Genomic DNA, 100,989 nt, shown 5'->3' on the forward strand with positions numbered 1-100,989 from the left:
CAAATTCATAAGATAGTTATGGGCAGTCTAATATCAACGAATACAGCTTTAGATCTTCGGTTATAATAGGCAGGGTTTAAATTATTCTGCATTGCTTTTCAATGGAATGGAACTTGACCCTAATAGTAGTAGTAGTAGTAGTAGTAGCAGAAGGAGTTTATTGATCCCAACGTGGATGATAGATTTATCACCACAAGTATCCTCAATACACAATGTTTCGAGACAGGACAAGGGTACATCACAGTAATGTCTTGTTGACAACAATGAAAATAAACCCACTGAATTCACAATGGCTGTCTTTAGCGTACTTTGCATTGCATACAATTGACACATTGAAAGCATAGTCGTCCTTTTATTCACCATTTCAATAAGGAAAGAACAACAGTCGGTTTCCGATCCAGTATTAAATCGGGGTCTTATACAGTATGACCAAAAGGCTCAAACATCATGTGTGGCTATAGAGGGTACAAACACTGCAAAACGCTATGGTCAGATGGCTTTCATAAAGACATCAAGGTCAGTAAAGCTGGATTCCTGAGTTTCTGAGTGTGTGTGTGTTGGGGTGGCAGCAATAAGCAGGTTGGGGGGGCAGGTGGGGTCGGGCCAGGTACATCAAGGTGTTAGGCCAGGGTGTCCTCAGCCACTGTCCTAAAGGTTGGGGGGCTCTGGCAGGGGGGAGATTTTCGGCACAACACCGGCACCTATTTCAGTCCAAGTCAAGCACTGATTACAATTCTAGCATTAGGGTTAGTACTTTTATCCTACTTTCTTTCCTATTCCACTTTGACCCAAGGTGCAGGAGCCCAGCTCCACCAGCTCAATTTAACCACCGAATCTGTATGAATCGGCAGTGGTTTCCTTTTGCCCCAGGGCCAAGGCAAGAACTGGCCTAATAATTTAAGGAGCAACAGTGACACCCTGTGGTGGTCAGCCTTTTCTTAATTTGTCCTGAATGGAATTGCCACATTGGGCATAATTAAAAGCAGGGGGAACAAAATGTTTGTGATGAAGTGGCATGGATATCATAAAATGTATTGCAGAATCTAAAAATACAGATGTGACCTGCAGCAGTCAAGAGGGGTTTTGGACAATAATTTATATATACACTAGATGACTGATAAGAGACGCTGTTTTGAAACCACCGTCTCTGCATTGGCACTCCCCCACCGTTGTAAAACATATTTTGGAAGCTAGAGAAATGCATTTATTAATGTCTACATTCGCTTTTGCCACATCATTATATTACAGACACCTTAAATGCATAATTATATATTATGAGAAAAACACAAAACATATATATAAAAACATTTAGGTTAAAGTTTCATTCTTAGAGGTTACTAATGTTACTGTTCTACAACAACAAAAATACTTATTGTAATTTTGTCCTACAAACATTTAATTGAAATACAGTAGAATGCCATTCATTCCTATGGAAGACTGCTGCTACTGGGGAGTGCAAATAGATTTGTGTGTAGTTGTTGTGGAATTGTTAGATTACTTCTTAGATATTACTGCACTGTCGGAACTAGAAGCACAAGCATTTCGTTACATTCGCATTAACATCTGCTAACCATGTGTATGTGACCGATAAAATTGTATTTGATGTTATCGCCCACCAGTGGCTTCAAAGCCTCTCAAACGTGATTTGTAGCCGAAGTAAAAATGGAATATTAGCTAGATATTAGGCTATTCATTAGCTGGATATAAGGACTATAGGCAAAATATTGACCTGTCAAAGTGCAATACATTTTCATTAAGAGATTACGAAATGGCAGCTCTGTAGTGCGTTCACCTACGCTGCCCTCTGTGGTCCCTGGACATGCAAAGCTCCACTATTGACTGGGCATAGGCCTACGTTTTTAGACAATACAATTGTTATATCTGGGTTACAAGAACAAAGTGCAATGACAAATGTATTATTGTTATCAAGTGAATACACAACTATTATCCATAGGCTGTAAACTGCATTGATGTAGGCAGTGGCGATTTTAGCATGTACATATTGGTGGGGCAAAAAAAAAGAAGAAGCATGCCAGCAAAGCTACTACACAACACTAAACAATACATTAATTGCACAATAATGGTGACAAACGGTGCACACAAAATGTTAGGGCCAACATAAAGCTGTCCCAACATCTTACTGCTACACCTGGCAATTAGCGGGGCATTATCTGGTAGCGAAGCAGCCTTATTTACTGCCTTAAAAAAAACAGCTGATATGGCTGACTTGCTTAAACAAATGTGCTTTCTACTGACAATTGAGATGTACAAACTATGCATAAGGCAAGGGGGGGCAAAGTACGACCCGCCGTGCACTTCAATCCGGCCCGCAATACATAATGTTTTTTTTTTTACCCCTTTTACCCCTTTTTGCCAAACCCTCTCCTAACCCGGACAACGCTGGGCCAATTGTGCGCCGCCTCATGGGTCTCCTAGTCACGGCCAGCGGTGACACAGCCTGGGATCAAACCTGGGTCTGTAGTGACGCCTCAAGCACTGCGATGCAGTGCCTTAGACCGCTGTGCCACCCGGGAGGCCCCTGCAAATTGATTTTAACAAAAAATTGGTCCCCCAACAAATCACGATGTGGTCCTCAAGCCAAAAAGTTTTCCCACCCCTGACATAAGGGTACAACGAACGGATAAGAGGCAATCCGTAATTTCGATTAAGACACTAATGAGCGAGCTGGGACGGACGTAGTCAATATAACTATTTGTTTGGCACTTTTGAAATGTACAGCTACAGATTTGAGAACATGGGCCATTCTTACAGTGTTCTCCCTGTACACCAAGTCAGAACTGTAGGATAAATAAAGTGGGCATATAAGCAGACAATGAAAGCTCTTACAATATTTGATGACGACTTTTCTCTAAAACAGGTTATAGGCTAAATGTGCACCACCAAGTCAGAACAGTAATTAAGAGGGGTAAATAGACCAATCTATTAGAGTGAGGCACATGGGCTACTAACATCTTACTACACAACATACACTTAGTATTACTTTCTTAGCTACAGTATATATCTCCCTGGCATATTACATCATTTATGCAGCAGCATACAATACATTTTTGGACTCACCTTGTTGTGCTGTGCTCATTTGAACAGGAAGGTGGCACGGCAGTCCTTCGTGGACAAATGTTGTTAGTCTGGCATTCTCTGGATTTATGGTGCTTTCAAAACAACTGGGAACTCTGAAAAAAACAGGATTGAGTCATGATGATGTCATTGATCTTCAGGTCGTAGCTCTAGAAAGAGGCCGGATTTACAATTCCGAGTTGGATGACCGTTCAAAGCCATTCAAAGCCATGACAGCATGGCCAAAGTTGAATGTTTATCATTGGGGAGCACACAGCCACTCCACTGAATAGCAGGCTAGTGATTGCTTTGCAATGCTTGCAGTTAGCCACTGTCACTGATTGTTGAGTTTGCAATTTCCATCTTGTGTGTAATGTTTATGTCCAATGGCCGATGACCACTGATACTTTTTATCTATAGTTTCTCTTCAAGGATTAAAAAGGATTTCCCAGTGGATTGTCGACTTGATTCATGATGATGACTGTTAGCTAAGATTTTGAAAGTATGATACTGACATGATCAGTCCAATCAAAGCTACTGGACATATCACGTGATTTGTCGACATTTTATCTGTGGCCAATGACCTTGAGCGTTCTTGGATGGGCACTTCAAATGTAACTCCAGTCAATTTACACAGTGAAAAAAAAAAGTGGATCAGATAACAAAATCATAGGTAGCATCGAATGCATGTTCATTTCGAAATAACTGCATCTACCAACCATTTGGATCAATTGTGTTTTTTCTCTCGTTAATTTAGCATACAACGTCTTGCACGTTAGCAAGACAGTAATATTACAGATAGAACAATCTTTGGGGACACTGTGTATTTTGTCATGATACAGTGCATTCGGAAAGTATTCCGACCCCTTGACTTTTTCCACATTTTGTTACGTTACAGCCTTATTCTAAAGGCGATTATTGTTTTCCCTCATCAATCTACACACTATACCCCAAAATGACAAAACAAAAACAGGTTTAGAAATGTTTGCAAATTTATTTAAAAAAATAAAATAAAATAAACATTTACATAAATATTCAGACGCTTTACTCAGTGAAGGTGCTTTGTTTGGCAGACATTATAGCCTTGATTCTTCTTGGGTGTGACACTACAAGCTTGGCACACCTGTATTAGGGGAATAGCTCCCATTCTTTTCTGCAGATCCTCTCAAGCTCTGTCAGGTTGGATGGGGAGAGTCGCTGCACAGCTATTTTCAGGTCATTCCAGAGATGTTCGGTCGGGTTCAAGACCGGGCTCTGGCTGGGCCACTCAAGGACATTCAGAGACTTGTCACAGCCACCCCTGCATTATCTTGGCTGTAGGCTTAGGGTCGTTGTCCTGTTGGAAGGTGAACCTTCACTCCAGTCTGAGATCCTGAGTGCTCTGGAGCAGGTTTTCATGAAGGATCTCTCTGTGCTTTGCACCGTTCATCTTTCCCTCGATCCTGACTAGTCTCCCAGTCCCTGCCGCTGAAAAACATGGAGAACGTGGAGTGCTGCAGAGATGGTTGTCCTTCTGGAAGGTTCACCCATCTCCATAGAGGAACTCCAGGCGGCCAGCTTTAAGAAGAGTCTTGGTGGTTCCAAACTTCTTCGATTTAAGAACGATGGAGGACACTGTGTTCTTGGGGACCTTCAATGATGCAGATATGTTTTGTTACCCTTCCCCAGATCTGTGCCTCGATACAATCCTGTCTCTGAGCTCTACAATTCCTTTGACCTTATGGTTTGGTTTTTGCTCTGACATCCACAGGTTTGTGCCTTTCCAAATTGTGTCCAATATATTGAATTTACTACAGGTGGACTCCAATCAAGTTGTAGAAACATCTCAAGGATGATCAATGGAAACAGGATGCACCTGAGCTCATTTTCGAGTTTCATAGCAAAGGGTCTGAATACTTATGTAAATATGGTATTTCTGATTTGTATTTTATATAAATTTGCCAAAATAAAATAGATTGATGTAGATTGATTACGATTTTTTAAATACATTTTAGAATAAGTCTGTAACGTAACATAATGTGGAAAAAGTTAAGGGGTCCCTTACAACAACAAAAAAGATTGCAGTCAGAGTGCAGTATATAGCTGGAGTATGTTGCAAAAACTGCGTGTAAAAGAACACCGTTTTTTTTACTGCAGTAATTTTGCAGTGTATCTGCAGTTACTTTGCAGTTATTACGTCCAAAATCCCACAGTTGACTGTAGTTACTGCACTTTCACTGCAGTTTCAAATCTTTTTTTGTAAGGGGTCTGAAAACTTTCCGAATGCACTGTACATCAGCTAATAGAAGCGTTCGAAAATGCGGTGGGTAATCATTTTGGCCACTCACAAAAGCACACGCCCCCTCACTTCGCACGTGCTTCTTCTGTCACCGCAGTCACATGATATTACTTCCTGGGTCACGTTCGTTTGTACAGCGGCCAATTTTTGCAGGCAATAACAAAGGGAATCCACCAAAATAAATACTATTGAAGGAGAAACGGCTTTAACTGATAAACAAGGATATAGCTAGCCAAGTCAATTAAATAAATAGATACACATTTTCGACAATATCCTGACAGATTGTGGCAACGTTTTAGGTTGATAACAGAACGAGGACAGCGATTTTGCTATGATGTGAGCTTTCTAGCTAGGTTACAGTTGTGTTATATTTGGCAATACATCTTAAACTGACATCTATTAATAACCGGTTAGTTAGACGATGACACTCCTGATACAGCCATAACATCTGAACTGTTATTTTGTTGTTTTAAGCTAGGGAGGGGCTGTGGCTTGCTACTGCTAGCTAGCTAGCTAGCTAACCAAGTCAGCAGAAAATAACTAGCTAGATAGCCAACAGCCTGTTTCCAGTTATTTCAGAGGCTAACTGTTAGCCTAGTGTCAGTAGTTTTCTATTTGAACAGAGTAGGCAGGGCATACACAATTTCTGTAAAAAAAAATGTCAAAATACACAAGTTTTTCGGAACCAGGCGACGCCCACAACCCATTCCAGGTGATATTGTTTATCCCATGTGTAACTAACTCTGTGTTGTTATTTTTGTCGCACTGCTATGCTCTATCTTGGACAGGTCGCAGTGTAAATGAGAACTTGTTCTTTACATTTTTTTTTATTGTACCTTTTATTTGACTACATCATTCAGTTAAGAACACATTCTTATTTTCAATGATGGCCTAGGAACAGTGGGTTAACTGCCTTGTTCAGGGGCAGAACTGGCCTACCTGGTTAAATAAAGGTGAAACATATATATATATATATATATATATATATATATATATATATATATATATATGAAATGCAAACTGCAAATATTTAGCTACTGTTATTTTATTCATTTAGCTACAATTTTGATGAAAAAGGTGTTTGATGTTTCGCCTGTTGCAGTAATGTAATAGCAGACATGCTGTTACTTATGACATGTGATGCTGCTTTCTCCCTGCTCTAAGCCAGGCTATTCGAATAATCTATTTAGTAGCTGTACATTAAAACATGTTCCAAAGGGCTCATTGAATGAAAGCTGCCCTATTGATACTTATGTGATCAAGGCTACTTCCCAAATGTGACCCTATTCCCTACATAGTGTACTATTTTTGAAAGTACTGAACCATATAGGGTGCCATTAGGATGTAACCCATAGAATTAGCAGGTCGAATAAGATTATATATTAATAGGAATTGAAGAGGATCTCTATGACGTAGCCAGAGAGTGATTGCTTTTATGATGTTTATCTTGTCTATGTCAGGACCCTGCAGTGACTCAACACAGCAGCAACACTGAGTATGCCACACTGGATCTTTACAACCCATTTGACAATAAAAATGGGGTAAGAGATGTGTAGTTATGTGTTTTTCAGAATACGAATGCTTTGGAGATTAAGTATATGCAGTAATAGTAATTCAGTATGGTTTGTGCTTCAATAGAGTAGCAGGAATGCCACTACATTCCAAGCAATTGGATGTGGTAACATGCCAGGATGCACCACTCTTTTTTGGGGGATATGCTCTAAGCCACTCTTTGTTTGTGATCATTATAAACGTTATTGGTAATGATATAGGTCGAGTTCTTATTCTCATGCACTCTCTAGCCCCCACCACCAGCCTATGCAGCCACCTCCCCATCTGGCCCCCAACCTGTTGTTCCTGCAACAACCCCACCCAGCAGGACTACGCCTACAGAGCCCCGCAACTATGGCACCTCCTTCACCCCCCAGGTACTTGTTCCATATGTATGAAACAATTCTCAGGAGTCACCTGTGCAGGTTCTAGAACAAACCCTATACAGCTATAAATTATACTCATAGACAAGCAAGTCATATCTCTGTGTGATAATTCAATTTCCACATGTTTATTTACTAGCTTGACATGGAGCACCTGAACTTATCAGACTAATTTCTACTAAATCAAGTTAATCTACTGTATCTACTAAGGTATATGGAGCTATATTCAGCTCTGCATTAAAGCCTGACGTTGTCCTTTTCTCTCTCTTTAGCAGACAGCGGTCAACGCCACCACAGCAGAACTCTTGAAGAAGCAGGAAGAGCTGGAGAAGAAAGCCCGTGAGCTGGAGAGGAGGGAGAGGGAGCTGAACTCATACGCCCTTGGCCCTGGAGCCAGTAAGAGAGTGAGGTGGTGGTGATGATAGAGATTGGTTTGAGAGGAAAAAGTGGATCCAGAAGTCTGATATGAAATGATGGAGGGGGGTGGTGGTTGTGTTAATGAAGGGAAGATTACCCTACGCTGGTTCCTAACTGCCTCATCTCTCTGTCAGCTCGTCAGAATAACTGGCCTCCCCTGCCCACTTTCTGCCCTGTGGGACCCTGCTTCTACCAAGACATCAACATGGAGATCAGCCAGAGCTTCCAACACACTGTCTCTATCATGTATTACTACTGGATGTGTGAGTTTCCCTGTCTGTGCCTTGCTGGCTGTCTTTGGCCTTTCTGGTGAAGTCATCTGTAACAAGTAACACTTACATGAAATAATGATGATAGTAATGCTCAGATTGAATGATTAATGAAAATGTTTAGCAGTTAAGAATGTTACCTAATAGTTAATGACACTGTTAAAAAGTAGAGATTTCTCAAATTAATTTAGACCAATTTAAAAGTGATACATTATAATCAAAAAGTGGACCTGTGTGCAGTCAGTGTACCTTTATCTCTTTATCCTTTTTCCTTCCAATGCAACTTTAAAGTGCTCTAGTATCCAAACTGTAGTTCTGACCTCCTTACCTTTTTCTTCTTATTTTGCCTACATACCTATCCATCTCTGGTCTGCATCTCTATAACTTCCATTATCTCCTTTCTCTTTCCCCCCTTTTCTACTCTTCACTCCCTTTCTCCCCCTCACTTTTCATGCTCTCATTCACTCCCCTCACTCACTCCCTTGCTCTCCCTCCTCACTTCACCCATCATACGTTCTTCTGTTTGTCTTCATTCTCTCCCCCTCTCCCAGTCACTGCCTGCACACTGGCATTTAACTTAATTTCCTACCTGAGTCTGTTCTGTGTGGACACTTCTGGTGGTGTTGGGCTGGGCCTCGCCATCCTCTGGGTCCTCCTCTTCACCCCCTGCTCCTTCGTCTGTTGGTACAGGCCTGTGTACAAAGCCTTCAGGTGCATACTATTGGACAATTTTAATTTAGGGGCTTATCATTACAAAACAGATCTATTTAGATTCCTTCTGTTTATATCAGGTTAAGTGAACCTATAAATGCATTTTTCCTTTCAGGAGTGACAGTTCCTTCAACTTCTTCGCCTTCTTCTTCATTTTTTTCATCCAAGTGATTGTCTATGTCATCATGACCATTGGCATTCCTGGATGGGGTTTCAGGTATGTGCCACGAACAAGCCAACCATTGTCTAGGACTATCTTACGACTGTTACAATTACTATTGTAGTTTTACTTAACCTTTTTATATTGTTAAATCTCCTGTACAGTACATTCCTCACACCTATCCTTCTTCACACTCCCACTATGTCTCTTTTTGTGACTGTCCCTCTCTCTCCTTCCCTCCCGGTTCTGCTCAGCGGCTGGATAGTGAGTCTGGCTGCTCTGAAGACTAGCGTGCCTGTTGGTGTGATCATGATGCTCAATGCCATCCTATTCACTGCCCAGGCTGCCATTGGGGTTGTCATGCTCAAGAGGGTAAACCTGAAATGAAGGCGTAGTAGGGAGGGGAACTTAACCTGGTTTAACCAGGCTAAAGTGTATTGTATGCTAGGGCAAATCAGGACAGTGTGGAGTAATTACAGTAGGTAGACAATGGCCTGTTATCAAATATAACATGGTGGAGGAAGGAATAGGATGAGTTTAAATGTATTTGGCTAATGTGTATGTAAACTTCTGACATCAACTGTACATTTTAAAGTGAAAAACGGAGTCTTGGCATCACTCTGTTACTGTGGAATTGCCCTTATGTATCATGTATCAAAGCCTGTCTTCCTCTCCCCTCCAGGTCCACTCTCTGTACAGGCAGACTGGTGCCAGCTTCGTGAAGGCTCAGGCTGAGTTTGCCACTGGAGTGATGTCCAATCAGGCTGTACGCCAGGCAGCTGCCAACGCTACTGCTTCTGCTGCCCAGGGGGCTTTTACTGGGGTGGCTCGATAGAGGGAAGGCAGGCAAGAAGAGCAAGGGAGCTGGTAGGGAGAGAGGGGTAGGTACAGTTGAAGTTGGAAGTTTACATACACCATAGCCAAATGCATTTAAACTCAGTTTTTCACAATTCCTGACATTTAATCCAAGTACAAAATTCCCTGTTTTATGTCAGTTAGGATCACCACTTTATTTTAAGAATGTGAAATGTCAGAATAATAGTCAAATTATTTATTTCAGATTAGATTTTTTTCATCACATTCCAAGTGGGTCAGAATTTTACATACACTCAATTAGTATTTTGTAGCATTTAAATTGTTTAACTTGGGTCAAACATTTTGGGTAGTCTTCCACAAGCTTCCCACAATAAGTTGAGTGAATTTTGGCCCATTCCTCCTGACAAGAGCTGTTGTAACTGAGTCAGGTTTGTAGGCCTCCTTGCTCGCACATACCTTTTCAGTTCTGCCCACAAATTTTCTATAGGATTGAGGTGTTTTTTGATTTGCAAGCCTCCCCCTTTTTCCTCCAAACATAACAATTGTCATTATGGCCAAACAGTTCTATTTTTGTTTCATCAGACCAGAGGACTTCTCTCCAAAAAGTATGATCTTTGTCCCCATGTGCAGTTGCAAACCGTAGTCTGGCTTTTTTTATGGCGGTTTTAGAGCAGTGGCTTCTTCCTTGCCGGCCTTTCGGGTTATGTCGATAAAGGACTCATTTTACTGTGGTTATAGATACTTTAGTGCCTGTTTCCTCCAGCATCTTCACAATGTCCTTTGTTATCAGAAGCTTCTAAAGCCATGACATCATTTTCTGGAATTTTCCAAGCTGTTTAAAGGCACAGTCAATTTAGTGTATGTAAACTTCTGACCCAACTTGTGATATAGTGAATTATAAGGGAAATAATCTGTCTAACAATTGTTGGAAATATTACTTGTGTCATGCACAAAGTAGATGTCCTAACCGACTTCCCAAAACTATAGTTTGTTAACAAGAAATTTGCGGAGTGGTTGAAAAACAAATTTTAATGACCCCGACCTAAGTGTATGTAAACTTCCGACTTCAACTGTATGTATGAGGGTGTACAGTACAAAATAGGTATGCAAGATTTGGGTGTTTTGTTGAATTGTTACATTAAAGTATATGAAAGTTCAGGAAAGGGGTGGGACTTGAGTTTGTGATGGATGCACTGAAGTGATGCTGCATATTTAACACTAAGTTAATTAACAGCCGAACGGTTCAATTATCTCTTGCCAATGCTATCATGTTTGCTATAGTGAGTCTAATAAGTCATTTGTTTTTGATATCCCGAATGAGAATGCCTACCTATTTACACAAACTATCTTTGCCAAAATTATAACTTTAAATGAGAAACACGTTGTTTTGGGTTGTAATATTCTTGCTATTATTATGTTATGTTGATGCTACACGTGGTTGTCATGATCGTCATTGTTGTTCTTTCTTGGTTTTAATAAAATCTATTGATATGCACCATATTTTCAACATCCCTTTGGTCCCCTCACCAATAGTGTCATTAGTCATCATGTCAGTAGCCTAACCTAAAATATTGTAGGCCTATTACATCTAAAAAAAAAATGAATATAGACAGAGCGTGTTATTCAGCTTTGTACACAATGTACAGTTTCTGACAATGACCTCTTCACTGGACTGATTAAGATACTGTAGTCTTTCCTATAGACTCCCGGGAAAATACATCCATGATGCAATTCTTGCTATCCTTTTAGTCATCGCTTTTGCATGATCTATTATTACTGTTACTTATGTGTTTAATACTTTAAGGGCCAGTTTACCCCGATGCTTAATCCTGGACTAAAAAGAATGCTCAATCTCTCCATTTAAATATTTTTTTAGTCCATCACACCTAGGCTAAATCAGTGACAGGTAAAACCATTTTTTAGATTACCAGTATATTCTGTTGTTTTGGATAGTCACCTTGTTGTAGCCTACAATTGCAGATTTTGCCTCAACTATTTATTTCTAGGTTCAGTCGTTTTGGTAATTTGCAATAACTGAAATCGGTTCAGTTTACACAGTTAAGGAACTTAAACCTATTGAGCTATTTATTTGTTACATTAGTCGTATCATGGACATTTTGACGGGGAATCACAGCCCTATTGCCCCAATTTCAACAAAGTGTTGCAATTTTAGATTATTACAGCGGTCTACTAATCAATATATTGGCTGGAAGATCGCTGCAATAATCTTAAACAGCAGCGCTTGGTTGAAATTGGAGTAGTATGCATTTATAACTTCGGCGAATTATGATTAGAGCGATAAGAAATAACAATTTGTTCAATAGCAGATACATTATTTTAAAATCTGCAAAATATATTGAATAAATGTTTTACTTATTGAAAGTTAAAAGTAGCCTATAGCCTATGGGGGACTGTCCTGACCCTTTTGACAAGCGCCCTTACGCCTTCCGTTGGCTTGAGCTGCTACCATACCGACGTCAGTGACTGATTGTATGCTAGGGTGAAGATGGCGGAGGCAGCTGCGGCACAACAACACCGCTTTTTCTGTCACTGCTGTAAAGGTGAAATCGACCCTAAATTCCCAGTGAGTTGGTTCAAGTGCTTTTCTTACTTACTTTCCCGTCCGGTTCTGGACCGACGTTTCTGTATCACAAGTAGGCCTAGCTAGCAACGCCTCCCGAAATACATTATAAGAAAATACAACATTTGTATCTGAAACTGAATGTGACTGATTTACTGGAATATTTTCGTCATTAGAATAAGACTTTTTATAAGTGGTATTGCATAGAGAGCGGTTAGATTAATTGTTGAGAAGAAATATGGTGATCCAAATTTCGGGTTTGCGTCTTTGCCATATTTAGTAGCACTACTTTGTCGACAACTGCATGTGAGAAACATTATTACCGCATTCATGTGCTTGTGGCAACACGGAAACTCGGAAAACGTACGACTTGTTAACTGGTTGAACGCGGCACGTGTAGCCTACTTTAACCAGTTAGCAAGTCGGAAATGTCCGGGTTTCCTAGTTCCGACTGTTATGGGAACGCGGCACATGCATGAAAAGGGGATGGGTGCGTTGGCAGGGTGTCTCTTGTCCGCACACCACTTGAGAGTTTGACGAGCAGATGATATAATGTTTTATTTTTATTTTTAACATTGACATGAACGCGCATCCTAAAGTTAGTGGACAAGTTTGTTCCTTTGTATTTTCATGTCATAATGATTTGAAATATACATGTTTTTTCCCCCTCAAGGAATTCACTTGCCCCAGGTGTGAGTCCGATTTCATTGAGGAGTTGTCAGAAGACTCCAGGTAAAATGTTACGTTTGTTTGCATGCTGTTCTGCTTATAGTGGGCCTATATTTGAATTGCAATGCCATAACTGGAGTATTTTAGGTATATTATGTGCAGTTGCTGATACATCTGATATATATTCAATTATAACACGTTTCAATAAAAAAATATTGTATTTGCATTTCTCTTAATGTGCTAATTTACAATAATTCAATTAACTCTTAAGTTTATGAGATTTATTTTGTCTTTGTCCTTCAGTCTCTTGGAGAACAGCAGCACTGCAGAGGCCAATGATAATGCAGGCACACTCTTTTCAGAGGTACCTATATGTCTTCCCAAGTTATCTTGGTCTTTTTCTATCCTTTTCCTCATCTTCGACTTTAATCTGAATTTACTGGTCTGCTCTCCTTCCTCCAAGCTGTGGCAGCTGCTGTTTATGGAATGCTCGTCCCTCCTCTCGGACCCCTCCGCCTATGAGTCTGACCCGATCCAACTACAGGCTGCCCCAGCCAGTGATGCAGTGGAGGACGAACTGGAGGGCCCTTCTGTGGGCACAGAGCCTTTGGAGCCTGAACTGGAACGCCCCTCTCGCCCGCCTAGCCAGGGGAGACGACAGTCCCGCGCGCCAGCAGTGGAGGGGTTAGTGGAGATGCCCAATTGCCCATCACTGATCTTGATCTGTCTACAGTGTAATGTCATTACCTTTATCCACTCACTCTCTATTATGGTTTTGCCCCCATGCTTCAAGGTCCAGGCAGGTATAGCTGATGGCTTTTATTTCAGTTGAACCTAAAGCCACCTTAGTGGGTGGACCAATTCAGTTTGTCCGTGATGTGTATGCAGAGGAACTTAACTTACTACCCTCTCCACTACTGTCCCGTCGATGTGGATAGGGGGGTGCTCCCTCTGCTGTTTCCTGAAGTCCATGTCATCTCCTTTGTTTTGTTGACGTTGAGTGAGAGGTTATTTTCTTGACACCATACTCCGAGGGACCTCACCTCCTCCCTGTAGGCCGTTTCGTCGTTGTTGGTAATCAAGCCTACCACTGTAGTGTCGTCCGCAAACTTGATGATTGAGTTGGAGGCGTTTAGTGTCGTCCGCAAACTTGATGATTGAGTTGGAGGCGTGCATGGCCACGCAAATTGGAGTGGGTCTAGGGTGTCAGGTAGGGTGAAGGTGAAATGGTCCTTGACTAGTCTCTCAAAGCACTTCATGATGACGGAAGTGAGTGCTACGGGGTGGTCGTCGTTTTGCTCAGTTACCTTCGCTTTCTTGGGAACAGGAACAATGGTGGCCCTCTTGAAGCATGTGGGGACAGCAGACTGGGATAAGGATTGACTGAATATGTCCGTAAACAAACCAGCCAGCTGGTCTGCGCATGCTCTGAGGACGCGGCTGGGGATGCCGTCTGGGCCTGCAGCCTTGCGAGGGTTAACGCGTTTAAATGTTTTACTCACGTCGGCTGCAGTGAAGAGTCCGCCGGTTTTGGGCGGGCTGTGCCAGTGGCACTGTATTGTCCTCAAAGCGAGCAAAGAAGTTATTTAGTCTGTCTGGGAGCAAGACATCCTGGTCCACGACGGGGCTGGTTTTCTTTCTGTAATCCGTGATTGACTGTAGACCCTGCCACATACCTCTTGTGTCTGAGCCGTTGAATTGTGACTCTACTTTGTCACTATACTGACGCTTAGCTGGTTTGATTGCCTTGCGGAGGGAATAGCTACACTGTTTGTATTCTGTCATGTTTCCTTCCGGTCACCTTGCCCTGGTTAAAAGCAGTGGTTTGCGCTTTCAGTTTCGTGCGAATGCTGCCATCAATCCACGGTTTCTGGTTTGGGAATGTTTTAATAGTTGCTGTGGGTACGACATCGCCGATGCACTTTCTAATGAACTCGCTCACCGAATCAGCGTATTCGCCAATGTTGTTGTTGGACGCAATGCGGAACATATCCCAATCCACGTGATTCGGACATATTCCCAGTCATCTTTCCATGCTTAAATGCGGTGGTTTGCACTTTTTTTGCGCGATTGCCACCATCCATCAGCGGTTTCTGGTTAGGGTAGGTTTTAATAGTCACAGTGGGTACAACATCTGCACTGCACTTCCTTATAAACTCACTCACTGAGTCAGCCTATAAATCAATGTTATTCTGTGAGGCTCCCCTGAAAATTTCCTGGTCTGCGTGATCAAAACAATCTTGAAGCCTGTATTCTATTGGTTAGACCAGCGCTGAATGGTTCTTGTCACGGTTACACCCCGTTTGCATTTTGGAGCTGCCTTACTCAAGAAAGCAAAAATGAGACTATGGTTTTATGTGGTTTTATTAACCCAATATTTTTTGCAAACTGATATGTGACACTTATTAATGCAAAAATAACATGCAAAACAGGAAACACCCCCCCCCCCCCAAAACAGGTGGCTCTGCCCCACCTGCCCTGAATGACAGGTTGACACTTTTTTTTACAATCGAAGTTGGACCTACCTGCTGCAGTATATCTCGGAGATCTGTGCTCAGCCCTTTTGCCGCCAGTTGCTCTCTATGCATCATAGAATGCATCCATATGGCAGAGGGAGACACATTCATAACTAGAGTGCAGAGGCCTGGAGCCCCATCTATGCAAAAGCCCACCATTCAATGCCATGGAATCTGTTTTTCCCTGTGCTGTTTCATGCTCGGGAATTGTTTTCATGTATAGCATCCCCCGACATGTACAGTGAACAAAAGTCAATGCATGGCAATCTCGGACCTCACACCTCACGTTTATTTGGAGAGCATAAGCTGGGGAGTTTGAGTTGTTCAGTCAATTTACACTTGATTGCTAGCAATAACATACATTCTTTGTTTAACAGTGTTATCTGACAAAATGATTGATGTGAGTTTCTGAGCCTCTGCCTCCCCACACATTGTTTTCACCATAACAGTTGCAGTCGGTAATATCAAAGTCTCTGTAATAGTGTGGTGTTTCATAGCGTAGTGGGCCTAGTAATTTACCGTGGGAATGAGTCAAGTGCAACGGTCAAGTGCGGCCTTTTCTAATGATCAAAGGGCACTCTCTGGTTGAATTTTATCTTTTAGATTTCAATAATTTTCATTTATATTTTTAAGGTTAATCACATTACAATGATTTTGAGATACAAAGGTGATATTCTAACTCTTTATTTTTTTTTTTCAGGATTTTGGAAATTATCTCATGACCCCATTTTCATATGTCTCACAGTGTCTGTTGGAAAGCAGGTTTATGCCTGTGCTTAGCTCTATTTCATTTATTTTTATCCTAAAGACTCCCTAGTCCTTGCCAATGACAAGCATGATGCAGCCACCACCATGCTTGAAAATATGAAAAGTGGTATTCAGTGATATGTTGTTGGATTTGTACAGAGTTGAGGTAGTTGTTTAAAAAATCATGTTAAACACTATTATTGCACACAGAATGAGTCCATGCAACTTATTATGTGACTTGTTAAGCACATTTTTACTTCTGGACTTATTTAGGCTTGCCATAACAAAGTGGTTGAATACTTATTGACTCAAGACATTTAAGCTTTTAATTTTTTAAAATTAATTTCTAAAAATGTCTTAACATCATTCCCCTTTGACATTATGGGATTTTGTGTGTAGGCTAGTGACACACAATCTCAATTTCATCAATTTTAAATGTTCAGGCTGTAACACAAATTAAAGGCACTGTAGGTGCAAAAAAGATTGAATCTCTTTATCCTTTTCTACAGTATTGTGCAGCAGTTTTTGGCTGGCCTGTTTGCCAACAATGGAAATCCAGGTGTCGCACCAGCTGCACTGTAAATAAGTATATCTTTTTAACCTCAGAATTATTTTTTCATTACTTTGACTCTTAAGTAATTCTAAACATCTTTCTCTCGCTCACTCTCAGGTCTGGCATGTTCCATTCAAATCCAGGGGACTATGCCTCGGGTCAGGGAGGTCTAGACGCAGTTATCACAGAGGTCATTGATGTTACCAGGCACAAAATCTTAAGATTGCGACTCAACGTGCTGGTGTGATTAAAGCCATCTCTGTTTCTTCATTTCTCAATTCCCTCCACTCCTCTAGTTGTTAGGTCAGTTTGAGAGCACAGGTCCACCTCCTGCAGAGAAGGAGATGATCTCATCCCTCCCCACAGTCAACATCTCTCAAGAACAGACAGGTGGGTTCCAACCAAGCCGCAACACCAAACCCACAGCATCTATGGGAGAAGAGGGTGTGTATCTTTCTCAGTAGTAGTGTGCGTTATACCACCTGTCAAATAGAATCTCAAATTTGTGACTATTTTGTTGCATTCTGAAAAAGAAAAGGTGATGGCTTATTTGTTTTTTTCCTAAGGGGGATCTTTACCCAGATCAGGCACTACTAGTCAATGTTCTCTCTCTTTATTCTAAAATGCACACAATGAATGAACCCCCCCCCCGTACCTCTTCCTCAGACACAAGACTGGAGTGTCCAGTATGTAGGGAGGAGTACTCCGTGGGAGAGTCTGTCAAACAGCTGCCCTGCCTCCATTATTTCCACAGTGACTGCATAGTGCCATGGCTCAAACTGGTAAGCAAGGGGAGTGTTGGCTGGCAGTCAATAGGGGTTACAACACCACTATTTAATTTGCCATGGAAGGTAGGTTAGTTATTTTTTAATTGGGGTCACATATCTTGACGTGAGGTAGGGTATTTGGTTATGTTGCTCTGGATGTAACTTTGCACCACACAGGGGCAGTTTCCTGGACACAGATTAAACCTAATCCTGGACTAAAAAGCAAGATCAATAGAACATTTCCATTGAAAGTCTGTTTGTGTATATCTCCCACAGCACGATACCTGTCCTGTGTGTCGTAAAAGTCTTGACGGCGTCGACCAGAGCATCCAGCCCCCACCAGAACCCCCAGAGCCCCCCTCCATCAGGACAGACCCTCAGGGGGAGAGACGGGCTATTTGAGGTTTAGATCTCCCTCTCTGGCATCTCTTCTTCCCTTTTGTTCTTCTGAACGAGGCTCACCTCTCCTCATGCCTCGTCATCCATCGCTCCTTCTTTGACCACACATTTATTGAAGAGACAGATTTCAATTCAACTGTGCCTCATTATCAAAATGATGCTTGCTTTGAAAAATCACCTCACAATGCTTTCACCCACAGATCACTGTACATTTCCTGGGGAACTTTGATTGAGGTGAGAAAGATCCAATATGCCTGCAATATAACCTCACCTGCAAATGGTTCCAACTGTTTTCTGACAAAATGTTATGGATTCAATTTGTCCCTTCGTAGAGGCATTTCACCTGTTATGAATGTCTATTAAAAACAAATGAACTGACATCATTGAGCCATAGGGACGTGACAAATGTGATGAAATTAGGAGAGTTTGGGAAAATCCTGAAAGGTGAGCTGAACTCACTCTCTTGCATTGTTGATCTGGATAAGATAATTTCCCTACTCTGTTCTCTCTGACCTCTTTGGTTGCATCGCAATAATCTCTGCTTTCTCCTGAAGGGTGGTATATGGAAACTCCTAGGCCATGCCTAAACCAGTCCAAAGCTTTTACATTTGTGGAGAGTCGTGAACGAATGCAAACGTCGGGAGGAAGGAGAGGTTATTGGGAACACAACCACAGGGAGAATCTCAGGGAGAATCTCAATTGCATACTTGCGTCCTCTCTACTTCTCAAAATCCATTGGAGGAGAGGATCAGAGGGGCGGGATCTTTGAAACTCTCCCCCGTCTCCCACTTCCTCTTATTAGTTAATAATGTCCATCTGTCTTTATGTCCCCTATTAAAGCCTAATGCTGTGTTCTTCACACTATCCACCTCCTTCCTGTTACAACATTATGCACTTTCCTAATGCATTAGTCTTTTTACCTCTTTCTATTTTATTTTGAATGATAAGTACAAGTCACAGCAAAAAAACAAACATGTTTTTAATATTGAATATTGATTTGCCTATATATGTATTGGTATGTACACTGCTCAAAAAAATAAAAGGGAACACTTAAACAACACAATGTAACTCCAAGTCAATCACACTTCTGTGAAATCAAACTGTCCACTTAGGAAGCAAAACTGAATGACAATCATTTTTTCACATGCTGTTGTGCAAATGGAATAGACAACAGGTGGAAATTGTAGGCAATTAGCAAGACACCCCCCAATAAAGGAGTGGTTCTGCAGGTGATAACCACAGACCACTTCTCAGTTACTATGTTTCCTGGCTGATGTTTTGGTCACTTTTGAATGCTGGCGGTGCTTTCACTCTAGTGGTAGCATGAGACGGAGTCTACAACCCACACAAGTGGCTCAGGTAGTGCAGCTCATCCAGGATGGCACATCAATGCGGGCTGTGGCAAGAAGGTTTGCTGTGTCTGTTAGCGTAGTGTCCAGAGCATGGAGGCGCTACCAGGAGACAGGCCAGTACATCAGGAGACGTGGAGGAGGCCCGTAGGAGTGCCACAACCCAGCAGCAGGACCGCTACCTCCCCTTTGTGCAAGGAGGAGCACTGCCAGAGCCTGCAAAATGACCTCACAGGCCACAAATGTGCATGTGTCTGCTCAAACGTCAGAAAACAGACTCCATGAGGGTGGTATGAGGCCCGACGTCAACATTCCCTTCCTCCCTCTCTCTCCTCTCTCCCTCCTTCCTCCTCTCTCTCCCTTCCTCCCTCCTCTCCTTCCTCCCTCTCTCTCCCTTACCTCCCTCTCTTCTCCCTTCCTCCTCTCTCCTCCTTCCCCCTCTCTCTTCCCTCCCTCTCTCTCCCTCTCTCTCCTTCCCTTCTCCCTTTCCCTCTCTCCCTCCCTCTCTCTCTCCCTTCCTCCCTCCTCTTCTCCCTTCCCTCTCTCTCCTCCCTTCCTGCCCTCTCTCCCCTTCCCTCCTCTCTCTCTCCTTCCCTCCCTCTCTCTCCCTTCCTCCCTCTCTCTCCTCCTCTCTGTCCCTCCCTCTCTCTCTCCCTTCCCTCCTCTCTCTCTCATCTCTCCCTTCCCTCCTCTCTCCCTTCCTCTCTCTTCCTCTCTCCCTCCCTCTCTCTCTCTCTCTCTCTCCTTACCCTCCCTCTCTCCTCTCCTCTCTCTCCTCTCTCTCGCTCTCCCTTCCCTCCCTCTCGCTCGCTCTCCCTTCCCTCCCTCTCGCTCTCCCTTCCCTTCCCTCCCTCTCGCTCTCTCTTCCCTTCCGTCTCTCTCTCTCTCTCTTCCCTCCCTCTCTCTCTCGCTTCCCTCTCTCCCCTCCCTCCCTCTCTCCCCTCCCCTCGTGTGACTGAGAATGCCCGTGTTGAATTGACAGAGACGATACGGGCTTAGCAGACATGGAGGCCCGATTAATGACCGAGGCCCATTACGACACGTCTCGGCTCAGCTAACGTTGTGTTGGAGAAGAGTCCATTCGTGTTTGGAGATATCAAGGATACCAATTGCTGTGAGGAGAAAAAAAAAACAGGGCGAGGGACAAGAAATAGAGAGAGATCCATTTCGGAGCTCTGTTGATTCAACGCAGCCGCCATTTTGTTGACAGTTCGTATTTTTTGAATAAGGCTGCATCTATTTTATTTAAATATCTGCTTCCTTAAATGTTGCTATTGCATTTGTCTCTACTCCTTCGACGGAAGAGTATTCTAAGGCATGGCTGTACTAGCTGACTCGCTAGCTTGCCTGCTAAATAATATTGCATCGTTAGCCGTCATAGTTTAGCTTTAGCTACAAAGCTAGCACGAGTCGCTACGTGAAAATGACAGGTTATTTGGTTTAGTTTGTATTAGTTTATTTGTGAACAGTCTGCATTTATTTGCATAATATCAAATGATTTAAAGCTGTCAGATGGATACATTTCCCACAAGTACGGCCACGTTGCTGGAAATGTAAGTTATCCCAGCAAGGTAGCCCAGATGATGGCTTGCTAGCGAGTACCATTGATACAATGTAACACAGGTTGTTATTGGACGACCCATATAGCTTGTTACAAAATCAACACTGTCCTCCTATGAATTAATACATTGTAAATAGTCGCTACTGCACCGGCGATATTTTGTTGCCTCGTTCCAAAAATTGTCATTCTAGAATTGGCAACAATGTAATAATTTACTTCCTTTTGGCGTCTTGTCTAACTTTCTGTTTTTCGTTATATTTCTCTCGTAAGCAATATTACCGTGTTAGGACTTCGGTTTGGGGTCACTGCTAAACAATAACGCTAACTAGAATATGAATGAGCAGTTTGGCAATAGCTGACCACTTTGCTTATTACAGCAGTACTATTATCAAGTCAAATAGTCAGTTGATGCAAATGAGTTCTAAATGGGTACATTTTTGGGACATGTCAGAATTCGTAATTGATCTCCTAAAATCGGAATGGATGTATAATTTTGAAATTTCTCTAATCTTTGCGGTTTTGGCAAATCAGCAGTGGGGCATATACTGTGGCGACCATGTTGATACGCACGAAGGGGGGATTTCGATCCACATAATGTGAACACATTTTTTGGACTCCTACGGAGGTGAGTGGATGCATAATCTGAAAGATATACGTACTATTGTAGCGGTTGATATTGTCAATCTTTTATTATGAAATATGTATTTTGATGGATATCTCTTGTGCTCACAATGCCCTGCACCCATCATTACAATGCATGGCGATTAAACGTTCTTGCATGAGGTGATTTGATATTGTAAAGAGATGTTCTTCTCCAGCGCCAAACCAGTTTCTACATACACTACATGACCAAAAGTACATGGACACCTGTTCGTTGAACATCTCATTTGAAAATCATGGGCATTAATATGGAGTTGGTCCCCCCTTTGTTGCTATAACATCCTTTACTCTTCTGGGAAGGCTTTCATCTAGATGTTGGGACATTGCTGCTGGGACTTGATTTTATTTAGCTACAAAAGCATTAGTGAGGTTGGGCACTGATGTTGGGCACCGATGTTGGGCGATTAGGCCTGGCTCGCAGTCGGCGTTCCAATTCATCCCAAAGGTGTTCAATGGGGTTGAGGTCAGGGCTCAAGTTCTTCCACACCGATCTTGACAAACCATTTCTGTATGGATCTTGCTTTGTGCATGGGGGCATTGTCATGCTGAAAAAGGAAGAGGTTTTCCCCCAAACTGTTACCACAGTTGGAAGCACAAAATCATCTAGAATGTCATTGTATGCTGTAGCGTTAAGATATACCTTCACTGGAACTAAGCGGCCTAGCCCTCCACCAAACTTGACATTTGGCACTATGTATTCGGGCAGGTAGCTTTCTCCTGGCATCTGCCAAACCCAGATTGGTCCATCGGACTGCCAGATGGTGAAGCGTGATTCATCACTCCAGAGAACATGTTTCCACTGCTCCAGAGTCTCAATAGCGGTAAGCTTTACACTACTCTAGCTGACGCTTGGCATTGCGTATGATGATTTTTAGGCTTGTGTGCAGCTGCTCGGCCATGAAAACCCATTTCATGATGCTCCTGAAGTTTAGTTATTGTGCTGATGTTGCTGATGTTGAAACCGAGGACAGATGGTTTTTACGCACTACGTGCTTGTGTGTTCTACTACTTCGTGGCTGAGCTGTTGTTGCTCCTTGACATTTCCACTTCACAATAACAGCACTTACAGTTGACCGTGGCAGCTCTAGCAGAGCAGATATTTGACCAACTGACTGACTTGTTGGAAAGGAAGCATCTTATGATAGTGCCACGTTGAAAGTCACTGATCTCTTCAGTAAGGCTAAGGCCATTCTACTGCGAATGTTTGACTATGGAAATTGCATGGCTGTGCTCAATTTTATACACCTGTCCGCAACGGTTGTGGCTAAAATAGCCTAATCCACTAATTTGATGGGGTGTCGACATACTTTTGTGTGTGTGTGTGTATATATATATATATATATATACAGTGCCTTGCGAAAGTATTCGACCCCCTTGAACTTTGCGACCTTTTGCCACATTTCAGGCTTTAAACATAAAGATATAAAACTGTATTTTTTGTGAAGAATCAACAAGTGGGACACAATCATGAAGTGGAACGACATTTATTGGATATTTCAAACTTTTTTAACAGATCAAAAACTGAAAAATTGGGCGTGCAAAATTATTCAGCCCCTTACTTTCAGTGCAGCAAACTCTCTCCAGAAGTTCAGTGAGGATCTCTGAATGATCCAATGTTGACCTAAATGACTAATGATGATAAATACAATCCACCTGTGTGTAATCAAGTCTCCGTATAAATGCACCTGCACTGTGATAGTCTCAGAGGTCCGTTAAAAGCGCAGAGAGCATCATGAAGAACAAGGAACACACCAGGCAGGTCCGAGATACTGTTGTGAAGTTTAAAGCCGGATTTGGATACAAAAAGATTTCCCAAGCTTTAAACATCCCAAGGAGCACTGTGCAAGCGATAATATTGAAACGGAAGGAGTATCAGACCACTGCAAATCTACCAAGACCTGGCCGTCCCTCTAAACTTTCAGCTCATACAAGGAGAAGACTGATCAGAGATGCAGCCAAGAGGCCCATGATCACTCTGGATGAACTGCAGAGATCTACAGCTGAGGTGGGAGACTCTGTCCATAGGACAACAATCAGTCGTATATTGCACAAATCTGGCCTTTATGGAAGAGTGGCAAGAAGAAAGCCATTTCTTAAAGATATCCATAAAAAGTGTTGTTTAAAGTTTGCCACAAGCCACCTGGGAGACACACCAAACATGTGGAAGAAGGTGCTCTGGTCAGATGAAACCAAAATTGAACTTTTTGGCAAACAATGCAAAACGTTATGTTTGGCGTAAAAGCAACACAGCTCATCACCCTGAACACACCCTATCCCCACTGTCAAACATGGTGGTGGCAGCATCATGGTTTGGGCCTGCTTTTCTTCAGCAGGGACAGGGAAGATGGTTAAAATTGATGGGAAGATGGATGGAGCCAAATACAGGACCATTCTGGAAGAGAACCTGATGGAGTCTGCAAAAGACCTGAGACTGGGGCGGAGATTTGTCTTCCAACAAGACAATGATCCAAAACATAAAGCAAAATCCACAATGGAATGGTTCAAAAATAAACATATCCAGGTGTTAGAATGGCCAAGTCAAAGTCCAGACCTGAATCCAATCGAGAATCTGTGGAAAGAACTGAAAACTGCTGTTCACAAATGCTCTCCATCCAACCTCACTGAGCTCGAGCTGTTTTGCAAGGAGGAATGGGAAAAAATTAAGTCTCTCGATGTGCAAAACTGATAGAGACATACCCCAAGCGACTTACAGCTGTAATCGCAGCAAAAGGTGGCGCTACAAAGTATTAACTTAAGGGGACTGAATAATTTTGCACACCCAATTTTTCAGTTTTTGATTTGTTAAAAAAGTTTGAAATATCCAATAAATGTCGTTCCACTTCATGATTGTGTCCCACTTGTTGTTGATTCTTCACAAAAAAATACAGTTTTATATCTTTATGTTTGAAGCCTAAAATGTGGCAAAAGGTCGCAAAGTTCAAGGGGGCCGAATACTTTCGCAAGGCACTGTATATATATATATATATATATATATTATGTATATATATGTATATATATATGTATATGTATATGTGTGTGAAAGCAGTGGGAATCTATTTTCTGTGGTTAAAGACCAGGTAAAAAAAAAATGCTTCTCTTACATCACAGGCTTGGATTAAAAGTAGAGCTTTTCAAAACCTGCGACTAGTTGGTAGCCCAACGGACGGTATTTTCTTGCTTCCCATGTCACTGCAAATCTGTTTGCACTGTTTTTAAAATGTTTAAACTTTTTGGCTAGAACTTTTTTAACTTTATTTTTTGCTACGAAAAATAGAAATGTGCCATTCACATGTTTACACTGGTATTGTGCTGTCGATAAAGAAATTAGGTTGATAAGTGGTAGAGTTGCCCTTTAAGTTAGGGCAATACAGCTGTTTGGGACCTGATTTATCATGGTTCTTGAGATAAATCAGAAACTGTAGCTTATTTAGTTTTGTCACGTCAATCCGTAGTTGTTGCGTTTGTTGTGAGTTTAGGAAGTAAGCAGTCTAGCTACAACACATGGGTAAAGATCGAATCACCTGCGGTTGTGGTTGAGGCTTTGGTCTCTTAACGTTTAATATATATAGTTTTTTATTTGAACCTTTTATTAAACTAGATAAGTCAGTACAGAAAAAAATACATATTTTCCAATGACGGCCTACACCGGCCAAACCCGGGCGACGCTGGACCTATTGATGTGCCGCCCAATTGGACTCCCAATCACGGCCTGTTGTGATACAGCTTGGAATTGAACCAGAGTGTCTGTAGTGGCGCCTCTATCACTGAGATGCAGTGCCTTAGACTGCTGCGCCACTCGGGAGCCCCCGAGTCAGTTATAACTGATACTAATAACAGTTTGAAAAGATTTACAATAATTGAGTCAGCGGCCTATGATGGTTTCATAATGAAAACGTTTTAAGATCGGTCCTCCTATCCTGAGCATGCTATTGAGGCTGCTTTAAGTACTGCTCTATTGGGAAATCAGAAGTGAGGGACAACATGTGCAAAAGTTAAACGATTATTTGATCTCCGACTTTTCCTTTTTTTGAGTTGGAATATTCCCCCACGTGACTTTACCAAACCTCTTTATGTACATATGACATTGGCTCTACATTGAAATGTAACCTAATAGAAATAAGGTGACGTTTCCTTCTGTAACCTCATGAGTATTCTCTCTGAATGTTAATTGTATCGCTAGAGTAGTAGGCTAACACACTGTTTCCCTGTCCTGAGAATAACTGTCCCACTGACTTGAGAATGACCATGAGTGTCGGGGCGGACGAGGACGCTTTAGAGCTGCTCTCCATTAGCTTTTTTGATATAGAAAAAAATAGTACAATCTTTAGTCAGATTGTTTTGGAAATATTGAACTAGGTAATTGGCATAGTGTTGTTCTGTTCACGCAGAACACCTTTTTAGACTGGGAGAGATGTTTTGACTCAATGTCATGCTTAACTCTAGTCTTGTGTCAGTAGCCATTTACATCCCTACAGCCAATTACTTTTGGCATACCAGCACTCAGATCAGCGGAAGCTACACAATGAATTTGCACACACACTAACACTTTAAGCAGTGAGTTTTGAAGAACTAGGGGAATGATTGTCACAGAGTGAAGCAAGGACATGGGGAAAGGAGAGAGAGAGAGAGAGAGAGAGAAGAGTGGGGGGAAAGAAATGTGTTTTCGATTAGTAGGAAACCAGTGACTAGTTTGTCCTCTGTTCCTGGAGCTTTCCAAGTGAGTGAAAGGGAGAGGGAAAGTAGAAAGAAGAGTGGGGCAGAAAGGAGGGAGGTGTGATTTGAGTGTGGTATGTGTAACGGGGGGGGGGGGGCATGGTGGAAGTTAGAGAGGCGAAGTGGAGTGAGTAATTGAAGTAAACATGGAGAAGTGGGCGTGGGGAAGCACAGGCAAGACTCCCATGTTCTGGCCCACAGTTGTGATTCTGCAGAAAAAGTTTGCTCCCCCAAGCCCTAGAAGCTACAAGGAAAACAATCCAGAACAAGTATTCTCTCAGGCTTCCGAACAATGTTGATTTTAGAACTCTGACTGCTTTATCGGGTGACTTGTGAAGACTTTCCTTAGGCATGCTCTGGCTCCACTAAATTAATCTGTTAGTGCTTTCTGCCACAGTAGGGCAGGCATAGAGAAACCGTCAGCATGCTGCTCTCTCTCATTGGCTGCTCCGGAGTGGCTGGGAACAGCGGCTGGATCCTCTGTCCCCCAGAGGGCCCAATGTGCTGAGGTCACAGTTCTGAATCGCCTCCAAATGACTTCACCAGGAGAAAGCACCTGCTTTGGGCGAGCCCGCATTAAATCATTCAGTGGCCGTAGGGAGCCGGAGCGGACCATTTCTTTCATACGAACACGTCCGTCTTTTGAGAACACAATTAGGAACCTTGCCGCAGCACTAAGCTTGGAGCAATCTGAGAGACATTTCCACAAAAACTAATGAGAGATCCATGGGGGGTTGGTTCATTTAGCAGCCAATCACAAATCACCTGGGTAGTGGTGGTGGGGTCTGTAGCATGATGCACTAGGGTAGCCGTAATGCTCTGTAACCATATCTGAGGGTCAGAGCTCAGAGTGCTGGTCTAGGATCAGGTTCCCACTGTCGACGTATTCCTATTCGTTGTGATCTAAAAGGCAGAACTGACCCTAAACCAGTTCTCTTACTCAAGACACTTGATAGTGACATTAAAAGTCCGCAGAGGGAAGAAGGAAAGCTGCTAAGCAAATAGATGTTACAAATATTTCACCTCTCTCTTCTCCTCACTCATTTACTATGCTAAAGGATGCCTCGCAGTGATAAGTAAAGTCAGTGTTTTTGCTCAGTTGACTGACTAATATCAAACTTTTGTATTTTCTCTTTGCTATTCCCCACCTTGTTCTACCCCCTCACATCTCTACCTGTAATTCTCTCTACAGCTTGAAGGACGGAGAAAGAGGGCTGGGCAGCCAGGAAGGGAGAAAAGACACAGAGCAAGGATTGCTTTTTAGCTTCCCCAATATCCCACTTCACCCCTATCCCGTCTCTTCCTGGACCGCTGCCTTTTCCTAGAAAACTGTACCTGCCGTCCGAAACATCCCTCCCTAGTCACCCCTCACCCCCTAAATCTCTGATGGATCAGAGGACCCAGGGGGGGCCTGCTACGCCACCCGCCCTCTCCATCACTGCTCCCCAAGGGGAGCGAGAGAAGGCAGGAGGGGGTGGGAAGAAAGACGAGGAGGAGAAAGAGGTGTCGCAGAAAGACTCCTCTTCTGCTGCAGGTGGAGGAGGGGGCTCTGGTGACCAGCAGCAGTCACCCCAGTTCTCTGTCAAAGAGACTAGCCTCCATGAGGGTAACGTCAAACTCAAGATTGGCCTGCAGGCCAAACGCATGAAGAAGCCGCCCAAGATCCTGGAGAACTACGTGTGTCGGCCGGCTTTCAGGGCCACTGTGAGACCCAGCGGGCGCGGAGGGGGCCGCGGGAGCCGCGTAGGAGTCGGAGCAGGCGACGGGGTCAACCAGACCCAGAGCCCAACACATGGCAGGGAGAGAGAGCAGAGTCCTGGCATTAAACGACCCACCCCACTGTCTTCGTCTCCCTCTGCTGTTGCTGCCCCCACTTCTCCACCTGTTTCTTCGCCTTCCACCACTTCACCCAGTCGAGTGAATGGGAGTACTCCAGCTAAACGGGTAAGCAAGGCAAGCATGTTTTAGGGTAGGACTTTGATCGAGAAACCATATCCCTGTCAAACAAGGTATCCTAACTAAAGAGGCTGTTAGGAATTCCACAAGACCTGTCTGGCTTTGGACAGTGCCAAAAAGAGGCAAAGCAATACTGCCAGCCAGTTCACTCATTTCTCTTCTAGCATTGTTTTGCCAGTTTTAATTCAGAAGTTATACTTGTAAAGCTGATTTTTGCTTCATATTTTGAACAATCTTTTTCTTTGTCTGTATTCTCTTTGTGTCCCACTCTGGCTTGTCTCCCCTTCCAATCATTCCCTGCTTCTCAACTCCTTCCTCTCTCTCCTCTGTCCCAGTCTGACCCTAATAAGTGTTATTGAGTCTAGAGGATATTTTTCTCGAAGCAGAACTGGGAAGCAGTATTGGACAGAAAATCCCATCAATGAACTGCAAGTTACATAGGACTAAACAAAACCTGATTGGATTCCATGTAGACCGTCTAGGTAGACTTATTGACAGGGTTGTGCTTTACGCCTGCTTTATGTGGTTGTCAAATGATTCTTTCAGAGCTTCATTTTCTTCTAATAGGTTTTCTACTCTAGGTAATTACCAGAAAGCATTGCCTGGGTTTGGATACGTATCAGAAGATTACAAATGTCAAAATAGTTATTCTAGAAAATAGATTACTTTGTGGAACACGACCATACCTTTCTAGGAGCTACCTTTCTGGTAGGCCTTATCATTCTGCAATCAATGGTTTTTATATTTTATTATTTGTATCCTCTTCACAGGGTCCTCCGAAGCTGGCCTGCAAGTCAGACAAGTCGGAGGCGAAGTCGGACGGGAAATCCGCCATCTCGACGGAGAGACCCCTGAATCTTCACCGCCCTTCTGCAGATGGCAAAACGCACCACGCCTCTGGGAAGAAGATGCCCATGCCCCAAACCAAGTCTCCGACCTCCTCCCCCTTCCCTCCTGCGCCCCCATCACAGGAACCCAGCGTGGAAGGCGTTACCAGTCCCCCTGGGTACATTTACAGCAGTGCGGGTCTGGAAGAGAAGGACCGGGGCGTTCCTAGTTGGGGGGCTCCTACTGTCACTGAGAAACTAGCGCAACTCATCGCCACCTGCCCTCCCTCAAAGGCCACCAAGGTGAAACCCCCCAAAACGACTCACTCTCCCACCACCCACACCACTTCTAACTTTATGGCCCCCACCCAAAAGCAGCGAGACCGCGCTATGGTCAACAGGGCGACCTATTCTAGAGCGGTCCACCCAGCTCCACCCCCTCCTGTCTCTCGCCCTCCTGGCCGCCCCTATGGCTCCAGGAACAATAAAGACTGTGTTTCGGAGAAGTCACCCACTCCACCTGGGAAAGAGGAGGCAGATGGAGCCGGCAAGTCTAGCAGCAGTAACAACAGCAACAGCAGTCGCAGCAGCAGCCCTGTGCTAACCTACGCCTGCGGCAACAGCCGCCTGGCAACAACTTCAAAGGACAACAACAGCAACAGTAAAGGCGCGAAGCCGCCACAGTCCCGTCTCACTCACTGCCCACCACCCCACTCCGCCTCCTCCTCTTCCTCCTCCTCACCCTCTTGTTTGTCATCTTGCTCCTCATCAGAAAAGAGGACAGGGAGCCTGTCATGTCGCCAGGGCTCCCAAGCCTCTCAAGGACACCACTCCAGAGACCAAGAAAGTCCCTCCCAGGCAGAGGAGAGGGACAGCAATGAGAGGGACAGCAGTGAGAGGGACAGCAGTGAGCGTGACCGGCACGACCCCAGAGACTTATCCAAATGCCCCCCACCTTCAGCATCCAGCAAGCAGGAGTCCAAGACTAAGGGGGCTAATCAGTCACTCAGAGGGGAGAGAAGCAAGAGCTTGAGCCCCAGTAAACGCAGTCCCAACCCCAGTAAATGCAGTCCCAACCCCAGTAAACGCAGTCCCAACAGGGAAAGGGACGGTCGCACCCGCTGCATCTTCAGTCCTCTGGAGACTGTGAGATGGACTGCCTCGCCGCCAGAGCCTGCCGGCAACCTTTCACCCCCTCCTCTCAGAGACGAGTCCCCTGGAGAAGAGTCACCGGGCTCGCCTCCAGGGCAGGACAACAAACCCCTGAAGAAGCGGCGAGGCAGAAAGCCCCGCTGGACCAGAATAGTGAACCGGTCACAGAGGGCGGGCCAGGGCAGCCCAGTTGACCAGCGCGAAACCATTGTGCCTTTATCCTCAGGCCTTGATACTCCCCCACCTATACGCAGGCCTGTAGGACGGCCTCCTAACCCTAATAAGGTCAAGCCTTCTGCCGTGTCTCAACTATTTCCACAGCCAGCCAGGAAAAGGGGACGGCCCAAGTCTAAAATGCCCATGCTGGACGCCCCCACTCGGGGACGTCCCCCTCACAAACTGGTCCCATCCAAGGTCTTTTCTTTACACAAGTCGAAAGAGGAGCAGGACCCCCCTGTTCTCCACCCGGAGGTGGACCTAAATCCTCCCAAACCTATGCCGAGGAAGCGGGGGCGACCCAAACGCCTGCCCCCCACCTTGCCGCAGGAGGGTCAGCCCCCCACTCTGGCACCGGAAGGGGGAGATGGGAAGCAATTCCGGACCAAGGGCAACGGGCAGCTCATCATGAAGACTATCATAGGCAAGATCAATAAGATGAAGAGTGTCAAACGCAAACGGTTCCTCAGCCAGATCCTATTGGGACCAGGGTCTGGACCAGAGCAGGAGCCCCCCAGAGGAACTGCCAGTGGGGTGGTGGGCCAGGTAGCAGCTGCAACCCAGTCTCTATCCTCCTTGGCTGCTTCTTTCGGTGGCAAACTGGGACCCCAGATCAACGTAAGCAAAAAAGGGACAGTATACATGGGGAAAAGGAGAGGGCGCAAACCTAAAGCATCAACAAGCCCCTCATTGGCAGCTTCAACACCCCCGGAGGGGCCTTTCCTGTCCCCAAACACCACATCGCCCCTCCACCACCATCAGTCCCAGTCGCAGCAGCACCATCTCCCCACTGCTGAGGTTTTCCCCTCCCCCTCGCTCTCCCAGTCCAGTGGAGGCCAGAGCCCCATCAGTGATGCCTGCTTTGTGGAGCCAGGGGCAGTGCACTTCCTGACACACCCACACTTCCACTCCCACCACGTCCACCACTCGTTCCCCTTCCCTCCCCCGACGTTCTCAGCCCCCTCCCCTCGCACTCTGGGCTCCTCGGCTGCCGTGGCCTCCCAAAAGAAGTCGTGCCGTGGCTACCATCACCACCACCACCATTACAGGCAGCACTACCACTACCGTAAGCTATCCCCTCCCAGGCCTCTCCACCCAACATCCCCTGCACCTCTGAGTGAACTGAAGGAAGCCACACCCTCGCCCGTCAGTGAGTCTCATAGCGAGGAGACTGTACCCAGCGACAGCGGCATAGGAACAGACAACAACAGCACTTCTGACCGGGGAGAAAAGGCCTGCTGCGTGGGGATGCCACCTGGGATGGCCAATGGGCTGCTAATGCCAGGGGTGATGGGCTCAGCTGTGGGGGTAGGAGTTGGGTTGAACCCTCATGGTGGACTAAGACACTCGTCCTCAGTGCTGCTGGAGCACCCCTCATCCTCTCCGTCACCGCTGGGGGTGAGATCCTCACCCGACCCCCGCAGGCCCCACCCGGCAGCCCCTCCCTCCGCACTAGTGGGCCACAAAGAGAAACACAAGCACAAATGCAAGCGCCGGAGCCACGGCTGCCCAGGCTACGACAAGCTAAAGAGGCAGAAGCGCAAACGCAAGAAGAAGTATCTGCAGCTGCGCTCCCGGCGCCAGGACCCCGACTTCCTGGCCGAGCTGGATGAGATTGTGTTGAGGCTGAGTGAGATCCGGATAGCGCACCGCACCCCCGCTCACAGACTGGGCAGTGGGCTGGGGATGCCCCTGGGAGCTGAAGGAGCGAGCAGAGTACCAGGGTCGGGTGGCAGGGCCGCTGGGACCATGGGAGGTGCTGGTGGCCCCCCTCCGCATCACTACCTGCACAGAGACCTGCTCCCCACAATCTTCAGGATCAACTTCAGCGGCTACTACTCCCCCCACCCCTCATATCCCTGTGACTCTCTGCACTACGTCCGCAAGCCAGACCTAAAGAAGAAACGCGGCCGCCCTCCAAAGTTGCGGGAGTCATTGTCAGACGTACCTTTTGTTCACGGGCTGGGGTTCCCGCTATCTAGCGGCGGGTTCTACCACCCATCCTACAGTGTTCCCTACTCCTCTGGTCCCCTTGGTCTGGGCTACTACAGAGGATACCCCCCAGCCAGTGCCCTGTACCCCCATCACCAGAACCCCCTTTCTGCCCCATCCCACCACTCCCATCATTCCCCCTCCTTCCACCCGCCGCCTCCCCCTTCCTACGTGCACCACCACCACCCGTCACACCTCCTGCTCAACCCCTCCAAATTTCACAAAAAGAAACACAAGCTGCTGAGGCAGGAGTTCCTGGGTGGGGGCCGGTCTCCTGTGCTCTACCCTACTATGTCCTCAGAGCTGTCGTTCGGCTGGCATCACAAACACAAACACAGGCACAAACACAGAGAGCGCTGTGCCGAGGAGGACGGGGAAGAGGGAGTAGGAGGGAGCCGAGGTGGAGTGGGAATGACCGAGAGCCCGGGATCTGGAAGAGGAGAGCGCGGAGCCAGCGGCACTGGAATGGCCGAATCTCTGCAGCGCTGCCGCTTCAGAAGAGACTCCACCCCTACTACCACCAGTGCCAACAACCAGACCACGGCCAACTCCCCTTCCTCGTCCTCCTCTTCTTCAGCCGAGAGGTACAAGCGCAAGGAGACATCCCTGTCTTGTCTTGGGCCCTCTCGCCTGACCCAGGGAAGTGCTGGGCCCCGGGGCCACCACCCTGTAGAGTCCTGGTTCAGGATGGGAAGCTCTGAGGCAGACTACGCTAAGCTCTCCCGGATCCCTGCGGGGGCCGACCAGGGTCCGTTCACAGAAGGGCAGGGAGAAGACCCGGCGGGCTGCTCAGACAGTGAGGAGGAAGACGAGGAGCCTCTCACACCCACAGATGAGATGGACCCCAACTCCCAGGACCCCCCGCACCACACCAACCTGTTCGCCACCGCCATGACCAGCACATCGCTGAGGGGAGTCGGAGGCAGGAAGGGAGTGGCAGCGGAGAGTGCGAACTTCTCCCGGATGGAGCTGATGCTGAAAAAGGACCACTCCACGTCAGCGGAGAGGAGAGAGTTGGGTGAGTCACTGTAACAGGGCGTTCTGTTCGAGGGATGTTAGCCTACAGTACCACTGTCTTGCTGAAATCTAGTGTGTACATCAATGTGAGGGAATCCTCAGCTGTTTTTAGGCTATTTGCTTTGATAGAAATTACTTTTTTGAGAACGTTCAAAATCCCTGTGCTATTTATAGCTCCGACTCTGATTTCTGCACCAAAATGTATCTTTGTACTACTTCGGAATTTGACCCAAATTGAATCTGACATTGTGAAGGTTATTGAATTGTGCACCAAGTTCACTTCCAAAAATAGTTCCGCTGCTGTTGCTTCAAGAATTCAGCGGTTTCTGTTTTGATTGAATGATGTCGCTTAGCTTAATTTCTTGGCAGTAAAGTAGTGAAATTGGCCTGGTATGCATAGCCATTAGTGGCAGTATTGATTCCAGGGTTATGTGTCCGTGCAGTGACCCCTTTGCAAACCACCATATGGCATAGTGAGCACTGAACACTGTGTGTCCCAAATTTCACCCTTTTCCCTTTATAGTGCACTACTTCTGACCAGAGCCTTGGTTAAAAGTATTGTGCTATAGAATAGGGTGCAATTTGGGACATGTCCATTATCTCTGCTGAATCACAGCGTTCAATGACTCAATATACCCTTTAGAAATCCCTTGGAGGGACACAATGCCATCCCTTGTACGTGCATCTACCGTCCACCGGCCCTGACATTAGATAGCCCTAACCTGTGATTAAGGGCTTGGCAGCAAAACCCCCATAATTACATAAACGGCCCTGCTTTGTGTGTGGTTGTCATTGTAGCCTTGTAGGATGTACAGCGAGATGTTTTGTCCGTAAGAATAGTAAGAAAAGTCTTGTCGTGATAGTTGAGCTGGATATTTTGTTACAGGCTATATTTGGTAGGCTTCCTTCCCCATCAAAGCTGTCAAACTGAAAGGCTGCTTCTGTCTGTCTTAGATCTCTGTGTACACAGCTAATATAGCTGGACAGGTAAGTCTGAGTGCTTTGGGTAATGATTCTGCTTCATCAAGCTGCCTTTGACCGCGAGATGGGCGTGTGTGCCTGTGTTACTGTGCATGTGTGAGGAGGCCAGGCACGCTTGGGTGGAAGGCTCCTGGTGAGGTAAGCAGGCAGCATGGTGTAGTTTGAACCCAGCCAGGGTAATCCAGGATTAGAGCTCAGGACACAGGGTCGTCCAGCGGTCAGACTGCACCACCACCATGGAGGTAGCCTAGTCGGCAGGGAGGTGGAGTGTGGAAGAACCTCGCACAGGAGTGTGAACCAGAGGAGAGAAACGTGGGGAGAAGCAGCAGAGGGGATGGGGAGCCGGTGGAGTGCCCAGGTGCTGATTGGGCAAACTGACAGTCCCCTTTTAGTGAACGGTGCTACTATAAGTAATGTGAGTGGACTAAATGCAATAAGCTGAGAAAGTCTGGCGTCATTGTTCATTACGTGACGTTGCGTTTCAGTTTGGTGAGGTGGGCCTAGTCTATATGTCTATCTGTAATAAACTGCATTTTGGTGAGTGATTTGGCAGTGGATGTCAAGTTGATTAATTTCCTTTAAATTAAAGATTAAGCCTTGATCATTATTAGGCAGCATTGAAAGACGGAGGCTAGTTGTCGGCCTAACAGTGGGAGTAAGCTAGGACTTGGAATAAATACAAGTTCACAAGTGTCACGCTGCAGCTTATTCCTATGTTTATCATCTAATCCCCCCCCCCTCTATCTTCTCTGTCCTTGTCTGTTTATGCGCAGGCAATTCATCAGGTGTCCAGACCCGAGGTGACCACTCTGCCCCTAAGGACCACCTCATGCAGCACCACAACCACCACCCTCTGTTCCACTCCCTTTCTTCCTCCTCCGCCTGCCTCTCCCACTGCGGCCACGACTCACCCTCCCAGGGCTGCTGCCTGGACAATGATGCCTCCCCGCAGCACCACTCCCACCGGGCTCAGCCCTCCAAACACAGCCTGCACCACGTCAACAAGATCCTCCGTGCCAAGAAGCTCCAGAGACAGGCGAGGACAGGCAACAACGTGGTCAAGAAGAGGGGCCCCGGGCGCCCCAGGAAGCATCCCCTGCCCTCCCCGCCCCCATCGCCGCCCCCTCCGGCTGAAGTGACCCAGACCAGGCACCGGGACCGAGGAGGAGGGTCAGGGGGAGGAGCGTGTAAAGAGGACACGGTGACAGACGCGATCGAGTCAGTGGTCCAGGGCCAGCGCAGGAAAGGCCAGAAGAGGAAACCCTGGGAGAGAGATGGGGAGGAAGAGGGGGAGGGGGAGGAGGTAGCGGAGGGCGAGAAGGTGGAAGAACGAGCGCTGGACAGGGAGGTGAACCTGGGAGGCCTGGGGATGAGGTCCAGAGCCGGGGGAGGAAGAGGCTGGCTCACCCAAGAGGAGCTGCAGCGCTTTCGCAGGTAAAACCACCACCACCGCAGACCAACACGTGATTGTAGCCTCAACAGCGAGCACTGTGATCATGATGCTGCTTACTTTCATAGGCAGTGCTAATCTTAGATCTTAGCAGCTGTGTGTATATATAGGAGAGTCTATCAAGCCAGTCATTACTTTAAAGTGAGTCTTGATTTCAGTGCTCTGGAGGGGAAACCAGATGGCCCCTCCTCCCCGGAACCTCAGGGCACCGTCTCCATGGAACAAGCTCCACCCATGCCTATAACCAGCCTACGGGAGAAGAGGGCAGCCAGGCCTCCAAAGAAGAAGTACCAAAAAGCTGGGCTCTACTCTGATGTGTACAAGACTGCGGAGTGGGTCCCATAATTGTACCAGACATAAAATCTGGATAACCCGTTTGCTTACCATAGTTCAAACCAGTAATATATGCATATATGGACATCTCACTCGCTCTTATTTTTTTGTTGTCCCTGTTTCTGTTTCAGTCCTCGCAGTCAGATCCTGCAACTGAAGAAAGAGAAACTGGAGTACACACCTGGGGAACACGAGTATGGGCTTTTTCCTGCCCCCATCCATGTCGGTGAGTGTCCTTTGCACGCAAACGCACACATTTTGTCATGACATGTTACTGTGTCTTAAAATCAACTCCCTCGTTCCCCTCACGCATTCTGTTATTTTCTGTCCCCCCCCCCTCTTTCAGGAAAGTACCTAAGACAGAAGCGCATTGATTTCCAGTTGCCTTATGACATCTTGTGGCTGTGGAAACATGACCAGGTGATCACTTATGTTCACTGCTAAGTGTTGGTCCTTCAGAGTCGATAAACTATAATAGGAATTTGTTCAATCTATGTAACGGTTTGTCTCTTTTATGACGTAAGGCCTGCGACAGACTAGCGTCCTGTCCAGCAGGTGTACTTGAACATCAAGCTTTCCTCACTCTACAAAAACAGGAGATAGGCTCCTGCACTAAGGGCAGTTCTGGCACGGACAAGGCTACTTATGATGTAATAACCTACATTTCTTGGTCGTTTTAGCTCTACGAGAAGCCTGACGTCCCCCTTTATAAAAAGATCAGATCAAGTGAGTTCACACTCTTTTCTACGGTCCAGTCAATAAAAACGTAACCAAACACTATTTCATGCTGAGCATTAAGGCAGCCATAATCTGGTCAAGCTATTGTGTGTCTGACCTTGTGTAACCTGTTTCCGCTGTAGACGTCTATGTGGATGTGAAGCCTGTCTCGGGTTATGAAGCCACCACCTGTAACTGCAGGCCTTCCGGGGAAGCCGTAGACAGAGGCTGCCTTGACGAATGCCTCAACAGGTATAAACACTGGCATTGGAGATTAAAATAGACCCGCACACTGGCATATGCTCCCTGAAGTGCCATGCTTATCTACAAGGAAAACTCGTTCAAACCTGCGTGGGTTTTCAATTTACATCAATATTCAGACACCTGCCTTGGAATAGCATCTCAAGATGTGAATTGAATTCAGAATTATTTAAAGAATCTTGGTGTCTCGCACTTAGCAGTAATACGTATTTTCTTCCACTCCCTCAGGATGAGCTTTGCCGAGTGCTCTCCCGGCACCTGTCCCTGCGGGGAGCAGTGTGACAACCAGCACATCCAGAGGCATGAGTGGGTGCAGTGCCTGGAGCGCTTCCGTGCCGAGGGCAAGGGTTGGGGCATTCGCACCAAGGAGCCCCTCCGCTCAGGCCAGTTCATCATCGAGTACCTGGGAGAGGTCGTCAGCGAGCACGAGTTCAGGTGAGATAGATTTGAATGCATGTATTGATACTTTTGTATATATAGTGTATGTGGACAGCCCTTCAAATTAGTGGATTCCTCAATTTCAGCCACACTCGTTGCTGACGTGTATAAAATCGAGCACACAGACATGCAATCTCCATAGACAAACATTGGCAGTAGAATGGCCTTACTGAGGACCTCAGTGACTTTGACCCTGTTATAGGATGCCAACTTTCCAACAAGTCAGTGCGTACTATTTCTGCCCTGCTATTTCTGCCCTAGTCACCTTTAAGTGCTGTTATTGTGAAGTGGAAACGTCTGGGAGCAGCAATGGCTCAGCTGCAACATGGTAGGCCACAAAAGCTCATAGAACGGGGCCGCCGAGTAGCGGAGCGCTTATAAATCGTCCTTGGTTGTAACACTCAATACCAAGTTCCAAACTGCCTCTGGAAGAAACGTCAGTCCATGAACTGTTCATTGACAGCTTTATGAAATGGGTTTTCATGGCCGAGCAGCCACACACAAGCCTAAGATCACCATGTGCAATGCCAAGCATCGGCTGGAGTAGTGTAAAGCTCACTGCCATTGGACTCTGGAGCAGTGGAAAAGCATTCTCTGGAGTGATGAGTTCAATAATTACGCTTCAATAAATCTGGGTTTGGCGGATGCCAAGAGAATGCTACCTGCCCCAATGCATAGTGACAACTGTAAAGTTTGGTGGAGGATGAATAATTGTCTGGGGCTGTTTTTCATGTTTTGGGCTAGACCCTTTAGTTCCAGTGAAGGGATATCTTAATGCTACAGCATACAATGACATTCTAGATGATCCTGTGCTTCCAACTTTGGCAACAGTTTGGGGAAGGCCCTTTCCTGTTTCAGCATGACAATGCCCCCCCCGTGCACAAAGCGAGGTCCGTCTAGAAATGGTTTGTCAAGATCGGTGTGGAAGAACTTGAGCCCTGACCTCAACCCCATCGAACGCCTTTGGGATTAATTGGATGCTGACTTCGAGCCAGGCCTAATCGCCCAACATCAGTTCCCGCCCTCACCAATGCTTTTGTGGCAGATTGGAAGCAAGTCCCCACAGCGATGTTCCAACATCTTGTGGAAAGCTTTCCTAGAAGAGTTGAGACTTGTAGCAGCAAAGGGGGGATGAACTCCATATTAATGCCCATGATTTTCAAATGAGATGTTCACATACTTTTGGCCATGTAGTGTGTGTATGCATTAAGGGGCAAATCCTAACTTCCACAAGTCACATATTCACTTTGTGCTCTATTTTTATTAACAAATGTAATGCAATGGTAAATCTTAGTGCTGGGTGTAGCTATGTTCACAACCGGTACTATGATTGTAGTAGGTGGCGGGTAAGGGCTGGGTTTGGATAAACAAGTTGTAGTTGTGCCGAGGCTTGACCCCCCCCCCCCCCCCCCTTCACTGACCAATCTGAACATGCACCATGGCTAAATATGTGGTTGCTTCAAGTTGTGTATTTAGGTATGCCTTAGAAATCAAACGATGTATGGGCTGCATGATGCGACTACAGGCTATTGATGATTTGAGAAAGTGTAAAAAAAAAAAGAAGCTTACTCAGCTCCTTGCCTCAAGCTGCACATGCTGTTCTCTCATCAAGTGATCATATTTTCACCCATCATACTATTCTCAATTTAATTTTGACTTTCCAAATCGAAATAAATGTTGCATATTAGTAATGGCCCATTTATCAAATGGGCAAGACAAAAATACTTCCGGGATAGTGAATGGAGGCCACTTTCCCGCCAGTATGTTTATAACTCATGTCTGGTAGTCTACTCCGGTAATTTTGCTGCGTGACAGGTGATATTCCGCCCAAACTCTGTATGCCATGGGCTCTCCAACCCTGTTCCTGCAGCTACCCAGTGCTTAATTTGGGAAACCAAGTGAAATCTGTTTGGCAACATCGATAGTAACATGTTTTAACAATGAAACATTTCATTAAACTGTTGACAGCCCCCCTCTCTGAGCGCTGAAGAAAGGAATGAAGGAGAGAGGGGAGGAGATGGAAACTCACGGTGGTGAGATATTCTGTAGCTAAAGGTAATGTGTCCGTCTATTAATTATGAAATTACTAAGCTAGTCAAAATAAAATGCACAAATTTGTAGGCTAAATCTGAATTTGTTTGATTTAGGCTAGACCATTCTGTACCAAATATCTTAAATAGGTATTTATTTGTTTTTCTGCCATGTGTAATATGCGGTAGGCTATATATCATATAATGGTACAATCATTTGTACCATTACTTGGGCTCATATATACAGTGCGTTCGGGAAGTATTCATTTTGTTACATTAGACTTATTCAAACATGTATGAAATAGTCCCCCCCCCCCCCCCCCCCCCCCCCCCCAATCAAGCTACACACAATACCCCATAATGACAAGGCAGGAACAGTTTTTTATTTATTTTAGAAAATTTTATCAAATAAACTATTACATTTACATAATTATTCAGACCGTTTACTTAGTACTTTGTTGAAGCACCTTTGACGGAGATTACAGCCTCGAGTCTTCTTGGGTATGACGCTACAAGCTTGTCATACCTATATTTGGGTAGTTTTTCACATTCTTCTCTGCAGTTCCTCTCAAGTGCTGTCAGCTTGGGTGGGGAGTGTCGCTGCACAGCTATTTTCAGGTGTCATACCCAAGGAAATTCAATGCAGTAATCGCTGCCGAAGGTGTTTCAACAAAGTACTGAGTAAATGGTCTGGAATACTTACGTAAATGTGATATTTCAGTTTAGAATCGTTTATAAATTAGCAAGCATTTCTAAAAACCTGTTTGCTTTGTCATTATGGGGTATTGTGTAAGATTGAGGGGGATATTTAAAAATAAAAAATCTATTGTTTTTGTGAATAAAGCTGTAACAAAATGTGGAAAAAGTCAAGGGGCCTGAATACTTTACGAGGGGCTTTGTATATGTGCCTTCTAAACAATTCACACCCCTTGACTTCTTCCATATTTTCTTGTGTTTTTTGCCTGAATTTAAAATGGGTTAAGTAGATATTTTTTGTGTCACTGGCCTACATGCAATACCCATAATGTTAAGCTTGATTAACTAAAAATGAGAAGCTGAAATGTCTTGAGTGTATAATTATTTAACCCCTTTGATATGGGAAGCCGGAATATGTTCAAGAGTAAACAGTAGTAGTAATAACTTACATAAATTGCATGGACCCCATGTGAAATAAGTGTTTAACAAGATTTTTTTAAATGACAACCTCATCTTTCTACCCCACACACAATAGTGTGTGTATGTGTGTATATATATATATGTACACTCAGCAAAAACAGAAACATCCTCTCACTGTCAACTGTGTTTATTTTCAGTAAATTTAACATGTGTAAATATTTGTATGAACGTATGATTCAACAACTGAGACATAAACTGAACAAGTTCCACAGACATGTGACTAACAGAAATGGAATATTGTGTCCCTGAACAAAAGGGGGGGGTCAAAATCAAAAGTAACAGTCAGTATCTGGTGTGGCCACCAGCTGCATTAAGTGCTGCAGTGCATCTCCTCCTCATGGACTGCACCAGATTTGCCAGTTCTTGCTGTGAGATGTTACCCCACTCTTCCACCAAGGCACCTGCAAGTTCCGGGATATTTCTGGGGGGAATGGCCCTAGCCCTCACCCTCTGGTCCAACAGGTCCCAGACGTGCTGAATGGGATTGAGATCCGGGCTCTTCGCTGGCCATGGCAGAACACTGACATTCCTGTCTTGCAGGAAATCACGCACAGAACAAGCAGTATGGCTGGTGGCATTGTCATGCTGGAGGGTCATGTCAGGATGAGCCTGCAGGAAGGGTACCACATGAGGGAGGAGGATGTCTTCCCTGTAAATCACAGCATGGAGATTGCCTGCAATGTCAACAAGCTCAGTCCAATGATGCTGTGACACACCGCCCCAGACCATGATGGACCCTCCACCTACAAATCGATCCCGAGTACAGGCCTCGGTGTAAAGCTCATTCCTTCTGCCATAAATGTGAATCCGACAATCGCCCCTGGTGACACAACTGCGACTCGTCGCAAAAAGATAACTTTTTGCCAGTCTTGTCTGGTCCAGCGACGGTGGGTTTGTGCCCATAGGTGACGTTGTTGGACAGTGATGTCTGGGTGAGGACCTGCCTTCAACAGGCCTACAAGCCCTAAGTCCATCCCGTCTCAGGCTATTGCAGACAGTCTGATCACTGATGGAGGGATTGTGTGTTCCTGGTGTAACTCGGGCAGTTGTTGCCATCCTGTACCTGTCACGCAGGTGTGATGTTCAGATGTACCGATCCTGTGCAGGTGTTACACGTGGTCTGCCACTGCGAGGATGATCAACTGTCCGTCCTGTCTCCCTGTAGCGCTGTCTTATGCGTCTCACAGTACGGACATTACAATTGATTGCCCTGGCCATATCTGCAATCCTCATGCCTCGCAGCATAGCATACCTAAGGCACGTTCACGCAGATGAGCAGGGACCCTGGGCATCTTTCTTTTGGTGTTTTTCAGTAGAAAGGCCTCTTTAGTGTTTTCATAACTGTGACCTTAATTGCCTACCGTCTGTAAACTGGTAGTGTCTTAATGACCGTTCCACAGGTGCATGTTCATTAATTATGGTTCATTGAACAAGCATGGGAAACAGTGTTTAAACCCTTTACAATGAAGATCTTTTAAGTTATTTGGATTTTTACGAATTATCTTTGGAAGACAGGGTTCTGAGTTTAGAAGCTGAGTTAGTGCTGAATTTAGAAGCTCAAGCATTTCGCTACACCCGCATTAACATCTGCTAATCACGTGTATGTGACCAATAAAATTTGATTTTGATATACACATACATACCCAGGGTTGGGGAGTAACGGATTACATATAATCCGTTACATGTAAGGGATTACAAATAATCTGTAACAATAATCCCTTACGTTACCAGCAAAACATATTGTAATCTGATTGGATATTTTTGAAAAACTAGATTACTTTTTAAATCAGAAACGATGTTTGAGAACTCTTTGACACTTCTGTTTTTTTCAATGACATTCAAATCAGCGTTGAAGAAAGGCATACGTTTAAATTCATTGAGCGAGTCTGACTATAAATCAGACCACTATGATGACACACCAAATGTGTTTGATGGATCGCAGGAATTGGCTTTTGTAGGCTATAGTCCAAACGTTGTCTTCCAATGGTGCGACTGCTGTCGGCATCCAAAGATTATCCACTTTGAATAAACACTTGGAGGTAAGGATGACAGCAGTGGTGTAATCTACGGCGCCCGGATATCACTTATTGTTATCAACACAGAGCATTGATGTGAATCACACTGCTGCTCTCATTTACCTATTGTTGTGGATTGCTGTTCACAAATCTAAATGTGTATTTGAACCCAATGGTTGAATTCAAGAAGTTTAAGCAGCCTTATCAATCATTGTTTTTGAAACCAGTGGACAGCCAGTGAAAAATGCTCTCTTGCTTCAGCTTCATAGTTCGGATCCCAGCCTATGGAATAAAAGTGAGGCTTTTATTGCTCAATCTAATTCATGGTAAGAATAATCCATAGGCCTAATGGACACATGTTCAAACTTTGACACTTTTGATAGACGTAAAGGGGCAATCTGTAGTTTGTAAATTTTTGGACTTATAAATGATATATCCATTGATTCTTAAGAATATAACTTATAAATGCCTTGAGCTTAGTTCAACTGTCACACTTCATGAGAACCCAAAATATAAGCTTGTTTCTCCAATGTTTGTAAACATTGTAAATGTGAACAAACACTGTCATGGATGGTCAGTCCTTTCATCGGTAGCTCTGTCTATTCATCTGAGAGTGGTTAAGTTTCTCCAGGCCCATCCCTCAGCTTTTTACCAAACGAGAGGCGGGGCAAACATTTTATTGTTTCATTTATGGATTTGCTCTTTAAAAAACTGCATGTTATCAAGATGTCAAAGTGTCACCAACAAAAAGGTTAACAATAGGCCTATAGCAAATGCAGCATATGGCATTCACATGTAATACCACTTTTCAGTAGTGCTCAAAGCATGCCATTCCATGAGCGAAACGTTTATTTTTCAAATCGAATCAATGAGCACAATCAGTTCTCCATGACAATAACATCATTAACAACAGAGTAGGGCTGGCTAATAAGCCCTTTGTTTTGGGGTTATGCTCAGGCAAGACAATTTTGCTAATTTATACTTACATATTTCCAAGTCTTGTTCTTGACGATCAAGGGGTATAACATTTATTGGAAGGAAGGGAGTTCTGATAGACTTAGTTTTTTTTTATGTTAAGATTTAATAAGATCATATTATACAGTAGAAAGTGATGGGTTAGAAGCCTACAGTGCTTCCTCCTTTAAAAGTTGCATCATACTGCAGAACACCCTGCGGGCTGCTGCAGCATTCTATGGCACGTTATTTAATTGTCAGCCATTCTTTACGTTAATGCAAGTTAGTGCTAGTTTGACCACCAGAGGGCAACTTTGAAGCATTTGAAAGTCTCCCATATTGGTATTACTTGTAATAACGTAGTATATGGATTTGTTTTAAAGACATTTGGCTTAATTGGATTAATGTTATGGTGTTTCTTTTCCGAGAAAAACGAAACCCTCATGGTTTTCGTTAGGATGGAATGCAAAATATTATGCTTCACAACGTGACAATCGGGAATAGGATACAGCATAAGAGGATTCTAAATTAATATATAAGGGGCATAACATTTCCACACCCTAATTGTAGTGAAACCAATACTCATTTCGCCTATGCTAGGCCTACAGTATATCTATAAATATTTTTTTCAATGACTACTCTCTGCCAATAATTACATTTTTAGAGGATTGTAGGATTCTAAATTAGTATCTAAGTATCCATTAGGATCTGTGAGAATATCTAAGGGGATTTTTATATAATAAGTAACAATATTTTGGAGATTTCCATTTTCATTTAACCTTGAGTGAGCGAGGAAAAATACAACTGGATGGTCGGCCAGTACTGGGTTATTTAGCTAAAGAATCCCAATGTCGTACGGGCAGGGCACGCGGGAGACCGGGGTTCAATTCCCAGACGGGGAGGAAGGTGTAGGCTGTCCTTGTAAATAAGAATTAAAACAAATATATTTAACCAATACCCAAACTGAGTTTTGGTGAAAATAAAAATCTCATTGATTTATCAAGAACAGTCCCTATGCTTATCTCAGAGCAGCAAGAAAAAGTGCTAAAATAGTTGTAGGCTATTGCTTCTAATTTCAATATGCGACACTACTTTTAACAGCACATTACCCAACACTAGTGATACTCATGTCATTTACGGTAGACCTAAAGTATATCGAAAAATATGTGACTCTCCGCCAATTATTACATAGAGGATTTTAAATGAAAACCAAAAGCCACCTCATGGGTCTCCTGGTGGCGGCCGGCACGGGTATTGAACCTGCATCTGCAGCAATGCATTTTGCACTTCGGGATCCCCCATCCACTCCGGAAAGTATCAAAATACAGAGAAGTGTTGAAGGTATATTGTCCTGCTAATAGCCCGACATGGGCTTTTATAATACTGTACATGGTGGCTAGGTCAGGATAACCAAAACATTTCTTTATTTAAGACTATCAGAAAGAATGTTGGTACTGAATTTTTTTGATCCAAAGCCATGAATTAGTGCCACTCCGCTTTATGTAGGTGCCGGCTATATGAACGTGTCATCAACTTGATAATATATAACTGTATTTTGGAGGTTATTTCGTTTTTTTTAAACAACGAAAAATTGTAATCTGAATAAAGGCAAACATTTATTTATGTTTTTAGAGGGAGAAAAATGCTGGGCCAATTGTGTGCCGCCCATAAAGGCCAAAATATAGCCCTGTTAATAGCCATAATGGAGCTGTACAACGTGACCGTGTGTTTGAAAGAGTATATTCCAGTAAGCAGCAACAATTGAGTTAGTAATGTAACACTTCAGAGTCCTTAAGCGTTCAATACATTGCAGGTATAGGGGATGTTCATACCTACAGTAGCTGGGCTATAAAGAGTATTGTCCTGCTAATCGGGCTACAAGTGTTTGAAAAACTGTTTGTTAAAATGCCACCACCTGTCCATCACTACTGTAAATAAAAACAAAGCGTTTTGTTTACATCTTTTTTACATTCTTTATTGTAAACACAATGTCACAAATAATTTGTATATACTTTTCTAATTACTTTTAGAGTTTGGGATTCATTTGAATAATGTTATGGTGTTTCTATTCCAAAGAAAATGAAAAACCTTCTGGGTTTCTGGGAACTGAAAATATGGTGCTGTACAACGTGGCGCTCGGGAGTACAGTACTGGGCTAATTAGCTAAAGAATCAAATCAAATCAAATGTATTTGTCACATACACATGGTTAGCAGATGTTAATGCGAGTGTAGCAAAATGCTTGTGCTTCTAGTTCCGACAATGCAGTAATAACCAACGAGTAATCTAACTAACAATTCCAAAACTACTACCTTATACACACAAGGGATAAAGAATATGTACATAAAGATATATGAATGAGTGATGGTACAGAGCGGCATAGGCTAGATGCAGTAGATGGTATCGAGTACAGTATATACATATGAGATGAGTATGTAAACAAAGTGGCATAGTTTAAAGTGGCTAGTGATACATGTATTACATAAAGATGCAGTAGATCATATAGAGTACAGTATATACGTATACATATGAGATGAATAATGTAGGGTATGTAAACATTATATTAAGTAGCATTGTTTAAAGTGGCTAGTGATATATTTTTACATCAATTCCCATTATTAAAGTGGCTGGAGTTGAGTCAGTGTGTTGGCAGCAGCCACTCAATGTTAGTGGTGCCTGTTTAACAGTCTGATGGCCTTGAGATAGAAGCTGTTTTTCAGTCTCTCGGTCCCAGCTTTGATGCACCTGTACTGACCTCGCCTTCTGGATGATGGCGGGGTGAACAGGCAGTGGCTCGGGTGGTTGTTGTCCTTGATGATCTTTATGGCCTTCCTGTGACATCAGGTGGTGTAGGTGTCCTGGAGGGCAGGTAGTTTGCCCCCGGTGATGCGTTGTGCAGACCTCACTACCCTCTGGAGAGCCTTATGGTTGTGGGCAGAGCAGTTGCCGTACCAGGCGGTGATACAGCCCGACAGGATGCTCTCGATTGTGCATCTGTAGAAGTTTGTGAGTGCTTTTGGTGACAAGCCGAATTTCTTCAGCCTCCCAAGGTTGAAGAGGCGCTGCTGCGCCTTCTTCACGATGCTGTCTGTGTGGGTGGACCAATTCAGTTTGTCTGTGATGTGTACGCCGAGGAACTTAAAACTTACTACCCTCTCCACTACTGTCCCATCGATGTGGATAGGGGGGTGTTCCCTCTGCTGTTTCCTGAAGTCCACAATCATCTCCTTAGTTTTGTTATTTTCCTGACACCACACTGTAGGCCGTCTCGTCGTCGTTGGTAACTGAATCTTGTGTCCTGCGGGAGACTGGGCTTCAATTCCCAGACGGGGAGAAAGGAGTAGGCTGCCCTTGTAAATAAGAATTTCTTAACTGACTTGCCTAGTTAAATAAAGGTTACACTAAGAGCATAACATTTCTACACCCTCATTTTTGAATTCTATTCTAACCAATACCCAAACGGAGTTTCGGTGAAAATAAAGGTATCATTGATTTATAAAGACCAGTCCCCCCCATGCTTGCCTCAGCAGCACGAAACGGTGCTAAAATAGTTATAACTTCAATATGCTCTTTAAATAAATAAGACATACACCACTTTTAACAGCACATTACTCAACACAAGTGAGACTCATGTCGCATACAGTATATGGAAAAATATGACGCGACTCTCCGCCAATAATTACATTGAGGATTGGCGGATATTTCTGTATTTCAGTGATATTTATTCCCATAATTTATGAATCGATAACTAAATAAACACTGGCATTTTAAGTGTTATCATTTTCTTAATGAAAGCCTAAAGATGCCATTATTAGTTACATTGTTTTAGTTTGAACGTGTAGACTGGCACTAAGATCAGCAGGAACGTTTCCCTAGCGTCAATATAAATGCAATGCCCCTTAAATATTTTGGAGATTTTATTTTCAAATCATGTAAAATTAGCAAGAAAAAGGTCATTCTTGAACATGGGGTGAGACATGGTTACTAATTTGTAAATAAAGCCAGTTTATTTATATTTTTAGAGGGAGAAAAACCTTAAGTCATTTTATGGGTCTCCCAGTCAAGACCTGCATGGGTCTTGAACCAGTATCTGTAGCAACACAGCTTGCACTGCAATGCAGTGTCTTAGACCGCTGCGCCACTCAGGCGCTGTACAACGTGACCGGTCGGGAGTGGCCTACAGTAAGAGCAAAATAATCCTAATAACATAATAAAAACCTTAGTGTAACAACAGTTTTAGTAAGTAATACTGAATTCGTGCACAATTATCAGTTTCTATTTCGGTTTATGTCACCCATTCATTTTTAGAAACACAGTAGGAACCAAAAGCATAATCAGTGCTCTAACTCCCCCTTGCGCTGGTCTGGTGCAATGAAGTGGTGACGCAGGGAACCATACTAAACCACATATTACCTCTAAAAACCGCGGTTTAAACTCTCAACTTTTAAAGGAGGAACCACTGTACATAACCAACCCATAAAATAAAATGTTACATCCATATATGGCCAGCTATGTCAATTTTAACCTTCAATAGATGTTGTTCAATTGGTAACATACATTTTTGTCCTCTAATGCCTAAAGGGAAAGTAATCTAAAAGTAACTGAATGTAATCAGATTAGGTTGGATTACCCAACCTGAAGTTACTGATTACAATTTTGGATAGGTAAGTAGTAAGCGTAACTAACTGATTACATTTAGAAAGTAATTTACCCAACCCTGCACATAACCACATATATATATTTCCCACAAACCCTACCACCCCTCCCCTAATTGGAGTAAACTAGTAAACAACAGCACTTAGGCTTCTACTTCCAGCTGATACATATATACATTTTACAGACATAATGTATTTTACAATTGTTATATTTCGTTTGTTTTTAGGCCTGGCCTTCCTCTAACCTGCACCTCTCCCATCTATTTCTGATGTCCGTCCAGTTTGATTTCTATTTGCCAGATATTTATAACTGTGCTATTAAAGTAAAGTTCTGAATCTATACATTTTACAGACACAGTATATTTGACCTTTTATCTTATTAGTCCCACCCTGCAGCTCCATTAAACCCCTCCCTTCTATCCTTATTGGATTTCTATTTGCCATATATTTTTTAACTGTGCTGTGATGTTTCACAAAAGTTCTGAACCCTTGTCTAATAGTTTCTAGAGATTTTCAAATTAAAAACATTTTGGCTAAAAGTGTTATTATATTCTTGATCAATTGACTGACTTTTCAATTCACCCAGTATTTCTTTCTGCGGAGTTAGCTCCAGGTAAATGTTGCAATTCTTCAGCCGTTCCTGGACCTGTGACCAAAAACGAGCTACATATGGACAGTACCAAAATAAATGATAAAATAACTGTCTCTTTGCAGCAAAATCTGCAGAGCTGTGAATGTTGTATCCCCCGTAGAAATAACATTCTATTGGTTGCAATAATTTTGTATAATCATTTAAATGGAAAAATTCTAGGTTTTGAATACGGTGTTGTTTTATGTGTCAATTCATAAAACATGTGCCATGGAATCAGAACATCGGGGGAAAAAATACATTTTGGAGATTTCGTTTTCAAATAACCGAAAGTGAGAGATTGAAATCAGAATAAATGTTTGCTATAGAACCAGTTCGGATTTAAGTATAACTTGTGAATGACTGACACCTTTAATGAGGTCTAATGCTTTAATATTTCATTTCTGCCCTCCAAATTCATTTTATAAATAGGCCCTTGCGCCTCCTTAGCGCCAGCCGAATATAGAGCCCGTAGTCATAAATTGATGTCAATGGGAGACAAAGAGAAATTTTGACTTAAGTGTAAATTGGGAAGGATTCACGGCCAAATGTATTGTATTCTTCCCTGTTAAATCATGATTCTATTTTTGTGCACTTTTGACTGGTTCTGTAGTGTCAGTCTGTGTTCCTAAACGCTGTATAGTATTATTATCTTTTAATGTCCCTCTTCCCCATTTTAATGTCCCTCTGTCCCTCTTCCCCCGTCCTGTAGAAGTCGCATGATGGAGCAGTACTTCGCCCACAGCGGCCAATACTGTCTGAACCTGGACAGCGGCATGGTGATCGACAGCTACCGGATGGGCAACGAGGCCCGCTTCATCAACCACAGCTGTGAACCCAACTGTGAGATGCAGAAGTGGTGAGTTAGTAGGACAATAATAGGTCATTTAGCATGCATATATTTTGGTATGGGTGGCCCAAGCGGGAATAGAACCCACTATCCTTGGCGTTGAAAGCGCCATGCTCTACCAACTGAGCCACACATGACAACTCTAGAAATGCTTGGGGTTCAGCTAGGGACGGTTTACCGGACACAGTACTTACTTTACCGAAAAGCATGTTCAATGGATATTCTCCCATTAAAAGTGCTTCTTAGTCCTAGACAAGGCTAAATCTGTTTCCAGGAAACTGCCTCTTTGGCTAATGTTGAGGAGCTAATTCTCTAGTACAGAAGACAGTCTGTTAACACACAATAGTATGATTTACTAAGTGTCTACCAAGCTTGTTATTTTTGACAGGGAACAATACATGAAAGGTAGAACACAAGGTAAAACCAAGGTTACGAGATGGAATTGAAAGGAAGTGAAACAGACAGTTGTCGCTTAGATTTTCACTGCTGAGAGGTAACTTAATACTGGTGCAGACGCTTTGTAAATCTGCACCTAAATCCCCTCACCCCCTCCACTTAATGGTCTGCTTCTGTCACGATAACCTGATAAGATCACGTCGTCCGGACTATGCCCGAGTTTACCACACTAAACAGTTTAAAGCCCTTTCACTGAGATAAACCAATTGGCCAACCCTCAGACTATTACAGGATTGCACACCTCAGTCAGGATCAAGCAAGACAGTTGTAGACCTGGTTAAGCAGGCATCTGAATCATTGGTTCCTTCTCTAAGATGCATAACTATTATCGTTTGTCTGGATGGGTTGAATGAAAAGGCAAATGGGACCTCAGCATGTTCATCCCACCGTTTAAGTGAAGAGGAATTTCAGCAACTCTTGGAGGACAGTTGAGGTTGATAAAATAGCTTTTTCATTGTTGAGAGTGTTGTTTAATCCCAAAAGGGCCTGAACACAGACCGTAAAAACGGTTAACGGCTGTTGAGAAAAGACGTGTTTTCTTCCTTGCCGTTCGTGAACATCCAGGCAGTAAACTAGGACACACCGATCTAACAACTCTGTCTCTGCTGTGGTGTGGAGCAGGCCTCGAATAAGAGATTCTACAGGGATAGAGAATTTCCAGTGTGAAGCATGGCCAGTCATCCATCTTGTCACAGAAGAGCGATTATACGGCGTGGTAGCTGGGGCCTTGGACACAGCTGTACTAGTGCCCAGAGACAATGTGCCGAAACTGCTTTTTGTCCTCACAGGATTAAAAATTAGACGGCAAAGGGAACGTGCAGCCTACACTGTTGTACTGTGCAGGGAGATAAAGAAAGAATGCTGCCAAATTGGCACCCTATTCCCTATATAGTGCACTACTTTTGACCAGAGTTCTTTGCTCAGGCTGTGCCCTATGCTCAAGTTCAAAGCCTGCCTGGGAAAATCTGATCTCTCCCTTCCACTCACTCTCTTCCCTCCTGTTTGTTGCTCCTGCAGGTCGGTGAATGGGGTGTACAGGATCGGCCTCTTCGCCCTCAGGGACATGAGCAGCAGCACAGAGCTCACCTACGACTACAACTTCCACTCCTTCAACACTGAAGAGCAGGTGGGTGTGGCTGCACATCGACCATCTTCTCTCAGTTACAGACCCAACTTAACCTGATTCCAGATCTGTTTTTGCCATGGCAAGCTATCAAAAACAGATCTGGGACCAGGCTACCCCCATTTCTCTCCTAGTTATATTACCATCCAAGAGCGCTCAACTGGGTTTCGATCTTTGATCTAAATTCTCCCCATTGTTCCCTTTTCCTGGCACACACACACACACATTCCTTTGTATCACCTCATACCTTGACCTTCTCTCCTCTTACCTTCTCCTTCCTACTACTGCTTACTCTCTCTCTCGCCCCCTCCTTCCTACTACTGCTTACTCTCTCTCTCGCCCCCCACCTCTCTCTCTCTCCAGCAAGTGTGTAAGTGTGGCTCTGAGGGCTGCCGGGGTATCATTGGAGGGAAGAGTCAGCGACTCAACGGGATGCCTGGCAAGACGGGCGGAGCACGGCGACTGGGTCGACTCAAGGAGAAACGCAAGTCCAAGCACCAGCTGAAAAAACGAGTGCGTGTAAGGGAGCAGGGGAGTGAGGCAGGAGGAAATGTCAGAGAAAAAAGGTTATCAGGTGTCTTGTTACTGCTGCCGTAAATGGGTCTTTTGTTATTTACCGTTGTTGGCTGTTTTTACACAGCGTACGGTGCATAATGCACAAAGACATATTCTGATTCTAAATCAGTCCAATATTTTCTTTTTCTTTAGCTCTGTAACCTAGAGTGTGGTCTCCTACCCGGTTAGGTTTATTTTAAGGGGCAGTGTGTATGTAGGACTGTGGTTCTTTGTTTCAAAGGATGTTTTTGTGGTGTGGAAGGTTCTATAATAAAAAAAGATTACACAATGGACATGAATCGTGAGATGGGTGAACTTAACGGAGGCATATGATCAGCAGTACGCATATCTCTAACTCTCCCCTTCTTTTCCCAAGGAGGAGGAATCAAGTGACAGCAGCAAGTTTTATCCCCACCTTCTCATGAAACCCATGTCCAATAGAGAGAGGTAACAACCACACACACTGTGCGCCTGTGCCAAACACTCTCCCCATCATGCACACGCCAACACACATACTCACCGCTCTCTCTCTCTCTCTCTCTCTCTCCGTGGCTCAGAAACTTTGTGCTGAAACACCGGGTGTTCCTGCTCAGGAACTGGGAGAAGATGAGGGAGAAGCAGGAGCTGCTGAAGAGGGAGGGCGAGAGGGAGGCCAGCGGCGGCCTGTCCATCTACACACGCTGGGGAGGAGTCATCCGCGACGATGGAAACATCAAGTCAGGTCAGTGTGTGAGGAGTCAGAGGCGAGTGTGAGCGAGGAATCAGGGGACCATAGCCATGTGTGCAGAATCACAGAACTAGAATGAATAGAATAATCATTCTATTTCTATATGCAGGAATGTACCAGAGGTAAGTTTTCCAAAAAGTTTTGTAACACTAGTATGATCTTTCCTCCTTTGCTTACAATAGACTTGTGATGATATTAGTGCCACAAAGCTTTTGGGGAAACTCTGCAGTTTAGTCCTGATTTTATAAAACTGGTTGTTTGGATGCTGATTGGCTAAGCAGTGTTCCAAACCATGCTGTATTTGCCGTCACAGGCACACTATGCCTGCTAACAGTTCCATCTGAAAATGATCACTGCGCCTCTCCCATAAGAGTATCATGTTGCTGTCCAAATTCATCTCTTGTATTTATCTCAGCTAGCACATTATTTCTCCTTGCTTCCAGCCTAGCATTTAGTTTGGTACAGTGGGAGTTAATATAAGCTTCGCTGTCTGCCTGTCTGACCCCGGAACACTTTTTACTTTGGAATTTCAATCTCTGCACCATACATAGACTGTGAACGGTGCCTAGGTGATACAACTATGCAAAAATTATTAATAACTTGGGTCACGTCTGTAGAGTGAAATAACTAACAACCAGATTTGTCTGCACTATATCTTCTGGTGAAATAATTAAAATTTACTCATCAAAATAAGGTTTTAAAGAAAATATGTACAATACCAGTCAAGTTTGAACACACCTACTCATTCAAGGGTTTGTATTTATTTGTACATTGTAGAAAAATAGTGAAGACATCAAAACTATGAAATAACAAATATGGAATCATGTAGTTAGTGTTAAACAAATGTAAAAATATTTTGGATTCTTCAAGGTAGCCACCCTTTGCCTTGTTGATAGCTTTGCATACTCTTAGCATTCTCTCAAACAGCTTCATGAGCAATGATTTTTCCAACAGTCTTGAAGGAGTTCCCACATATGCTGAGCACTTGTTGGCTGCTTTTCCGTCACTCTGCGTTCCAACTCATCCCAAACCATCTCAATTGGGTTGAGGTTGGGTAATTGTGGAGGCCAGGTCATCTGATGCAGCACTCCATCACTCTCCTTGGTCAGATGGCCCTTACACAGCTTGGAGGTGTGTTTGGGGTATTTGTCCTGTTGAAAAACAAATGACAGTCCCACTAAGTGCAAACCAGATGAGATGGGGTATCGTTGCAGAATCCTGTGGTAGCCATGCTGGTTAAGTGTGCCTTGAATTCTAAATAAATCACTGACAGTGTCACCAGCAAAGCACCATCACACCTCCACACATGCAGAGATCATCTGTTCACCTACACTGCGTCCCACAAAGACACGGTGGTTGGAATCAAAAATCTCAAATCAGACCAAAGGACAGATTTCCACTGGTCTAATGTCCATTGCTTGTGTTTCCTGGCCCAAGCAAGTCTCTTCTTTTTAATGGTGTCCTTTAGTAGTGGTTTCTTTGTAACAATTCGACCATGAAGGCCTGCATCACACAGTCTCTTCTGAATAGTTTACGTTGAGATATCTGTTACTTGAATTCTGAAGCATGTATTTGGGCTGCAATTTCAAAGGCTGGTCATTTCAACTTATCCTCTGCAGCAGAGGTCTGGGTCTTCCATTCTTGTGGCAGTCCACATGAGAGCCAGTTTCATCATTGCGCTTGATGGTTTTTGTGACTGCACTTGAAAATGTTCAAAGTTCTTGAAATGTTCCGTATTGACTGACCTTCATGTCTTAAAGTAATGATGGACTGTCGCTCATTTGAGCTGTTCTTGTCATAATATGGACTTGGTCTTTTAGCAAATAGGGCTATCTTCTGTATACCACCCCTACCTTGTCACAACAAAACTGATTGGCTCAAACGCATTAAGAAGGAAAGAGAATCCACAAATTAACTTTTAACAAAGCACACCTCTTAATTGAAATACATTCCAGGTGATTACCTCATGAAGCTGGCTGAGAGAATGCCAGGAGTGTGCAAAGCTGTCATCAAGACAAAGTGTGGCTACTTTAAAGAATCTAAAATATATTTAGATTTAACACTTTTGTTAACTACATGATCCCATGTGTTATTTTATAGTTTTAATGTCTTCACTGTTATGCTACAATGTAGAAAATAGTAAAACATAAAGAAAAATCCTTGAATGAGTAGGTGTGTCCAAACTTTTGACTGGTACTGTAATTCATTGTATTTTTTCCCCAAAAAAACGCCTTTATATTTAAGTAATACGGCACACGAGGCAGTGATGTATCATGAATACAGACACAGGTAAATGGGTTGACTGGCCCTCTGCTGTTACATTGGGCTGAACAACGCCATTTACCTGTAACTATTCACGATACAGCACTGCCTCTTGTGGCTTATTGCTTACAAATAATGGGTATGTTTTGTATGCGGTGTCAATGTTTTTGATGGCTTGTTGACTGTGTGTGTGTGTGTTTGTCACGTTGTCGTCGCAGACGTGTTCCTGACACAGTTCTCGGCGCTGCAGACGTCCCGGTCGGTGCGCACGCGGAGGCTGGCGGCGGCCGAGGAGAACACGGAGGTCACCCGCACCGCCCGCCTGGCACACATCTTCAAAGAGATCTGTGACATGATCACCAGCTACAAGGGTCAGTGACACACACACACACACATGCAATACTCGCTGACACACACACTCGATCACTCACACACTGTACTCCTTCACATCAACTCCCTAGTCTCTAGACAAACTTTCATTGCCATCTCTGATGTATTCAGAGAGACTTCTGTTCAACCAGGTTTCAATTCAAGCAAATGGTTAAGACGGTATAAAGTCAACACTTCTCTGTAATGCAACCCAATCTCAACACGTGCTTGTACGGACCACTACAACTGGCTTACCTGTGTGGCTTTTGCCTCTACAAACGTCTACTGATGTACATCTGATTCAAATTAGCATAGACACATTTTCCCCTGAGTATATTTATGCCCTATAACAGTAAATGGAAATACGCTGCTGAATATAATAAAACGTCGATCTCTGTCCGTAGACTCAGCTGGTCAGACCCTTGCTGCTCCGCTGGTCAACCTACCTTCAAGAAAGCGGTAAGCGTTTGCGTGTTTGTTTTCATTATGCATGCTAGTGCTTTCACCCATGTTTACTGTATGTAAGTGTATTGTGCAACACTTTGTCTTATCCAGGTCAGAACGCCCTCAATGTTCTTATCGCTTCCTGCAACCATTACAATCATGTTTGGATTCATGACACAAGAGGCCCAGTTTTGGCTCTCACCCATGACTCATTGTGTGTGTTTGACCCCAGGAACACGCAGTACTATGAGAAGGTGTCCGACCCGCTGGACCTGAGCACCATTGAAAAGCAGATCACCACAGGGCACTACAAGACTGTGGAGGCCTTTGACACCGACATGCTCAAAGTGTTCCGCAACGCAGAGGTGGGTCTCCCACAATCCTCCTCCCTATGAGATATACACGGCCACGGATCATTTACACACACAAGCACAGAGGTATCTTTGATTTACTGTGCAGGATGTAAGTGCCACTGGAATCATCTGAAGGGTACTTAACGCTAGACAGGTGGGTTGTTTAGCAGCAAAACCGATGTGTGCGCAACCGAGGAGCAAAACAGGCGTTTTTGGTTAAAAGTCCAAAGGACTGTTAACACTGTCAATTATATTTCCTCTCCAAATCTTACATTTGCACAATGAGCTTCTTGTTGCCGCTCAAATAGGATGTTAATGTTGTTGGTTAGCTAGCAATTTTTTTGCCAGGTCAAAACACCACATGGTATCAATAACAAGATAAGAGCTGAATTGAGGCCCCTACAATTCCCCACGTGGCAGCTTCTTGTCATTGTTGCTAGCTCTCTGACAGTCTAGAATCATAACAACACACAGACTTCTGCCCCATCGACGCGTGCATTGTTTTCATGACATTGTCAGCGAATTCGTCAATGAAGTGCACCTTGAAAGTAATTTGACCCCGCTGTCCAAAGGCCCTCAGTGTCTGCAATGAACCCCAGGGAAAACGTATCCTTGTGCAAGGGCTTAGAATTCCCAGTGGGATATTGGAAGCCTGGTCAAGCTTATTTAGGTAGCTTTGTTATTATTTTCATGGGAGCTGGTCTTTGACTCCACTTTACAACACACACTGTATTTCCCAAGTTCTCAACGTTGTTGCCCTGTGCACCTTCCATCCTGGCAGAAATACTACGGGCGGAAATCGTCGGTTGGGAGGGATGTGTGCCGGCTGAGGAAGGCCTACTACGGAGCTCGCCACGAGGCTGCCGTCCAGATCGACGAGATCGTTGGGGAGACGGCCAGCGAAGCGGACAGCTCGGATTCGCTGGAGCGAGACCACGCCCATCACCACCATGGAGGGGGCTGGCCGGGCTCCCACGACAAGGACGATGACATCATCCGCTGCATCTGCGGCATGTACAAAGACGAGGGCCTGATGATCCAGTGTGAGAAGTGCATGGTGAGAGAGAGCGTCTGGAGAATGGAGTCCCAAATGGTGACCCTATTCCCTACATAGTGCACTACTTTTGACCAGAGTTCAATGGCCTAGTTTTGTCTCCTATAGCCCTATTGGTCCTTGTGAAAAGTAATGCACTTTATAGCGAATAGGGTGAATTTGGGACACAGGCCAACACTGCCGGCTCATTTTTGTGTCGTTGAATGTTGGCCTGGAATCCAAACTAAATATAGATACAACTGAATATCAGTAACTCTAGTAGTAAAACCAAGCAATATTCCAGGCTTGAATGAGTGTATTCCAGGATTCCAGGCTTGTTGAATGTAGTGGTACCTGCCTGATGACTCCGAGTGAATGGTGAGTGTTTGTTCTTGTCTGTGGAAGCAATGTTTTGAAAGCAGGAGTTGGTTGTGTGAGAGACTTCTTAGTATGGCACTCTTATTATAAATTGTTAGTTTTGGCTGTGATCCTGGTGTGAGTCAGTGTAAACGGTGATGTCTGTCTATCTCAGGTGTGGCAGCACTTTGACTGCATGCGGCTTGAGGCGGAGGTGGAACACTACCTGTGTGATCAGTGCGACCCCCGACCTGTGGACAGGGTGAGTGTTGTCCTCTTTAACCCAACCTCGACCGCACCCCGTGGTCTAAACCAACCATGGGTGTTTCTCTATGCGCATAGTACTGTGCTCCACACTTATGCTCCGAGTGCATGCTCAGAGGATGTTCTCTTGAGCATGTTCTTGTGAGGACGCGAGTGTGAATCAAATATTACATTTGAGAAGCAATCGCACTCCCTCTACTGTTATGGCATGCTGCACCTACCCATTCACTGAAGATGATAATCTAGCTAGCCGTCTAGTTTAACAGTCATAAACAACTTCAAACGAATGTTATGCAAAGTAGATGACTAGCTGTCCATTTTCCCTGGGTAGCCAGCTACCAATTCTTTGTGGCTAACTAGCTTGCCAGTTCGCCTTATTGACTTACTATGGGCTTGTGATCTACGCACACTCCAGTGGGTAGGTATTATAGGCAGGTAAACATCCAAAAATGAATACAGTATTTATTAACATATTAAGCTAAAATATTGTAGTCGGGCAACTTCACATGAAATGTGAATGGGCAATATTTCATTATAAATCCTAAGTAAAAAAATTATTGTTTGATTTCAAGACATTTTAGCATTTTTTTTGTGGTTGCGTCATATTTCTCTGCATGCTTCATCATATGTACAAACGGAGAACCAAACCCACTGAATAGCTTAGTAGAACAATGACGTTTACCTGCAAGGCAGTAGTAAAAGCTTATATTTTGGGCTCTGATGGGGAACGGCAGTTGAACTAAGCTCCTAAGGCATTTCTATGTTATAATCTTGACGAATCAATGGATATATAATGAGTAATTTACAAGTCCAAAAATGTACACTATCTACCATTCGCAGATTGCTGCTTGTAAATGTATCAGGGAATAGGGTGCCATTTGGGACAAAAAAAAAAACATTTTTGTTCCAGGCATGAACATTGTTCAATTAAAAGCTAAAGGTGGTGTTGTCTAGGGCTGCTATGGTGATTGTATTCCTGCCAAGCTCTGATCCTGCTGATGGTCATTAGTAGCCTACCAAACTTGCTGATTAGTATTCCACACTCTATTGTATTTATATCTGTATTTATTATGGATATATTCAAAATAATCAAAACAGACCTTATTTACACACGTATTCAGCCCCTTTGCTATGAGACTCGATATTGAGGTCATAGCAAAGGGTGGATCCTGTTTTGATTGATCATCATTGAGACGTTTCTACAACTTAAATTTTGAGTCCACCTGTGGTAAAAAAAAAATATATTAAAAAAAGAGTATGCTATTCTATTCTTCTGATATAGACATTTCGTTCATATCATGTTTCTTTAGACCTGTCTAATGGATTTATTGTGATGGTGTAGGCTATATTAAATGAATTTATTAGACTTTTTAATGTAATGTTCCAAAGGTCTGCATCCGTATGTGTGGAAGCCAGGAGATGCGAAATGTGTTTGTTGCAGTTTTCCAAAATTGTTTACACACGTTTGCTGAATCTCTGGGCCATTTCCCCAAAACTCTAAACACAAAAATGCATTCAAAATGTAGTTTTTTTCATCAAAATGACACGCGTCATATGAATAGATCTGTCTACCAACCAACAACACAAATTACTATGAGTATCCCATTAGTAGGTTTATGCCTTTTGCATTTCCAGTGTTACACTTTAGCCGGTTGTAAAATATTGTTACAGTAATGTATACCTACTCAAATATACATAAACACACCACATGCAATATAGTAACAAAAATGTATTTCCAAAATGCAGTATTTTTGAACACTTGTTTTGTATGTAACACTTCCCATACCCAACGGGAGAGGACCAGGAAAAACATTCAGTAAGATAAAGGGTTTTCTGTAGGTGATCAAATACTTATTTTCCACCATAATTTGCAAATAAATTCATTAAAAATCCTACAATGTGATTTTCTGGATTTCTTTTCTCATTTTGTCTGTCATAGTTGAAGTGTACCTATGATGAAAATTACAGGCCTCATCTTTTTAAGTGGAGAACTTGCACAATTGGTGGCTGGCTAAATACTTTTTTTGCGTGTTTCTTTTGTCCAGGTGGGAAAGGGCAGTGTAGAGTGCAATAGAGATTGCATCATCTGTTTGGAAGGTATTCAAATTGGAGTGGGTCTAGGGTTTCTGGGATAATGGTGTTAATGTGAGCCATACCAGCCTTTCAAAGCACTTCATGGTTACGGACGTGAGTCGGTGGTCATTTAGGCAGGTTACCTTAGTGTTCTTGGGCACAGGGACTAGGGTGGTCTGCGTGAAACATGTTGGTATTACAGACTCGGACAGGGAGGTTAAAAATGTCAGTGAAGACACCTGCCAGTTGGTCAGCACATGCCCAGAGCTCAAGTCCTGGTAATCTGTCTGGCCCCGCGGCCTTGTGGGTGTTGATCTGTTTAAAGGTTTTACTCACATCGGCTACGGCGAGCGTGGTCACACAGTCATCCGGAACAGCTGACGCTCTCATCCATGTATCAGTGTTGCTTGCCTCTAAGTGATTTAGCTCGTCTGGTAGGCTCATGTCACTGGGCAGCCTGCGGCTGTGCTTCCCTTTGTAGTCTGTAATAGTTTGCAGGCCCTGCCACGGAAGACATGTGTAGTAGGATTCAATCTTAGTCCTTTATTGACACTTTGTCTGTTTGATGGTTCGTCAAGGGGACATAGCTGGATATCTTATAAGCTTCCGGCTTAGAGTCCCGCACCTTGAAAGCGGCAGCTCAACCCTTTAGCTCTCTGCGAATGTTGCCTGTAATCCATGGCTTCTGGTTGGGGTATGTACAGTTGAAGTTGGAAGTTTACATACACCTTAGCCAAATACATTTAAACTCAGTTTTTCCACAATTCCTGACATCCCTAGTAAAAATTCCCTGTTTAGGTCAGTTAACATCACCACTTTATTTTAAGAATATAAAATGTCAGAATAATAGTAGAGTGATTTATTTCAGCTTTTATTTATTTCATCACATTCCCAGTGGGTCAGAAGTTTACATACACTCAATTAGTATTTGGTAACATTGCCTTTAAATTGTTTAACTTGGGTCAAATGGTTCGGATAGCCTTCCACAAGCTTCCCACAATAAGTTGGGTGAATTTTGGCCCATTCCGCCTAACGGAGCTGGTGTAACTGAGTCAGGTTTGTAGGCCTCCTTGCACGTACATGCTTTTTCAGTTCTGCCCACAAATTTTCTATAGGATTGAGGTCAGGGCTTTGTGATGGCCACTCCAATACCTTGACTTTGTTGTCCTTAAGCCATTTTGCCACAACTTTGGAAGAATGCTTGGGGTCATTGTCCATTTGGAAGACCCATTTGCGACCAAGCTTTAACTTCATGACTGATGTCCACATCATTTTCCTACCTCATGATGTCATCTATTTTGTGAAGTGCACCTAGTCCCTTCTGCAGCAAAGCACCCCCACAACATGATGCTGCCACCCCCGTGCTTCACGGTTGGGATGGTATTCTTTGGCTTGCAAGCCTCCCCATTTTCCCTCCAAACATAACGATGGTCATTATGGCCAAACAGTTCTATTTTTGTTTCATCAGACCAGAGGACATTTCTCCAAAAAGTATGATCTTTGTCCCCATGTGCAGTTGCAAACCGTAGTCTGGCTTTTTTATGGTGGTTTTGGAGCAGTGGCCTTTTTCTTGCTGAGCGGCCTTTCAGGTTACGTCGATATAGGACTCATTTTTCTGTGGATATAGATACTTTTGTACCGTTTCCTCCAGGATCTTCACACGGTCCTTTGCTGTCGTTTTGGGATTGATTTGCACTTTTCGCACACCAAAGTACGTTCATCTATAGGAGACAGAATGCGTCTCCTTCCTGAGTGGTATGACGGCTGCATGGTCCCATGGTGTTTATACTTGCGTACTATTGTTTGTACAGATGAACGTGGTACAATCAGGCGTTTGGAAATTGCTCCCAAGGATGAACCAGACTTGTGGAGGTCTATAATTGTCTTTCTGAGGTCTTGGCTGATTTCTTTTGATTTTCCCATGATGTCAAGCAAAGAGGCAGTGAGTTTGAAGGTAGGCCTACACTTTCAATTTACTCAAATTATGTTAATTAGCCTATCACTTTTTGATAAAGCTAGAGACTGATGTGGTGTCCTCCTCAATGCCATCGGAAGAATTCCAGAACATATTCCAGTCTGTGCTAGCAAAACAGTCCTGTAGTTTACCATATGCTTCATCTGACCACTTTTTAATTGATCTTGTGCTTCCTGCTTTAATTTCTGCTTGTAAGCAGGAGTCGTCACGAGTATACGATTGTGGTCAGATTTGCCAAATGGAAGGTGAGGGAGACCTTTGTATGCATCTCTGTGTGTGGAGTACAGATGATCTAGAAAAAAGAAATCCCCCTCCAGTTGTGCATTTAACATGCTGATAGAAATTAGGTAAAGCTGTTTTAAGATTCCCTGCATTAAAGTCCCCGGCCACTAGGAGCGCCGCCTCTGGGTGAGCAGTTTCCTGTTTGCTTATTTCCTTATACAGCTGACTGAGTGTGGTCTTAGTGCCAGCATCTGTCTGTGGTGGTAAAAAAACAGCCACAAAGTATAGATGGAAACTCTCTTGGCAAATGGTGTGGTCTACAGTTTATCATGAGATGCTCTACTTCAGGCATGCAAAATCTAGATACTTCCTTACAAATAACATAAGAATTTGACAGTTTTTGATGTCCCGTTGGTAGGATATTCGTGATCGTACCTCTAATTTATTGTCCAATGATTGTACGTTGTCAAGTACTACTGACGGTAAAGACAGATTTCCCCACTCGCCATCCGCGGATCTTTACGAGGCACCCCCCCGCTCTGTGTCCTTTCTCTTTCCAATAACGGGGATTTTGGCTTTGTTGGGTGTCTGAAGTGCATCCTGCTTGTTGGAGAAAGCCGTGTCTAATCCAAGGTGTGTGATCGCTGTCCTGATATCCAGAAGCTCTTTTTTGCTGTAAGATACGATGGCAGAAACATTATGTACAAAATAAGTTACAAATAACGCGAAAACAAAACACAGCACATTTGGTTAGGTGTCCGTAAAACTGGCAGTTTCTCAGTTCTGCAGATGATCCACAAATATATGATTGGTTACAGTAAACTAAAATCTATTTTCTTTAAATATAAATAAACATTGGCCAACAATCACTGAGTAACATAGGCCTACTGATATGTCTAACTGCAGTATATGACAGTATACATACATAAAGAGCATAGTGGAGATGGTAGGTAACTTACCAGTTGTCATTTCTGAATGTATGGATGATGGATGCAACCATGTAGCGGCTCAGGTTGGCCTGAACTCTCTGCCCAGCCTCCCTCATACCCAATCCATGGTTGAGCACATGGTCAACCAATGTGTCCCTGATCTCATCTGAGATGACTGTCTTTCCTCGTCTTCCTCTTACTTGGCTTGTGGCGGCCAAGCGTTCATAGCGATGTCGCTTTTTGATCCTTCGATGTCGGCTCTTCCTGTCATTGTGAAGCAGAATTCACCAAGCGTTGGATTGTTCACACACTAATAGGGAACGTGAGCTGGGATTAGACTGTCGTGTGACAGGTTAGTTTTACCCTACTGATGATATGTTGTTGCAATAGTAATTATCCTTCACCTCTAGCTTCACCATTGACTTCCATTTTCCTCCAAAACAGGAGAGCTCATCTGTGGCCTTTTATAGTGCTAAAGCTCTGATTTCTAAGTGAACAATTAAGCAAATACTGTTTACACCTATGGGAAGTGGGTGTTGCTAATTGGTGTGTAGAGCTCGGCATTGTGATTGGCGTTGCTTTCCAAAGGGACAAAAAATATACAATTTTTGAATGTTGTGCCTAATGTAGAGAACTGTGTGTAGTGTTTTGCAAAAAGTGTGATAGAATTGAAAACTGAGTGTAAAGCAGGAATTGTGCTTGCAGAATTGCAGACTTGGATTAGGGATTTGTTCCATGAGTTTCAGGTTTCAGTGATTGCGTTTCAAGTTCCAATTTTAGACCGTAAACAGTTGAGAAACTGTTATTAACAGTCAATTACAGTGAGACCGTCGAGCAAATAACTGCTAATCTCCGGCTGACACGACTTCATGACTGCCACAGCCCTGGTTATGTCAAATGAGTGCTTTGTCTATTTCATCTTCCTGTTTCATCTGATAACCTGTCCCATTGGTGCTCCAGGAGGTGCCAATGCTGCCCCAGCCCAACTACGCCCAGTCTGGCTCCATCTACCACATCTGTTTACTGCGAGACGAACTGCTGCTGCACCAAGGTATGGAAGGGGACTATAACCATGGTTGTGTCTGAAAGGGCACCCTATTCCCTATGTAGTGCACTACTTTTGACTAGGGCCCTGCTCAGAAGTATAGGCACTATATAGGGAATAGAATGACATTTCAGACTCAACCCCATGTACTGTATAAGGCCAAGTCAATGTTTTAGTATGTTTGTGTGCCAGTTGCACAGGTTGCCACATTGAATAATAGTTGTATAGCACCTTGGGGTGTGTTAAATATGCTTTATAAATAAAAACCATGACAATGTTATGTAACCTGTCTGTCCAGGTGACTGTGTGTACCTGATGAGGGACAGCAGACGCACCCCAGAAGGCCAGCCAGTCAGGCAGTCCTACCGCCTCCTGTCCCATGTCAACAGGGACAAGCTGGACATCTTCCGCATCGAGAAACTCTGGAAGAGCGAAAAGTAAGGAATGGGACAAAGGGAACACCACTTCGAGCCAGCATTGAGCAACATCAGCGATTTCATTGCTGTATTTTTGTCTCTGACTCTCTCGTCTCATTTTGTGTGTGTGCCCTGTAGGGGTGAGAGGTTTGCCTTTGGCCACCATTACTTCAGGCCCCACGAGACACACCACTCGCCCTCGCGCCGCTTCTACCACAACGAGTTGTTCCGCGTGCCGCTCTACGAGATCATCCCACTGGAGGCCGTGGTTGGGACCTGCTGTGTCCTCGACCACTACACTTACTGCAAGGGTGAGAAACACTCACGCGTGCACACAGTTTGTAAGGCAGATGTATAAACACACACTGCGCTAACACACATAATTACCTAAACTGACCTGTGGTGTTATTTTCTTTCAGGACGGCCAAAGGGAGTGAAGGAGCAGGACGTGTACATCTGCGACTACCGCCTGGACAAGTCAGCTCACCTCTTCTACAAGATCCACCGCAACCGCTTCCCCGTGTGCACTAAGCCCTACGCCTTCAACCACTTCCCCAAGAGGCTGGCCCCCAAGAGAGACTTCTCGGTAAGAGGGTCCAAGAGGAGGGCTTGGGGGTTGTATTGAAGTGTTTTTCTGGAGTTGAATTTAGTGTAATCGGAGAAGTGTATCAGAGTTGATTTATCAAAGATGATGGATCAGGCACTAGTGATGACTGATGTGCCTACCATTCTTTAACTGTGTGCTGTTTTTGCAAACCGTTAGTTATCCTGAGAGATGATGGGGGTTCAGCTTGATAGTTAATTCTGCTCCAATTCGTATCGCTTGTTCATAAAACAATTTGTTAATAATCCCAAAATCTAACTTGTGCATGAACAACTTGTAAGTCAACTGAAAGTCTGTTCCTTCCCAACCTCGCCTTAGCCGCACTACGTTCCCGACAACTACAAGAGGAACGGGGGGCGTTCGGCCTGGAAGAGCGAGCAGCCCAAAGGAGTTGGAGGAGCCTGTGAGGACAATGCTTCCCCATGCGACCAGGGTGACAACTTCCGTCCGGAGAGTGAAAACAGAAGAGGGGTGGAGGGAGACATAGATGCTGCCCAAGAAGAAACCACACTCCCTGCGGCTGCCCCACCCCCGCAACCAGTTGGGCCAGGGGAGGGAGAAGAAGAGGACGGGGGGCAGGAGGTAGAGGAGCATAGGGAGCTGGAGGAAGGTGCAGCAGAGAGAGGAGTTGACATGCTGGATCTCCTCCCCTCCATCTCTTCCTCACCCCTCCATCACTCTGGACTTGGCAGGAGGGAGGCACAAAGGGATCGGCTAAACAAGATTCTGCTGGATCTGCTACACAGAACACCCAATAAGAATGGTGAGCAGGCAATGAGGAAACGGGTATAGAGACACTGGGTGGTTTGATGAAGAGGGAGACTTGATGAAGGGGAAATATCGGACAGTTAACTTAGTGTCATTGGTGTTTAGTAACTTCTCTCTCTTCTTCCAACAGCCATAGATGTCACTTATCTTCTTGAGGAGGGGTCAGGGCGGCGATTACGTAGAAGGACGCTTGGATTTGGATTTGGAGACTTTGTGGGTAGAAAATGATGTTGCCACTTACCTGGCAAGCACATTCCCCTTTCATTCACTTGGGAGAGGTGGGGGTGAAATGGAAAACATGGTAAGGGAAGATGACATTTGCAAAGAGAAAGTGACCACAAAGGGCAAGGGTTGGTACCCTTCCCGGGCGTGTCCCCTCTTCCCCAACCTGTCACCTCAAGTGATGAGACAACCCAACAGTTTGAAGCAGTGCACTCGGCTGTCGTGGTCAATGGTAACGGTTTTGTTGGTGACACAAGGACTTCTTCTCAGGAGGGTGGACCCAGACTTATTGAAGTACGATGCAAAAGCATTTTTTTTTACGTAGGAAAAAGTACCCCATGCACTTAAAAATGCGCATTGAACAAATGTTAATCAAAGACAGCCCTGGTTACTCAGGGCAAAGAGACTATTACATAGGCTTCACATTATCTATACACATGGCTCATCAGTGAAACCTTGAGTCAATTATTTTTAGTGAGCAAAAGAAAGGAACATGTGGTACTGAACATGGCTGTGGCATAGTCATAGACTCAAATATAATTTTTTTTTAACGACATCAAATGGGAATGAGGAGGCTGGAAACCTGTGCCCCCAGTGGGACTAGGTGGTAATGAAACTAAACAAAGGCCACGAGACCTAAATGTACGAGGATAAGAGGTATAGGAGGCAATGCAGTGGACTGTATGAGCAACTTGTAAACATACACTGCTGACGATGAACTAGGAGAGAAGAGCTGCAGGAACGAGGTTGGTCAACTGCACTTTGGTACCATGGATATGGTTGGCTCTCTAATGTATCAACGAGACACACTAACACTCACATGTTATTGGATGATGCAGTCTTAAAAGCAAGTTAATAATAAGTATTTCTTTTTCTTTCATACTGTAATAATTCATTAGGAACAGAGAAGGAAGGACGGGATTGTGTTTGTAAAGAATAGCTGGTGGTCTTTGGAAAGATATAATGTGCGCTTTTGGTCAGTCAAGTGTCTTGTCCGCTTTGCCCCTCTTTCTGAAGTACCTGATTCACCAGCTTAATGAAGTCAGGCGGCGGGAACACTGACTCTTACTGTAACGCCTTAGAACGCCGTGGTCCCTGACTGCCTTGCGTGAGTGTATGCACATTTGTGTGTCTAATCTGCCAGAATTCTTGAAGAAAAAAAATTATGAAAAAATTAAGGGCTTGATGGCAATTAACATTTTATGGGAAATTGTGGAAACCATAGGTAACGTAAAATGTATTGTGACGGTCATATTTTCTTATATTCTATGAAAAGGGGTATCTGTTGGGAGGGAAGGGATTCTAGCTGTAAATGTTTTCTTCAAATGTGTTTCTGGTTGCCATGGAGAATATTTTAAATCATTTGTGAGATTTGATGAGATTTATTTTTTCCAAATGCTTCTGTTTAAAATGAGACTTAGATTGAGATGTCCCATCAAGATGGACTGGCATAGAGATGGAGTGTAAGAAAACAGACGGAGAGGACAGAAAGTTGTACAGTGCCAAGTTATGTATATACAGACTGGGATAATGTGAGAAGTGTCTCCAAAAGCAATATCTTGATAACGGATTTCGTGTATTGTACAGTACTCAGCCCCATATGTATTATAATTATTATTTCTGCCATTTGTATTACTATAATCAAAACACTTAAGCTTGGGAGAGGTGTATTTGTCCAGTAAAACGTACAACTGTCCTAATTGAATGACATGAACTTAAACAGAATTTTTGTTGCCTAAAAATTAAACTGAACAAAAATATAAATGCAACATGCAACAATTTCAAAGATGTTACTGAGTTACAGTTCATGTAAGGAAATCGGTCAATTGAAATAAATTCATTAGGCCCCAATCTATGGATTTCACCGATATGCAACTCTTGGTAAAGGAGGCCCATTTTTTAAGGGCATCTTCGTGCATTCAAATTACCATAGACAAAATGCAATTGTGTTCGTTGACATCAGAAAACTGCTCAGTTGTAAGGCTCGACTGGATATACTGCTAAATCCTCTAAAACAATGTTGGAGGCGGCTTATGCTAGAGAAATGAACATTACATTTTCAGACAACAGTTCTGGTGGACATTCCTGCAGTCAATATGCCAATTGCACGCTTTCTGAACTTCACACATCTGTGGCATTGTGTTGTGACAAAACTGCACATTTTAGTGGCCTTTCATTGTCCCCAGCACAAGGTGCACCTGTGTAATGATCATGCTGTTTAATAAGCTACCTTGATATTCCACACTTGTCAGGTGGAAGAATTATCTTGGTCAAGGAGAAGTGCTCACTAACAAGGATGTGAACAAATTTGTGCACAATGAGAGAAATAAGCTTTTTATGCATATGGAAAATCTCTGGGATCTTTTAGTTCTGCTCATGAAACATGGGACCAACCCTTTACATGTTGCGTTTATATTTTTGTTCAGTGTGAGAAGAATGTCAAATGAACTTCATATAAAGCATTGGGACATAACAGTGACTCTGAAATTACATCTGTCGCTGTAATAATATTACTTTTGAGGAGAAAATATGCTCCTTGTTTTTGCTGCAAAGTGTTGAACACTAAAAAAACAAACCAACTTAATGTTGATATTTTGAAAGATGTCAGCTCCAATATGTAACCCCCCCCCCCCCCCCCCCCAATGAGAAATTGTTCAGTTTGTGATAGCGGTCATAAATTTGATGCTTGTACTTGTATTTGTGTGTTTTGTGTGATTTGTTTAGTTATTTTTTTAGACAATCACAAAATAAGATACAAGCATTGTAAATGGACAGACTGGCAGACATTTTGTGATGTGTACAGTTTGTCAACTTCTTCCACTCTCGTTAAAAGTTTGTAATTATGATTCTAAAGTTATGAAAATGCTGTTGGTTTTTACTTTTTGTTTTATATTCAATTTGTTTTTGTTTTTTAATAAAAAGCACTACATTATTGTGAATAAATGTTTATTTTGCCTTGCCTTTTTGATCATGCTAAATTGTGCTCTGGATTTCCTTAATATAATTGAGTTATATTCAGCCATCTAAGCAGGGATGTAGAAAAGCAGTACGAGGGTCTGCTCCCAGGTTTAGATAGGTGGCTGCCGGTGCATAAGAGCTAATTTAATTATGGAGTTCAGCAGGAACACACACAAACCATAAAAAGGAAAATCCAAGGTCAGGATGCAAAAGTATACTCAATAGAAAACGTCCCTGTACAGTTAGTTACTCACTTGCACATAACACCTTGACATGGATCTCCACGCTGTCCTATTCAGGGCCGGGTCCCAGTCTGATGTGGTTTTGATTCCCAGGTTGTGGAGGTCGTCCGCCAATTGGTTCGATCATCTGGCTCTCGGTCTTCCTCTTGGGCGTAGCTCCATAGGTGGGTTTTTATCTGACCGGGTGACCGAACAGTCAGTACTAACCAAAAAAGTTAGATTTTTTTTAAACACTTAATTGCACTAAACTGATATGGAATTGGTGTAAGATGCTCATATGGATCATTTATCTGTTTGATTTGGAATTTTAGAACCCCTTTTAGGTATATTAAAAAAAAGGTTATTTGTGAAAATATAAAATGTGCCTTTACTACTATATCCCAGAGAAACACATTGAATAACACATTAATAAATGTGTCAAAAGAAACAAAGTTGAAGTGTCTGCCCTGTATCTAGGAGATAAAAAAGGGGGGGGGGGGGGTAGGCACAAAACTACTTTCAGTTTTTTTTTTAAATAGGTACCAGTTACCTTCAAATGAGTCCTTGTGGGGGTCGTAGAGCAAAACAGAGAACAATCTTGTGTTTGTGGGAGTCTCCCTTTTCCATACTGTAGTCAGGAACCAATATACTCAGTCAGTTAGGAAAGCTAAGGCTAGCTTTTTCAAACACTAATTTGCTTCCTGTAGCTCATATTCCAATAGGTTTTTGGACACTAAAGTCCATGGACAATAAGAGCACCTCCTCCCAGCTGCCCACTGCACTGAGGATAGGAAACACTGTCACCACCGATAAATCTATGATATTCGAGAATTTCAATAAACATTTCTCTACAGCTGGCCACGCTTTCCACCTGGCTACCCCTACCCCGGCCAACATCTCAGCACCCCCTGCAGTAACTTGAAATATTATTGATTATTTAGGCTAAAAACATGAGGATTGATTATAAACATAATTTGACATGTTTCTACGAACTTGACTGATACTATTTGGATTTTTCGTCTGCCTGTTGCGACTGCGTTTGAGCCTGTGGATTCTTGAACAAAACGGAGTTTTTTGGATATAAACAGGGACTTTATCGAATAAAACAAACATTACATGGGAGTAAATGGGAGTCTCGTGAGTGCAACCATGTGAAGATCATCAAAGGTAAGTGATTAATTTTGTCACTATTTCTGACTTGTGTAACTCCTCTACTTGGCTGGTTACGGATTGTAATGATTTGTCTGCTGGGTGCTGTTCTCAGATAATCGCATGGTATGCTTTCGCCGTAAAGCCTTTTTGAAAGAAAGAAAGAAGTTAATCTTTAAACCGATGTATAACATTTGTATGCTTCATTAATTTTTATAATGAGTATTTCTGTTTTTGAATTTGGCGCTCTGCAATTTCACTGGATGTTGGCCAGGTGGGACGCTACTGTCCCACGTCCCCTAGTGAGGTTAATAAACAGATCACTGACCATTTCGAATCCCACCGTACCTTCTCCACTATGCAATCATCTGGTTCCGAGTTGGTCATGGGTGCACCTCAGCCACTGTCAAGGTCCAAAACGATATCATAACCGCCATTGATAAAAGACAGTACTGTGCAGCCGTATTCATCGACGTGGCCAAGTCTTTTGACTCTGTAAATCACCGCATTCTTATCGGCAGACTCAATAGCCTTGGCTTCTCAAATGACTGCCTCACCTGGTTCAACAACTACTTCTCAGACAGAGTTCAGTCTGTCAAATCGGAGGGCCTGTTGTCAGAGGTCCGGACAGTCTCTAAGGGGGTGCCACAGGGTTCAATTCTCGGGCCGACTCTTTTCTCTGTATATATCAATGTCGTCGCTCTTGCTGCTGGTGATTCTCTGATCCACCTCTACGCAGACGACACCATTTTGTATACATCTCACCCTTCTTTGGACACTGTGCTAACAAACCTCTGAACGAGCTTCAACGCCATACAACACTCCTTCCGTGGCCTGCAACTGCTTTTGAATGCTAGTAAAACTAAGTGCATGCTCTTCAACCGATTGCTGCCCGCGCCCTCCCGCCCGACTAGCATCACTACTATGGACGGTTCTGACCTAGAATATGTGGACAACTACAAATACCTAAGTGTCTGGTTAGACTGTAAACTCTCCTTCCAGACTCACATTAAGCATCTCCAATCCAAAATTAAATCTAGAATCAGCTTCCTATTTCGCAACAAAGCCTCCTTCACTCATGCCGCCAAACATACCCTCGTAAAACTGACTATCCTACCGATCCTCGACTTCGGCGATGTCATTTACAAAATAGCCCCCAACACTCTACTCAGCAAACTGGATGTAGTCTATCACAGTGCCGTCCGTTTTATCACCAAAGCCCCATATACTACCCACCACTGCGACCTGTATGCTCTCGTTGGCTGGCCCTCACTACATATCCGTCGTCTAACCCACTGGCTCCAGGTCATCTATAAGTCTTTGCTAGGTAAAGCCCCGCCTTATCTCAGCTCACTGATCACCATAGCAACACCCACCCATAGCACGCGCTCCAGCAGGTATATTGCACTGTTCATCGCCAAAGCCAACACTTCCTTTGGCCGCCTTTCCTTCCAGTTCTTTGCTGCCAATGACTGGAACGAATTGCAAATATCTCTGAAGCTGGAGTCTTTATATCTCCCTCTCTAACTTTAAGCATCAGCTGTCAGAGGAGCTTACTGATCACTGTACCTGTACACAGCCAATCTGTAAATAGCACAACGACTACCTCATCCCCATATTATTACTTACCCTCTTGCTCTTTAGCACCCCAGTATCTCTACTTGCACATCATCATCTGCACATCTATCACTCCAGTATTAATGCTAAATTGCTATTATTTTCACCTCCCTACTCTTCTGCACACACTGTACAACGATTTCTCTATTTTGGTGTTATTGATTGCATGTGTAACTCTGTGTTTTTGTCGCTTTGCTTTATCTTGGCCAGGTCGTAGTTGTAAATGAGAACTTGTTCTTAACCTGCCTACCTGGTTGAATAAAAGGCCCCAATCTATGGATTTCACATGACTGAGAATATAGATACCTTTAAAAAAAGGAAGGGGTGTGGATCAGAAAACCAGTCAGTATCTGGTGTGTCACCATTTGTCTCATGTGACACACCCTTCGCATAGAATTGATCAGGCTGTTGATTGTGACCTGTGGAATGTTGTCCCACTCCTCTTCAATGGATGTGCTAAGTTGCTGGATATTGGCAGGAACTGGAACACGCTATCGTACATGTCGGTCCAGAGCAAACATGCTCAATGTGGGACATTTTCAGCTTCCAGTAACTGTACAGATCCTTTCGACTTGTGACCATGCAATATGCTGAAGCATGAGGTAATGGTAGTGGATGAATGGCCACAACCATGGGCCTCAACTCATCACGGTACCTCTGTGTATTCAAATTGTCATCAATAAAATGCAACTATGTTTGTTGTCCATCTAACCATACCATAACCCGCCACCATGGGGCACTCTGTTCACAACGTTGATATCAGCAAACCGCTCGCCCACAAAATGCCATACACATTGTCTGCCATCTGCCCCGTACAGTTGAAACCAGGATAATTCTGTGAAGAACACACTTCTCCAGGGTGCCAGTAGCCATCGAAGGTGAGCGTTTGCCCATCCTAGTCGGTCACGATGCCAAATTGCAGTCAGGTCAAGACCCTGGTGAGGACAATGAGCACGCAGATGTGCATGAGACAGTTTGTACAGAAATGTTTTGGTTGTGCAAACCCAGTTTCATCAGCTTTCCGGGTGGCTGGTCTCAGACGATCCCGCAGGTGAAGAAGCCAGATAATGGAGGTCATAGGGTGGTGAACAAGATGGCGGTCTCCGTTTTGCTTTACGGCCCCAAGTGTCAGGGGACTTGTCTAGTCGGTACTGTCGATGTGCCAACTTCTGTTTGTAGCGTCTGAACCGTTTGGGCTACAAACTGATGTGAGGGCCAGTTGGACGCACTGCCAAATTCCCTAAAATGACATTTGAGGCAGCTTTAGGGTAGAGAAATTAACATTCAATTCTCCGGCAACAGCTCTGGTGGACATTCTTGGAGTCAGTAGGCCAATTGTAAGCTCCAACTTGAGACATCTGTGACATTGTGTTGTGTGACACAACTGCACATTGTAGAGTGGCCTTTTGTCCCCAGCACAAGGTGCACCTGTGTAATGATGCTTTTTCATCTTGATCATGCTGTTTAATCTTCTTGATATGCCACACATGTCAGGTGGATGGATTCTCTTGACAAAGGAGAAATTCTCACTAACAGGGATGTAAACCAATTTGTGCACAACATTTGAGAGAAATAAGCTTTTTGTGTGTATGGATCATTTCTGGGATCTTTTATTTCAGTTCATGAAACATGGAACTAACACTTTCCATGTTGCGTTTTACATTTTTCTTCAGTGTAGTTCATAGGTCCAACCGTTTGGACACTACAGACGGTTTCCTGAGAATACCTATTTTTGTGATGTCTCATGGTCTGACAATCACCACTCTAGTTCTGCCACCTTTCACCGCAGATGCGGAAGTGCGACGTAGGCGGTGGACGCATCCAAAGCATCTCCAGCTTAAATTGACGTATTTCTAATGGGATTTCTTTATTATGTTACTAAGATTAACTAAGGTCCAGGGGTCTGCTCTCAATCTTTCAATCACCCACGTGAGTATATGCTCCTAAAAACCAATGAGGAGAGGCGGGACTTGCACCGTGTCAAATGTCACAAATAGAACAGAGTTGTATTTTAGCGACTGGCTACGCAGATGCTCGTTGATAAGTGCGAGCAGTGTGAGTGCAATGATTGAATAACATGTGTACATTTATTTTGCAACGCTCGCGCACACGAAGCAAGCATGTTAAGGCAACCTCTTTGCACATGGGGAAATAGCAAAATGCCGGTCTCCACTCAACATTCTCCCCCCAAGCAGACTTGGGTTGAGGTGGATCATCTTCCTCTGGTTTCAGACAATATGCTGGCCAAATAATCAACTACCAACTTTTGTATTGAAGCTGCTGATGCTTTGATAAACTCCTAACTAGCCAATTGGAGTATTACTGTTATCAAAAGGGAGCTAATGGGTTTGAATGACCTTAACGTTGATTCAGCCCCTTTTATATAGTTTAAAAAACGTAACGTCACGGTAACACAATACTGTCATCATAACCCCAATTTAATGATGCAACAATTCATGTTTTTTTTGTTTTTTTTACATTGTTTGCCTGGGTGTCACGCTGGATGGAGCTGAACGTTGACACATCAGGTGCTGAGAGTGTAAAATACTGGCAGGAGTACCAAGGATGTCCCCATCCCATCCATTGCAGCTCATTTAAAGTTTATCTAGCAGGTAACAGAGGCATGAAATAAATGTTGTCCAATGTGCCTTCACAAATTTGTCTTGAAATGCATTCACCAGTAGAGACTCGTTTTCACATCCTGGTGCGTGCTGGCACCTTTCAAGTGACAACTAAAAAGTATGTAAAACAGATCGCTATTTTTGTGCTTTGTTTGGCTTGGTATCATAAATGTTTTAACTAAATCAGGAGCTTGCTGATATACAAAGACATTTGAATGGAATTCATAAACTACAATGCATCCAATGTGCATTGATGGAGAGCCATCACACTGCTGCAGTGTTATGAAGGAACTGATAACTGGAGTGCCTGTACAGATACACTACTGCCCTAAATGTTTACATTAAGAATCACAGAGAACATCCTATCAAAAAAAATATTTTGCTTTCTTGAAATTATTTTGCATCCTGATTCCTACAACTGTTTATTTTCAGAGTTAAAGATTTCACCTCTTATGAAGTGAACAGTTGTGGAGGTGTGTAGTATTTCATGTCATTGTTTTTGTTTATTGATTGGACTAGAGTAGACAAGTGACACGTGGAAATATAAATGGGGCACTAGCAGGAAAAACATCAATTTGTAATTCAAATTGAGAAACAAATTGGTAGCCTGGGTACCAGACCTGCTATCATGCCAGTTATTGTCATATGCCAAACAAGGAGTGGCAAGGTGTGGAATGATAGCACAAATTGGTTCTGGTACCCACGATAACAAAATGGGTAGGGGAGTTAAGATTTTCACTCTGCTATCTATAGTTTATGCTGCCTGCCCCTGTTCGTCATCTACTTGAGCAGAGGCCGTTTTGTTGAGAGGATCCCTGAGTGACATCAGTTCTTTTATCTTGAGGAAGGAATCACAGTCTGGAGGGAAGCGGTTTCTCTGCAGAAAAAAAAGAGAAGTGGACTGGGGTCACATTCAGTGTTAAGGACACTGTCAACAGGAGTAATTAAGTTGTTTAATTATACGAATCTTCAAGCTTTTGACCCAGCAACAAACACACAAAAAAAGCAGATCAATGCACCACACACACACACACACACACGGAAGAGCTTGAATAGACAAGACTCACATTGAGACAGAGACGAAGCAGACCTCCCCCTTCAGTCTGCGCCCCCACTGAGGACAGGAAGAGGAGCAGCGACTGCTCTGAAAGCCTGTTGCCTACATCCCAATACAAAGACGATTGAAGTCATTGTAAAAAAAAAATACTTCCTCACTTCAACATCACATTATAATTATTATAAAAAATCTTCCAATGTCACAACTACAGCAGTTATTCCCATGTGATGAAAGCTGCCTTCACTGAGGATGTTGTTAGTATGTCCCAAATGGCATCCTATTCCCTATAAAGTGCTTTACTTTTGACCAGGATCCATAGGGCTCTGGTCAAATGTACCCATTGGGCTCTGGTCTAAAGTAGTAGGGTGTAATTATGGACGCAACCTGTGTTGTGAAAGTGGCAGAGGTGGGACCAAGTCACTATTATTAGAGTCACAAGGTTTGAGTCTCTAGTCAAGTCCAAGTCCTGCATTCTAAGAGCAAGTCAAGTAAAATTAAATCTAGACTTGTAGTTGAACCAGTCATTACACATCTTTATTTATTGAGGCTTTCACTAGTCTACAGCACGTTTTGGGAAAAAAATGGAATTGTTGTGTGGCCGATGTGAAATGGCTAGATCGTTAGCAGTGGTGCGCACTAATAGTGTTTCAGTCGGTGACGTCACTCGCTCTGAGACCTAGAAGTAGTTGTTCCTCTTGTTCGGCTTTTGTGGCGCGACGCTTCGTGAGTGACTGTGGTTGATGTGTGCAGAGGGTCCCTGGTTCGAGCGAGGAGAGGGACGGAAGCTATACTGTTACAGTTGCCTCTAGTTGTGTTGTTGTCCTCCGTTGGCTAGCTAGCTAAAATGTTCCCTTTCCTAAATAAGCCATGGATGGAGATATGAATTTGGACTTAATTCTTTGTACTGGCCAATGATTAGTCATTCTGACCCAACCATGAATTCATACATTCTTCATCTGGCCTGAGAGGATGTAAGTTCAATATGTAGAAGGCTAATGTTAGCTAGCTGGCTAATTGTTGCCCATGATAGGAAGTTAGTCTAGCAACCAAGCATTTTAGCCAGGTAGCCTAGGACAACAAAAACTAAAAGCGTATACTGTATGACAGAGTCACAGACTGTTTCGGCAACATGAAAGACAGGAGGATGGTATTGGCATTTCTCTACAAGTAGGGTGAGTCCACATGTTTTTTCTACTTACTGATTTTACCCACGCACTGCTACCGACACACTGAGGTTCGCACACTCCTATTACGGTACACACAACCACAATTTCTGTATCAGAGGCTATTGCCCATGTATATTTGGTCAATCTGCTTGTATATTTTGTATGATATGGCGCTTTCACCATTGGAGAGCACTTTGTTCTCTTGTTGAAATGTTTGCTGTTGACAAACACACGAAACCATATTTAATTCAATTAACAGAATTTCTACGTCATGAGTCTTGTGCACATGAAAGTTCGCAATGAACATCGTGCCCACTCGGAAGGTAAGAAATGGTACATGAAAACATGAAACAGAAATGTCCAAGTGTTTCAATAAACAGTACAGGGATGGAATGTTGAAACGCTAGCAATTATTTTAGGATTAGATGGAATATATACACTGAACAAAAATATGAAACGCAACATGTTAAGTGTTGGTTTCATGAGATTAAATAAAAGATACCGAAATGTTCCATACGCAAATGTGTTTACATCAATGTAAGTAAGCATTTCTTCTTTGCCAAGATAATCCATCCACTTGACAGGTGTGCCATATCAAACTGATTAAACATGAACATTACGCAGGTGCACCTTGTGCCGGGGACAATAAAAGTCCACCCTAAAATGTGCAGTTTCGTCACACAACCCAATTTCACAGATGTGTCCAGTTTTGAGGGAGCGTGCAATTGGCATGCTGAATGCAGGTATGTCCAACAGAGCTGTTGTCAGAGAAATTAATGTTAATGCCATTGTCGTTTTAGAGAATTTGGCAGTATGTCCAACCGGCCTCACAACCTCAGACCACGTTTAACCACGCCAACCCAGGACCTCCACAACCGACTTCTTCACCTGCGGGATCGTCTGAGACCAGCCACCCATCCGGCTGATGAAACTGTGGGTTTGCACAACCAAAGGAATTCTGCACAAACTGTCAAATAACTATGACCACTGGCACGCTGGAGAAGTGTGCTCTTCTTGGATGAATCCCGGCTTCAACTGTACTGGGCAGATGGCAGACGGCGTGTACGGCATCATGTGGACAAGCGGTTTGCTGATGTCAACGTTGTGAACAGAGTGCCCCATGGTGGGGTTATGGTATGGGCAGGCATAAGCTACGGACAACAAACACAATTGCATTTTATCGATGACAATTTGAATGCACAAAGATACTGTGATGAGATCCTGAAGTCTATTGTCGTGCCATCTGCCGCCATCACCTCATGTTTCTGCATGATAATGCACATCCCCATGTCTCAAAGATCTGTACACAATTCCTGGAAGCTGAAAATGTCCCAGTTCTTCCATGGCCTGCATATTCACCAGACATGCCACCCATTAAGCATGTTTGGGATGCTTCTCACAGCAATTGAAGAGTGGGACAACATTCCACAGGCCAGAATCAACTCTATGCGAAGGAGATGTGTCATGCTGTGACATCTCACACCAGATACTGACTGGTTTTCTGATCCACGCCCCTACATATTTTAAGGTATCTGTGACCAACAGATCCATATCTGTATTCCCAGTCATGTGAAATCCGTAGATTAGGGCCTAATGAATTTATTTCAATTCCTTATATGGACTGTAACTCTAAAATGTTTGAAATTGTTACATGTTCTGTTTATTTTTGTCCAGTATAGATTTACCACATATGCATTTAAACGTGTGAAAGTAACAGCAAACATTTCAACAAGAGAACAAAGCTCTCTCCACTGGCAGGTGTTTGGAGAGAACAAGTGGATAGACAATTTTTAGAGCTGAATATTTATTTATTATGGCAATCCTGTCTCCTTACATTTTGACATTTGCGCTGTACCCGATCCTATTGCTGTACATCAAATCAGTAATCTGTTCACTAGCTCTCCCGCCCTGTGTTGATAATTTGCTGGTCCAATCAGTGACAAGTGTGCGTTTCTCTAGCCAATCTGTTGCAGGTTTTTTTTGCAAGGACAATGCTGCGGCTACTGTCTCTGGCTGCGTGGAGAGTAATCCACGGAGACTCTGTGCCGTAGAGTGACAAAACATTACAAAAACCTGGCCAGATCATTTCAAGTCTCAAGTCAAAGTCAAGTCCCGCGTCTTGAGGCTCAAAGTCCAAATCAAGTCGCAAGTTCTTTTCTATCAGGTTGAGTCTCAAGTCATCAAAGTTGTGACTCGAGTCCAAGTAATGAGTCTCTGGGAATTGTGTGGAATCTGACCTGCTAGGTTGAGGGAGGTGAGGGCTGTGTTCCCAGGCAGAATTACTCGGCCTCCAGTGTGTTGCACTCCCGGCTCCAGCAGGGGGCTCACTGTCTCAACCAACTCTGCTGACTGGTGGAGGGAAACTGGATTAAAAGATGTGAGTTGTGTGCCATATTGCACCTTATTCCTTTTATAGTGTGCTACTTTTGATCAGGACAAAAGTAGTGCACTATGAAGGGAATAGGGTGCTATTTGGGATGCAACGCAGTATCAAAATATTGATGGAGTTTGATTGGACATACAATGGTAATAATGATTTAACAGTTGTTAGTTTTATGTACATCGTACAGTGCATTAGGAAAGTATTTAGACCTCTTCCCCTTTTCCAAATTTTGTTACGTTACAGCCTTATTCTGAAATTGATAAAATATCCCCCCCCCTCAATCTACACACAATACCCCATGATGACAAAGTGAAAACCGGTTTAGACATTTTAGCTAATCTATTAAAATAAAAAAACAGAAATACCTTATTTACATAAGTATTCAGACCCTTTGCTATGAGACTCAAATTTAGCTCAGGTGCATTCTCTTTCCATTGCTCATCCTTGAGATGTTTCTACAACTTGGAGTCCACCTGTGGTAAATTCAATTGATTGGACATGATTTGGAAAGGCACACACCTGTCTATGTAAGGTCCCACAGTTCACAGTGCATGTCAGAGCAAAAACCAAACCATGAGGTCAAAGGAATTGTCCGTAGAGCTCATAGACAGGATTGAGTCGAGGCACAGATCTGGGTAAGGGTACCAAAATATTCCTGCAGCATTGTAAGTCCTCAATAACTCTTCCTAGAGCTGGCCACACTGAACAATCGGGGGAGAATGGCCTTGGTAAGTGAGGTGACCAAGAGCCAGATGTTCACTCTGACAGAGCTCCAGTTCCTCTGTGGAGATGGGAGAACCTTCCAGCACTCCACCAATTAGGACTTTAGGGTAGAGTGGCTAGATGGAAGCCACTCCTCAGTAAAAGGAACATGACAGCCCGCTTGGAGTTTGCCAAAAGGATCCTAAAGGACTCTGACCATGAGAAACTGATCTACAAAAATAGTCAACAGAGACTGTACTTTCTCAAAAAGCTGGGATCTTTTAATGTTAATTGTACTATACTGACTCTGTTTTACAAATCTTTCATTGAGTTTTCACTTTTTGTATTGTTTGTTGGTTTGGCAATTCTACTGTCAGCCAGAGAAATATGCTGAGAAGGATCATCACCACATCAAGCAAGGTACTTGGAGTCAAACAGACAGGCCTGGATGAGAACTTTAAGGTCATGGCCCTCCGCAAGGCTCACAAAATAATTTTAGACCCAAGCCACCCACTGTACCCGGACTTTAAACTACTCCCCTCTGGGCGCAGGTATAGTGCATCCCTCGGAAAGAAAAACAGAACTAGACAATAATTTGTGCCAGGTGTGATATTCCTCCTAAATAGCTCGGGCTAATGTTCCTATCCACCGAGTAAGGCCAGCAGGCTAGTCTCTTTTTAATGGTATGTAACTTATGAAAGTTGTATTGTCAATTTGTTTTGTACATGACACTGCAACAAAATTTCCCCATGGGGACAGTCAGTAAAGAAACAAGATTCTCTGGTCTGATGAAACCAAGATTTAACTATTTGGCCTGAATGCCAAGTGTCACATCTGGAGGAAACCTGGCACTATCCCTACGGTGAAGCATGGTGGTGGCAGCATCATGCTGTGGGGATGTTTTTCAGCAGCAGGGATTGGGAGAGTAGTCAGGATTGAGGGAAAGATGAAAGGAGCAATGTACAGAGAGGTCCTTGATGAAAACCTTCTCCAGTGCGCTCAGGATTTCAGACCTGGGCGAAGGTTCACATTCCAACAGGACAACGACCCTAAGCAAACAGCCAAGACCACACAGGAGTGGCTTTGGGACAAGTCTCTGAATGTCCTTGAGTGGCCCAGCCAGAGCTCGGACTTGAACATCTCTGGAGAGACCTGAAAATAGCTGTGCAGCGACGCTCCCCATCCAACCTGACAGAGCTTGAAAGGATTTGCAGAGAAACTCCCAAATACAGGTGTGCCAAGCTTGTAGCATCATACCCAAGAAGACTCGAGGCTGTAATCTCTGCAAAAGGTGCCTCAACAAAGTACTGAGTAAAGGATCTGAAAACATATGTCAATTGTGATATTTCAGTTTTTTTTAAACCTGTTTTTGCTTTGTCATTATGGGGTATTGTATGTAGATTGAGGGGGAAAAACAATTTAATAAATCTGAGAGTAAGCCTGTAATGTAACAAAATGTGGAAAAAGTCAAGGGGTCTCAATACTTTCCGAATGCACTGTATATCCACCAAATCCAAACATTGTGCATTTCACAGTCTAAGCTTTTTCTCTTTGAAAAGAAACACAAACATGGTGTCATCTGTGAGACAAACTGAAATGTACACATACACCCAAACAAGCACACCTTATTCTGTGTAGCATTGGCCTTCTCCTGCAGAAAGAAACAGAGGGACATGAGCTGTCCACAATGTACATATTTCCAAGGGGATACAATGCATTTAACCTGAGTCTAACAGGGTCTCTATTGGTACCTCTTGATCCAACACAGATGGGCGCTTCTCTTTACCCCCTGACTTTCCCCCTTTACCCCGGGGCAACTTGGTGTCAGAGGCTGAAAGAGGGAACAAGAAAAACGGTTATAGAAAGAGAGAGAAATATTATGGTTATCATAAGGGTTTATGACAATGCTTTACCTTTTCTGGCCAACTTTGGTTCCTCTTTCTTTCCTGCTACCCCTCCTGTCTGGTTTGCTGCTGGCTTCTCATCCTTTTTGGCTGTGTCCTAAAACAAAAAATCAAGTGATTAATCTGAATATGAAGGAACCTTTTTTTTCTGTGTGTTTATGAAAGAGATCATACTGTATGGGTGGTTTCCCTGAGACAGTTTAAGCCTAGAACAGCATTTCCCAAACTTGGGGTCGTGACCAACGGTGGGGGTCGTCTGATTTAAAAAAATATATATATATATATATATATATATATATATGTATATGTTACCTTTATTTTAACAGTGAAGACATATTGAGACCTAGGTCTCATTTACAAATGCGCCTTGTGGATTCGTAAAGTATTCAGACCCCTGGACCTTTTCCACATTTTGTTACGTTACAGCCTTATTCTAAAATGTATTAAATAGTTTTTTTCTGCTCATCAATCTACACACGATACCCCATAATGACAAAGCAAAAACAGGTTTTTAGAAATGGTTGCAAATGTATAAAAAATAAAAACCTTGAAATAACACATTTACATAAGTATTTGGACCCTTTACCGAGTACTTTGTTGAAGCCCCTTTGGCAGTGATTACAGCCTCGTCTTCTTAGGTATGACACTACAAGCTTGGCACACCTGTATTTGGGGAGGTTCTCTATTCTTTTCTGCAGATCCTCAAGCTCTGTTAGGTTCGATGGGGAGCGTCACTGCACAGCTATTTTCAGGTCTCTCCAGAGATGTTCGATCGGGCTCAAGTCCGGGCTCTGGCTGGGCCACTCAAGGACATTCGGAGACTTGTCCCGAAGCCACTCCTGCGTTGTCTTGGCTGTGTGCTTAGGGTCGTTGTCCTGTTGGAAGGTGAACCTTCGCCCCAGTCTGAGGTCCTAAGCAGGTTTTCATCAAAGAGCTCTCTGTACTTTGCTCTGTTCACCATTCCCTCGATCCTGACTAGTCTCCCAGTCCCTGCCCCTCAAAAACATCCCCACAGCATTGATGCTGCCACCACCATGCTTCACCTTAGGGATGGTGCCAGGTTTCCTCCAGACGTGACGCTTGGCATTCAGGCCAAAGAGTTAAAACTTGGTTTCATCATACCAGAGAATGTTGTTTCTCGTGGTCAGAGTCCTTTAAAATGCCTTGTGGCAAACTCCATGTGGGCTGTCATGTGCCTTTTACTGAGGAGTGGCTTCCTTCTGGCCACTTTACCATAAAGGCCTGATTGGTGGAGCGCAGCTGAGATGGTTGTCCTTCTGGAAGGTTCTCCCACCTCCACAGAGGAACTCCGGAGCTCTGTCAGCGTGACCATTGTGATCGTGGTCATCTCCCTGACCAAGGCCCTTCTCCGTCGATTGCTCAGTTTGGCTGGGCGGCTAGCTCTTGGAAGAGTATTGGTGGTTCCAGACTCTTCCATTTAAAAATGATGGAGGCCACTGTGTTCTTGTGGACCTTCAATGCTTCAGTTATTTTTTGGTACCCTTCCCCAGATCTGTGCCTCGACATGGCCTCATGGCTTGGTTTTTGCAATGACATGCACTGTCAACTGTGAGACCTTATATAGTCAGACAGGCATGTGCCTTTCCAAAACATGTCCAATCAATTGACTTTACCACAGGTGGACTCCAATCAAGTAATAGAAACAGCTCAAGGATGATCAATGGAAACAGGATGCGCCTGAGCTCAATTTCAAGTCTCATAGCAAAGGGTCTGAATATTTATGTTAAATAAGGTATTTCTGTAGTTTTTTTGTACATTTGCAAACATTTCTAAAACCTGTTTTCGCTTTGTCATTATGGGGTATTGTGTGTAGATTGAGGAAAATAAATAATCTAATCTATTTTAGAATAAGGCTGTAACATAACAAAATGTGGGAAAAGTGAAGGGGTCTGAATACACTGTACATCACTTAAATTATCTCCCTCTCCCCTTCCTTCCTTCCTTCAAATGTGGCTCTAACTTTTGAAGCTATACGCTACAGATGACTGCCGAAATAAATGAAACACCAACATAAAGTGTCTCAGTATGTGTGGGGCCAACATGAACCAGAACAGCTTCAATGTGCCTTGGCATAGATTCTACAAGTGTCTGGAACTCTATTGGAGGGATGCGACACCATTCTTCCATGAAAAAGTCGATAATTTGGTGTTTTGTTGATGTGGTGGAAAACGCCGTCTCAGGCACCACTCCATAATCTCCTGATCGGGTTGAGATCTAGTGACTGACACACACACTTTTACACCCTATGCTCCATTGAGACCCCTCTTTAAAAAGTCAGAGCTCTTCTTCTAGTCATGGTAGCCAAAATAATGGGCAACTGGGTAGTTTTATACATGACCCTAAGCATGATGGGATGTTAATTGCTTAATTAACTCAGGAACCACACATGTGGAAGCACCTGCTTTCAATATACTTTGTATCCCTCATTTAGTAAAGCATTTCCTTTATTTTTGCAGTTACCTGTATTAGGACCCCATTCCCGAAAGCTAAAGTCGTCTGCTGCTGCTCTGACGTTGCTGACGCATGCCAGATCTTAAAACGCCTGGATAGCTATTTTACGTATCAGTTGACCACGTCATGTTATAGAAATCTGGTGCCCGACGGCACAGTCGATGACGTGGTACACATAGGGCTGTGGTGGTCACGAATGACCAGCAGCAACATCAGTGCCTGGAGAAGCCTAATTACCATGACTAAATGGTCATGTGGAATTTGACTGCCTTCATGACTCGTGACTGCCGGTGTGGCGGTAATACGGTCATCGCAACAGCCTTAGGCACACAACCATTGCTTGATGCATTCATCGTCGCCACAGGGGAACCCGACCTAAGACTCTCAGGAACACATTTTTATTGTCTGTTTCCCTCTACAATGCTCACAGGCCATGCAGGATTCATTAGAAAGAACAGGACCATGCACCAAATTCAAAACAATGATGGCGTTCTTTTCTACATAGAAGATCATATCCAATTTTTGCCTGATGATCTGAACTTCCCAATATCTTTCTGATACAATACAGTCACTTCAAACCATAATTGCTTTAGATTGAAGTACTGTCTGACGGATTTGTAATAGGGTCACGAGCCCAAAATGTTTGGGAACCCCATTCCTAGACCATGTCTTAGTCCAGGACTAGGCTTAGTCAGTGTCTGGGAAACTAGCCCCGAGTTCTGGTAGGTACTTTTTTCTTGGAGGCACCCTTGGCTCCTTTGCTGACGTTGCGCTCCAGTGAGGAGCTGCTGGGGATGGAGAGAGGTCGTTCACACTTAGAGTCAGCATGAGAGGGCTGGGAAGACAGAGAGAGAGAGAAAACAGGATCAGATTAGTGTGCGTGCAGTTTAGTTTGAGTTAGTGTGTAGCTATTGGTGTGTTATTCTTCTATAGAAGTGTGTAGGTGTGTGTGTGTGGCTTGGGATGGTCTAGCGGTCTAAGCCGCTGCCTCCAGAATACATATCCCAGTGAGAGCGTGGGTTTAAATCTGGCACACTGCTTTTCTAGCACACTCTCTCTCTCTCTTCCTACCTTTCCTGTCAGTCTTTTATTGTTCTATCTAATAAAAAAAATATGAAAAGCAAATATATAAAAAGAAGTGGGACTGCCCCAGTACTAAAAAAAATTCATTTAAGAAAAGTAGTGTGTAGGTGTGCTTTCCGCTCTCACCGACAGGTCTCTTCTGAGCAGCAGCCTCCTCCTCTCAACAACCTCATCATGGGTCAGAGAAAAGGGACCCAGCACCTAAGGATCCCACACAGAGAGAGAGAGATCATTGGGAGGGTAAAGATACAAAAAAAGACTTGAATCCCAAATGGCACCCTATTCCCTATGTAGTGCACTACTTCAAACCAGGCCCATAGGGAATTATTATTATAACCAATCCGGTTATTACGCAGTGATACATGAGTAAGCCTGTATTGCAGTGACACATCATCATTGAAATGTGTGTGTAATGCACTATTTAAGGAATGGAGTGCCATTTGTTATACACCCTTTGAAAACTCTTAGTTTATTTTTAAAGGGGAATCATTTGTAAGCGGTTAAGTACCCACCTCTGCCAGACGAGAGGCTCCTGTGTCTCCAATATGATTATTGGCCAGAGATAGACACAGCAAAGAGCGATTCAGACGCAAACCCTGGTAGCAAAAATATGGGAGAAAGAAGTTGATACAACAACAAATCTCCCACGTATCATCCTTCAAGGCTGGTAAATGTGGAAAACACATTTCTACAATAGTGGAGTACATTTTTTACATTTGACTAATTTAGCAGATGCTCTCATCCAGAGTACCTGCGCTATATGAGCAGCACCCGCATCACCAATGGAATTGAAGGCCAGATTGAGTGACAGAAGATTATTGTTGGCAGTCTGGGCTGTAGCGAGGGCTGAGCCAATCAGGCGAGCTCCCTCCTCGCCAATCCGGTTATTACGCAGTGATACATGAGTAAGCCTGTATTGCAGTGACACATCATCATTGAAATGTGTGTGTAAGCATGATTGAAAAATATATATATAATAATAAATAAAAAACGGACTCACATACTGTCTTCAGATATAAGGAGGTGATAACTCTGCTCTGGTAGTGGGTTTCCCTCCAAAACCACAGTCCTAACCGAGAGACAGAGAACATGAAGTTCAGGGGCTGACTGTATCAAGCGTCTTAGAGTACGAGCGCTACCTGAAGATCAGGTCCCTACTGTCCATGTAATCTTATCATTGTAATCTAAAAGGTAAAACTGATCCTAAATCAGCACTACTCCGAGACGCTTGATTAATACGGGCCCAGATATTCTTTCATTATGCTCTGCATATCTCCATGACACAGGTAGTGAAGCACATTCAAAGAGAATAGGTACGGTGCATTCAGGAAGTATTCACACCCTTTGACTTTTTCCACTTTACAGCCTGAATTTAATACGGATTAAATATATATATATTTTTGTCACTGGCCTACACACAATACCCCATAATGTCAAAGTGCAATTATTATTTTTACAAATGAATTAAACATTTAAAACTGAAATGTCTTGAGTCAATAAGTATTCAGGCCCTTTGTTATGGCAAGCCTAAATAAGTTAAAAGAGTAAGTAAAAAAAATTGCTTAAAGTCCCACAATAAGTTGCATGGACTTTGTGCAATAGTGTATTTTAATGACTACCTCATTTCTGTATCCCACGCATACAATTTTGTGTAAGGTGACTTTAAAAATCAGTTACAAAGTTTAATGGCTGTGATAGGAGAAAACTGAGGATGGATCAACAACATTGTAGTTACTCCACAATACTAACCTACTTGATAGAGGGAAAAGAAGGAAGCCTGCACAGAGTAAAAGTATTCCAAAACATGCATCCTGTTTGCAACAAGGCACTAAAATACTGCAAAAAAATGTGGCGAAGCAATTCATTTTTTGTCCTGATTGTATTTGGGGCAAATCTCATACAACACATTACTGAGTTTAGTTTGAGTTTATTTATTTTTATTTTTACAGGGACAGTGCACATTAATCAACGTTTCAGTAAAAGTGCCGGTTTTAGCCAGCCGGCTAATTTTCAACCGCAGTCCCTGGGCAGGTTATTAAAAACAATTACAATATAGACAATAGCAACATAGAACAAGCAAGACATAGCAACATAGGACAAGCAAGACATAGCATACAGACAGAGCAACATAGGACAAGCAAGACGTAGCATACAGACAGAGCAACATAAAACAAAAAGCAGCAAGACAAAATTCATAAAAGCAACAAAGTGTTTCCACACCTCACAAGCTACAGACAACAGACAACATGGAGAGCGGCAACACACAGCTAGGGACCATGTTCACAAATCTGATTGACCTTTAGCCATGTCTTCAAGCATTTTGTGAAAGTGTGATATGTGGTGCAGTTATGTGTGTCTGATGGCAGTGTATTCCAGACATGGGAAGCTCTCACAGAGAATTGCAGATTTACTAAAGGTGCTTTTCCTTAGGGGAACTATACAGTCACCTCTCATGGCAGACCTTGTGGATCTGCTGCCATATGTCTGGGTTTTCTGTTTAACAAAAATATTGAGTGGAGGGGTAGCCAGGCCATTAAGGATCTTGAATACAAGACATGCGTCGGTGTATTGCACAAGATTTTCCCAACTCGAGCTCATGCTTTCTAAGGATGTGACAATGATGATGGCTATTGGGCTTCCTATCAAGCACTTTGAGAGCCTGTTTGTAGACAGACTGAATAGGTTTTAATGTTGTACAGCAAGCTTGGGCCCAACTAGTCAAGCAGTATGTTAAGTGGGGGAGTATCATAGATTTGAAGTACAGTTTTGCTACCTCTGTAGTCAAACAATTTCGTATAAATCGGAAATTAGCTAGGTTGAATTTGGTTATTTGAATTACCTTTTTCACATGCTTTTTAAAAGAGAGGTTGGAATCAAGTATGATGCCAAGGTACTTAAAATCAGATACCACCTGGAGCTTCTCCCCTGACACATAGACATCTGGCTCAGTAGCATCTGTTGCCCTCTTTGTGAAGAACATGCAAACAGTTTTTTTCACATTGAGATGCAGACACGAGTCACTGAGCCACTTTGTAACCTGGACCATTACAGTAGTGAGTTCTTGTGCAGCTTGTTGTTTGCTCTTTGCATGCACATATATCACTGTATCATCTGCATACATTTGAACTTCAGACCCAGTACAGACAGAAGGCAGATCATTAATGTACAGGCTGAACAGGAGGGGCCCCAGTATTGACCCTTGGGGCACGCCCACATCATAGCTACGAGTGGGCGACAGCTCATTGCTCACTCTGACACACTGAGTTCTGCCTTCAAGGTATGATTTCATCCATCTCAAGGCATCAGGGGAAAAGTTGAACTTGGACAATTTTGTGATGAGAATCTCATGGTTAACAGTATCAAAAGCCTTCCTTAGGTCCAGAAACACAGCCCCAACAGCACCCCCTTTGTCCATCTTGGACTTCACATTTTCCAGAAGAAAGCAGTTGGCCGTTTCTGTGGAGTGTTTCGCTCTGAAGCCAAACTGCATGGAGTGTAATGTGAAGGGGCTGTTGTTGAGGTGGGCAATCAGTTGTTCTGATACACACTTTAACAACCTTTGACACCACAGGTAGTATACTAATGGGCCTGTAGTTACTCACATTAGCAGGGTCGCCTGATTTAAAGATGGCCGTTATTATGGCCGACTTCCATACCCTTGGAAACACACCGAGACCAATAGATGTGTTGGTGACCTTAGTAATGGGGCCAATGAGTGACTCTTTGTAGTTTTTAAGAAAGGTAGAGTCCATCCCAAACACATCTTTGGCTTTGGAGTTCTTTAGTGAGCTAATCACCTTGTTCACCTTTGACTCAGAAACCTCCCTTATGATGAAGACAGGTTGAGTGTCATTCACTAGCACTGAGCCCAAGAAACCAGTGGAGGGGTTCTGTGTCAGTAACATAACAGAGTCAATAAAGTAGGAATTGAAGGCTATTGCTATTTCGACTGCATCCTGTGTTAGATTGTTATTCACCATGATTTCTAGTCTTTTTGCAGTGTTACTATGGTCTTTCCCTGTTAACTTTAACTTACTGAGTACCGCTCTTCATATTTTCAATCATAGTGGTGGCTGCATCATGTTATGGGTATGCTTGTAATTGGTAAGAACTGGGGAGTTTTTCAGGATAAAAAAAAAAACCTGAATGGAGCTAAGCACAGGCAAATCCTAGAGAAAAACCTGGTTCAGATCCTGAACCAGAAACACCTGGTTCAGTCTGCTTTCCACCAGAACTGGGAGAATAATTCACCTTTCAGCAGGACAATAGCCTAAAACACAAGGCCAAATCTACACTGGAGTTGCTTACCAAGACGACATTGAATGTTCCTGAGTGGCTGAGTTAAAATTTTGACTTAAATCTACTTGAAAATCTATGGCAAGGACAGAACTTGAAGAATTTTGAAAAGACTAAATGGGCAAATGTTGCACAATCCAGTTGTGGAAACCTCTTAGAGACTTACCCAGAAAGACTCACAGCTGTAATCACTGCCAAAGGTGCTTCTATAAAGTATTGGCTCAGGGGTGTGAATACTTATGTTAATGAGATTTCTGTATTTAATAAATGTGCTAATATTTCTAAAAACACTTTCACTTTGTCATTATGGGGTATTGTATGTAGATGAGTGAGAAAATAATAAATGTAATACATTTTGAATTCGGTCTGTAACACAATGTGAAATAAGTCAAGGGGTATAATGAATACTTTCTGAAGGCACTGTATATGGTGAATCATCCAATCACCTTAGGTTTGAGCAGAGAGATATTGTATTCTTCAGGGAGGTCAGAGTTCGCCCCGTCAGACCAGCACACCACAGACTGCAACACAGAAGATAATATTGCAAGAGCAATGCCTACCCCCCAAACATTACACTAACAACCAAGTAACAATAAATGTGGGATATTTTGCTCAGTTTCTTCCAGGAAAAGAACATTAGCTGGGGGAAAAAAACATGCCGAACATGCCCAATAGAGCTTAGCTTTGCTTTGGGCAAATACTGTATATCATGAAGTACAAAAAGATGCATCTCAATCTAAATACAGTACTCACTGCAGATTCTGTAGGTTGCTTAGGGCTGGAAGTGTCTTGTTAAGCACTCGAGCCATCAGCTCATCTACCTTCCACCCTACGAAATGACAGAAACAATGGCTCTGACACTTCTTGTTTGCCATTACAAATTATGTTCATACAATTGCACTACATGGTACTATTTATATTGTTCACTGTGTAAGAGGAGTATATGTAAGAGAAGTGGTACAGTTCAAATGTCAATGTCAGTGTCTCTTGAGAGAAAGCAGTATTGTTTTAAAACAACTCATTTTTAAAAGATTTTTTCTGTATGTTGTTTACTATCACAACTACACTACATTGTTTACTTTAGGAGTATTCTAATGTTGTTCAGACAGTGAAGGATTATGTTTGGTTCAGTTATGCTCTCACCACACACCCTGACCTCTTTAATACTGCGAGGGTCCTCGCTCTCCAGCTCCACTTGGAGGCGTGGTTTAGGGCACCACGTTGTGGTCGCTATACCAGCACCCATCTGGGACTGGCTCTCCTCTGACGCCACAAGTATGTAAATGATAAACAGCAATAATAAAAAGTGAGACTGAGTCCCAAATGGCACCCTATTCCCTTTATAGTACACTTATGGGCACTGATCAAAAGTAGTACATTATAGGGAATGGGGTGCTATTTGGGACACAACCTGAATGACGATGAGAGAACTTGGGAATAATGTGTAATGAAATGTGTGCACAGACACACAAAATGTATACCGTGAATAAAATATATAAAGTATGTAGAAAATATAAATGGGCCAATAGTTTTATAATATAATCATTGAGAACAAAAATCACCAAAATAAAAGCTAGACAGGTATAATAAAAAATTCCAAAAACAATTAATTTAGCAGTACTGATTTTGTTCTTATGTTTGAGCAAAAGTACACAGCATTAGCCATGGCAAAATGCATAGAATTTATGGGAAATTTGCTTTAACACTGCAAAACAATTATCTCAGCTCCATGGTAGAATATGTTGAATGTGTGTAAATTTACTTTAAAACTGTAAACATTTCTCTCAGCTTCATGGATAATGTTTTTGAAATGCAGGAAATTGGCTTAAAAAAGCAACAGGTCGACCACGCCCATTGTCACGCCCCCTGCAACGTCCAATACCTAAGCCCCTTTTTGATCTAAAAACAAACCTGGGCCTAGCAATAGAGAAACGAGTAAGACATGAGGCTTAGCGCCACAGTTTGGTGGTTAATGTGAATGGCTGGTGGACTGTCATTTACCCATGTTGCCTCTCTCTGTGGTAGGAGTGACAGAGGCTGGGGCTCGTGGGGTTACAGCAGGGATCTCCTTCATGCCCAGAAGAGAACACAGCTCAGGGAAGTCCATCTCCAGGCTGCCAGAGCACTGATAATCATCTTTTAGAGAGAGGATCAAACCACAGAATGACATCCAGTGATGCCATCTGTCATTATGACTACCCATTCCGTTTTGCAATACAATGTCACTGTACTGAGGTTATTAAAAACAGAAAGTTCAATCTGCAGCAACAAACAAAATGTTAGGTACAGTACTATATATTTCCCAAAATAGTAAAATCTTACCTGAACCAGTATCTGGGCAACTGGGGTATATCTGGGCAGAGGAGGATGAATATGCCTACTCGTGATATTTATCTTCTCTTCCTCTGCCCAGATAATGTATAATGTTACTGGTTCAAATCTTACCTATCCTCTGAACTGGACATTTCTCCTGTATATTTAGTCCTAATGGCCAGAGAAAAGGACAAAGAACAGTGAAGTGCTCAGCTATTTAATTAACAACCGAAATATATAACAAAATAAGCCAAACTTCTGCATCTGCACCACGGTCTACGTAAATAGCACTTGTCAGGCAAGGCTGGGACTGAATTCCTTCATTCTTACCAGCAGTTTTCGAAAACTCATCCTCAACGTTACCAGCTGCCTTCTCTTTCACGACTTTCTCAACCCTCTTTTTCATCCTCAAGGTGATGTAGCTTAGCTAGCTAGTAAGTAAGTACAGTAGGCAGGTCACGTTAGCAAGCTAGCTAGCCAGCTAAAATCCACAGATGTTGACTGTAACTATACTATAGCTACTGTTGTTACAGTCTGACGTTAGTCAAATGAACATTTCATTATAGCCTCCTAAACGAACAAGTAATATTTCGCTTGCTATCTAGCGACATATGCTTTTAGCAAGCTGTGTGTGTTTTCTTTCAGTCCAATTTACGCCACTTTCAGTTGTTTTCACTTGCTTGAAACTGCCAGAGCGAGCTGGACTGGCGTCATTACTCGTTATCACCATGCCAACCGCCCCTCCTTTCCCAGGGAATTGTATTTCTTTATTTCTTTATTTAACCAGGTAGGCAAGTTGAGAACAAGTTCTCATTTACAACTGCGACCTGGCCAAGATAAAAACTAGGACAACATATTTTACCTGCAATGGATGGATGGATTTGGGCACTCTCCTTGTCCTGTTTATGTTCTCTGGACCACAGTTCATATAGTTATTTGATAAACCTGCAGGTAACTGCCAAAATAAAGGAAACACTTGCTTAAACGAGGGATGCCAAGTATATTGAAAGCAGGTGCTTCCATGCAGGTGTGGTTCCCTAAGTTATTGCACCCCCCATCATGCTAAGGCTCATGCATAAAAGTGCCCAGTTGTCCATTATTTTGGTTAGCATGGCTAGAATAAAAAAGATCTCACTGACTTTGAAAGAGGGGTCTCAAAGGAGCATTAGGGGTTTAAAGTGTGTTTGTGTGGAGCTGCGCCTTCAGCGGTTTCCACCAGCATCAACAAAACACTCAATTATGTAAATTCCTTGGAAGAATGGTGTCTTTATAGAGTTCCAGTTGTAGAATCAATGCCAACACTTTATATTGATGTTTCCTTTATTTTGGCAGTTACCTCCTAGTTCAGTGGTTCATCCAGCTACATACCAGAAATCAACCAACAGACACGATAACAAAATGATGCAATAAGCCGAAATCAAATGAATGACACGGTGCACAAGTAACAAATAGACGGTTTTGTTACTGTTTGTTACTCGGGCCTCATTGAGTCATTCATTTGATTTGGGTTTATTGCGTCATTCTGTTATCGTGATGTCACTGTTCATATTTTATTTTAGGTCATCTAAGTTTTTTTTAAATACCTCAAGCCTACTTATCATTCCTATCTTTTATTTGATTAATTCCAAGCCGTTGGGTGGGGGGGTCTGACATATGGAATTGTTTTAAGATGGTCATACTATGGATCATTTGCCTTTTTCGGTATAAAAAAGATTAAATAAATAATTAAAAAAAATATTGAATTTGGCCTTTACTACTATAGTCCAAAGAAATGCATTGAATAACACATTTATAAATGTTTTTTTTTCAAGACAGTCAAAAAATGTATCATAAGAAACAAGGTTTTGAAGCGTTTGTCCTTTATCTATGAGATATAAAAAATATTTTACCCATTTTTGGGGTAGGCACAAAACTACCCTCACACTTCCATAAAAAAATATAAACCAGTACCGGTTACCTTCAGACGAGTCCCGTGACACTTGTGTGGGTCACAGAGCAAAAACGTAGAACTCCAACGTATATTTATGTAGCCAAAACCGTTCAGACGCTACAAACAGAAGTTGGAAAATGGAAGGTACCTGGGGTTGTAATAGTTTTGTCGGACAAACCGTTCGGACGCTACAGAGGTTTTCGTGAGAGGGATGTTTCATGGTTAGACAAACACTACTCTTCCACCTTGAACTGGGCAGAGGAGGCTGCCAGAGCATTATTTATTCATCAATGCCAATACCTGGGACATCGAAGAGCACCACCTTTCACCACAAATGCAGAAGTGCGACATAGGCGGATGCGGTGGATTGAGACACATCCAATGCAAAAATGTATGTCTATCTTAAATTGACGGATTCTGATGGGAATTTTCTTTGCGTCATTCAACTCTAGGGAGTTAAAGTTTGTTTTAATTAAAATCAAGTTTGGAAATAAGCCAATTGCGTTTTGATTCTTGACCCATGAGGCTCAACAATGGGGCAAACCTTCTTGCTATACCTCAGTGGTCTGGATGGCCAGATAGCTAGCAACAATGACAAGAATCTGCCATCCACACATTATCAACAATCTAAGCCAATGATTCTGCCCCTTAGAAGCATGTGTATAGTTTTCTAGAAGTTGTCAGCTAACCCATCTATAGAGCCCCACAGTGGACTCGTTACGTAAATATGACATTATTTATTCATCAATGCCAATACCTGGGACATCGAAGAGCACCATATGAACTATTGCTACTATCCGAGAGCACACAGATTCTTCTTCTATTCCATTTGTCATGTATGCTCCCTCTCCGGCACTCGAGGTCGCCAGTCTGCTTATTATTACACACACCTGTCACCATCATTACGCGCACCAGCACCTCATCAGATTCACCTGGACTCCATCAACTTCCTGATTATCTTCCCTATATCTGTCACTCCCTTTGGTTCTTCCCCTAGGTGTTATTGACTATGTTTCTGTTCATGTCTGTTTCTTGTTTTGTTCTATGTTCATTTATTTATTAAATACACTCCCTGAACTTGCTTCCTGACTCCCAGTGTACAAGTTACACCATTTTAGGAATTAGACTGCACAAATAAAGCTAAATGTAAAACAGCATATTTATATTTTTGGTGGGAGAAACAATGGAGAAACAATTGGATGCGTAAGGTAGGTTTAATATAAAATACTAGGCCAACTCCATTAGAATGTAGACTTGTTTATGTGCTGCTGTGCGGTCTGTTGCTATCCTTACTTTGCTACCTGCCAACTTTGCGTTTTTTACTTTTTAATTACGTTTTATATTTTTATTTTTTCCTTCGCTCAACTTTTTTCATTTAACCTTTTCACCCCGGACGCTTTATCTGGACGTGGTTCGTCAGGATATCCACCAGCCGAAGCTAAGTAGTAACATTAACATTATGCCTTCTAATTGCAGTCGCTGTACTCATATTATACAGGAGAACAATTGCCTTATGGCGAGGATAGCTGTGCTGCAAGCCCAGCTACAGACGCAATCGTTAGGCAAGGGTAATTTAAGTGTAGGAAAGGATGAAACCGCGTCTGTGCCACCAATAAGTACAGATAGTAGTATAAATCCCCTTGCACAGTCCCCGCAGTCGGACAATTTTCTCATAGCTTCTGGAGGGAAATGCTGTAGGAATGCTCAACCGGTGTTGCTCATTCAGCCAACAGAAACTTTCAACCAGTTCTCCCCATTAAGCAACGGGTCGGAGTCAGAGGCCGAGCCTTCTCTGGTCTCTCCTCCTCCCGTTACGGGGTCTGAGACGCCGAAACCTCCCATTAGCTCTGACAAATTGAAAACCCTAGTCATTGGCGACTCCGCAGTATTAGACTTCAAACTAATCATCCAGCAATCATACACTGTTTACCAGGGGGCAGGGCTACTGACGTTAAGGCTAATCTGAAGATGGTGCTGGCTAAGGCTAAAACTGGCGAGTGTAGAGAATATAGGGATATTGTTATCCACGTCGGCACCAATGATGTTTTGATGAAACAGTCCGAGGTCACCAAGCGCAACATAGCTTCAGCGTGTAAATCAGCTAGAAAGATGTGTCGGCATCAAGTAATTGTCTCTGGCCCCCTCCCAGTTAGGGGGAGTGATGAGCTCTACAGCAGTCTCACAACTCAATCGCTGGTTGAAATAAGTTTTCTGCCCCTCCCAAAAGATATCATTTGTAGATAATTGGCCCTCTTTCTGGGACTCACCCACAAACAGGACCAAGCCTGGCCTGCTGAGGAGTGACTGACTCCATCCTAGATGAAGGGGTGCTCTCATCTTATCTACGAACATAGACCGGGCTCTAACTTCCCTAGCTCCACAATGGGACAGGGTCCAGGCCAGGCAGCAGGCTGTTAGCCAGCCTGCCTGCTTAGTTGAGTCTGCCACTAGCACAGTCAGTGTAGTCAGCTCAGCTATCCCCATTGAGACCGTGTCTGTGCCTCGATCTAGTTTGGGCAAAACTAAACATGGCGATGTTCACCTTAGCAATCTCACTGGAATAAAGACCTCCTCCATTCCTGTCATTATTGAAAGAGATTGTGATATCTCAAAATAGGGCTACTTAATGTTAGATCCCTCACTTCCAAGGCAGTTATAGTCAATGAACTAATCACTGATCATAATCTTGATGTTATTGGCCTGACTGAAACATGGCTCTTAAGGCTTATAAATTTACTGTGTTAAATGAGGCCTCACCTCCTGGTTACAATAGTGGCCATATCCCCCGTGCATTCCGCAAAGGCGGAGGTGTTGCTAACATTTACGATAGAAAATTTAGTTTGTCTTTTGAGCTTCTAGTCATGAAATCTATGCAGCCTACTCAATCACTTTACAGGAATCCTGGGCCATAAACAGCGTTCCTCACTGAGTTCCCTGAATTCCTATCGGACCTTGTAGTCATGGGAGATAATATTCACATTTTTGGTGACTTTAATATTCACATGGAAAAGTCCACAGACCTGCTCCAAAAGGCTTTTGGAGCCATCATCGACTCAGTGGGTTTTGTCCAACATGTCTCCTGACATACTCACTGCCACAGTCACACTCTGGACCTAGTTTTGTCCAGTGGAATAAATGTTGTGGATCTTAATGTTTTTCCTCATTTTATTAAGTTTGCAATCACAACAAATAATCAGCTCAGACACCAACCAAAGGTCATCAAAAGCTGCGCTATTCTCGGACAACCCAAAGATTCCTAGATGCCCTTCCAGACTCCCTCCACCTACCCAAGGACGTCAGAGTACAAAAATCAGTTAACCACCTAACTGAGGAACTCAAATTAACCTTGAGTAATACCCTAGATGCAGTTGCACCCCTAAAAACATTTGTCATAAGAAACTAGCTCCCTGGTATACAGCTACCCAAGCTCTGAAGCAAGCTTCCAGAAAATTGGAACGAACATGGTGCTACACCAAACTGGAAGTCTTCCGACTAGCTTGGAAAGACAGTACCGCGCAGTATCAAAGAGCCCTTACTGCTGCTCGATCATCCTATTTTTCCAACTTAATTGAGGAAAATAAGAACAATCCCAAATTTATTTTTGATACTGTCGCAAAGCTAACTAAAAAGCAGCATTCCCCAAGAGGATGATTTTCACTTCAGCAGTGATAAATTCATGAACTTCTTTGACAAAAAGATAATGATCATTAGAAAGCAAATTACAGACTCTTCTTTAAGTCTGCGTATTCCTCCAAAGCTCCAAGAGTCTGCACAACAGTGCCAGGACCAAGGATCAAGTGAGATATACTCAAGTTTTTTAATACTATTTCTCTTGACACATTGATGAAAATAATCATTGCCTCCATCTTCAAGCTGCATACTGGACCCTATTTCAACTAAACTACTGAAAGAGCTGCTTCCTGTGCTTTGTCTCCTATGTTGAACATAATAAACTTCTCTCTATCTACCGGATGTGCACCAAACTCACTAAAAGTGGCAATAATAAAGCCTCTCTTGTAAAAGCCAAACCTTGACCCCAAAAATATAAAAAACTATCGGCCTATATCGAATCTCCCATTCCTCTCAAAACATTTTGAAAAAGCTGTTACACAGCAACTCACTGTCTTCCTGAAGACACACAATGTATACAAAACACTTCAGTCTGGTTTTAGACCCCATCATAGTACTGAAACTGCACTTGTGAAGGTGGTAAATTGCCTTTTAATGGCATCAGACCAAGGTTCTGCATCTGTCCTCGTGCTCCTAGACCTTAGTGCTGCTTTTGATACCATCGATCACCACATTCTTTTGGAGAGATTGGAAACCCAAATTGATCTACACGGACAACTTCTGGCCTGGTTTAGATCTTATCTGTCGGAAAGATATCAGTTTGTCTCTGTGAATGGTTTGTCCTCTGACAAATCAACTGTAAATGTTGGTGTTCCTCAAGGCTCCGTTTTAGGACAACTATTGTTTTCACTATATATGTTACCTCTTGGTGAGGTAACATATATAACATTCGAAAACATAATGTTAACTTTCACTGCTATGCGGATGACACACAACTGTACATTTCGATGAAACATGGTGAAGCCCCAAAATTTCTACTTTTAAATACGGACAAAACCGAGATGCTAGTTCTAGGTCCCAAGAAAAAAATAGATCTTCTGTTGAATCTGACAATTAATCTCTATGGTTGCACAGTCATCTCAAATAAAACTGTGAAGGACCTTGGCGTTACTCTGGACCCTGATCTCTCTTTTGACGAACATATGAAGACTGTTTCAAGGACAGCTTCTTTCCATCTATGTAACATTGCGAAAATGCTGCCGAAAAATGTATCCATGCTTTTGTCACTTCTACGTTAGACTACTGCAATGCTCTACTTTCCGGCTACCTGGATAAAGCACTAAATAAACTTCAGTTAGTGCTAAACACGGCAGCTAGAATCTTGACTAGAACCAAAACATTTGATCATATTACTTCAGTGCTAGCCTCTCTACACTGGCTTCCTGTTAAGGCAAAGGCTAATTTCAAGGTTTTACTGCTAACCTACAAAGCATTACATGGCTTGCTCATACATATCTTTCAATTTGGTCCTGCCATACATACCTACACGTATGCTACGGTCACAAGACGCAGGCCTCCTTACTGTCCATAGAATTAGGAGGGGTGCGTCACTTGAGTGGGTTGAGTCACTGACGTGATCTTCCTGTCCGGGTTGGCGCCCCCCCCCTTGGATTCGTGCCATGGGGGAGATCTTTGTGGGTTATACTCGGCCTTGTCTCAGGATAGTAAGTTGGTGGTTGAAGTTATCCCTCTAGTTGTGTGGGGGCTGTGCTTTGGCAAAGTGGGTGGAGTTATATCCTGCATGTTTGGCCCTGTCCTGGGGTATTGTCGGACGGGGCCACAGTGTCTCCCGACCCCTCCTGTATCAGCCTCCAGTATTTATGCTACAATAGTTTGTCAGGGGGCTAGGGTCAATCTGTTATATCTGGAGTATTTCTCCTGTCTTATCTGGTGTCCTGTGCAAACTTTATGTATGCTTTCTCTAATTCTCTCTCTCTTTCTCACTTTATTTTTTTCTTTCTCTCTGAGGACCTGAGTCCTAGGACCATAACTCGGGACTACCTGGCCTGATGACTCCTTGCTGAACCCAGTCCACCTGGTCGTGCTGCTTCTCCAGTTTCAACTGTTCTGCCTGCGGCTATGGAACCTTGACCTGTTCACCGGACGTGCTTCCTTGTCCCAGACCTCCTGCTGTTTTCAACTCTCTAGAGACAGCAGCAGTGGTAGAGATACTCTGAATGATTGGCTATGAAAAGCCAACTGACATTTACTCCTGAGGTGCTGACTTGTTGTACCCTCTACAACCACTGTGATTATTACTATTTGACCCTGCTGGTCATCTATGAACATTTGAACATCTTGGCCATGTTCTGTTATAATCTCCCCCCGGCACAGCCACCCCTCATAGCCTGGTTCCTCTCTAGGTTTCTTCCTAGGTTCCGGGGGGTTGGCATCTCTCACATCAAAACATACCTGCAGACGAGAGACAGATGGAGAGAGAGAGAGCGTGTTTAAGCTTATGTTTTTTTTTATTCTAACACTGCCAGTCATCATAAACATCAGGAGGTGAAACGCAAAACTTTGGATCATTAACTCTGGGACTAATACATCTCTATCTGTATTTCAATGCAAAGTATCTCTTTAATAATACTTCCTGTTGACCCGACCTAGTAACGTCTCACCTCTGATTATGCTGAGCCCTCTATGTATTTCAACCATAGAGGGCTCAATATACACAGGCAGTTAGGAACGCAAAGGCTAGCTTTTTCAAACAGAAATTTGCATTCTGTAGCATAAACTCCAAAAAGTTCTGGGACATTGTAAAGTCAAAGGAGAATAAGAGCACCTCATCCCAGCTGCCCACTGGCTAGGAAACACTGTCACCACCGATAAATCTACGATAATCGAGAATTTCAATAAGAATTTTTCTACAGCTGGCCATGCTTTCCACCTGGCTACCCCTACCCCGGTCAACAGCTCTGCACCCCCCGCAACTTGCCCATTTCTCCTTCACTCAAATCCAGATAACTGATGTTCAGAAAGAGCTGCGAAATCTGGACCCCTACAAATCAGCTGGGCTAGACAATCTGGATCCTCTCTGGATCCCCGCAATTGTTGTTACTAGCCTGTTCAACCTCTCTTTCGTATCGTCTGAGATCCCTAAAGATTGGAAAGCTGCCGCGGTCATCCCCCTCTTCAAATGGGGACACACCTTAGACCCAAACTGTTACAGACCTATATCTATCCATCCTTTCTAAAGTCTTTCGAAAGCCGAGTTAACAAACAGATCACCGACCATTTCGAATCCCACCGTACCTTCTCCGCTATGCAATCTGGTTTCCGAGCTGGTCATGAGTGCACCTCAGCCATGCTCAACCGCTATCAACAAGAGCCAATACTCTGCATCCGTATTCATCGACCTGGCCAAGGCTTTCGACTCTGTCAATCACCGCATTCTTATCTGCAGACTCAACAGCCTTGGTTTCTCAAATGACTGCCTCGTCTGGTTCACCAACTACTTCTCAGACA

General features: G+C 43.4%; 4 protein-coding genes across 21 annotated transcripts; 3 read left to right on the forward strand and 1 right to left on the reverse strand.

Annotated features, from left to right (window-relative positions):
• Window positions 1–5,468: 5,468 nt before the first annotated feature.
• On the forward strand, window positions 5,469–9,812 carry LOC109903808 (secretory carrier-associated membrane protein 3-like). Its single transcript, XM_031788454.1, has 9 exons — window positions 5,469–6,065; window positions 6,814–6,894; window positions 7,156–7,281; window positions 7,560–7,683; window positions 7,839–7,967; window positions 8,525–8,684; window positions 8,800–8,901; window positions 9,099–9,216; window positions 9,527–9,812. Exons 1-9 carry the CDS (start codon window positions 6,012–6,014, stop codon window positions 9,677–9,679), a joined length of 1,047 nt encoding a protein of 348 aa, XP_031644314.1. The 5' UTR covers window positions 5,469–6,011; the 3' UTR covers window positions 9,680–9,812.
• A 2,264-nt stretch (window positions 9,813–12,076) lies between these two features.
• Window positions 12,077–18,966, forward strand: LOC109903806 (E3 ubiquitin-protein ligase RNF115). Of its 14 annotated transcripts, none has more exons than XR_004202810.1 (12): window positions 12,081–12,244; window positions 12,915–12,973; window positions 13,214–13,274; window positions 13,374–13,594; window positions 16,683–16,751; window positions 16,844–16,916; window positions 17,023–17,116; window positions 17,393–17,508; window positions 17,770–17,896; window positions 18,093–18,126; window positions 18,225–18,336; window positions 18,447–18,966. XR_004202810.1 is itself a non-coding variant. In XM_020500768.2 (11 exons), the coding sequence occupies exons 1-9, from the start codon at window positions 12,167–12,169 to the stop codon at window positions 17,893–17,895; spliced, it is 951 nt and encodes a 316-aa protein (XP_020356357.1). In that variant the 5' UTR covers window positions 12,077–12,166; the 3' UTR covers window position 17,896; window positions 18,093–18,126; window positions 18,225–18,966. The 14 variants fall into 14 exon arrangements, 9 of the variants coding, with proteins under 9 accessions (XP_020356357.1, XP_020356358.1, XP_020356356.1 ...); XR_004202812.1 differs by lacking the exon at window positions 12,081–12,244 and adding an exon at window positions 12,680–12,731; XM_020500768.2 differs by having other exon boundaries at window positions 12,077–12,244; window positions 17,023–17,170; window positions 18,225–18,966.
• Window positions 18,967–20,174: 1,208 nt separating this feature from the next.
• On the forward strand, window positions 20,175–68,978 carry LOC109903805 (histone-lysine N-methyltransferase ASH1L). Of its 5 annotated transcripts, none has more exons than XM_020500764.2 (27): window positions 20,175–20,450; window positions 21,334–21,427; window positions 27,368–28,119; window positions 28,902–33,336; window positions 35,090–35,750; window positions 35,925–36,098; window positions 36,231–36,325; window positions 36,446–36,519; window positions 36,780–36,825; window positions 36,960–37,068; window positions 37,306–37,512; window positions 49,685–49,831; window positions 51,296–51,404; window positions 51,765–51,920; window positions 52,333–52,403; window positions 52,514–52,677; window positions 55,164–55,316; window positions 55,719–55,773; window positions 55,991–56,123; window positions 56,893–57,168; window positions 57,677–57,763; window positions 63,925–64,015; window positions 64,308–64,446; window positions 64,564–64,736; window positions 64,845–65,011; window positions 65,348–65,792; window positions 65,928–68,978. In XM_020500764.2, the coding sequence occupies exons 3-27, from the start codon at window positions 27,562–27,564 to the stop codon at window positions 66,023–66,025; spliced, it is 8,823 nt and encodes a 2,940-aa protein (XP_020356353.1). In that variant the 5' UTR covers window positions 20,175–20,450; window positions 21,334–21,427; window positions 27,368–27,561; the 3' UTR covers window positions 66,026–68,978. The 5 variants fall into 5 exon arrangements, with proteins under 5 accessions (XP_020356353.1, XP_031644320.1, XP_031644322.1 ...); XM_031788460.1 differs by having other exon boundaries at window positions 20,175–20,355; XM_031788462.1 differs by lacking the exon at window positions 20,175–20,450 and adding an exon at window positions 20,457–20,794.
• Window positions 68,979–74,434: 5,456 nt separating this feature from the next.
• On the reverse strand, window positions 74,435–93,094 carry lrrc71 (leucine rich repeat containing 71). Its single transcript, XM_020499766.2, has 17 exons — window positions 92,292–93,094; window positions 92,094–92,132; window positions 91,650–91,784; window positions 90,792–90,911; window positions 90,402–90,477; window positions 90,095–90,169; window positions 86,353–86,421; window positions 86,104–86,263; window positions 85,865–85,948; window positions 85,479–85,553; window positions 85,000–85,104; window positions 81,807–81,894; window positions 81,645–81,724; window positions 81,518–81,544; window positions 79,046–79,157; window positions 75,653–75,744; window positions 74,435–75,462 (listed from the first exon to the last, which is right to left on the reverse strand). Exons 1-17 carry the CDS (start codon window positions 92,365–92,367, stop codon window positions 75,340–75,342), a joined length of 1,536 nt encoding a protein of 511 aa, XP_020355355.1. The 5' UTR covers window positions 92,368–93,094; the 3' UTR covers window positions 74,435–75,339.
• Window positions 93,095–100,989: the final 7,895 nt, after the last annotated feature.

Source organism: Oncorhynchus kisutch, linkage group LG14 (assembly GCF_002021735.2).
Source record: "Oncorhynchus kisutch isolate 150728-3 linkage group LG14, Okis_V2, whole genome shotgun sequence".
NCBI lineage: Eukaryota > Metazoa > Chordata > Actinopteri > Salmoniformes > Salmonidae > Oncorhynchus > Oncorhynchus kisutch.

Bases quoted from the DNA above. Each gene is read 5' to 3' on its own strand.
- LOC109903808 (XM_031788454.1), top strand. From the start codon at position 6,012: ATGTCAAAATACACAAGTTTTTCGGAACCAGGCGACGCCCACAACCCA. The intron at 6,066-6,813 runs GTGATATTGTTT...TGTCTATGTCAG, and splicing joins ACGCCCACAACCCATTCCAG to GACCCTGCAGTGACTCAACA. The intron at 8,685-8,799 runs GTGCATACTATT...TTTTCCTTTCAG, and splicing joins CCTGTGTACAAAGCCTTCAG to GAGTGACAGTTCCTTCAACT.
- LOC109903806 (XM_020500766.2), top strand. From the start codon at position 12,167: ATGGCGGAGGCAGCTGCGGCACAACAACACCGCTTTTTCTGTCACTGC. The intron at 12,245-12,914 runs GTGAGTTGGTTC...TTCCCCCTCAAG, and splicing joins AAATCGACCCTAAATTCCCA to GAATTCACTTGCCCCAGGTG. The intron at 17,509-17,769 runs GTAAGCAAGGGG...TATCTCCCACAG, and splicing joins TAGTGCCATGGCTCAAACTG to CACGATACCTGTCCTGTGTG.
- LOC109903805 (XM_020500764.2), top strand. From the start codon at position 27,562: ATGGATCAGAGGACCCAGGGGGGGCCTGCTACGCCACCCGCCCTCTCC. The intron at 52,678-55,163 runs GTCAGTGTGTGA...TTGTCGTCGCAG, and splicing joins CGATGGAAACATCAAGTCAG to ACGTGTTCCTGACACAGTTC. The intron at 64,016-64,307 runs GTATGGAAGGGG...CTGTCTGTCCAG, and splicing joins CGAACTGCTGCTGCACCAAG to GTGACTGTGTGTACCTGATG.
- lrrc71 (XM_020499766.2), bottom strand. From the start codon at position 92,367: ATGAAAAAGAGGGTTGAGAAAGTCGTGAAAGAGAAGGCAGCTGGTAAC. The intron at 92,133-92,291 runs GTAAGAATGAAG...TCTGGCCATTAG, and splicing joins TGAGTTTTCGAAAACTGCTG to GACTAAATATACAGGAGAAA. The intron at 90,478-90,791 runs GTGAGAGCATAA...GTCATTTCGTAG, and splicing joins TAAAGAGGTCAGGGTGTGTG to GGTGGAAGGTAGATGAGCTG.